The sequence below is a fragment of the Astatotilapia calliptera genome, chromosome 23 (assembly GCF_964374335.1).
Source record: "Astatotilapia calliptera chromosome 23, fAstCal68.1, whole genome shotgun sequence".
In the NCBI taxonomy this organism is placed as follows: Eukaryota; Metazoa; Chordata; class Actinopteri; order Cichliformes; family Cichlidae; genus Astatotilapia; species Astatotilapia calliptera.
Window position 1 is genome coordinate 40,405,580 of NC_137443.1, and position 125,844 is coordinate 40,531,423.

The window sequence follows — 125,844 nt, forward strand, 5'->3', positions numbered from 1 at the left end:
ACAGGCTTATGTCATACAAATGCGTTACCGTCAAAACTCCAGGGCATTAAAAACAAAACAAAACAAACCCCCCCCTCCTGAAAAACTACCTACACCAGCTGTCAAGTATAGCAATAACATACTATAAACATATTCATCATATTGTTAATAAAAAAACAAAACAAAAACAAAATAAAATTAATGTTTACTCATTTCAAAAATGCACCCTGGAACATGTTTCCCACACCACAAAAGCTGGACTCCATTTGTTGTCTTATGTTGGATATGAATTGAAAGAGTTCAGGGAATTTTTGACCTACCCTCTACTTGATTTCCATGAGTCATGATAGCGAGGTCTGTTTGCACTAAGAGCTTCCAGTAAATCATCTCAGTCCCATTATTCTGCTGCACATCCTGAAACTGTCTCCTTGAAGTCAACATTTTGGGCTTCTTTAACTCACGAGAGCCTTTTAAAACCTCTGGAGTTCAGAGTGGTTCTGTGGACCGAGCCCACCATCGCTCGCCGCTTCTAAGAAGACCCTGAATGCTTCAATGGACCCTGGCAGACTGACCTACGCTCTGCACAGAGCACACCTTTATCAGCAGCATTTGTTCACTCATCTTCCTCATTTTTTGGGAGTTTTTTTTTGGGGGGGGAAACAAAAAGCAATAAACAAAAACCAAACAAACATCTGAGCAAGGCCAGGAGAAACTGCTGTGTAAAACTAGCTTGATATGTAAAAAATAACACTTTTCTAACCAGATTTCACAGGAATCCTCAATATTTTCAAGCAATCGTAACCAAAATACAGCCAGAAAGTAACTGACAACACGTAGCCTGCCCGGGAGCAATGCCGCAAAATGTAACAGTAACCAAGTAAAATTATTTTTGTTCATTTTTTTCTAATTTTATTTTGGGAGGGAGGGAGCATCCTAAGTGTTTGACTGTCAGTCACCAATGTTATTATTACTGAGGTAGAGATTTGTCCCGAACTGAGACAGATGTTTTCATAAGCTCCCCAGCCAGAGAGGTGCCAGGCCTCAGCTTCCATAGCCACCCACACACACACACACACACACACACACACACACACACCCCATTGGACAGACGGAGAAAAGGCTCGGCTGCAGTGCAGTTCCTCTGCCCGTCCTTATTTTCGGTCCCTGGGATCCTCTGTGAGCTGGCAGGCAGAGAAAACCATCTATGGTGACTGGGAATTAAACACTGGGACGCAACGCCTACACTACCAATTAGCTTATATTCACAATACTTTTAAGCTTGAGGGCGAGAGCTCAAAGTGGCACAAGTTGATATCCTATGACTTCTGTAAATTTAAAGAAAAACATTTTGTTTTTCCCTTTGTTACCTTTGCTACATTCGTTCGTCAAAACCTGCCATGTGACAAGTTGGGTGGCTCTTTGCCCTACGAGGGTCAGTTCAATTTTATTCACAGAAATATCTTATATCAAAAATTGCAATTATTGATTTTAGCCTGTAATGACACTATTAAAATACTGCAGTGTTATCTTTTTTTGTATAAATCTATAAATGTCATGTTTAAACTATAGTTTGACTTTAGTAAGTAGAGTTAAATTCTCTCTAACGACTTAGAGATGGTGAGAGTGTTAGAACATCTACCAGGTGATATGCTTTGACATGCTAATATAGAAGTGCTTTGACACTGAATGAAAACAATAACCTAATTTGTCCCTAAACTCCAGTCCTTATTTGGAAACCTGGGGTTAAACCCGGCCTCAACAGACAACTAAAAAGGATGGGCATCATCAATAAAACGAGTCAAACAAAAGCAGAAGGAAGAAACGTAAAAACAAGAAGAGGACAGAAGATCTTTTAACTGGAAACATAGAATCATACTAAAGCTTTGCATACAAAGTTTTCAAGCGAAAGAAGAAAAAAAAACAACAACAAAATCGCTCTATGGCCATGTTTACCCAAAAAAAAAAAAAAATAAAAAATTCCAACTGCTTCCATTTTTGGTTTTTACAGTTTCACTTCCCCCATTCGAGTAAGAGATGGAGATGATCTCTCCAACACGATAATTTGCTTGTTCAGAGTGGCGTGTATGCAGCTCCACATCAGGGAGAAATCCAAACTCAGATAAGGAAGTGGAGCAGGACTTTGGCAAAATTGGATAAGAAGATTTCTTGAGACAGCCTGGGTGTTGGGGGGGTGTTGAGGGAGACTCGATAGGCTTACGAGGACGGAAGCGTCAGTTGTCCATGAAGAAGAAGAAAAAAAAAAAAATCAAGCAGCCGTTAAGGAGAGCGGGGTAACCCTGAGGTGCTGTTCTCACATACACTCGAACTCGTCGATGCGCTGCTTCGTGTTGCCCTGTCGGATCTGCCGCAGAGTTTTGTATTTGTCTCGGCCTGCTTTCACGTTCTCGGCGTGCAGCACGTCGTTCTGGGTCTTCTTGGTGTCGTCTCTGGCTTCAGCCAACTCTGAACTCAATGTCTATGAGAAGAGAAGAGAGGATAACAGGTTGAGGAGGGCGAAAGAACAGGAGGAGAAGACGCGACCAAAAAAATAATAATTAAAGCCAAGAGGAGAGAAAACTGTCTGATGATCAGGGCGGCACAGACGTTGCAGACAAGACAAACGAAACAGGACGTGTGCGGAAGAGAAAACGGGATCACGCTCCATTTCAAAACTAAACATCTGATTGACGCAAAGCCACTTATCTTTAGCTTTTGGTTCTCTGTGTGCGATCTTTAGTCTTCACTGACAACTAAATCAAAAGTGTGTTTGTCTCTGCTGTATTGAAAACAACACACAAGCAGGGATCAGCAATGGTTGGACCAAAGTCTGTTCCTTCAGCAGTCGTCTTTGGAGGAAGCCGATACAAAGTGCAGGCCTGGGTGTGAGGTTCCTGCCTTTCTTTATGTAAAACTATTCTAACTCTTCTTGCATTAGCTTCAGTATTAGTCCTGGCCTATGCAGTAGCCAGGCTTCATAGCAGTCTTTGGAATTTACTTAACAATATAAAAACTATGATTAGGTTGGACATTATCCATCTGATTACTTCATTTCTAGAAAGTCTGTTTTAAAGCCAGGCTGCAGTATAAGCCAGCACATCTCCTGTGACAAGCAGGAGTTTAAAGAAGAACGGACACAGACGTATGCCTCATCTTACCCTTATCTGCCATTTCTTGGCCCGTGTTTCTTCTTTGCAACAAAACTGCTGTTATAAATAACAATGAGATGATATTATTTTTTGTTTGTGTATCGCAAACCTCCTTTGGTTACATGAAACTAAAGCTTATTTTGTATATATATAAGTTTGCTCTAAAATTAATCTGGCAATTTTTGGCTTTAGACTTCATTTCAGCGCAAGATGCACACCACAGTGGTGGAATTTCTTTATATAGGACTAGTTTTGATAAAGAGTAATATCAGGCTTCTTATGGAGGCTAAATCTGAACAACGGGTTGTCATTTTAACCCTGCCCTAAAGGTTTTCACTTCTTGCTCCTACCTGCAGCTGCTGCTTAACCCTCTCATTCTTCTGTGCTTCAGTGACGCGAGCCTCTTCGCTGCGGAGGTCAACATGACTGACGCCCTCATTGGAGAGCTCAGCGCTGGCCTCTGCGTGGTTCTCATCGTGTTCATCGTGCTCGTTCTCAGCATGACCGCCCGGAGGCGCTGGCACCACTGTCATGGCGGTCTTCAGCTCCTCCTTGGTTTTCTCCAGGTCCTGCTGGGCTGACAGAGCCTGCAGGTGGAGGCACGAGGAAGGAGAGATTAGGACAGACAGCTCACAGAGTCACGCTAGACAGGTGAGAGCAAAGGATGCCACACAAAACAGCTGTGGTTAAAGATCTAGGCCATCAGACCAAAAATAATCACAGTGGCATTAAGCCTAATCTGCAGCCATCATGAACTGACCCATCTATGCAAAACTGCACGATTATTTGTAAAAGAAACTCATTACAGGAAGGAGTTGGGGAAAGATTTAGATTTTTTAGATTAATTAAAAACACGCTTTTTAAAATATGTAAATATTAACAAATGTTTAGTGAAGCCAATCAAAATGTAGACACCATCTGATTATGAGTGATGTGGAAGACAAGCGATGGGTATGCTGTATGGATCCATGTAACACAGGATTCCCGATCACTCTAATCCTCCATCACAGTAGGTGTAGTAGTCCATACCATTTGATTTACAAATATTATGATGACAAATATTAAAAATTAACCAATTTAATTGTTTCAGTGTCCACTGCTGGACAAAATTCAGTCACATCATGCACAAGTTGGAAAGTTTTCCACATGTTTATCTCATCTGGTGCATGAAGTCATCAATGAAGTCTGCGTTACCTTGTGCTGCCACTCTGTGGCCTCATCCTCTTTCTTCCTCTTGGCGTCTTCTAGGAGAGAGATCTTTGCTGTGAATTCAGCCAGTTCAGAAGCCTGCAATGAAAGCAGTCCCTGCTGTTACTCATACAGAACAATCTATGGCTTCAAACAATCCGAAATAATCAGACAGACACCAGAGCCTTGTAAGTGCAGGAGCATAAAGCATATACACATATGACAGTCTGGCACTGCTCCCAGCATCAGTCAAACAACACACACCAGTTGCTCTTGAGTCTTCTGCTGGTCTGCAGCCTGTCTGGCCAGCTCCGCCTTGGCCTCCTCGGCTGCTTGCCTGTCTCGCTCCAGCCGCTCAGCCTCCTCCCTCGCTTTCTTTCTTTCTTGCTCGAGCTCCATGGCGCGGCGAGTCTGTTCCTCAAGCTCTGTGGAAGAGCAGACGCGAACGTGTCATAAATAAGCTCCGATTTATGTTGTAAACATTCAGAGTCCAACCTCAGAATGAACTCTGGTGATGGCAACTGAAGACTTTAATGTAAAACAGAAGCCGCAAGAGCGCAACTTATTGTGTTTTGAAAGTTTCCTCTTATTTCAACTATTGAAAAATGGGTTTCTAAATAAGTTTGTATTTTTAATTTGAAAGAAAAGAAAAATGAAAGCACAAAAGCTTTGCTCAATCTTTATATATTCTGGTCACACAAACATAATGAAATATGTAATTGGTCTTGATCTAAAGCCCTAGAGAGATTCTCCAGTTTGACATACAGGAGGGAAGGAGGAAGTAAGAGCTACAGTAAGAAAACTGATGAGAGAATGAAAAAGAAAAAGGGATACCTCTCTGAGCTTTCATCGTCTGCTCTTCAATCTGTTTCAGCCTCTCCATGAGCTCTTCTTTCTCACGCTCTATCCTTTCCTTCTCTTTCTCTGCATGCTCTCGCTTCTTCTTTTCATTCTCCAGCTGGGCCCTGAGAAGGTTGCAGATTACCTGTTTCAGATCACTTTGTGTGTATATTTTAACTATGAAACATCTATTTTAATACTGTATATATACATAGATGAAGTACTCTCACCATGATCTGAATAAAGTTAAATGAAGCTTCAGAATGAATACATGAACATGCCTCATTTTTGTGTAGCAGAGGAGACACTGCCCTCTAATGGAAATGCTCTGCTGTAGCAGTGACTCGTCATCAGTGTAAGCCTTGGTCTGATACAATTTTGTGCATTTGTTTTAATGGGAAAGTGATAATCAAATGTTATCAAGTCCTAGCACACTCCCCATGCATAGCTTTGCATAATGACATGGAACAAAAAAAAAAAAAATGTATGTGTATGTGGCCAAGTCATCCCTCTGCAGTACCTCTCCATCTGTTTGTGGTGCTTCTCCTCCCGGGCTTGAGCTTTCATCTGCTGCACCTCGATGGTGTCGGGCTTTCTTCTCCTCATGTACAACTCGTGGTTACCCATACACAATGCCAAAATGCGCTTGTTGATGCGCAGACGTGGGGCATAAAACACAAAGTCCTAAAGGCATGGATAAAAGAGAGCAAAACAGAAGCGTGTGAAGCATTTATATAAAGCTGAAGGATGAATATTTGTGGACTGAGTGCGACACTCACAGGTGCTTTCTTGTCGATGGGTTTGATGACAAACTTCTTGTCATTGAAAGAGATGTTTCGAATCTCACTCCAGGGGAATCCAATCTTTGGTGTCAATCTGGATGAAATAGCAAAAAACTGGTTAATTGTGCAGACTTTTAACAGCCTGTTAAAAGTAACCCAATACCACGTGGTATAAAATTCAGCCAGCAGATGGTGCCCAGTATAAACAGACCAGCTTACAGGAAATGATGACACTGAAGCGTCTTTCAGGTCTGTGTGAGAATAGCGGCAGTATCAGGTGTCACGCTCACTGGCTGACACTAATTCGAGTAGTAGTAGGTAGATGCTTTGTGAACAAGACGTAATAATAAAGAAAAAAGAAAACAAACAGAGAAAGTGAAGGACAGTGAGGAAGCTGCAGCCAACAGAGAGAAGAAAAAAAAAAAACTATGCTGTTATCTCGCAATCATTTTTTTTTTTTCCCCTTCACCCGTCACCTGGACGAGAGAAGGAGGAAGGCAGCTGTCCTCAGATAACATAAACAAAGGTGATGCAGAGAGTGAGAGGAAATGCTACAGGAGTAGTGATTAAATCTGTCCTTCACGAAGAGGGGAAATAAATCTGACCAGAAGGGAACAGGAAAGACTACTACAATGGAGACACAGAGACTTTCTCCACCTCTCACTTATCGAAAATATCTTTGCTTCCTCTAAGCTTTTTGGACATTGTGCATGTCCTATTACCATTTATGTCACACAGCTAGACACACTTGTGATGTATTTTCCCCCATAAAATACATCACAACTCTAACAACATCAGAGCTAAACAACCACTTGTTTAGAGGGGTCTGTCTGATTAAATCAAATTGATTTGAGTTTAACAGTATGTGCTCCGTGGGCCCATGAACCAAAATCCACTGGGTATATGAACCCTTTGTCAGCAAGTTTGGATCATTAAAGTTGTTGAAAATCTCTTAAATATATTAAATGCCACACTCAAGATTCAAACATTATAAATATTATAATAATAAATATAAATATTTTTATTTTTTTAAAAGCACCCCACTAAATGTTTCCAGAGTGGGCTGCACAGTTGTTCCTGTCAGCTAAGCTTCTAGAAAATCTGACGTTTTTTTTCCATTTCATATTTAATTCAATACGAGTTTTGATCTTGTGATGAGGCTGTGTAACACAGCAGGTATACCAGGCGCATTTACACACATCTATCAGTTGTTATGATTGTGACACACTGTGTAGTAACGCCTCCAACTGCTCACTATTCAAGGCTGTTGCTGTTTAGCAACCAACTGCAAACCGCAGCTCTGAGGCTCTTTGTCTGTGTGAGGAGATTCATGCAAAAACTTCCACTTGGTAACGTCAAAATGCTGGCCTCATACTGAGATTAAAAAAACCTATCAGCACTACAAGGCTAATAGCTGTAGAATTAGTCAGAAAATTAGTTTTTCCAAGGATTATGTATATTCCTTACTTGTCCTCGTGTTCGTAGATGTTGAGTCCAAGAGCATCCACGCCCAGCCATAGCTGTGTGCCCTTCTTGTTTTTAATCTCAAAGTAGTTGACTCCATACATCTCCAAGTCTTGGGCGATTTTAAGATACTCCATCATTGAGTCCTCTCTAGAGTAGAGAAAAAGAGGCATTATATTATATTATATTATATTATGTTTAGAAATTTAACACAATCACATGTTCAAAACAATAGCATTCAGTTAGCGTACATTTTCTTCTAGAAGAAGAAAAAAAAGCACACATTCGAATTTAAGTTAAGTGGGTTTAAATCTTTGGTACTTTATGGCAAATCCAAACATGTCTACAAGGGTTTCATCATGATAAAGGTCTGACACACACCTGAGCATTCCTCTGTGTTCTTCGTGCCAGGTCTGTATCCTGTCCTCCCATTGCTCCTTAGTCAGCTTGTGCTGCTCCAGGACTCTACACACACACACACCACACACACACAATGATGTTCATCTGAAGGAATGTCAAACAGCACAGAATTGCTTCCTCAAAGAGGAAATCATAAATACTCCAGCAGGCAAAGATATAGATTTTGAAAAATGAAAGTCAAAATCCAGTTACTCTGGCTGACACCAGAATCATATATATATATGTAAAAACTAGAGATGGCACGATACCACTTTTTTATGTCCGATACCGATATCATAAATTTGGATATCTGCCGATACCGATATGAATCCGATATAATGTTTTTTAATCAACAAAACTGTTTTTTAAAATATCTTGCTGCATTTTGTATAAGTTCATACTCAAGTTTAAAACAACAACTACACTAAAGCTATTCTGTTATACCTGTATGCAAAAAAAAAATATTTCATAGTTCAGCAATACTGATCAATCTAATAAACTTAAACCTACACCATCCTCCCTATTCTGGTATTTTAAAGAGTACTTAGCGTAAATATTAAGCAACCTAACTAATAGGGTTCCAACTCCCAGCAACAACAAAAATAAAAAAATTAAAAAATAGGGAACCACCCCTCACGCTCCACCTCATGATGCTTAATCGACGTAATCAACCTTAATTTGATGCAGTGTGAAAAAAAAAAAAATGCAGAAAAATCAATTATTTTTCAAGAAATATTAAATAGATTCAACATCTTTCTTCAACAGAATTGCAGACTGCACAGATGGTACCTTCCCAAAGGACAAAGTACTATAGCTTACTAGGGTATATATATATTAGACTTAATAGTCACTATATACAGTAATTGACTTCTATTCATTTTATATCAAATTAAAACTTTGGGTGTCAGATAATTATTTATTGAAAGCTAGACATTTTAAATGAGAATAAGAAAGAAAAGTATGTCTTTGTGCCCCCTTTTCCCTGTTAATGCCCTATCGGCCCCCCTGGCTAAACTTTGCTAGATCCGCCCCTGCACAGTTACCAGCGTCAGCTACGTAGAAAAAGATCCTGGTGTAGAAAGTAATATTAAATAAATTTTAACAACAGCTTATCAAGCTTAAACGTGCTGCTGTTGTTTATCCGCTGGTTTCCTCTTTCTGGTGCAAAGTGGGCCAAAAACAAACAAGAGAGACGGACTCGCGACAGAAAAGCCGATCAGCTGATCATTAAGCAGTTTCATGATTGAAGTAGCAGCAAGAAGAGGCAGTCGCTTGTTAAGCTTAACGCAGCCGTTCTATCACGTGATGCATACTGCTCCGATGTGCTAACGTTCTGAGGCGAGTTACGGCGTGTTGCAAGTTTTGTGAGGTGCTTTCGTGATATTTAATGGATCGGATTACATTTTTTATTTTTCTCCGATATCCGATCCAGTAATTTAGGTCAGTATCGGACCAATACGTAATATCGGATCGGTCCATCTCTAGTAAAAAATGCTAAACTTTATGTGAAATGCCTACCTCTGAGGGAGCAGTCTGTCATGAGTAAGGTACCCAGCCTTGTGCACCTCTTTGTTATAGTCTCCATACTTGGCCTGGACAGCGTATGAACCCAGCAACACAGCCGTTTCTGGGGGACAGTAGTTCTCATCATTCAGGATGGCCTCTTTCACCTGGCAGAAAAATGTGTGCGTGACTCTAAATGTACTCAAGACTGTAAGATTTAGTTAGCACTTATGCTGAGAACAGAGCAAGCTAGATAATAGTAACATAAAAATGTGATATTTTGAGGTTTTGAAAATAACTGAAAAACTAATTATTTGCTAAAAGTGTTGGTGTCCTGAGTGTGTGGAGTTACCTGCAAGAAGAAGAGTCTCTGGGTGATCTCCTGGATTAGTTCCTCTGAGACATCTTCAGGGAAGAACTTGGCTCTGAACTTAAACTGCAGAGGACTCTCTTTCTTTACATCTTGCTGGGTCACCTGGATTCAAAAAATAATAATAGCTCCATTATGTACTGGAATTTTTCAATACTATTTTTCTGTAGCCTCTGCCTTTTGTCTGTCTTGCTCACATGCTTGTTGAGCATGAGGATATTTTTTTTGTAATGCACACTTGGAAATGTAGAGACACACTGTAATAGCAGGGGTGCTAGGACTGGGGATTGTTTTGAGGTGAGTGAAAGAAGAAGCCTGTTGAAAGACCACATCTGAGGCTTCAGTACCACAGTACTGCTTCTAGGCAAATACCAGACAAACAATAGACACAGACACTGGAGGAAACATGAAAGTGAGAGCTAAAGAGAAAGACCCCGACAAACAATTTAAGAAAATCAGTTGAAGTCCACATGCTTAAATTAATAATAATATTAATAATGGAATTTTGTTTTTAAGCTTCTCCATCAATCCATCTTCTTCCCCTTATCTGGGGCCAGGTCCCGGGGGCAGCAGCCTAAGCAGAGAAGCCCAGACCCCCACCTCACGTCCACCTCCTCTAGCCATTCTGTGGGAACACCAAAGGGTTCCCAGGCCAGCTGAGAAATATAATCTCTCCATTGTGTTCTGGTTCTGCTGTGGGGTCTCCTCCCGGTGGGACATGCCCAGAACACCTCACCCAGGAGGCATTCTAGTCAGAAGCCCGAGCCACCTCAACTGGCTCCTTTCGATTAGGAGGAGCAGCAGCTCTACTCTGATCCCCTCGCAGATGGCCGAAATCCTCACCCTATCCCTAACGGAGAGGCCAGCCATTCTTCGGAGAAAGATCATTTCCGACACTTGTATCTGCGATCTTGTTCTTTCGGTCACTACCCAAAGCTCGTGATGATAGGTGAGGGTAGGGACATAGACCAAGCTTCTACTTTCCCACAAAACAAAGTGATATTTACCTTTTTATTGAGTTTCAGCCATGTGATGTAGCCTTTACTGTCCACATACTGTAGTCCAAAGAACCACACCTCTCGCAGGCCCACAGTCTTTACCACCTAAAAGCAAAAAAAAAGAAAAATGGATTTTCACAGTTTATTCTTCCTTTAGATAGCGTTTTTTCTTTGATGTCTGAGAAGTACAAATCTGTGATCTGTGGTAAGTGGCAGAGACATTTAAGAGAGAAGGGAGGCGACTGTTAGAACGTAAAGAAATCATATTTATCTTCTGCCTGTTTAACAAACTGTTATAGGGAGCGTTTTTGATTTCATTTCTTATTATTCTGGCACTGACTAAACTCTTTCTGAAGGCACCAAAAATTCCTGTGCTGGGAGGTGGGGACTGACAGCATAAGAATACAGGAAACAAAGTGTCAACTTCTCAAGCACCCACACTCCTACGTGCCAGGTTTCTGTCCTCACAATACTTTTTTTGCTCACCTGGTCAAACAGCTGTTTTCCTGTGGTATTTGGCTGGATTGCAAACTCCAACTCTGCATCCATGGTGGTCACACGGACATTGATCTAGGGGGGGGGAAAAAAAGAAAAAAAGGGGAGGAAGTTCACTTTGCTTGCAAATATTACACAAGTGAAGACATGAAAATAAGTTGCAATTATTCATGTGTGGGTGTTATTCCCTTTTTTCTGCTCCTGTTTTAGGCAGTTAAATACCACTTAAACCTATAAGTTTGGACAAATACTTTAACTGCAAGAACAGGTCAAGAATCCCTAAAGAACAATTTTTTTAAGCGTGTTACGGACAGATGAGAGTCAGAGGAACTCACGAAGCACTAGGGAGGTGGGAAAAAAAGCATATCTATCTATATTTATCCAATCAACCAGTCTTCTGAAAGACTGCTTCTTCAAACTGTTGTACAAAAAGTGTGCAACATTCAAAGAATTTATGCACTTTATGCGCACACTTCATCTCATGTGCCTGACTATGCCACTAGTCTAAACTAGTCAGCAAAACAATCGAATGATAACTTGATCCACTTGCGTTCATGATTTAAATCCTACTGAAAACTTGTGCTACCATCTTAAGTGAGAGATTCACACGAAGGGAAAACTGTACACTACTTTAAACAGATGGAAGTTGAATACTGGTTGTGATAAAGTGAGGTGGCTCACAAAACACTGAGGCAATACTGGCAAAAAGTATTTTTTTTATACAACCTTTACTTTTCACACAATAGTTATGGTTCTCTTAGAATACAGGATGTGGTGCACTGCATGTATGCACCAGTACTACTGACAACTCATGTCAAGTGCTGCTGTCCAACTTTTCCTCAGTTGAGCAAAAATATTCCAGGAAATTGCAGAATTTCTAAAGAGGACAATAGAAGAACATTTTCCCCCATATGTGGGCAATGTGTCAGATCCTTTCAATCCTACCCTCTCAGCACTCTGCCAGTGAGTGAAGCCACACTTTTTCAAGGCAAAGACCTCTGTTGGGGTGGAGCAGAGGATAAAACTCAGTCATTGGCTGTTCCTCTTTAAGCAGCACTGGCAGTAGGCCTAGAAGCAGCTGATGGCACAGAACAGAGCAGGGTTGACCTCCGTGGCATCTGACATCCTTCCTCCCACACCTACTCATACATTGAGCCGTGCATTGCCTCAGTGGTAGTTAACAGGACGAGAAGAGAGACGGAGGAAAACACAGAGTAAAGAGGAAGACGAGAAGCAAGCTGAGAGGCGGGGTGCAAAAAGCAAAGTTTAGCAAGAGCGTGAAGGGAGGAGAGAAAAGAAAAAAAAGAGCGTGGCTATGAAGCGCAACAGGAAGTTTGAGAGATGATCTGGGGTATACTCCTTTCGACATTAAATTACAGCGTTGTTGCTGTAGATGAGAAGAAGAAGAAGAAACTGAGGGAATGAACCATCCTTTTCCTCTCAGTACTTATATATAAAACCTCAGGAATGCTTACTTTGCATTCCTTTTTCTCCCCTCTTGTTTTTGACACACTCTCCTGCCTTCATCTTTTTCACTCAATATCCCTGCAATGAATAATCCATGAAACCAGCACATAACTGGACCCCCACATGGAACTCAGCCCATAATGTATCTTGCTGGATCACCACATTAATTACCCAATAAATACTGCAGGACATGCCCACAATATAGATATCTTGCATGATGTTTTGTTGCACTAAAACACAAATTTAGTCTGCTTTGCACTGAAATTTTACTTGGTTGTTGCTAAAGATGCATTCAAGGAGGATTTTGCATATGTATGCAGAATCCTCTGGCTTCTACTGCCACAATTAGGCGATAACGTATCTAAAAGCTGCTTGACAACCACAATTAAACAACAAAAACTAAAGGAGCATGTGCTACTGACTTCCAGGGGTCAGACCAGTAAAACATGCAAATCACAGTGAGATTGCTTATTGCTGTACAAACAGGTAAAATTTCAAACCCAGCCTTCAAAAATTATTGTGTGGAGTGAAAAGTCTTTATCACTACTATCCTAGACTACAGATGAAACATGAAGAGAAGCTCTGAATGGGACTTGACTATGTTTAGTGACTGAATTAAGATTATAAGTTCACAAATCACATCCATCCTTTTCTTCTTTTGTGGTTGCGGCTTGAAATTTATGGAACGTGAAATGTCTGTGCTGCAGTTCATTGAGTTTTCTATTGACACCGGGGGAAGTGTTTTCAGTCCAAAATACAAAATCCATCACGAGAGGGAAGAGAAAAAACAAAACAAACAAAAAACAAATAGACTCCAACAAGCTGAGAACACAGTTCAGTTCAATTTCATTTATATAGCACTAAATCACAACAACAGTCACCTCGACTTCCTTGAGGCGACTGTTGCCGAGCCTCTCAGCTGGCTTGGGAAGCTAGACTACACTGATGACCATTTACATATTATGGCACAGGAGGGTAACAATAAGACAAGGAAGGAAGACACCAGAAACACATGTTTACCAGAATAAAGCAAAAAAAATGACCCAAAACATGAATTAAGAGGGGGGATAACACAGGAAATACTGAAGGGATGAGCAGAATTCTAAAATTCCAATTAGTAGCTAGAACAAAACAACAACCAGGCAAAAATAAGAAACGTGAAATCTACACAGAGCACTTAAAAATAAGAATATCAAACTAAAAGATCAGTATTTTAATAGGAGAATATGGAGGGATTCAGGGATGCTTTATGAATGGGGTCACTATGGGAACTTGACACCAATGGCTGGGATCCAATAACATAAGCTACTTATGACACCACAACCCTGTCAACATTTCAATGTAGACACTAAGGATAATATTACATGAAACAGGGGCTACTGATATCCAGCTCTTTACCTTGCTTGGCTTTGCTTAAATGCAGATACTTCAAACAATAGTCGGTGTTGGGAAGGTTACTTTTAAAATGTATTCCACTACAGATTACATGCCGCAAAATGTATTTTGTAACGAGGAAAACACGAACACAGTGTACAGTCGAGTCTTAATAGCTTACTTACAACTGGGCTACACTGCCCGTGAGGCTACATTCTTTAAGGCTATGCCTGTAACACTTTGCCTATTGCATTCATATTAAATAATTTTTTGAACAATAATTCAGCAAAAACAAAAACCCAACTTCTTCACGTCATTATGTGGGCTGCAAGTAGAGGTGACATGGGCTGTGAGATCGAGACACAGGCATTAGAGCCTCTTAATGCGTGTTTTGTTTGGGTTGCCACTGGCGTGGAATTACCAAAACTAGAGGGGACAGCCTAACATATGAAACAGGAAAAGACCGCTGTGTAATCCATTTATTGAGTACCACATTTTTAAACTGTAACTGTAACGGAATAGTTACTCATATTTTGTATTTTAAATACGTAACGCCGGTACTTGTATTCCATTACTCCCCAACACTGACAATAGTAACAGACTGAAGATAACTCAATTTTAAAACAAACTAATGTGGACATACTGAGGTTAAGAGTTTTAAAAGATGAAAAAGAAACAAGAACACTCACTGATTTTTTTGATGTACTGTTTACTTCTGTGTGCCTGTCGATCTGATCTCCCTTATAAAATAACCTTTGTATAACAATAACCTCTTCCTGTTACTGAACATCAATTGCATTTGGATAACTGTAACTAACTAGTCAAGTAAGATTTGGATCTACTCTTGCAGGTGCACAGATCTAGCCACAAACAAGGTAACCACAGCAACATAATCTATTCATGGTTCACTGAATATAAACTTTGTGTTGATTTCACTGCCTTGGTGACTTTATAAGAAAAGTTATACAGAATGTAGTGCTAAGTTTGAGTTTCCAAAGGACTGGAATAGACTGCGAGTTGTCCTCTGTTTGTGTGGGGCCCGCCATCAGCCACGATAGAGCCAACCTTTGTGCTACGCGCGTGTGTGTGTGTGTGTGTGTGTGTGTGTGTGAGAAAACATAGCAAACCCACAGGGCGGAAAGAGGTGGAATCCTTTATGGACCAGACGGTTAGTTAATCCTGTCTCTCGTACAGAGTGGGGGGGAGGAGAAGAGGGACAGCAACATGCCAAAGCAATGACACAGCTAATCAGACACTGACAACTGACATGCCTTGAAGGAGTGACTTTTGCAAGCCTGTCCTTAAACAACACTATTTGGTGACACAAGATACGCTGACTGGGCAACCTGTCCTTAAAAGGACAGTGTTAGGCATTTGAGGAAAGACCTGGAATGGGAATAAATTCCAAAAAAAGGACATTCACAACAATCAACACAACAATCCAGGTACTCAATTCCATCACACTGCCATAAGAGGATGCCTTGCAAGCATGTGAACTGACAGGCCTTGAAAGTTCCTAAAAGCACAACATAAACACTAAAATTAGTATGACACTGGATATCCTCTTGATGAGTCAAGTTCCAGTTGGAGCCCGACATATCTCAGAAGCAGTTCCAACATCTAGCGGAAAGAGTTTAGAAGCTTCCAGTAAATGTTATACTGGAAGTACTAATACTCTCATCATTCCTTCTTTTCACTTCTCTTTCTTACTACTGACCTAAAAATATTAACTACTAATTTTACTTGTGTTAAGAGGAGCCAATAATGAAATAAATGATAAACTGGTACACTGACACTAGCTTTAACCTCAGTGCACAGCGTCCTTCTGCACAGATGGACAGAGAAAGATCTGCTTGAGGTTGGACAGCAAAATCTTGTGGAACAATGTTGGCTAAAGATTTTCTTATTCAGGAAGAAAGGGGGGGAAACAAAACAAAAGTGGCTTAAGTGGTCTAGAAAATTGAAAAATGTATATAATTAGAAGTAAAGTGTGGTGATCACTGTTGTGATTTCCCCATTAAAAAACCCCCCAAAAAGATCCAAAAATCAATCTATAATCCAATCATGAAAACTTTCCAGATATCAGAACAGGCAAATATACAAGTCAAGCAATCAGCTGGGAGTAACCAGCTGACCTAATCAGTTGTGTCAAAAAAGTCACAATGCTTATTGTCCACACTAAGACCAAGATTATTTGACAGAATAATTCAGCTTTTGGGAAAATTGTACAAATATTTAACTTGACTCATATTTATTGAAAGTTGCCTGAACATGACAACCTCACCACGTGGTGGGGAATCAATTTGGAAAGGTGTGCACTCAAATAGGGCTGGGCCATATTATACCGTTCACGGTAATATCGGTATAATGTTAGGCAACGATAGGAAAATGAAATATCGCGATAGAATATGAGTAAAACGCGCATGCGCAGTGCCTTTGTTTTCATACGCACATGGCCGATTGTTGAGTGAAACAGATGAACCAGAATTGGTTTGTAAAAATGGTTTAACTTCAGTGATGTGGAACTGGTTTGGTGTTTGTCCGTCAGATACATGACAAAGCACATTTTTTGCAGAACATGCAAGCGGCTGTCCTTATTGTCGTATTTGTCGGACTAAGATGCTCTTAAATCTGGGAGTAATCTGGGTCCTAAACCCCGTATTTCTCAGGTCAAACAACACTGCAGCATCACTGAGAGTTAAAAACTGTCTAAATTCTTTCATCTTTAATAAAACGATCAGCATTGCTGCTTTACCAGGTGTAACTATGAAGTTTAACTTCCAGGCATCCATGAAAACAAAATTTATTACATTTAACGGAGTTAGAAGTTAGCAGGAAGCTAGTGGAAGTTAGCACGCTAGTTTCGCTAGTTACCTAAGCATGATATTGCATGTTCTGACGGAGAGATTTCTGAAAAAAATCAAACGTACAGCTCTGCTATCACTTCCAACATAAATGAAGACAGGAAACTAAACAGCAGTGACGTTTGTAGGGTTACTGAAGTTGGGCTAGCTGGTATATAATGATGTGCTACGTGATCGCTAGCGACACAGCTATGTTAGCATAACATAAACAGTGAAGCTGGAGGACGAACACTAACACTTTTCCACTTGTAAAAGTTAACGTTAAGGTTCCTGATAGTTGGAGACAAATTCAGTCGCATGGCAGGATGCTGTAAACGGACCAAACTTCAGTCAGGAGAACAACTGAGATAATCAATCCACAATATGAGGTCAGTCATTAATATACTGCAACAACATGGGAATAGAGCAGCTGCCAGAGAATTCAACATTAATGAATCAATGGTACAGAAGTGGAGGAAGCAAGAAGAATGAGTTTAATAAAGTTTGATTTATCTGACTGCTTTGTTTCGCTTAATGTGCCTTATAATCCCGTGCACCTTATGGTCTGAAAAATATGTACTGCACACTGCAGTTTAATGTTGCAAAGCACCTCTTTTTAACTTCAGTGGATATTATACATAGTTATGCTCAGGATATGTCAGCCCATTTCTACTGGAAATGCCTTTTGGTTAAACTTTCAGCAAGGAATTTGCATTTGCACTGTTACATTTTTATAAAGCTTTAATGTACATAAAAACCAGCTTCTTATTTAAGTGAAAATAAATGGAAGGTTGTCTTTTTGCGCTAGTAATGTTGTGGAGTTGTATTTTGTCTCGCATCAATTATATCGTCAGTTATATCGTTATCGCAAATTTTCAAATATATATCGTGATAAATATTTTTGGCCATATCGCCCTGCTCTACACTCAAAGACAAGCAGGAGCATGATCTGTGAAACAGACCATATCACAATAATCATTTTACTTTGATTAATATGATTTAGTCATAACTGAAAGTGTAACAATTTTATCAATTGCACTGCGCTGCTTTTGCTCTCATCTATAAAAACTAATGAGCACACATGATCAGACTGGCTGCTCAATACAGAGCAGAGAGGGTCAAATTACAACACACATACAGAGAGTGTGATTTAACTAACTGCTGAGGACATGCTATTAATAAGCACACCTGAGTGCTGCTATAATATAATACAGACACCAATATTTACCACTGTATCTTGTTAAGTTTACAAGTTGTGAAGAATCCAAGAGCTCCATCATTAGTGTTTTGTTTAAAGGGAGATGCCATTTTGGGATGTTTCTAAATCCTCCTCTCAATTTCAATTGCAAAGACAAGTTCTCACTCAAATGGGCCCCTTGTTAAATGTGCAGCTGTTTAGTAACTGTAAGCTGTTTAGAAGAGCTTTGCTGAGAGGCCTTAAGACACACACATCAATCAGTAGAGCCGCTAATCTGGCCTGCTGGGCTCCGAGCAACTGTCTGTCCCTCTGATTAACCTCCCCTGCAGAGTAAGGCAGTTCTCAACGGAGGAGTGGAAGGAGGCGTGAGAGCAGATAAGGAATCAAAACTACCTGCAAACAACAACATTATTGCTTTGGGGGAAGAGAAGGTGAATGTTGTGTTGGAAGTATTGTTTATTTATTCGTTGTACGAAAGAGTGAGAAACTTGAGAAAATACAATAGAGGGAAAATAAAAGCTGGACCTTACCCTACTTATTATTGACCTAGCACAGTTTCAGAAATAACTGCCATCTGTGCCAAACGTGCCTGAAAACACATTAGTAAAAATGAAAGACTCCTTTGCTGGTTCTGCTCATCTTAATTTGATTGTAATACTGGGATTTCGAATTGAAATAGGGTCAGCATCAATTTCAAAAGTCTTAATTAAGCCAACCAATTAAAGTCCAAAAGTTTCAAAGTGCTGTTATCACAGTTTTTCCAGCACCAACTCCAGGGTTTACAATACTCCAGTGTATGTGACAGTATTACAAGCCTAGCTGCCAGTCAGGCATACACTAAGCCCTTGCGGGGCTGGTGTTAGTGTTATTGGTGTCTTCATGAAAAGTGGTTCAGTAGTTTGTGAAATACATTCCAGGCAATTTAACACAAGACTCTATTAGGACTGACTTGTTTTTTCCAGCTGGCCTCAAACTGGCTACACCATGAACTACAGCTTTTGGTACTTATATATATACATATATATCCTCTTGTCATAACCCCCCTTGCTTTCCAACCTCTTAAAATTCCTAAAGACTATCTCTTGAGGACCACAAATTCCTGCTTCCCACATTTACAAATTATTCCCCATCCTTCTGACTGCTTCCTCTCCTGACAGCCCCTTAGCAGTGTGATTATATTTTTCTCTTAAATCTCTGCTCCTCACTGTGACAGAGCCAGGATGTTGACGTAGACTGGGCCCCCCCAAAGTATATAGCAGGCCACCTCTTCAGCAAACAGGAAAACAGCTACAAGCTAGGAAACCAGTAAGGGCCCTCTTCCTTTCCCCTCATGACTACCCTGCCCCCAGAACAAAGAGTACACCAGGCAGAAAGAGTAGGATATAGGTGTCAGTGGAACTATGAGTGGGCGATATATATATATATATATATATATCGATATATACTCGATGTATCGCAAGTTTTTCCACATACGATGGTTAAAATGGCTTTATCGTAACCATTGAGTATAAATTGCCACCATAATATTCCCCAAACCGGAATATTATTTTTTTATCATCTTCTGGCATACAAGCATGCTTGTTTATATACTACCAGATAGGGAAAACAAAACAAAACATGATGACAGCGGGAGTTTCAGACAAACGACGGAATGAGACTCACTTTCGTTTGGATTTCACAAGGAGGATGTTGAACAAAATGCGGTAATATGCAAAACATGTTGTAAAACTACCATGAATTAGGGCTGTGCGATATGACCAAAATCTCATATCCCGATATAAGACATCTATCGCCCCGATAAAAAATTCTGTGAATCTCAGGCAGCTCGACTTGCGTGAAGTGTTTCCAGCTGGGGGTCGTGTACATGGAGTCGAATGTTTTAACCGATGCATGAAACTATACATTTTTAGACATAAGTTGTAACGCCCGCCGTTTTCTTTGTGAGTATTTATTACACGGCGTGCTGCGGGGAAAAGCCTGTTCTAACGTTTGAGTCTAAGGTTTATTTTTTAGCACCTGACGGCTCTTTTTGCTTCTCATCCGTAAATACTCTGCATACTCTTTCACGTGATTTAGTTTATTTTGAAAGGTCTCAACAGGATCTTGAGCTTTATTCTGAAAGGTTTATGTGGAAAATAAACAAGCGGACACGCGATGGTTTTATCGTCGTTGTTGCTAACGACAACGCATAAAAACAGGCTCTTGTCCGTCCATAGTGTGGTTATATTAAATATAAGAGAAAGAGAGAACTTTAAGAAATTAATATAGCCACTAAAACGGTGAAAAAAATATTGCCGTAAATTTTATTTTGCGACACCACGAAACGAAACGACAGACGTTTTCATATCGTCATCCAATATATATCGTTATATCGAACAGCCCTACCATGAATTTATTCCACCAGCTGAAAAGTCATCCACTGCAAAATTAAGACTGTTTTAAACTCGGCATGTCAACGTCCCCTCACACACCAAAGAAAACGTTAAATAAACCAGCTGTGATACCCGTGACTGTTCTTAGTCAGTCATTTTTTTAGTCACCGTCTAGACTTGTGTTTCTGTCATTTGAGTTTATTGCATTTTTTATTTTACAATTTTTATATGTTATGATATTTCGATTCATTCTAAATTTTTCTATTTAAAGTAGAAAAAAAGTTTAATGAATGATTTGAATACCAGTGCAATTTTGGGAACTATATAGTGAATAATAACATTTGTTTTTGGAGGTTATTTGAACATACCGTGATATATATCATGTATTGTGATATGACCAGAAAATATTGTGATATTAGATGTTCCTCATATCGCCCAATTAGAGCTGAGTATAAGGATACTTAACCCGATTCATGATCAGTTAATCACCATCTATTTAAAAATAGCTATATTAACTGATCAATGATTCTTCAATTACCATAAACCTCACTTGCAGCCTTGGTGCATTTTCTTAAAAACATTGTGTCAACTTTATCGCTAAAAGTAACTTAATGGGGCGTCCACATGGGTGACTGTAAAAGCCTTACTGTGAACAAAAACATTTGTTTCCGTTTTAAAATAAACTTTGAAAATCTGCAGAGTCCTGTGACTGAAAATGTACTCTCTTCCAAGTCAGCCAATGCTGTCACTGACCCCTGCAAATATTTTTAAGCTTGCGTATGAATACTGACATTCAGATTTAGGAGACTGTTCCAAAAGGTTTTTATGTCATACACTAGTCCCAGAGGAGGTCATGTCTGGTGGACCCTGCTTTTGTTTCCTCTGTTTATTATGTCAGCGCTTCCCTGCGACAAGCTGCACTTTCTCTGTCAGATATTGTCTTTGACACAAACGTCACTCTCAGCAAAGTTGGCATGCTGTCCCAGAAGCCGTTTTTGGGATTTTGCCCTGGTGACTCAGGGGACGAGAGGGTTAAGTGAAGGATGACATCAGTGCCTGGCTGTCCTTCTTTTGTATCTTCCTAACTCATCCAAGGACACACACAAACACCCACTGCCTAAAGAGGCAGACAAGAGATGTGTTTCACTTGTGGGGCGGCCTGGAACTCGTTGCCATTTCCTTGGAAAGTTTCTGATGCAATCTTCAGCAACTGGATTTTGATTTTTGTCCAAGCAAGACACAGAATGCAAATTTAGTCGAATTAGGCAACTAAAAATACAAATTACACAGTATACCTGCCATAAATCCCTTACTGTGCAGGGAAGACCACAGGGTTGGGCACTGATTGGATGCCAAAATGCTGGCTAAATAAATACACTGATAAAAATGATTAAAAACGCCACGGAAAGACAGAAGTGAAACTGAAAGTCAACTTTTCTCTGACAGTTACTACATGAATAGTTTGTCAACACTTAGAATAAGGGTGACGGCTGTCTCATGACTTTGTCCAGTGTTGAGTAAACCTGCATCATTGGTGGGTAGACTACCTAAAAGTGGCATAACTCGGCATCGTTTAATATCCCCAGACTACTTCCTGCTCTTGCCAAGTCTGTTCATGATGGAAAAGCAGCAACAGTGAGAAGCAGACAGCCATGAAGGGACTGCATCAAATTGGTTTTGTTTTGGCGTTGTTCACATCCTAGGAGTCTGGCATTCTCTCCACCCTTTAAGCAACAATGGCAGCAGTGTTGCAGTTGTGAGGCCTGTGGGCCAGGCAGTTCACTTCACATTCTGGCTGTTGTTTACTTGAAAGAGGCGTATGAGGAGTGGGAGCAGCCGTGGGGATGAAACTGCCACTTTCCAGATTGTTCAAAATGAGGATTTCGGTAGCAGAGCATGCCGACTGTTATGACAACTCACAAGCAGCTCTAAAGAGTCGGTTTACATGAGCAGAACTAGCAGGGAAGAAAAACAAGCCACTTTCACGTGGCTGATTCATATCATACTTCCTGAACCAGCCACATTATGTCCATCAAACAATCAGATTTAAGTGGCAAAAAAATAAGCAGATTTTCTGGCTTCTTCCCCTAACGCTGCATTACTGTAATAATCTGTAGACAAAAGCAGCTTGAAGTTTACTGTCAGTTCCTTACCGGCTTAGGCATCTTTGCTTCCTCTCCTCATTAAACTCAACAGCTGAGAGGAAAAACCCGTCACTGGACGGCAGAAAGACCTTTACCACAGGACCTGAAAAAAAAGGAAGAAAACATTTTGTAACATAAGTCCCCAGTGTTCATGGGTGAAACCAGAGACATTATTATAAAGAGCTATTGATTCCAGTCACAGAAGACCAAATCTAGAACAAGGAAGCATGTAGACCTATTTGCACTGACGCATGACGTTATCATCCCAGTCTAGCTGTAGGAATTTGCGCTTATTGATTTTTTCGATTAACCATATACATAAAGTAAAGTACGTAAGTAGCCTGGGTTTTGCCCAGTGATCTCACAGGATGAGCCAGAGACCTATGCAGCACTAGAGGGTTAAACAGGCCTTTGTGGGTGGTGGCCAGACTGTGTATAATGTCACATAAAGTCAACGCAAGCATCTTAAGCATTTTCCTTTTATTTTTTGGCCATTTGATAACAATGGCAACAATGGTTAAAAATATTTTCATCACATTCCTGGTGATTTCCCTTTGTTTAAAAAAGGCCCAAGTCTCTTTAAACGGCACCAAAATTATTATGGATGAAAAACCCTAAAATAAAAGTTATGGCCTTCTCACTATTCATTTATACAATAGTTTCAGCTTGATTGGAGGGGTTGCAAAAATGGCTTCAGTGTAACCAGGCTGATTTCTACAAAAAGTCAAAACTTCTAAGCAACTGCTGTCTGAGCACAGTATTTATTTTTATTGTTTTTGGTATTCTGTAACTCAACAGTCTGACAAGAAACACTACCATTTAATTTCAGCAAACATCTGTTACATTTAGCCAACAATATTTTCTAAATGTGACAAATTAATATAATGAGAACAAGATTATTCTGTCAAGCTCTAAATTTAGTCCTGTGGATGACAAAACTGTACATTAGAAAAAACAGAAATAACAACTAAAGGAAAGCACTGAAAAACACTGAAAGGAATAGTATTGCTAAATCTGTTAATGACAACAAGCCACAAAACCCCCAAAACAGCCATAGGCACAGTGATGCGGTTTCCATTCAATCACAACATGCAACACCACTTTTCTTAAGTGTACACATGTTAACTATTGCAGAAGTGCAGTGAGAACACTACTTTAAACAATTCTGGAGGAGAGAAGGCTGTAAGACAATCGAGACATTATGCTGCGACACATAAAATAAAAAAGTTTTACATGACAAAGACCATGCACTCTCATGTCAAAAGAACTGATAGGACAAAGAAATATGCCAATCAACAGTTTTCTTGCTGACATCCAATAGTGATCATTTTCAGATGGTGAACTACAGAGGACCCCATCCATTCATAACCAGATTGCTTTACTTTTTTCTACTACGGACTGCAGAAAACAAAGCAGGGGAGGCACAATGTGAAGCAATGTGTCACAGCACTAGGTATACTTTACTAGAAACACAAGTCTGAAATAGTATGGTAATGACCCATGATGAACTTAAATAGGATAGTGAAAACATCCAACTCAAGAGTTTCTCTGGTGTGAATCACACGTAGGAGTTTCAGTGTGGTTTAATGGTATGAAGCTAAACTTCGTGAAGTTTAATAATACACCCCAGCCTGACTGAATGGAGAACTGTGCATCACGACTGACATAAGCTTGCTAAACGCCATTTAATACAAACGGAGAGCAGCCAGGTGTCTGGCATGGGTTTAAAAATACTTTTAGCAGCCATTACATTTTAGTCTCAGCTATTTTGTAGTGCCAGTTCAGGATACAAATCGACTAGCACCACTACTCTTCTCAGTTTTGGAAATTAAAGAAATTATTAGGAACAATGATAGTTTCCATATACAACTGTAATCTGCTTTACAGAATGTGCAATGTAAAAATAAGAATTTGTAAAACCCACTGAACGTCGGAGCTGTAGCGTTTGTAGTCCTCATAAAGTGAAACCCACTTATAGCTTGTGAGCAATTAGCTTTACCCGCCGAGAGTTGTTGGCTTCCGTTACGTTGAACTATAACCAAAATTTAACGCCTAAAATATTGGCTACACAAGCGTTGCACAACGGAAAAAATAAGTCAGAGGCGTCAAATCCCTATTTTAAAAATTTATCTTAAATGAACACTAACGTTAGTCACTAGATCCCCCCCCAAAAAAATGGTCTTCATGAAGCCCAAAGTTTGCGCGTCGAAAGGCTGACATTATCAAGCTAGTGGGTGTAGTCCGTATAACGGGACGAGCCTAGCCGACGGTTGCCTCGCTCGCGCTCGTGAAGTTTTAACGCCTTAAAAAATGTTAGCCCTCATTTATTCGCCACACTTGCCACTAAAACGAATAAATATAAAAATAAATATCTTAACAAATTCCGACTTAAGACTACGTAAAGCAGAGTGGGGTGCGTTTACACACAGTTTAAGGGGCACAACTTGACAGAAGTCGGCCCTTCTGTGACACATGAATCGGTCGAACACGAGGAAATCCGCTGCATCAAAGTTGAAGAGAAGCTCCTCTCTTTTTGGGGAGAGGCAACTCACCGGGGGACGATGTCTGTCTTTAATTTGATAGAAGAGCCTCGTATCTTCAACTGTAGCAAAATATTCACGATGAAAAATGCCTTTTTACTCCGGGTGCTTGTCTCTCAGTGCGTCTGCCGTTATAAATTCCCGCAGACATGGAAAAACCCTTCAAGTCTAAACCATAAGGCGATTTGGGGGGGAGTCGCTGTAGAGCCAGCCAGAATAAAGTAACACAACTTCCGGTCTTAACTATAAAAATAAAACTACATAGTTAACTGGGCAATAAGGCGGTTTACATCTGTTTACAGTTCATGAACATACTCTTAGATTTGATATCTTCTGTACCTTTGCATATAAAACAGCCAACATTTTTCACATTGCAATGATCCTGAATATTTAATACTTGTTTTAAACTTAAGTTTGATTGTTTTCTTTATTATTTTTACTCTATTGTTCGATTAGGTTTTTTTTTTAAAGCATGAGTCTGTACATTTTTTTTCTAGACATAATGTTTCTTTTTTGTTTCTGTAGTTTCCTGTCATATAGCTAAAGTTAGCTGACAAAAACAAGGGGAAAACCACAACAAAATTAATGAGGAAAACATGACTAAACACAGAAGCAGTAATTAATAGTTAATAGCGGGACTAAATCAACCCCCCACAGTCATTTTCCCTAATGTATCCATACAAGTGTTTCCAGAAAATTTAAATATGTAAGAGAATTAGGTAGCCTGCGGACCGCTTTCAGCCCTTCAGCTCGAACTTTATTTTGAAGAAAAAACACAAATATCCGCCCATGTCTGCAGTTTTCCTCGCAAACCTGACACAGCTAACTGTAGAGATGTACAATATGGCTGTCAGTGGCCGAGGATCAGATGGAAGAAATGTATGGGGCATGCACCGTGCGATGAGATGCATTAGCGATGATTTATGCCAGTGTAAGCCTGCTCCTGTAGGTTGGTCCGATGGGAATCCAAATGGCACTTACACATAGGCTTTTGTCCTGTTTTATCTAAATGGCCTGCTCGTCTTCTGCAGTTTGAAACCTCCTAGATCAGTGGTAGAGCTCCCCACTCTGGAAGTATGCATCAGTACATTCGTTTCAAAGTTTTGTATGTACTGCAGAGATAGTCCCAAACACACCCAGTCTGCAGTCACTGTCTGAGCTGTTCGCAGAACTGACTCAAACATCAAGGACGTGTCCTTTTTATCTTGACTAAAACAGCTATGAACTGATTTTTAGTCCATACAAGTGGATATGGACGGATATCTAAGACTTCCAAACAATTGTGATGTCAAGCCCAGCTGATAACCTTTATCACTTAAAACTGTTTCCATCTATCTGTCCTGACACCTATCTTTGTAAAAAGATGACCAAAAAAGTATAAAATGCATCTTGATGATTAATTATCACTGAAAAGTTTGGGCTCCGAATTGTTCTTATGTTGCGTAGGAAAATGAAGTTTTTGATTTTAAACAATCACACATTGACGACAAATGCTGTAAGTCACAGCTAAACTGGGATCAATAACCAAATATAATTAATAATTTTTAATAGAATAGCTGCTAAGTAGCTACATAGTAGTGCTACTGCAAATTATGTTAACAATCTGATATCAAGTAAATAGAGGGCCAGTATTGCCGAAACCATTAGTTTTTAATTATAAAGACAGTTTTTATAGAGAGCAATGTGTCCAGGTTTATGAGATGAATCACCATCAATTTGCAAATTCTGAACACATTTTAATGACCACTAAATCATTGTGATTTTTACTTTCCACAATCCACCAACTTATTTCTAGTCTTCCACATCCTGATCAGTCCCAGTGGAAATCTAAACTTCAGCTCAGCCTTCCGTCTTTCTGTCAGTCTCACTGCTTCCAAACCACACAGCATACATCATAGCAGGTCTCACCATCTTCTAAAACCTTCCCTTTCACTCTTGCTGCTATCCTTCTGTCACAAATCAACCCTGACACTCATCTCCACCCATTGCTTCCACTCTCTTCTTTATCTCTCTTGTGCAGTGTCTGTTGCTTTGGACGATACAATATTCAATGTAGACATTATAATCTATGGAATGAACAGTATGTTAAAAATTGTGTATAATTATTTTGTATTTTTTGAGTAGTGAGAAGTTTTAGGCACATGTGTGTTTTAATTTTTATCCCGATCTTTCATATTTTCTCCACAGAACAGAAAAAATACAGTGTGTCAAAAATATACAACATTTGTAGTGTTCTTTGTATCTTTGTATATTCTGAACACTTATTTAAAATATAATTTTTTTTAATGTGACGTGGGTCTTCTGCACTGAATTATTCCGCCACTAGATGCCATTGTGTCCCTGTTGTTGGTGATATACGGGGTAGGACACTTGAGCAAATCCTGCAAAATCAGCTGGTAGAGTAAATGAATGGAAATATTTCATATGCATGTAGTCCCACACCAGGAGGTGCATCCTTCGAGGCCGACTCACAAAGACTAAAAAATAGACACATCTGCTAAAAGTGAGTAATACTTTGGACAACACAATAAAAATCTCAGTTCGCGCAGTCACCTTGGAATTTATTACTGGAATAATGTCAACAAACATAGTCCAGGGGACAGGGGTGTGTAGAGTTTAATCTGCTGCAAGATGAAGAAGGAAAAATGAGAGGAAGAGGAGGTAGCACTGAGACTTGGCTGGGTCCTGTTAATTGGCTTGGAGTGGGCGGAGCTGCTGGTTTGCAAACTTGCAGGTAGGACGTAACTTTCATCACAGGCATGGCCGATATCGTCAGCTTACAGCGTATTTTATTCTACAAGTGTCAGTATTGCTGTATATCGGCGAGTTTCCTTTCCGGACGCTCGGAGGCAGCTCATCTGTCGGTAGGACAAATTCAGTTATTCTGCGAAAGTTTGGCATCCCTTCTTCGAAAAAGTGCGCGGTCCTCAGATTTGATTCCTTGGATCCTCTTAGTCACCACCTTAGACTGACAATTCGGCTCACACTGAGTGACTCATTTATGCACTTGTGTGAGTAAAACATGAATAAAATGTAAGTAGGTAAAACGAAAAATATAAGTAATTGCAAAGTGCTGTGCAAAAGTCTTGAACCACTTCTCAATTGCTTCAGTTTTGTTTCCAATGAGCCAGAATTACTTTTTAAAAAGTGCTCTTGTTCAAGACTTTCTGATGGTCTTTCTAAGTTTTTCTTTGGACATTGGTTACTTTTTCACTCATTTTCAATCCAGTCCTTGTACCTGACCATTGTCAGAGGAATGTTTTTTTTTCTTGTAGTTTGTTTGTTAAGCCATGAATCATTCAAGCATAAAAAAACCCCACCTAACTTAAGGCGTGGACCAGTGTTTTGAGGAAACGGGAGAAGTGGAACACAAAAGAAGCAGAAAGGTATCTGAAAGTCATGTCCTTCAGGAATAGGAAGATATACAGCAAAGAACTGACACAGGACCTGACAGATGCATATGGTCCTTCAACACATCCATCTACTGTTCCCTGAAGCCAAATGTTGTCAGTGGAAGAATGGCTGTCAAAAAAAGGCTACGGTATGATAAATTACAAAAGAAGTGTCATGCATGCATGGGGGCCCAGCCCTGGAGCAGGGTGCCGCCGGTGCGTCGAGCCACCTGGGGGGCTCTTCAACTGGTGGGGGAGATTGTCACATCTTGCAGGAGCTTTCCTCTCCTCAGGAGCTCCCTCTGCAGGAGGGGGAGATACAGGAGAGGTGGAGGAAGATCTCAGCCTGGGTGTTTATTGTCTTATGTAGTCTGGAAGATGAGTGGATGGTGGGGTGGGTGCAGTTTTCTCTGTGGTGGGGTTGGGTGGACTGTCCCGGGCACTGTGGGGCCGGGCGGCGCTGCTGCACTGGGCCCGGTCTGGATGGGCCTGGGCCCCCTTTCCCTGGCGGGTCGCGGAGTATGGGGGTGCCTACTGGGGTCAGCGGGGGAGCTGGCCCCAGGGAGGGGTCACTTGCCCCTCCCTTCCTTCCCTCCCCATCTCCAGCTGCCTCCCTCTTCCCGCTCCACCACAACCACCCACACATGCAGGGCCTTGGAGTAGGGGTATGTCACCAGGGTGCAGAGGAGGCTACCCCCCCCTCTGTCCCCTTCTGGCTGCCTCTGCCTCAATTTTATCCCACAACTTAGACATTCACATTACTCACACTCTCATTACACATACATATAGGATCTTGGGGGTGGGCACGATACACGGAGTCCAAAGTACCATCAGGGTGTACACCCCACCCCTGGCATCGTTGCCCACCTCTCAATTTTAAATACACGTAGACATTGAGGGCTAGCAGGAGGGACCATGCGCTTACCTGCTGCTCTCTGGCAGGTAGCTCCAAGCCCTCCTGGGTTTTAAATGCACCTTAGAACACACATGCATCAACATTACAATGAGCGGGTGGAGGGAGGTTCGGAGTCTTCTCTCACCCCCGTTCTCTGCGACCTGCTGGAGCAGGGGGGCTAGGACTAGGAGGAGGAGTTGGCCGTCCGACTGCGGTATGGAGTGTGGAGCCTTCCTGCTGCTGCGGAGTCGGGGCGGTCTGCCTCCCCCCACCGCAGGGAAAAGGGAAACACCACCTGGGTCTGGGTGCAGTTCCCCCCTCCAGGGGCGGGGGCACCTAGACCCGGTTTGTAGAGTACGCTTGGGGAGTGTGATCGTGTGTACAACGTCTCTTTATGTCTGTCTCCACGTTGGTTGAGTGTGGAGTAAGTGCATATGAGAGCATGAGGGTGGGAATGGATGTTTGTATCTGTGTGTGCCTGTATGTCTGTGTCTATATGTCAGGTTGGGTGTCAGGCGCCACCTCTCTGGGGACATCTCAGGCCCTCCAAGGTTTGGAGGCCTATATCCCCCTACCACCACTTCCCCTGCCAGTGGCGGACCCCCTCAGACATCGGTGCGTTGGTGGTTCTTTGTGTCCGGGGATGGGCGTCCAGGTACACACCGGCTCACTCCTTGGCGGCCGCTTATCGGGGCCTGGAGCCTGGGGCTCGCTCGGGCCACTTCGGAGGTGGGGTGCCCCCGGCCTCTCGGCCTGGGGCTCGGTCACTCAGGCGCAGCTGGCTGCCGGCGGAGCTCACGGGCGCGTCACTGCAACTCCCCCTGGCTTCTGCTCCGCGGCTGCTGAGTGAGCCCTCATCTGGGACTCTCCTCAGCTCTTTCCGGGACAGTGGCGCAGCTGCCCCTCTGTTGGTCTTCCTTGGTCTCTTGTGTTCTGGGGGCCTCTGGATGTCTGGAGTTTTGATCTCCTCCACACCTGCTTCACGCCCTGGAGGACGGGGCTGTGGCCCCCCCACACCCTCTAGCAGATTATTACATGAAGGAACCTTTTAAAAAAACAAAAAACAAGCGCGTCCATGCTCACAGGTGTACACACGGGTGATCACACCCACAAACTACACCCTTTTTGGCTCCTACCTCAAAGCACACTGTGTTCTGTTGATCTTATGTGCTGCACAATAATGTTTAACATTTAGTATTTACTGTCATATTCCCATATATCATTGTGATGTTGTTTATTCTATTACTCTTGTTCTCTTCTGCTTGCTTTCTTTTTTCTTTCTCAGCAGGTGATCCAGGTGATCGATATATGCATTTTTTTTTCTCTGCCCGTTCTGTTGGTTTTTGTCTTTTGCCCTTCTCCCCCGTCCCTCTTCTCAGCTGTTTCTCTTTCCCTCTTTCTTTCTCCCCTTCTTTCCCCCAGTCAAGTCTGTCCCGTATTCAGTAAGTGAAAATAAAATAAACAATAAAAAAAAAAAAAAAAGTGTCATGAAAATCAGGGGCAACAGGTCATATGGAGTGTTGAATCCAAACGTGGTTCAAATCAGATTGTAGATTGCATCTACAGCCATCTGTAAAACACGGTGGAGGCTGTATCATGTCTGGGGTTTAGTTTCATCCAGTGATGTTGGGGACCTTGTCAAAACTGAGAGATCCTCAACATCACAAAACACAGAGAAGTACTACCAGTAAGTAATGTCAGATTTTGATCCACCATGCTATATCAGCTGTTGTCTGACTGACAACAGCTTCATTTTTCTGCATCGACTGCCAGTGCAGTAAAAGCATTTCTGGATAGAAAAACACAAAATGAACTCCCCATAGGCCGGACCTCATCATTATTGAAGCAGTGTGGGATAATCTTGACAGAGAACACAATAAAAGGCAGAAACATCCAAAGAAGAGCTTTGAATGTTCTCCAAGAAGCCTGGAGAACGATTCCTGAGTACTTAAAGAAATGATTAGAAAGCTTGCCTATTTTTCTTGAAAAATATTTGGAGAACCCTAAAAAGAATTAATTTTGGGACTCCATTCATGTGTGTTCTGATCTGATTTATTTCGCTATTATCTCCTACCTTTTTTTTCTTTGCATTCAGGTGTACAGTTTGTTAAACCCTGGCAAAGTCCAGTCTGCCTGGCTTCCCTCCTTTTGGTCTGAAGACCAATATTAACCATGGCGGGAAAGTGAAATTGAAAGTGTGTTTTCTTGGCAAAACACATGAGCTTAAAACTGCCGATGCCTTTATTTCCACAAGCTCTGGACATCCCCACCCCTCACACCCCACCCCAGGTCATGTCTGTGAACCTGGTTGTTAAAAGTGTCACATTGTATTGCATGTGGAACTCGCCTTGTCTTTATTTAGCTTGGCTTATTACCACGTCACAAGATCTCAGTCCATATGACTAAGAGCATGCTGTTCTATTGTCAAAGCAATGAAAGGAGCCTCTGTCAGGGGGGACTGGTAATTGGAGAGGGAATTGACCAAATTTGCTTTGATTGTTCTACTAGAAGTCATCAGAGCTGTGCGTGTGTGTGGTGAAGAGAGGAGTCTGTGTTGCTGTAATATAGATCTCACCTGCCAGAAAACAGCCTGAAATTCTGACATTGACACTGTTTGATCTCACTTGATATCATAACTGAAACTAACCACTTCAGCTGAAGCAATATTTGCTTATAAAGTGCTGACTTGTGCTTTTAACTTGAATCGGTCAGCAGATCCTGACATGGATCACTGGATGTGTTGGTTTAAGGAAGACAGTTGTTAGGCTGGGCTTCCCACACAATCATGTGATCAGTTTTAGACAATAACAACAGCATGCCGTGCCGAAAAGCCCCCGAAATCGAGTCTGTCATAAATAAACCGGGCGACCTAAGTTGAACACAAAATGCAAAAATAAACTGCTCACTGTACAGCACAGCTTAATGACTAGATAAAATTAGCAGTGGTAATGTCATTAACACCACTGAAGGCAGAAGTGTGTGTTTGCTACACAGAGGGATGGATGGTTTAAAATTGTGTTACGCAATTTCAAAACTGCCTTGTGGCCTGGGTGTCTCTTCCTTCCTCCCCCTCCCTCTCTGCTGACCAAATTAAATGGATAGTGCATCAGCCGGTTTCTGTTCTCACCATTTCTCCTTCGTTGTTTCACTTAAACTGCTGCCGAAGTATGCTCACGGTTTATTATTGTTGCTGTTTTCCTTTTTAAAAATAATTTTTATTCAAGCTGCAGATCTACTTGTTCTTTTCTTTTTGGTAACATTCAGCATCTGTGCCCTTTTTTAGGAGCAGTCACGTACATGTGAGGAGGACAGTCTGCTGAGGTTTGGGTGTCCAGGATAAGGATGGGGCAGGGGACGTCTGTTCCAGAAGACGTAGAGCAAGCCGTGGAGGTGCTGTCGACGATCAGCGGTAAGGAGAGCCTTGCGTTATTGGACGCTCCATCGCACCACATTACTGCTTATCACATCTCACGTCATCTCATCTGTGGTTCTGTTGAAAGCAAAACGTACATTAACACATCTTTATAGTCTTCTCCAGGTATCCAAGTTAGCTTTTTCAGTCCTTTACATATGATATTTTGTACAGAAGTCAATCTGTGCTTATTTATATTGTTCACAAATATGCACGTAGTGCTTGAAGCCAGTTGCTTGAGAGGTTAGTCGCAGCATTTATGAATTCTAAACAGCAGGTGTTGGAGTTAGTCAGCTGGGGCCAGTTTCACAAAAGCAATTTGCCAGCATCTGCAATTGATGCCAGTGTCCTGTCTCACAAATCATTGTCATTCGCAAATTACAGATACCGAGTTCACATGTTCACACAGTTGAGCATTTCACTGGAGCAGTCAAATTGCTAATTATTTATTAATACAAATCGCAGCTTATGTGTGAAGCAAATCTCGTGGTTTATTAAAAAAAAATGATTTATGAGCTTCTAGAAAAAGTAGGAGAACTGCAATTCTGCCCAGATATACTATATTTAATGAGTTTACACCCAATCACAGAGCAGACAGTTTGGCAGGATTTGCAGCAGATGAGCAGAAATACTAGAATCTATTGACATAATTTGCTCATATGATATTTTAAGACAAGATAACTGCGAAGAAGACTTTATTTAGTATGCCTAATGCAAGATTTTGTTTTGGTGAAAGGAGCTCTGTTTTTGAATACTTGTGCTCACGATTCACAGTGCAAAGTGATATTCATTTATCACGTACACTGGGTGTTGGTGCAGTGCCTCAGTTCATCTATAGACAAATGAGGTGTGAATGACAAAAACAAAGCAAAAAGAACAACAAAAAATACTATACTAGGAGACATCAGTTTCCGTGCCACCATAGTGTAGTTAATGGTCTCAGCATTGCTCCTCTTATAAAGATCGTCTAGCTTTGCTACTGGTTATTAACCCTGTAATGCCAGATGTATCATCTTTGATACATAGTTTGTTTAGACCTCTACATCAGCAGTGTGATGAGATTTATTCATCGCTTTTTTTAGTCCTAACTGACCTACATGTTTATGTTATGTTTTAATTTATTAAGATCAACTGTGAGAACAAATTGCACAGAAATGCTGGATGTAGCACAAATGATACAAATTCAAACTCATATATGCAGTTAGATTTTATTTGTGATCAGACTATTCAATAAACACTCTGGTTTCACAAGAAAAATAAATAAATCATATATTTTTGGCAAATATTTCACAGTTCAGGCTTTACAGGGTTACGTCCTCTGAGTTTACCCAGTTGGACTAAACTACCTGAGCTAGATACACCAATTTATTTTAGTTTACACAATTGTAATATGAGTTGAATAGGCAAATTTAAAATAATTACTTCACTAGCTTTTTAAATTTTATATTTATTTTAATTTCAATTTTTCTTTTACATTTATTTAAATAATTTTTTTCAATTTAAATTGTCATCTTCAAATGACTTCAGCTATCGACTTGGTAATGGTCTTTAATACAAGCCCTGTACCTCGTGCTGGACATAATGTTGTCTAATGTGTTGAGCCTGCAGCCTTTCTTTGCACATTTAACTCTGCTTTTGCTTTAGCTTAAATGGTGCGCTCCTCTTATTTGGAAACGTAACAGTTACACAATAAGGACATGAAAGATTGTAACATTGCTAAATATTACACCAAGTAATTGTCCCAAAGTTTCCAGGAGCACTTAAGTCGGACAATGGGCTTTACCAGGAATAAGGCGGGATAATTCAGTTTGTTGTCAGTGTGATTACGTCTGCAGACGGTTTCAGTTGGAGGGAATAGGTTTTTGATCTTTTGAATTGCTACTTGATTCATTAATAAATCTAATTGTGCAGAATGCCACATAATGAAAAGTGCATGACCACCTTTTGCTTGCGTGCTTTGTACTTTTTAAATTGGGAAATGCTTGTGCGATTGTGTGATGATGATTTAAGTGAAATAAAGGTAATGCGATACTCTAAAGGTGGTGGAGATCTTTGCAGATGGCACCAGTGTAATTTTAGTTTCCTTCCCTATCACCGGTACCACAGTGCCACAGTCAGAAGCTCCCATTGTCTGAGCTGCATGCTTATTAGAGCTTTTTGACTCCTCATGATCTATAAATGAATAATAACTTTTAAAAAAGCAGTTGAGGAATTTGGTTAAGAAAATGAAACTATGTGAGAGTTAAGTCCTTGTGTTGGATAGAAGTGGTGAAAAACACTGTGGTATGCTCATAAACCACGTGCTGCTACTTGCACGTAAATGTGCAGTAAATAAATAGTTTGAGTTTACTTTTATCTCCAAACGGCCAACCCAGAGTCAGTCTCAGCCTGTGATATATGACACCCGTGCACGTATTGCCGAGCCAGTTGCAATTAGCTGGAGAGGGATTTATGTCTTAGCTCACCCTCCACCCCTCTTTTCCTGCGATAAACGCAGCCCAGACATGGAGTGAGATAAATAATCACACACTCTGCAGTCTAATCGAGGAGAGGAAGAGGAAGGCAGCTTAAAAGACGCCTCACGAAAAAAAAGAAAAAGAAAGGAAGCTCACAGAGATGGTACGAACTGCTCTCTGAAGGAAAGATGTCTCTATTTGAGATGGTTCAGGAGAGCCAAGAGGTGTTCAATAAACTGCTCCACAGTCTGTCTGTATCCATCAGCGTGTTGACCCGACAAACACACCACAGTCTGAGCCATCAGCCGACCTGGAGGAGAGGTTAGTGTTAGAGTGTGTGTGCTGATTTAAAGTGTGTATTTGATTCTCCTTTTATTAATTGGAGTTTTCTCACTCTCACGCTAACTGGACGTGCTGTGTATGTATGATGTTCAGTGGTTCAGTCTCTGCTACTTAAATCAGTGCGACAGGATGATAGGACAGGATTTCCTACCGCTAACGGGGAGATTCCCTCTTCTGTTTTTCCCTCCTTATTCAAGCATAATAAAAGAACCTGCCTGTTTAGTTTCCTGCTGAGGTTACAGTAAGTCCACAGTTGTCTGAGGGACTCGAAATTTGACCAAATGAGCTACAAAGGGAAACAAACATGACACGCTTTACAAATGATGCATGGTGTAGCTCGGTCCATAACTTTTTCTGTGCTGTTTACAATAAGTCATGGTTATTGGGAACCTGGTTTAATTTAAATATCAATTTATCCCAGAAAAAAAAAAATTGGTTTTGCTGTAGTTAGAGGCTAAAAGTTAAATGACTTGACACCAGGTTTCTTCTTGTTAAAAGGGAGTTTTTCCTTTCTACTTGCTTACAAGGGATCGACTGATTGTTGGGGTTTCTTTCTATTTTTGTAGGGTCTTTATAGTCTAAAGCTTATTGAGGTAACTGTAGCTATGATTTGGTGCTGTTTAAGTAAAATGTAATCAATGCTACAGAAAATATATGAATATCTGACTGGAAAGTCCTCATTTAACATATGTAGTTGAAATTGTAAATTTGTTCTGCAGATATAATTCTTGATAAATTGCTAAAATCTCCTCTTTTTTTCTTGTGACCATGACACTGTGACTTTATCTCTGCTGGGTTTGCATTCAGCATTTGTTGTATATTTTCTCAATGCATTATACCAAAAAACTTTTCTTTTTTTAAAAAAAAAAACAACCCCATCACTATCTCAGTCAGATACACCCTCATCTGTCTGTCAGTAAAACAGTAAACCAAAGCGCTAGTCACTTAGTTTTCTTTTAACCCTGGCAGACCAGCTGCCACTTTAATGTGTGCTCTTGAACGCAACGCTCTTTGGTGTTTTGACCTTGGTAACTGATTAGCTGATAAGGCTGTGAGTCGCTAATCGACCTTAGGTCGTAACACACCGACGGTAGAAATGTGTGTAGTTTAAAAGGAGAAGCCAAAGTCAAGGGAACAGAGTAGAGCTGCTACATTCATCATGGCTACTAGTCTTTGCTGTGGCCGCCAAACAGTGGAAAGAAAAAGGAATCATAAGTCCACACAGACAGGTGAGTGCTGCCTGAGTGGGAAAAATTAGCTTCTTTAAAGTTTGGAACATTTTCTTGGGTCACAACTTGGTTAAGAGGTCATTTCAGGGTCACAGTTAAGGAAAAACCAGACTAGAAACAGTAATGTTTCTCAGAGAATTAGTTTTGTTGTCATGCAGATTAATTTAGAGGTTTATCTTTTAACCCCTTCACTCTTCATGTGTTATGAAGATGTGCGACTTGGAAATGCTGTGGATCCATTTCTGCTGTAGGGATACTGGGAGTTAGTCTCTGCCTCAGAGTTTATAGTGCAGGCCAAAGTAGCATATTCTTTGATAATAATCCATGTGGTAAAATCCAAGCTGAACAATGCTGACGACATGAAAATGAGTGTTTGTGAAGTTGTGATAATGCAGTTTTTAACACACATGATGCACTCGAGTGAATCAAGTCGCTTCTGTGCTGAAGGAACCAGGCTGACCAATCAAGCTCTGGCTGGACTGTGACGGTGACTTCTATTTAAATTTTGTTTAGCATTCATGAGGTTGTGTTTTTTCTCTTAGTTTTTAGTCTCAGTTTTATCCCAAAGAGTGTGAATCTGTAGATTTGTCATGTTGACTTTTTCTAACACTGAACGATGAGAGAAAATTGTCAGAATAGTTTTTTATTCTCTGTACTCAGATATTCAATCATGAATGTTTCAACCTTGATTCTTTTGTTTTTCAGCCGTCCTGTTGTAAATTTGTTCGGGATCACTGTCCTGTTGCATCATCCAGTTAGAGCCAAACTTTAGGTGTTGGATAGATGGCCCCTAAAATATTTTGGTATGTAGAGGAGTGCTTCTCGACTCAGTGACTGCAAAACAAGCCCATATCATAACCCACCACCGTGCTCGACAGCCGGTATGATGTCTTTGAGCTAAAATGTCATTTGGTTTTCACCAACATGACGCTGTGCATTACGGTGAAACATTTCTACTTTCATCTCATCAGTCCAAAGGACATTGTTCCAGAAATCTTGTGGTTTGTTCAGATGTAACTTTGCAAACCTAAAACGTGCTGCCACATTTTAGAAAGAAGAGATTTTCTCCTGGAAATTCTTCCAAACAAGCCATACTTCAGTCTTATATTTTGATTTTTACCGCCACGACCTTTAACATTTAAGATATTGACTGAGGCCTGTGAAGTCTGTAGCTCTTGGGTTTGTTTGTTTTTTTGCAGTTTTTCTGAGCATTGCACGGTCTGGCCTTTGGGGTGAATTTGCCAGGACATCCACTCCTGGGAAGACTCACCCACTTTTTTCCAATTGTGATTAATCTTTCTAACTGCAGACTTCACATTGTTTGGAAATGGCGTTTTAACTCTATCCAGACTGATGGGCAGCAACAGTTGCTTCTTTAAGATTATTGCTGATGTCTTTCCTCCTTAGTGTTGTGTTAACAAACACCTGAAAGCTTCAGACCAGCAGAAGTCCAAAGCTTGCTTTTAATCAGTGAATCAAGTGTATTTGTCTAGCAGCACTTGGCTAATACTTGCCCTCTATTCCTATGAAAGCAGTAAATGTGTATTTAAGTTTCACACAGTGAAATGGCCTGTATTTGCATTTCAACACAGTGCAATATGTCATGCTGTTTTTCATCTGAGGTTGTATTTACCTAATTTTAAGCCCTTTTATGGATCTGATTATATTCATTATTTCCACATAATTAAACCATAGAAATTAAAGAGGGTGCGCTTTCTTTTTACCACGACTGTTTGTACAGAGACTTTCTCAGTAGAAGGGAGGGGCGGAGGAAACAAGACCAGTGTAATCACTCAAGAAATGTTGACCGGTGTGCATATGAAAGAAATAGGGAGGGTCTAGAAATACAGCAGAGGATTAGGGAAGTGATATTCTGCTCTGTACCTGTGGAGATGAAGACGTTAAGCGAGGAAGAGGAGAATGGACAGAGAGTCAGGATGAAAGAATGCGCAGGCGAGAGGTTTGTTTGTATTTCGCTGGAGGAGATGGAGAGCTACTACAGATACAGCCGCTGCTGTCAACGGCTGCACAGTGAGTTTCGCAGAGGTGTTTCTGTAAGATTTAAGGTGTTCTGCTTCATGTCACTGAGCTCATCTAAGACAGGAACCTGGAGTTGTAATGTCACAGATGACAACTTTGAGCTACAGTTGGATTTTGAAGTCTATTTTGGACATCAGAAATTCACTTACTGCAGCACACAGGTATAGGCCATTGCTTTTGCAGTGCAGGTAAATTGCAAGAAATGTAAAATAAGAAGCAACAGAAATGTGCCCCCTTTTTTTTTTTGCAAATGATGCATTTTCTCTTAAATGCTAAATCGTCTCTTATGGAACAAGTTCCTGCCATTTTTAATGCCTTACGTTAGCATTAAATAGCCTAACCAGCCATCAGGGTTTAGAATGGCTTTTGTAAAGGTTTCAAGGATTTCTTAAAATATTCACAAGAGCACGATGTTTAGTTTCTGCAGTGCTCTCAGGCTGCTCTGGAGAAAATCGGAACACATGACAAAATGAGACTAACCTTGCGCTCACAAAGTTAGTGGGTTCATTATAGGTTGACTTGGCTAAATCTTGGCTTCCCCCTCTTCACAATTTATTTTATAATAATAATAATGATAGAAGATTTTCTCTGCAGTCTTGATGGTCAAGCTTATAATTCACCCATAGCTGACCAGTTCATCTTTAGTCATTCGTCATACTTATAATCTGAAGATTGTTTTTATGGAAACTGTGTGAAGAAGGGGAATGAAGATGCACAAGAAAACATGGCAACACTGTCAAATGGCTCTTGAGACTCCTTGTTAGAGGAAGTACATGTGGCAGAAAGCATTACGGTATCTGCTAGATCCTTATTTACACAAGGTGGTTCAGTAAGTTGGCATCAGTACTCGAAAGTCTACGAGGTTGACAGAGAAAGGAGAGGTGTGTCTGTGTGTGTGTCTCCATCCAGCATGTATGCATGTGGGAAGCGTGCAGCTTTTGATATTTTTTTGTGTGTGTCTGTGTGTGTTTTAGATCTTTGCCTTTCAGTGATATTTCAAGTCTATTTTGGGCCATTTTGATATGTATATTTTTAGTACAAGCTATTCTCGAAATACTTTATCACAAAGCTAGTGCTGTGTTTTGTTTTTTTCCTTCTTGATCCTGTTCTCCACCTTATTGTAGCTTTATCAAGTCATATTTCTATCCCCTGTCAAGATGGAGTCTTGTGGCCATTCGTCCAATGTCAGGATTGCTAAAGTTCTCTAAGATACAAAATCACAGCAGATATTCAAAGGTAGTAAGTGCTTGAAACGCATTTGCCACAATTGATAATCAGCTGTTTTCTTTATTACTTTATGTGGAAATTTCTTGAATCATTTCTTGTAATTTCTTGAATCCTCATGACAGAGATCAGTCTTCCCCTTAAGTACCAAGCCTTCCTCTTTCATGGGTAGTCTCATGATTGTGCAGCCCATTTCCCATTCCCCCCCCCCCAAATAACTGATAAACAACTGAGATCATCTGTCATCATCGGGTGCTGTTTTTGTTTCGATTCATACTCCTTCAAGTTCTCATTTGTAATAACATTTCTTACATTTTTCCTAAGTTTTTAAAGAGACTCCAGGTGGCATATTTCTGGACTACAAATAATCCAAACTTAAAAAAATTACAGTCTTTAAATATGATTGGCCAGAAGCTGATTTTGTAGTTTGAAAAACCACAAATAAAATCTCATTTAACCATTCAGTTCAGTTCAGTTTAATCCAGTTTAATTTATATAGTATTAAATCACAGCATTAGTCACTTCACTTTATATTGTAACATAAAGAACCCATAATAATAGAGACAGACCTCAACAATCAGACGACCTCTTATGAGCAAGCACTTGGCGACAGTGGGAAGGAAAAACTCCCTTTTAACAGGAAGAAACTTCCAGCAGAAGAGGGGAGGCCGTGTGCTGCGACCGGTTGGGGGCAAGGGGAGAGAGACAGGACAAAAGACACTGTAAAAGTGAGCCAGAGATTGATAATGAAAAGAAGTGAGTAAAGAAGAAACACTCTGTGCATCATGGGAATCCCCTAACAGCCGAGGCCTATTGCAGAGTAACTAAGGGAGGGTTCAGGTTCACCTGATCAGCCCTAACCATAAGCTTTGTCAAGTTTTAAGCCTAATCTTAAAAGTAGAGAGGGTGTCTGTCTCTTGAAAGTGGGAGCTGGTTCCACAGAAGAGGGGCCTGAAAGCTGAAGGCTTTGCCTCCCATTTTACTTTTAAATACTCTGGGAACAACAGGTAAACCAGCAGTGCGAGAGCGAAGAGCACTAATGGGGTGATGTGGTACTATGAGCTCTTCAAGATAAGATGGAGCCTGACAATTCAAGACCATGTATGTAAGGAGAAGGATTTTTAATTAGATTCTTCATTTAACAGGAAGCCATATGAAAATAATTTAATATGAGAGAAATGTAGCCCCTGTCAGTGCATTGAACCAAACAGTCCAGTTGGAAAAGGTAAAAACTTCCTGTTATGCGGCAATACTGAGGTATAATGGGAACGATGTGAGTCTTCAGTTATTGAAGTCTTCAAAGCAATAAAAGATAGCAGCAGTTTAAATGCGGTCTGTTTGATCAGCTGTAATGTTTTATTGATGTCTGAGTAAAATATTTTAAACTTGTTACGTAGAGAACGTAGTTGGCTTGCTTCACTCAATCACTGGTTGTAATGCTGATCTGCAGACATCTCAGAGATGATGATAAACAATGCATCTGGAGCTCTAAAACAGTGGGATGATACCATGTTTATGTCCTCTGTGATAGGCTGACTGATATATCAGTTGGATGCCATAAAATACAGTCATATGAACAGTTAATTGATTTAATGAACCTGGCAGCAATACGGCATAAACGATCTAATATATATAAACAGTGTAATGAGATAAGATGAGCCCCTCTTGATCGAAAGAGTGGAAATCCAGGTGTTGCAGTGACTGGCCCACGTAGGCGGTTATGCTACACTTAACGGAAAAAAGTAGCTTTAGCTTGCTGATGTTATTACTTTGTTCATAAACAAAAAAAAATGTTGTGATGACTTTTAGGGGAATTTTAAATCTGCGTAACGTTTTCTGTGGAGCTAGTTTCACATTGCTTTATCTAGAACTGCTCGAGTGATATTGAAATTTGCTTGAAAACGTGATGGTATGGCCTGCACTGCCATTGAAAGGCCTTAGAAAGAATAGCTTCAGAGATAGGGGCTGAACTGTAACACAGATTCCCAATTATGGGGTGTACTCAGGGCCAGGTAACTACATAAATTAGATGAATGGCTTTGAAAATATTAGAGCTTGAAAATGGAGGGAAAAGTGTATTTTCATTGTGATATTCAAAAAAATGGCATCCTCTAACAACTTTCAGTTTGACTTTTCTAGAAAGATTTAGTGTCTGATACAGCCTAAATGAAGCTGTAATGAATTAGTTTTGCCTTAAATATTTAGATCACGTCAGCCTTTATCAGTGATATGCGCAGCTGTTTTTAACAAAGTTCCTTAAATCTTTTGATTCTCGCTGATGAATACTGATCATCACAGAACTCACAGGTCAAACTAAGGGCTTGATATGCGTGCATTTGTTTCCTGTAGAGAAATGCACTCGTAGCATGGTGATAAATTTTGCTTTGTGCAGGGATAAGTGCGACATCTATCACCATCTACAGATAAAATTGATCCTTTTGGCCTTCAGCCTTTAACCGAGCCACACGGCCTGCTTTCTGTCAAGTTTCGGTTGATGTTGAGTAAATACTGTCCACCATATGGAGAAGAGGTGACAGAAAACAGCAATGTGGAAAGTGAAGGAAGGGAGAGGAGTCCAGTGGACATGTGAATGTCTTTGTTTTTCAAACTGAATTTGTTAGTTTTGTTTTCTGTGCTTTTACACTGCGGACGTTTATAATTCGGAGATCGCTTCTTAAATAAACAGCCCAGTATTTATCAAACTATAGAGATGTTCGCACCTTTTTATTTCCTTACTCTGCCTCCGCTGCTTTTTTGGGCCTATGAGTCATTTCACAATTGCCGTCTTCCTGTTTATGCTGTAGCCGGCCTATAGTGTTTGATCTCGAAGCGGAAGGATTCAATACTGTTCTCTTTGTAGGCACGGATGCTGGGGAGGAAAGTCTCAACAAAATAATCAAGCTGTAAGTTATTCTAGCTGTAGTCTGCACTGCTTCCCTAATGCACACACATACAGGTACAACTAGTCTTCCTCTGCAATGGTATGCACACACCGATGTCTGCTCTGCATCCCATGTGCACAGATGCACATTTCCACAATTCACATTCGACCCATTTTCTGCTTTATGGCCGCCATATTTTGCAGGCTGCTTTTCTTTCTAAGCCGTAATTTCAAAGAGGAAGTCCTGGAAATAACCTGATTTAAATTTGATTTGGCTGCTGCTTCTTTTTGATGATATGACATTTTCAAAAAGAGAAGCATGTGATGAAGTTCATCATGTGCTGATTTCAGAAGTTGGGAGTGTTTAGTCGATTGAGGTTATCAGCGGTTTTGGCAAGTTAATAAATTACATTACCAGGATCAAATACACAAAGACCAGCATTTTAAATAAAATGACCTGATTAGACGTCTAATATAATAATATTTTATTTATATCGATATTGATTAATAGATTGATAGAGCTGTGCATAGAAACACACCTTCTAGCACAGAACAGATGTGATACATATATGCAGTACTCACAGCTTTCCTGTAATTTCTTTAAGTAGTCTTAAGAAATAGTTCTGCAGGCTTCTTGAAGGACATTCAAAGCTCTTCTGTGGATGTTCCTGCCTTTTGTTCTGTTCTGTGTCAATATGATCTCACACGGCTTCAATAATGTTGAGGTCTGGACTCTGGGGAGGCCAATCCATGACTGATAGTGTTTCACTGTGTGTTTTTCTATCCAAGTTTGCTTTTACTGCATTGGCACTGAGTTTATGATCACTGTCGTGCTGGAAGATGTATTCCCACAGTAACAGCTGTTACAGGAGCCACCATTCACATATCAGTGAAAAAAACTGAAATGAAAAGTAATCAATATACATTTAGGAAATCTGAAGGCAGCTCACAATGATGGTGATAACTTTGCTGCGGACTTCGTGTAAATTGTAAATGTTAAGGGGTGGAGGTGTAAACTGATGACGAGTGGGTGAAACTGCATGCATGATAAAGTGGTAGAGACAGGAAGTGAGCTATTAAAAATCCTCTGCCTTTTCCTGTGCAACAGCCAACGTGCTCTATCTTCTAAATCTGACATGATGTAAATGTACACGTACGCCCACAGGGCTCCATCCTGACACAGCTTCCTTCATGTATGCCAGCTCTTGAAGGACCTTCGGCCATTATTACACGAACATGTTTTAAAAAAGGCTCCAGCCTTTCATTTATTGATAATCTCATCTCAGATGAGACTGAGATTCGTGTTTAATTTAATATTATTGTCAACCTTACAACAACCATCATTTATGTCTATTTTGTGGAACTTTCACCACTCTCTCTATGATTTCTACCTGCTAAAATATTTTAATATTCGGCCTAAAAAACTTGTATAATTATACGTCTGGCCTGGTGTAGTGGTTGCGTGCGCTAGGAAAGTGAACACATGGCGTCCCCATTCCATTCATATGACATTATGACACTTTTTATGTAACATGAAAATTTTTTACTGGTATAATCACCAACAATCAGATGTGGCACAGCCCTAGTGTGGACTTTAGCCTTTGTAACTTTGCCACCTTTTACATGCACAGAAGACTTTATAATAGTCTAAAGCAGGAATGTTGAACTCATTCAGAAGGTTAACTACATATTTAAAATACCTGACATACCCTAATGTGAGAAATATAATTACAGTTTCAGCAGAAGGTCTCAGTCTTTCTATGTGATGGCAACAGCATGAACACATAAGTTAGTAAAATGAAAGAAAACTTTCTCCTGTCATTAGAAAACAGTACTCTTAATTCACAAAAGTTGTCCTTCTGTATATTTTAATTTCAGGCCAATTACAAAAAGAACAACTTTTCTGCCATTTAATCTATTACTTAATTACTTTAGTGTGGTATGAACGACTATTGTGGAGGTCTTTACCAGTAGGAAAAGCTCTAAAAAATGCAAAATCTATGCCCTCCTTCACATTTTCCAAAGCTAACCAGGGTCAGACTGGAGTCTTTGTCGGGCCGATTTTGGACCTCGAGCCTTATGTTTGACAGCCTTGCTCTAAAGGAAATTAGATAAATGTACAGTCACTTTCTGGCAGAGCAGCACATATTTCACTTTGAAAGAAGATACTGTTTTAAGGCGACTTAGGAGCATGTGTGTGTTCAGTTAATGAGTGTTTTTATCACAAATTTGAATTGATTAAATTTTTTTCTCAGATTTTTTTGTATATAGAAATGAAGAGTAACGTAGCAGTAGTAGTAAAATAAAGCATGTTGAAACCCACTAAATCTGAGACTGTTCAGCGGCAGCAAGGCTGCCTTTACGTGAATTAAACTCCCCAGAGTCAAAATTTTCAGTTTGTGTGTGAGAGTGAAGCAGGGGGTCCCCCTGCTGACCCCAGTGGCATTATGTGTGTCTTTTGTGCCTGTACGATGGTGCGAGAGAAGCGGAAGAAAACGGAGGCTTCCATTTCAAAGCGTGTTTGTTTTATTTGCTTACATTTGTGTACATACTCTGCTCTTGTTTTAAAGGAACCGGGTGCCAAAATCTCAAATTACATTTAAGCTAATTTATGTCTGTTTGGTTACACGAAGAGGCTGAATCAGGAAGACAGACAGACTCCTAAAAGCTGATTAGCATTGGCCAAGAGATCCTTTTTTTACAGTGAATTTAGATCATATTACATACTGCCTGATATTCAAGACAAATATTACTGAAGCTAAATTGTACATTTAGTACAATTAAAAAGTTATAGTATAGTAATTTGATAATGATAATAATAATAATGATGATAATAATAATAATAATAATAATAATAATAATAATAATAGACTTCCATGTTCTCTTCCATGTTCTCAGCCAGGGGGCGGGCTGGATGCTCCAGAAGCTCCGCCTCCTGGCTGGCACAGACAGAGAGGGTGTGTGTGAGTGTGTGTGTGTGGGGGCTGTGCTGAGCAGTGACAGCTCAGTCAGCGGCTGGAGCAGAATGGACTCCCGTAACTTCCACCGAGATGTTCTCTGACAGAATATGCGGCCGTGCGTGAGCGTGTTTTAACTCTGTGTGTGTGTGTTAGAGGCGGGGAGGTGGACACACACACATGCACTCCCTAAACAAACAATGGCATTGAACAGAGTGTCTCAACTCTGCCACGAAATCACCAGGCTATGGCTGCAGCTGAAGATGATGACAGGTAGAGTGTGTGTGTATAAATGTGTGTGATTGTCTGGTTTTGGGCAAAGTTAAGATTGTGGGAATTCTGCAGGTGTGTTTCTCTTTGTATGCATTTAGTTCTTGCTCTGTTGACTCAGTGCAGTTGTTACCTGTGCACTCTGGTATCAGAGGTAAACCTGGTGAGAAAGGAGAGTCCACTGTCCACTTAAGATCTTAGACAACAAAAAACAGACTAATGAGGGGTAATAACTGACTGAGTTAGCCAATCAGACTTGATCATCATCTAGTGAAGACTGTAGCAGCACTGAAACTGAGCCAAAGCACGTGCAAGATTGCTGAAAATATGTCTAGAGTAACCTGGTGTAGACCTAAAGTGTAGTAGATCCTATCCTCTGCACACAGAGGATTTCAACATGGTGCTGCTATGGTAAATGGCAACACATTGTCTTAAAAAATGTTGCTGTTTTTCCTGAAAAGGTCATATTGATAAAACTAATGCAGAGATCAGCAGGGAAGTGAACTTTCAGAAAACAAAGAATATTGTACTAAAGGCTGTTGTTGTGGTAGAATAGAAACCTTTTTGACACATAAACCCATCAAAGTTAAGGCTGTGTGAGAGATCACTCATGTCATGAGGAGCTCGGCTGGTGAGGGTAACCCAATTTATGAATGAAGGAGATGAGTGAGCATGGTCTGACATTGATTTTTGTCTCACTGCACAAAGATGCTCTTCCTGCTAAAGGCACTATGGTCCATCAGACGGTTACATAATCAAATCTGAAGTGGACAGTGCATTTTGTCCCGAGGTCCTGTTTGTGCGTTGAAGTGAGGTGTGTGTGTGTTTATACAAGGTCTGTTTACCCACAGTTACAGTACTCAGTGGGGCACGCTGACAGCATGTTAATCACTTTCGTCCCATTAACTAACACAGTGCGTTTCCTCTTGTCAGTTGGAAGCAGCGTTGGGACAAAACGCTTTTGAGACTTTGAATGTCAACATCTCCTCCCCCTTATTTCCACCCTCTGTGCGTGTTTGCGCGCACGTCATTTGACTCCATCTCATCTATTTGGCCTTTTTTTTTGTTTGTTTGCTCTGTTGTGGAAAAATGGAAAACTAAAAAAAAGCCGCAGAGTCTATATGAATCCATAGAGATTTTTGGTCGAGCCTTTCATGGCCCCTCAGGTGTGTGTGCAAAGTAGTGTTTGTTTTGTGAGCCTGTTTCGTGTTGCTGTGCAGAGAGTGAGCGTGTTTGATCTGCTAGCAGATGGGCTGAAGTTATCTCACGAGCTTAGCCCGTTCATGCACGGGCAAACACACCACAGAGGTATCAACCTTTCCTTTCTTACTTTTGCCAAGTCGAGATTAGAAATCGGCAAGTCGTGACTGTGTCCCCGCAAGGCCACTGATATACGTGTGTATGTCAGTGCCTTATGATCTGAGAAACAGGAAGCATTAACATCGAGTTAAAATCCAGTGTTTGCGCTGCTTTTTTATAAAGTTGATTTGTTTGATCCTAGAGTGGCACACACACACGCACAGCTAAATTAATCTTTCATGATCTCAGTGAGCAGGAGTTTGGGTTAATAATAAAATGCAACATATTAAGTGTATTGAATACAAGTGTCACATTTGTCAGGCTAATACAGTTTCAGTCAGCCTTAGGGACCTCTTGCTGTTTAATATTGCTTAGAAGATGCACCCCGAAATCCCAAAAAGTGTGTGTGTGTGTGCGCGCGCGTGTGTGGTCTCATTTTAATGTGACTTTTTGGTGAATTGACAGGCTTCTGTGTGTCTTTGAATGCAACTTTCTATCTAAGCTTGCAAGCATTAGCTCATAACTTAGCACTCATTTCCATATCATTCAAATATGATCGCTTCTGACTCCAATAAAACGCCACGGTGACGGCCCGAATGCCAGACTTCAGCCTTCAACCGTAAAATAGAAGTCCATTAACAAACTGTTGATGTTCTTGTGGCTGTGACAATCTGTTTTATACAGTCTCTGACTTTTTGGTAAACATTTCCCAGTCATGTAAAAAAAAAACCTGCAACTTTGCATTTGTTATAGTTATGTTACAAGTGCTAGAAGGTACAGGTAGATAATGCATTTTAATGCGATAACAAACAAAAAAAACTGACACAAAGGCTCAGTCTGGATCCTGGACTTCCCGTGCTGTTTTAGTAGAGCCATTACTGCCTGGCAAATGGCCATCTCTTTTACATACTACACTGCAGAGCTTGTAGCCTCTTCTGACACTGCTGAAAAATACATTCTGTCATACATGTAGTGCAAACTCAAACTGTCCTGGGTCAGGAAGAAGCAGAACTAAATTTCTGCCTCTTCAGCAGGCTCTACTAAGCTTTAAAAAGCATTCTAACTTCCTCTGAAGTATCGCTGACCTTTTAATCGTGACCCACTCGGCTTCAGATCAGATTTCTTTGCTAGCCAATATCACGGCACTGGATTACTCTTCAAAGTTGACTTTCCTCTGCGAATATCAGAGTTGAAGGGCTTTCGTCAAAAGTGGAGCATTAGACACCTATAATCACATGTAAATTATACTAAAGCATTCTGCAGAGTCATACAACCTTGACTACATGGAGAAACTACACCAGAGAGGGAAAAATATCTGGAATCTGTGATGACTTAATGATGCTAAATCCATCTTGAAGTGAATCTGGCCCAGTGTTAGTGACTTTTAAGACTATTCTAAGAAATAAGGCTTACTTCCAGGGCATGATGTCAATATATTAAAAAAAAAAAGTGGTGGTGTTAGCTTTTCTCTGCAACTGGAGGGTCCTTTTCAGGCAAGTAAAAACACAGGGCTATTGGATTCCTTCCTTACTGGCTGCCTCCTTCTTTTTCTCTCCTAGTATGTAATTTCCCCCCCTTTTTTTCTTCCTCCCCACTGTCTTTCACTTCTCATGTTCTTTGTTCTGTGTAGTGTAATGACTGGTAGCTATAGCCAGAGGCAACTAAAAAAGGGCTGCTGTTATATCTGCTGGTTTTGCACTCAGCTTGTGCTATTACTGTATGTTTTCTTTTTTCCTCTCTAGTGGTGGGGAGAGGGGGAGAGGAAGGGAGGAGGACCTGGATTTTAAACCCACAAAATTGCGAGTACATGCTTTGTAGTTTAGTGAGGTGCACCACAGATTTACCGACGGCTCCCAGCCCGTTTGGGAGTTTCTAGATTCTGAAATTCCCACGACGGAGCTCAAGTCTGTAGCCAAGATCAGGTAATGTTTGTCACCTGGTGGGGTTCAGGAGGGTCACATCAATTACTGAGCCACCTAGATGGCTCAATTATTCACAAATTACCTTATGGAATGGCGGGTCTGGTTCATGCTGACGCACTCAGACATTCGAGTCATTTCACACTGTTGCACTTGCTGCAAAAACAAAGGAAAGACATGGTCTGGTTGTTTTAACAGCGTGTGAGCGTAAATAGACTAAAATTACCTTTAACTAATAGGTGAATTCCTTTTCTTGTACTTGAAGGTGGTGCATGAACCCATTTGAAGCCTCAGCATTTTTTTATTTTGTATTTTTTGGAGCCAGACGTGACCATATGTGGATGAGAAGGTGGTGTGCTAATGTTAGCAGCTGGAACTAGAATACTTCCATGCTTGATTGGAAAGGAGCATCAGTGGGCCACATGGGTGCAGTTCAGTCACACACATGCTAATTAGTGCTAAGTTAACAGACTGATAAAAATAAGTTTCACTTGTCAAAGCTGATGTACATGTCCTTGATGCACCGTGCAAAAGTTGACGCTTTGCACGGTGCTTGGAGCTTCCTATTTTGGGCGCTTGCACTGAACAGCAGAAGCACATTTGCTGAATAAAGAACGATTCTGCACAAACTTGTCTTGACGTCAGCAGGCAATAAAGGGCTGCATTCACTTGTGTAACACAAATCAATATTATTATTGTTTCATTAAAACGCTTAATGCTGCCTGAAAGGGTACGTGTGTGTGTTCATTTGCAGATTTTTGCGCACTTTGCTTCCGCGCAGAGTGGGAACCATGCCTGAGAGGGATTGTGTGTCCGTGTGTGTGTTGTGATGGCAGCGCAGACTGTAGACAGAGGGACAGTAGTGTGTTGTTTTGCTGAGATGATGATGCCACCATCTATTCAGTAGATTGGGGCTCGCTGCCAGTGACCGAGTAAAGCCTAAAGCTATTGTTCTGGATTTCTAACGCAGTGGACTGGACTCAGAGGACATCGCTTTCGTCTTCTTGGCCTTTTTAAGTTGAAGACTTAATCTTAATCTTTCGCCAAGAAAAAGCTTGTAAAATGTACATTTGGTGATTTAAGGTGGTTTCAAGCGATTGGTTTGGAGAGTAGGTAAAAAATAAATCCAGAAATTGATATATTATGTTTTCACCACCAGTGAAACTATTTTTTCTTTACACTTCTAAATATAAATAACTTGTACACAAATCCAGTCGTAATAACCTTTTACAGCCAAATGAAACAGTTGCAAACCTGAAACATGATATATCGGACCACCTGTGTCTGTAGGGTCTCCTTGGCAGGGCGTGGAGGTCCTGGAAAACACACTTGGATAGGCATGTTGTTCAGCATTGGCAAATGTAAATAATAAGTAATAATTCACCTGGACTCTATTCAGTGAAACCTAGGTACTCCAGCTGACTGAACACTTACAGCTGTAGCTTCAGACATCAAATAAGAACATGTTTTTTGACCTGCTAATCTTTCTTGAGCCCCTGTAGTTGAAGCTGTGGGTGTGGGGATGGGCACCAAATTCACATGCATTCCAGATCACTGTTGGCCCTGTGACCCAGTTGTTTGGCACGGTGTGTGCATGCCAGCCCTTATCGTGTGTGTGTGTGTGTGTGTGTGTGTGTGTGTGTGTGTGTGTGTGTGGTAGAAGCACCACAGCAGTGACAGATGGGGCGTTGGTAAACCCGGACTATAATGCCAGATAATAAAGCTTGGATTCCCTCACATGCACACACACACATACACAGCTGCAGAATGGTTGTGTTGCTTCTCAGCATGTAACTCACACAAATGTGCACACAACTGGCCATCTCTCTGAGCTGGTATTTAACACCAATGCAACAACTTTTAGCCCTGCATGCCACGCCCTCACCGGATTCCCCTACCTAGTGCCTTCGAGTCTACATTCCAAGTCGGTCCTTTTCCATTTGGTGCATACCATAGCAGCAGATGCAGAGCTTAAGGTCTCAGTGACGCGCCTGAGTGCTGGTGGACATGTGTCTCAGTGAAATTCATCCTGTCTGCTTCAGGTTTTCCATCAGTTTGATCCTTTTACAATCTAAATGATTAATTTTGTGTTAAGAATCTAAATCAAGTATCACTGGTCCATGGTTGAGTTCTTTCTCTTGTTGCGACCATAAACACGTAATCTAAAATGTACTAAAAGTTATAAACTGCATACTAGAAGAAGGTTAAAATGGGGTTAACAACATCTATAGATTGCAGCATCAACAACCAATCATTTACCAGTTTATCTGTAATGATGAGGGCAGCACAGAATTGGCGCAGGCTGAGATTTGTGCCCTAACAAAACACAGGCACAACATTAGGGGGAACAAAAGGTTTAAATGTTGCATTTTAAGCGGGACTTATAGCCATCAGTGGACCGTAATAATACTTCTCCATTTGCTTATGTCTTGTTGTGTCTATCTAAGGTTCTCTCTGTGTGTTGTGCACCTCTGTGTCCAACCACATCCTGGCTGTTTTTGTTTGCACGGTCCTCAGCGAGGGTCATGTCTATGCACTTGTGTGTATTGTCACGTGTGTTTGACTGCACTCCAGTCAGCTATCTGGCTTCCTGCGGCTTTGAGCTTTGACCAGCCATCGATGCTGGCAGCCGTCAACAAGCAGAGAACAGCTGGCTGCCGTCTTTGAACCGACAATGTGTGTTTAGTGATGAAAACCTGTAGGAGCATGACTGCAGAACAAAGGAACAGGATGTGTGTGTCCATCTGGGTGATGGTAATACAATGTATTGGCGACAACAGTCTGGCTTTTATAGGACTTAATTGGGCTGCTGCCTTTCATTCTCCTCAGAGTTGGGGTGACATGTTAATCCTGAGAATCATTTCTCATATGACAGACAAATAAACGTTTATCTTAATATGACATTGCGAACTTCCCCACACAGTAAATACAGTAAGCATAAAAGGAAGCTAAAGTTCAAACTCATGTGACAGTCTTCTTACTCGCATGTACTCTCTTCCTTTTTTAAAATATACTCCAATATATTTAGACTTTGCTGCCAACTGTGTCTGCTTTTTTTGCTTTTGATTTGCACATCTGCAATAACCGCAATAACTCTGTAGCAACAGCAACATTAATTCTTATAACAACAACAGTTTTACGGTTTTCATTGTGAGGTAAATGCTCTACAATAATACAGAGAACTCCAACAATCATCACCTACGGGCATGCATGTAGTGACTGGGCGAAGAAACCAAAACCCCTTTTGGTTGGGGCTCAATAACCTCAGTTTTATCTGAATTTAGGAGCAGGAGTTCAGGGGTCATGTAGGTCTTTGCCTTTAAGGCAGTCCTGCAGTTTAATTAATCGTTGCGTGTCATCTGGCTTCGTTGAAAGATAAAATTGGGTGTCATCTGCATAGCACTGAAAATGCATGATGCCTTGTAATAATATTGCCTAAGCGAAGCATGTATAATGCAGATAGAACTGGTCCCAGGACAGAAACCTGTGGAACTGACAGAGCTGCCATCAAGGAGAACAAAACTATATGAACAAATGTAAAAGAAAGTTAATAGCTGTGATTTGAAAACATAAGCTGCGGCATGTGCAGCAGGTCAGTGCTGAAGCCGCAACTTTGCAGAATGTTTGACGTTTGAATAATATTCACGTCAGTGTTCTCCTCCCAACACTGGGCTGTTTACAACCTTTCAGATCACGAGACTCCACATCATCTGTAGTGTGATGGTGATGAGAACATGCTCAACATCGCATAATGTTGGATGCTGTGTGTTTTATGGTTTTAAACTGTGGCGCTCCTCCTGACCCTCTGCCACAGAGAGATCACATCCACGGTATCGGCTAGCACCAGGCCAACACATTAAATATGTAGGCATGTGTAAAGAAACCCTGTCCTCCATATCATCTTATTGAGACGAGAGCACCTCTACAGTTTTTGTTTTTTCCCCCAACTGCTTCCTTTTCCCTCTTTTCACCCCTTTAAATCCAGGTCTTTTCCTCCCTCATATATACAACCAAGAATACAGCTGGAGACATTTAGGAGTGTGAAATGATCCGATTTAGTAGACCGCAGCTGCAGCTGCATATTAATCCTGAAATGATGCGTTCATGCAGCACATATGTCTTCATCCGAGTTGTACTTAACATTAACTTAAAAGTTATTTTAACTGCTGAATAGAGCCCTTTAGAAATACAATACACTTGATAAAAGTTAATAATGGTGTAATATTTTCCTAATGCATAAGATTGCTGGGATACATATTATTTGTCCTTCAGATAAGCCCCTGAGAAAAGGATGAATGAATTTGGGAAGGGGTGTCAGAGGCCTGGGGGGAAGGGTATAAGGAGGGGGTGGGGCATTCTTTCGAGGCCCCCCATAATCACTATTTGTGTTTGGCTGCCTTGTCCCACTTCCAGTGTGTGTGTGTTGTTTGGTGGGTAAAAGGGTTTCGCTCGCAGCCTCGCCACTATAGTTTGATTTCATTCATTCCACTGAGGACAAAGCGAGCCGTTTGAGAGTTTCAGCAGCAGTGAAAAGCTGCCCGACGCCTGAATGTCTGATATATCTGCACCATTCACCCATATAGTTCACAAACCATGAGCACTGTGCAGGTTATTTCAGCTAAATGAAATTGTTCTCTACAAATGTTCTTACATTTTCATAAAAATATGATGTTCAATTGGGGGAGGAAAGAAATGTCTTACAAAGTAGATTTTTGCATGCAGCAGGAAACTATTTCAAGCATTTAAAAATGCATCTTCTTAGTTGGACGATCACTTACTGATGCTTTCACAGCTACTTTACTGACTTGTATTTAACACTAACAGCTGCAAGTACTCATCCTAAGGCATGGCTAATGTAGGAAATGACCGACTAAAGGAGCTTTAACTCCATCTGGTTGAAATGGCAAATCCATCCATGAACTGGACACACTGTGACATGAAGTATTGCAAATCGCATGATCGCATCGCTTGAGATTTAGTCTGAGAGTTGGTTTTATTTTGAAATAAAACCAACTCTCTTGCTGTAGGGTCAAAGATGCGGACACTTGCACGCTTAAAGTATATTCAGAGTCAGAGAGCGCTGCACATGTCTTGCTGTTAGTCAGAGCTTGGGCCTTAGCCAGAGCTTACTGCCTGACACATTGAACTGACAGCTGGCCCAGTGATCCCACAACACTCAAACACACACTCTGACATATGACAACACACTTGCTCACACACAGTCTGCCTCCTATACTGTATATCATATACAAATAAAACATTTCCTTTTGGATCCCCACCTCATTATCTCCTTTGTCCTTCCAGAAAACAAATTGTTCTTCATTCAGCACTCATTGCTTTGCTCAAAGGCACCATGAACTCAGATTTTAAAGCACGCCCCCTTCCTCTTTGTCTCTGCTGTAGTAGAAGCTAATTACATACAGTTTCTGGGGTTTTTTTGTGTTAAATTACAGAGTGGTTGATTTTTGCTGGAAGCTCTGTGGTCGGTTTGAGTCTAATAAGTGGACCTGGATTAGTGCCAAGTCAACCATCTCTCTTTTTCCACTCTTAGACCGTTTACTTTTATCTTCCTCTGTCCTTTTTTTAAGCCATTTCTTCTTCTGTCTTGACCCAGTCACTGCTCCGATTCTCCTCTTGTTTGGTTGTTTTTTCTGCAATAATCACTGCTTTTTTTTTTTTTGGATAATCTCCTAAAATCTGTAAAGCTTTACCTCTGACTTTACCAAAGTGTGAGTGAGTTATTGCTGTACACCCCCAGGACACCATGTTCCTTCCTGACCAGAGCTACTTACAGTATACTTTGTTTTACTTCTTTAATAATTTTTAAAGCAAGTTCCAAGAGCATCTCAAACATCCTGTGAACAGCTGCTCATACTGTAACATATGTTGACTTCACAAAAAACATGAGACGTACAATCTGTAGTATGAGTCACTGTCTAGCCAATCGTACGCTGACACAATGTATGTAGCATTACTGAAGCTTTAAGCTCTTAATCCCAGGGGGTTGCTGCATCATATGGAGCTGCTGCATAGACCGACGGTGCCACAGATTAAAGAAGGAAATGACCAACAAACATCAGCATGCGCACAGTTTTTACAGGTAGTCTGAGGATATTTGTGACGAAGAATGCCAATTATGTGATCACCTGCAGTGCTTTAGTCTGGTATGAGTGGATTGCTTTGTTCTCCAGTGTGGTCATTCTGTCTTATTTTCCCACAGACTAAAGGTTTCATGCTGTTACAGACTGTTTTTAGTTGTTTGGCTCAAGTGACTCACAAGTCCTGGTTTATGACCGCCTGATAACATCGCTGATGGCCTCAGCTGCACTTTGTGTTTACCGTAAAATGACGCATTCACACTTTGGTAATTAACAATAGACTCGCTGAACATATCGTTGTGCGTTAACATCTTTAATAACTACAGGATTAGATTTAGAGATTTAAAGAGGGAGCAAGTAAGGCACATCTCAGAGAAATAAAGTCTAAGAAGAGAGAGTGTTAGTTTGTATAACTCTGCGTCCAGTTCACATGGCTGACACATGTCTGATTGGCTGACAGTGTTACAGTTAGATTAGCTAGCCCTTAATAGCTTTTTGGACTGTCTATTGACAGTTCTAATGTGATACCATCAGGGAGGGCAGCTTTTACCATCAGGGAGGGCAGCAGGCCAGTGTTTGTAGACAAGTCTGTCACTTCCATTTACACTATGACCACAGCAGAAAATAAAAAGAGAGTGTGTTGTTGTCTATGGTTAGCTTGTGATTGTGAATTGGAGACATCCACACTGTTAACCTCACGGTGGCCTATTTCCATCTTTTATATGCAGTTTGTTATCAGAGAGAAAAGTGGAGCTTTTAAACCTCATCCATCAGGACACTTTCACCACAAAGCTTATCCTAGATGAGATTAAAACAGTGACTCTTCTAAAGATCCTATAATCAGTCTGGTGTTGCAATTTTTGGGTCGATGGTCCCTTTATAAAAATGTGAACAGTTTGTTTGGGTGGCACTTGGATGGTAATTAATGCATCTCACTGCCAGTCCACACCATACTGCTAGTAAACCTTGCCACACTTTGCTCACACCAGCCGCGGTGCCAGCATTTGTCTGCACACACTCAGAGACACACACACGTAGCGATGCTCCATCATACACACTTAGATGACATTATAAATTCTCAGTTTTCATTCACAGATGCACACATGATCGGACACAGTTAACAATCCAATCCCTGTTTTTGGCATACATGGCTCACACATGGCAGCCAAATCAGAGGGGGGAGAGTGCTTTTTCTCTATCTCTCTGTCTCTACATGTCTCAAAGGGCTAAATGAGATTACTGTAATCCAGCCTGACCACAGGACAGAGGAAATCCAAATGGTGTTTACTTCATCTCCAGTCTACATTACTTTTACCCTTTTTTACTCTTTCTCCTTTTTGGATTTTCTCATTTTACTCCCTCCTTTTTTCATGTGCCCTGCCCTCTTTATTTCGCCCTACTTCCCATGCTCCTCCCCTTTTACACCTTCCACATATTTATATATAAACACACTTTAAAAAAAAAAAAAGTTCAGCTGTTGGTTATATTGGCAAAAGAGTTGACAGTGGATTTTGGTTTGGAGACTTTGTTTTCTAACATACTGTTTTCTGTTTCTTTGTTTAGATGACATCGTGCAAAAGGATGATACTCCTATGTATGCAGCACAAATCGGCTCTGAACTCCAGAAACAGTTTGCCATCCTGCCAGGTTGGTTTGATATTATACACATGCACAAAGTGGCAGTTAATTATTTCAAGACATGCATAACTTTCTCCTCCTTTTGATATGTAAAGAACATGCGAGTAAACCCGGCTCTTTGAATCAGCTTATCCATGTCAGTGACTTAGTGGTGAAACTCATGATGAACGAGTGACCCCAGAGAGATCTCGGTGTCTTTCCAAATGTGCAGCATGGATTAGATTAAACTGGACAATTGAGTTGCTAACAAACACATTCATGTGTGTGAACAGGGGAATTTATGTTGGGGCAGAGCTAATGGGGGTTATAAACATAGCGCAATTGGCCTAACTCTTTAGAATCTAATTATATCTTTGTGTCTGTGTAGCTCAGTGAAACGCAGTCCTCTCTCTACTTGCGCTCTTCTATGTAACAAAACTGTTGGTGCAATTAAAAAAATATATAAATGTCTCTGGCAGCAAAAACACTTCCAGGACGTGAAGGCGGATATGTCCAGCAGAGTCCAAAAATAGTTCCGCTCATACTTACATGACAGCCAAAGCGACACTTTGTGAAAGGCTTTTAACCTTTTGATAATTTATTTGCTTCTGTTTGTGTAGTTACCAATATTTTAACTCATAAAATAAAAAAATAAAAGTTTAAATAATTTTGATTTCATTGAAGCGTAATACCTTAAGGGTTTTGCTTTGCGCTGCAGATATATTTGGACCTTTCTGTGTCTGCAAAGCTATAAACTATATGTGGGACCAATTTACTATCCTTCACACTCTGGGAAAATGTTGATGCAGCACTAACAAAATTATTGTGACCGTGTGCAATGAACTATATTATTGTCTTTGAAATTGGGACAACAATTGGGCTTCGAAGATGGGAACAAGGTCTGTGTCTACTTGCAGTCAGTTTCCATGTTGAAAGGAACTTTGTTCCATCAAGACGATGCTATCTGATGGAGTCAGGTAGAATGGGGTCTGTGGCAATATGGCATTAACTATGATTGATTTGCAGAAATTGCAAGTCTGTGGCTACAGAAATTCGGAAATTCTTCCACAAATAGTGACATAGTTCCTGCAAAATAGTTGTTTAACTATAAAATGACTCAGGCGCTCTGCAACCTTGCTCTTATACCAGAATACAACCAGCTGAGTTGAGTCCTCTGTTGCAAAGACACGTGACACTAGCAGTATGTTGACTTTTTTTTGTTTATAAATTAGATGACAGTTATGTGCAAACCTTGATCTGTCTGTCTGAGAGTGATTGCAGTGTTTCTAAATCAGACTGCAATTGCTTGGCGACAAGTTGCCTTGTGTAATCAAGCTCAACTTTGTAAACAGTTGTGTGCAACTCAAAGTAAAGAAATTCAATGCAATTTTGTCTTGTTATTTTTTTTCCCTGATTGCAAAAAGGTTGTCGTCATATTTTTACTCTAGTATGGAGGTGGTTTTCAGGTGTTTACTTAAAACAAAAACAAAAACAAACAAAGCAGGCATGGCAGGAAAGAACTGCTAAGAGAAGGAAAAAAAAAGGAGAGAGAGAGAGAGAGAGAGAGAGAGAGAGAGAGAGAGAGAGAGAGAGAGAGAGAGAGAGAGAGAGAGAGAGAGAGAGAGAGAGAGAGAGAGAGAGAGAGAGAGAGAGAGAGAGAGAGAGAGAGAGAGAGAGAGAGAGAGAGAGAGAGAGAGAGAGAGAGAGAGAGAGAGAGAGAGAGAGAGAAAAAAAAATCCCAACATGACCAAAAAAACTCATTTGAGACAACATGATGGAGTAGTGTACAAATCCACATGAAAATGCAGTGAAACTCTAGGGGCAGATTCAACCAGAATAAAGAAAAAGAGTTCTGATCCCAGCTGGTCCTGGACCCCTCTGTGGGACCCCAATGTGGGAAAAACTTGTCAGTTACTGATGATAGGTTGGCCCAGATAGAAGCCATGCAGGCAATCATAACCAACCACTCACACAAAATGCACACAAAGCAACATGAAACAAACATGTCAGCACAGAAACCTACTCTTAGAGCTCTGTATTGGGTTACCATGACGATACTGCCTGACCAGTGACGGCATGTGAATAATTCATCGCCCCAATGTTCTGCTTTGAAACTTGACCTGCCAACCAAAGAGAAGTGTGTGTGTGTGTGTGTGTGTGTGTGTGTGTGTGTGTGTGTGTGTGTGTGTGTGTGTGTGTGTGTGTGTGTGTGTGTGTGTGTGTGTGGTCCTGCTTATTTTTATAAATGTGATTTTTGCTCCGTCTCTCCTCAGCCAGAGGCGTGGTAAACAATCACATTAAGGCTCCTCTTAATGCCTTTCTTTCATTCTGAATTAGATCCAAAATGAATTTGCATGACTTTCCAATTATGGAAACAGGACTGTATGTAATTTATGATTTTTACCCTGCTGCACTTTATCAAGCAAGAAGTGGGTTTATTTGTGTCTGAGTGTATTTATATAAAGGAGGAAAAGTAGGGCACAAATGAACCATTACAACATAACTTTCAAGTTTTCAATCCAGCTGTCATCAAATCAATTAAAAGCATTGACAACACCAGGTGGACACCGTGCCTGACATTTCTGTGATTCCTGTCTGTCTCCAGGGGGGCGAGGGATGAATGGAAGCCCCGTCATCGTCTTCCCAGAATTCCCAACTTTCAGCGAGCTAGAAGAGGAGGAGCTCCAAAATGTCCTCAGCTACCTCACGAGTGTCCCCAGGTGAGTGTCTCTCACCCCTCCTCTCACACATGTGCTGTGCTAACAGAGCTTGAGGTGTAATACCAGGCGGAGCCAACAGATGCCAGCACAACACCAAAGGCCTGACTCGAGGAGAAGTGACACAAAAGACACAAAGGTTTAGAGAAGAATGGAAGACTAAAGAATAAGTCACTGATAACTGGCAAATCAAAAATTGAAACTGTACTCTTTGATGTGGATATACGAACAGAATTTTTGTTACAATGTTAAAACATTGCTCATATGAACTCATATAGTAGAACTTAGGCCTGATGAAAGGTTTTGTATTTATAGTTTTTGTATATTTCTGCAGTGGAGGTTTGTTTTCCTAACTAGAATATTTTTTTTATTTATCTGTTCTCATTACTCCTCTGTCCTCCTTCTTTATGCTCCCTCTGCCCCTCCATCCTCTCACCTCCCCTCCCTTCCTTTCACCTTTCCTTTAGTGCTGAGCGCAGCACTCTCATCAAGCACAGACATGCTCTCACACACATAATTAAAGGAGAAAGGAAGATGCAGCTGTATATCTATCTGTGTGTGTGTGTGTGTGCGCGCATATGTTTGTGTGTGTGTCATGGCGGCCATTCAGTGGATCATCACCTTTCATATAACAGACACACACTCATACCCCTCCCTCTCTGCCCACCAGCTATTTTGCACCCTGCTGCCAATCGGCTGAGCTCCCGGGTATCTGATTGGCTCTGAGCGGCAGAGCTCGGCTTTAATTGGCTGAGGGTGGGACGCGGGTGGTGGAGGAGCAGAGAGAGAGGCAAAAGGAGGAGGGAGATGCTCTGTGAGGATGTGAACGGTCACCTCGCTCCATCCGCGAGCTGCAAGAAGATGATTGTGGATGCACCGACTGGACATTGACATCAGCCGAATAGGAGAGAACTGAGGAAGACTGGACTATATTTGGATGATGACATTGGATTATTGAGGATTTTTGTTAGATTTCTTTTTCTTTGGGCTCTGGAATATCAAAGATTTTCTTCGCCCGGCTTTTTCATTTATGTGGATTGAATCTATTTAGCAGTAGCGATGGACTGAGGATTTGCCGCTTGCGGCGTTCACCGGGTAGTGTAACGCATTGCTTTTCTTAACATCTCTGTGTGTGATAATGAAAATTGGCTAATAATGACATCCAGATGGACCGACTCAGCAGTATTTGTATGGTTGGCCTCACAGTCGGGGTGTGTGTGTGTGTGTATGTGTGTGTGTGTGTGTATGTGTGTGTCAGGCTTAAATATTCATCCTTCCTGCTTGTGTGTTTAGGTGTCAGGATACACGTCAGCTTATCCAGCGGGGGACCTTTGCAGGAAAAAGCCATGTACACACACAAACTAGCTTAATGAGGCTGCTACATATGGCACTGCCTGTGGAATGAATGGCAAGATTTTTCACATGCACACATGCTAATGCAGAGCCAAGGTTGCCATGGTAATCACAAGGGTCGCTCTCTAATCGCCACTGAAGGCAAATGATGAAGAGGCAGTAGGTAGCAAGGTTTGAACAAGGGATACTTGACTTCCTTTGACCAGGGGCCACTTGTGGAAAATGACCTGAGGCTAGTGGGGAGTAAAAATAAAAATTTATACCCTTTTTTTTTCCAACTAAGTGAAGGACTGACAAAAGGCCCATTCAGCAGCTGCAACTGCATCTTAACTGTAAATTTGACATTTTAAAAAGGTTATATAGCACTAAACAAAGAAACTGCAACCTCTTCAGTTTTTTTTCCTTAGGATAATACAAAAGCTTTGATTAGCTATGTCTACAGTGACCTACAGTGGGCCTGATTTGTCTGCAAGTTTCCTAAACCTCCTAGATAATAGACATAACCTATGCCATAATCTGTCAGCCAACAGTGAAACTGCCTAACGTATTCTTAATGCAAGCTGATTTGGAATTATTTTTTATAAAATAACTCAATTATTGCTTTAGCTGGAGCTCAAGGGCCCTCTCAATAATGTACAAGCCACCGCTGTGGAGGGCAAATTCTAGTTAAGGCCCCTTTTTGGGGATATTCTGGTACCAAATTCAGTAGTTTGCCTTGTTATCGAGGCCTTGACTTAAACATACACACCCTCTTTTTCTTTCCTGCACACACAGGAAAAGCAAAGGTGTTTTTCTGTGGGGATTAACAGTGTGTGTATGTGTGTGTTTCTCTCCTGTAGTGTGGAAGCATCAGGAGTGGGTTTCATCCTGGTCATCGACAGACGGCTGGACCGATGGGCTGCTGTCAGGGCCACCCTGCTCCGCATCGCAGTAAGAACCTACTTGTTTGGTTATTTATTTCATTTTTGTGTGTGTGTTTCTCTGTGTGTGCGTGTCGGAGGAAGATGGGAGAAACTGTCCTAGGACTTTACCGAACCAATTTGTCTGCGTGCATCATTTGCTGACAAAATCCCTCTGATGACTCCAAATAGCTGTTTTGGAGTGTGTGCATTACTCTGCATGTGCTAATGCTTGTTTTAGTCCAGATCTGTGGGTGTAGTTGCTGGTGTCAGCTGTCCGTGTGTATAATTTTCAGCTTAGCAGCATTTAGAATAATAGATGTTTTGGAGTTTTTAGTATTTGTGAAATTGCGCATGCAGTAAGTGGTTGTTTTACCTCATTAACTTCATATGCACTGGGAGCTTGGACATTTTCCTTTTTCTGCATGTTGAAATGTGGCAGGATGAGGTTAAAAATAGCTTATTATGTTAGAGTGGGTGGTGGAATCTCTGAAAGTGCACTCATAGCCTTTGTGTACGCTGAGACTTACTCAAAAAGCAGAAATAGAAGGTCCACGCAGTGCTGGCCATGAGTCTCATTCTGTAATTGTTTTTTAACCATCAGTGTATGCTCCATTAGCCTACTAGCCTACTTACTTCTTGGTAACTTTCACAACTCTATAAGATGATAAACTGAAGAGAGAGTGTGACATTAAAGAGGAAGGCAAGAGAGGGGGGACTAGTAGTATAAGAGAGGGGTTGTATATCTTATTATTATAATAATACTTAATATGCATGTAAATTAGGCAGACTTGGTAATAATAATCAATAGTCATGAAACTGAAGTGTCCATACTTATTGTCATTTCTGACAATTAAAATTAAATGCCATTTATACCATTATATTATAAACTATTTGTATTAAATTCAAATGAAACTCAATTCAATTTTATTTTTTCAGCATCAAATTATAACAAGTCACCTCAAGGCGCTTTAAATAGTAAGGAAAAGGCCCTACAATAATACAGAGAAAAGCCCAACAATCAGAGGATCCACTTTGAGCAAGCGAGTGGCGACAGTGGGAAGGAAAAACTCCCTTTTAACGGGAAGGAATCTCCAGCAGAGCCAGGGAGCAGGGAGGGAGGCCGGCCAAAATAAGTAAATAAATCGCTCCTCGGTAAAATCTAGCATGTTGTGCCTGATTTTATCCTCCCATCTTTTTGTCCTATCTACTGAGCTGAGGTCTGTGAGGTGACACGCCACAGCACTAAAAATCTTAGATTTTAAGACATTTGAAGATGCCAAGGTGGGAATTTAAGTATGTGTCTTTTTGCAGATCGACTGGTAGCAGTCAGCAAGATGTTGGCCAATAGCGGTGTTCTCTATTTGGCTTTTCTTTGAGAGAGAGCTATTGCTTGGGCACTGACTTTAATTTTTCGTACTATACCGTGTTTCACTTTGGTTTTCCCTTACTTAAATTTTTTTGTAAGCTGTCATCTGTAATCAGTACTCTATCTGTGAATCGTAATAACGTCGGCCAAAACAAGGATAAAGCTTCGCCAACCCCTTCACATCTGTTGTCAGGATGCTCTTCCTGTATTGTACCTTTTACCATGTCCAATGTATGCAAATTTATGCTAATGTATGCTAATTGGGCACTGGTTATCATTAACGGTTTTTCCATGGTATCTCTTGAAAACTATCCCCACTGTGGAAATAAGTCATTATGAGGCTGCTGGCTTTGGTAACTGAACGCAAAGTCAAGTTAACCTACACACAGAAAATATCCAGTGCTAATAATGGTAATAATGAACCATTATTCCAGTCCATTGGCTCGTTCAGTGTCCTGAAACAGGATGTTGATGAGCTGTAGAATTCCATGAACCAACAATCAATCTGCTTTATCAGGTGTAAAGCTACTTCAAGGTGCAAGCAAAACCACAGAGATGTTTTTTGAAGGAAAAGTGTGAATGTAATCATTGAGTATGGACTAAGCGCTGAAATCATATTATCTAAAAATAATAGTTTAATGTTTTTATCAGTAACGTCTTACTGGCAAGATATTAACATTTTAAAAATATCCAGAAGACTGGCACCTGCTCTAGGAGAGCTGGGCAGAGCCGTTGAAGGCCTTAACCCATCAGCAGGACTGATATCTGCTCTTTTATGTGAGGAGGAACAGAATGAGCGCTGCCAGAGCTATAAAATTATCTCCAGCAGGACTCTGACCAAACAGTTAGAAACAGAATTCATGAGGGCGGCCTGAGGACCTGAGATCCTTTAGTGGGCCCTGTGCTCAGTGCCCAGCACCACATAGTGCCGTAGAATACCACAACTGACAGGTCCACACTGGCACCCTGTGCTTTTCATAGGTGAGAGCAGGTCCACCCTGTCCACTTGTGACAGACATGAAAGGGTCTGGAGAAGCCATGGAGAAAACCTGTAACATCGTTCATTATGTCTTTGAATTCAGCTCTTCTAACACATTAAACAGTCCATGCGGGTGTAGATATTCAGCATGTGTTTTTTCCCATTGAGATCTGATGTATTTTCAAACTGTTCCTTAAATTTTTTGTGCAGTGTGTAATTCTTTTGCCATTTTAGTCTTTATTTTAGGCCCATAAATAATTTTTGGCAAATGATACTCAGGTCTTAGTAAATTGTACATGTATCCTTTATGTATGCACATATAGGTATTCTGGAAGTGACAGTCATTTAACCTAACACCACCATCTGCTTAGCTTCACTTCATGTATGAGCTGCAAACAGTGGTTCAGTGTATCGTAAACTGTGAAGCCAAAACCACCTTACTGACTAAATAATGTTATAAAACCACTTCTAAATTACCTAATGCATGTATTTCTGTATAGTGTTCTATATTCAGTTTTCATATCAGACAACATATGTGCTCAGACTGATATATTTGTGGCCAACCTTTATCAGTTAATCATATCAGCTCAGTGAGACATAGCTTTATGTGTGCAGTCCTTCCTGGAGCCTTGAGATGACCTCCTGTAAAATTCCATTTTATTTATAACAAAACATTTTCAGTACCACCACCACACTTCCAAAGCTACACAGTGTATAATCTTTATATATTTCCATTTTGGGTCTTTTTGTTCCCAGTCTTCTCTGTCTTTAAATTAAACAAAAGATTAAAAAAAAAAGAAAAGAAGAGAAATCAAGCCAAGATGACAAAGTGGCCTCCTATAATTTAGAGTGGTGGTAGAGTTTATCAGCGTGGTAGCAGAAGCTTCTCTGCTGGATATCCCTTCCTTCCTTTACCTCTCCCTCTCATTACCCCGTCTCTCTCCCCTTTGAATCATCCATCACTCCATTCTTCTGTTTAGTTCTCACCCCCCTCGGAGTTGCCTTCCTCACTTTAAAAAGGATTTTTTTTAACTCAGAAAGCTGAAATGTGTATTTTTATTTTCAGTGCAGTGAAATGCTTTTTAAAAAAATATATATTCATGGCCTGCTCCCAAAAAGAATGATGTAATGGTTTGATGTAGTGGATATTTTGTGTGAATAAGATTCACAGTTTCAGCTGTTATGTGAATGCCTTTTCATGTTTCATGTAGGGAGGGAGGTAAAATATAAAAGGGTATGTCAAGTCCACACTGGAAACAGGCAGCATTATAACCTAACCTGAAGGCATGAAGGCCAGGTGGTGAGACAGACTGTCTGACATGATCTCCTCCTCACTCGCCTGTGGTTGGATGTCCTTGCTGGACACGCCTGTTTTGTCCACTAGCCAGTGGCAGTCGGCCTCATTGGAGAATGAAAGTTGTTCATCGTCCCGTGAGATGCTCTATTCGTGAAGGCTGCTCAAGGTCACGTGCTGCCATTTGCTGGTTTGCCAGGGGGAACGAGGGACGGAAAAAAATAAAGGAGTGGGCAAGTGTTAGTAGTATTACTGCAAAGCGAAGGCACAGATGCTCTCAGGCTGCTTTGTTGGTGCTTTCACCATCTAGACACAGTGCTGGGTTGTAAAATTAAGGTAGTGAGCTCATTGGATAGTTTGATTTTGATATTTATCAGTGCGGAAATAATTGGTTACTGTGAAGAGACACTCAGGTGTTGGGTTTAAAGATTTAAAGAAACACTCCACTGCCCTAGAGAGAATATTATTGCTCGTGTCTGAAGTGTTAGTTTCCTTTCCCCCCCACTTTGTGTAGTGAACATGGAGGACCATCTTACCATATATGCAAATGCCAGAATTTATCTAGTATTCTGGTTAAATTATGGGACACCTTCATGTCTGCTGCAGCTTGTCTTTGTGATTAGGGGTAATAAATACACAGGCATCCATGCATACGGAAACATTGCTGCAGGCGGAGGATGCAGATGGCTCAGTCAGCCGGTGCCAGTGAGAGGCTCGGGTTTGTTGCAACAGATCGTTTTTAACATCAGCTAAAAAGGCGTTCCACTAAATATTAGCACTCTCCCTGTCAAGATCTCAGCTGAGCGTCTTTGTCGCAACTGGGACATTGTTCACGTCTAAAAGTGAGAGCAGTAATGCAGGCGGAGGAGGGGGGGTTTGAGCACGTGGTGGATGGAGGTGGTTTAATATGGTGGCGGGCCAACTCCTGGGAGAGCAGTGTGGATGTGATTAGAGGACATGACTGAAGTGGTTTTTCCCGTTCCACCCATCCTTCTTCCCTTCCATCATCCCGCTCAAAAGAAAATTATATTCTAATTCTTATCATTTATTAATGCGCGCGGAAAATGTCTGTGCGTGCGCGTGCATGCATCGCTTTAATGTTTATGCGGGGTATCAGTGTTCATCTGTCACGGGGAGTGCACCGAGCAGCACATGTATTGTCATGTTAATGCAGAGCTACAAATTAAAACAGGACCTCTCAGGGTTTATTGAATTTAATGACCTCCAATTACACATGCGCTGCTCACTGATGTCTGGATGGTGTGTTATTGATGAGGGAAAAAAAGGAAAAACTAAAAAAAATACACAATGCATCATTTTTTTCTGTAGTTAACATGCACTGTCATCTGTCATTAATCCCAATAGGAAGCACTGTATGTAAAAGATATGGAGGCAGTATGGGTGGAAAGATGTTGTGTAGAGTGAGTGAATTTTCCAACCTGGCTGTCTTTCATCAACATCACAGCAAGCTCTGTCTTTGTGTGTGTGTGTGTGTGTGTGTGTGTGTGTGTGTAAAAGCCAAAAATAAATGACGGGACGAGTAGAATGAGGCTGCGGCACAGGGAACACTCTTAGACGACTCCTCGTCTACTCTCTCTTTCCCGCTAAGGCTCTCCACGCGTTTCCATGACAACCCAATGCAGGCATTTCATGACAATGATGTATGCACGCTGGATGTGTGTGAGCGCCTCTGTACCAGTGCAGTCCTTTTCCTTGTAGACTAAATTGAAGCCATGCTTTACGGATGACTTATTTATCGTAGGGCTCGTACTCTTTGCTGCGTGTTACCAGTGATTCCAATGAATAAGGCAGCCGTGGCGCTATTTTGTACAGACTGTCGTCACACACTCACTTTTGTCAGTGAATAAATCAACTAAAAATATTCCCAAATAACACAGGGCGCTGTATTTAGATATTATATGTGCATGGCTCAGTGGGTTAAACCTCAGCTGAAGTTTGATCAGCAGAAAAGACATGAATTTACCAAGAAAAGCAGTGTCAATTAAACCAGCTCTAAACCAAAAAACAACAGGAAAAAAGCTTTAATCTTTAAGCATCATCATCTTTCAGATTTTCTTTTGTCAGCAGACACAATTTATGGTTATGCTAAAAATGTCATGAGCTTGTCACAGAGCTCTAAGCTTGCCTCTGGTGCTGTGTGTGTGTGTGTGTGTGTGTGTGTGTGTGTGTGTGTGTGTGTGTGTGTGTGTGTGTGCACATGTCATCCTGCATTGATTTACGATGTCTAACAGGGCGGAGCAATTCACTCGGGGATTTACAGGAAGCCACAACCGATATAGCCTTTCAGCTGAGTGGCCTCCAGAGCTGCTGCCTGTCTGAAGGCAGTTCTGTGTTTTTAACTTGCTAGTGTGGAGGTGGACAGACCAAATGCTACAGCTACTCCCCAAAGTCACAGGACTAATAACATTACACTGCAATCACAGCTTTCTAGGTGAGAGCTGCTGCAGGGGAACTGCAGTGAAGAAACGCAGCAGATTTATTAGATGTTAAACGCTCTTAAATCTCTTTACTGCTGGTTTGGGATTGCAGCAGTGGGACAGTGGGCACAGATGTGAGGTTTGTTTAATGCCTCACTCAGGAGCTGCACCGTTAAACCAGGGCTCTGCCTTTATTACTGTCAGGATCGAGAGACTATACAGTTGGACTGGCACAACTGTGAACCTTATATCTCACAAATTTACAGTGTGTTAAAGTCAACTTTGCTTTAGGCTATGAGCACAGCATTGCTTCTGAGGTAGTTATATAGGGAGGGCTGTTACAGGGACTTCAGTTTAACCGAGAGCTTTTTTCTGTTCTGTTCGGTCAAAGCCTCTGTGCCAAAATGTGCAGCACTTCATCTAGCAGGCACTCATCAGATGCATTTTATCTTGTGCACCTTGCTCTTCTTCATGGCTTCATGTCACAGATTCGATTTTAACGCTGTTGACACCAGCTTGAACCGCTGATACAAAGCAGGATGGATCCATGCTTTCATGTCATTTATGCCAAATTCTGACCCTACAGCAGATATGGTCATCAGACCAGGCAACGTTTTTTCAGTCTTCTATTATAAAATTTTGTTAAGCTTGTGAATTGAAACCTCAATTTCAAGTTTTCATTGTGGTCTTCTGCTGTTGTAGCCCATATCTTTCAAGCTTTGGCATTCACAGATGCTCTTCTGCACACCTCAGTTATTGAAATTTCTTGGGATAATTTGTGGGTGGAAGTAAGCGTAAGGTATTGATCACTGTCTAATCCGACTCCCTGTCCTCCTTTCTCTGTAAGGGTTCATTTCCCGGGAACTTACACTTGGTTCTGGTGTTGCGTCCCACTACTTTGTTCCAGCGGACTCTGTCGGACTTCCTGTTCAAGTTCAACAGGGATGAGTTCAAAATGAAGGTATGACTAATACACCGCAGCACTTTGTCTTTACGTAATGGCTCCCTTGTGAGTCACTGAGAGCACAATTATTATTTTAGCTAGTGTAGAGCTGTTGTCACTGTTGTAACTTATGTTTATGTTTGTATTCATCTCAAAATAAATGTGTGATAGTATTTCATTTAATCAGTTTGGGTGTATGTGTGTGTCAGGTGGTGATGCTGAGTTCTGTGACTGAGCTCCATGCGTATATCGATCCAGGACAACTAACCAAAGAGTTGGGAGGCACACAGGAATACCACCATGACAGCTGGATCTCACACCGCACTGTATGTACACACACATGACTATTTTGTCCCCGATTTCTTTAAATATATATATATTTATGTATGTTCTGACTTATTTTTTCTCTGCCACATACATATGCATACGTGTATGCCCTCCACAGGCCATTGAGGCCTTCGCCCTCATGGTGAAGACCACGGCTCAGACCTTGCAAGCGTTTGGCACTGAGCTTGCAGAGACCGAGTTACCCAACGATGCTGAGGCCACCACCATCCTGCTGCAGACGCACACACTGAAAAAGGATACGATGAAGGTTGGAGATGCTTTTCTGTTTTTGTGGCAAACTTCTTTTTCTCTTTTTGTTGCTTTTAGAAAGTTTTTAAAATGGTTCGAATTTCCAGGAGGACCTGAGGGTGGCGCAGTCACAAGGAGGACGGCTGCTGGATTGCATCAACGAGCCTCTCAAGGCAGACCCCGAATACAACATGACGCATGATGAACAGGAAAACTTGGCCACTGTGCAGAGGTGGATGACTAAACTGACGGATGCATAAATAAAAAATGAAGTTGCCCCTGCATGCATGAATAAATGTCTTCTTTTGTCTCCCATCGCTTCTCATTTGCCTCCTTTCCCCTTTCAGACTCCTAGGTCAGCTGGATGAGACGGAGATGGCATTTGACGACTTCTGGGAGCGCCACCGTACCAAGCTGGAGCAGTGTTTGCACCTCCGCCATTTTGAGCAGCACTTCCGTGAAGTGAGTCAAGAGTCATCCTCTCATTTCCAATCCAAATCTCGGAAAATGACGTGCTTATCAATCCCTGTGCTCCTCAGGTGCGCGCCCAACTCGATGTGACGTCCGAGCGATTGTCGGGCTTCTCCGAGGTCAGCGTAAGCCCCGCCCATGCAGAGCACGTCCTCAGAGAGCTCAGCGGCCACGAGGATAAAGCCCGAGTAAGTACACACAATTGCACACGCAGTCTTGCTCATGTGGTTCAAAAAGACATGCTCAGCATTTTCTGTCCTCTGTTCGTGCAGAATTTCTATAGATCTTCAAAATGCTGAATACCAGTATATACTATTGTGTCCCGCTCTGCTGCTGAGGCAGAATTCTGTATATTCTGACTTATAATAAAGATATATTCCAATAATTGCAATTGTTTTGGTGTGTTTTGAAAGGACATCTTAGACCTCGCCTTGTCCTTGGTCAGCGAAGGTGACAGGCTGATAGAAAACTCCCACTACGCCGAGGACTCCATCAGGCCAAAGTGCACCGAACTGAGAGGAGTGTGTGAGGAGATCAGCTCCACTCTGAGGAGCAAAAAGAGCCTCCTGCTAAGAGCCATGGAGCTCCACCACGCTCTGGAGGAGGTAAGAGTGTGAGGAAGGCTTCATTAATCGTCCACAACAAATGCGCTGTATCCTTAGAAGCACTCATTGGTATTTCCCCCCCCTCAAAGGCGTCGCACTGGTGTGAGGAAGGCATCTTCCTGTTGGCTAACCAGCCAGTGGACCGCTGTCAGTCTCAGGACGGGGCAGAAGCAGCTCTACAAGAACTGGAGCGATACTTGGATACAGCATCCCTGCACACCCTCACTGACCACAGCGCCATCTGCTGCCAGTACGAGGCGGTGCTCAACTCTCAGCTCAGGGTCCGTGAGAAGATTTTCAGTTTAAATTTTTAATGTGTGATACCTTTATCATATTTCACATTGAGCTGCAATATTTTCCATCCTCCTTTAGGACCAGATAGAGAGAGTTTTTCAGAAGCAAAGCTCCGTCCAGGAGATGTTCGAGAAGAGACGCGTCAGCCTGAAGAAACTCGCCGCTAAACAGACGAGACCAGTCCAGCCAGTAGCTCCAAGGCCTGAAGTCAAGTCACCGCATTCTTCTCCCCGTAAGTAGCCATCTGTAATTGGTTTAAAGAAGAACAAGTGCCAGGAACTGATGTCAAACGAGGTATCTTTTACTCGTTTAGTGGTGGTTTGATTAGGATGAGAAGGACGAATCTAAACTTGGATGAAAAAAAACATAATGATGTTTTTTTCTAATCAGATCTAGAGAGAAAAGACAGGAGATACTCTGCTGATAATGCCCTCTCCAAAAAGGTAAATTCTTATCATTTCTACGAATGTTGTGTGATACAATAAAGGTTTTAAGTGGGTGATAAATACTAAACATGCATGACTGTGTGTGATTTATTTATTTTTTAAGGTGGAGTCTCCTGTACACAACGGTGGCACAAGACATGCTTCTCTTTCAGAAGAAGAAGAAAACTTGGCAGTGCTTCGCCGGTAAGGGGTCAAAGTTCTTTCCCCAGAGCCCTAGATAGGAAAGCAATTATTTGGCAATCATGCTGCTTGTTCTTTGTAGTCCGCATTGTATTTTGTGTTGTGTGTGTGTGTACATTTCAGTCACGTGATGAACGAGCTGCTGGAGACGGAGAGAGCTTATGTCGAGGAGCTGCTGTGTGTGCTGGAGGTGAGCGGTGTCGGTAATGATACCGTGACCTGACATTAATTGGTGAAAAGGCTGAAGCTCTTACTAAATGTGTGATGTTAAAATTCAGGGCTATGCGGCAGAGATGGACAACCCTGCCATGGCTCACCTCATCCCCAGCAACCTGCACAGCAAGAAGGACATCCTGTTTGGGAACATGCCAGAAATCTACCAGTTTCACAAGAGGTACGCTTTTAAGCTAATTGATTATATATGTGGGTGCTTTACAAATGTTGTTCATAGTTTGAGTATTTATACCTCTCTTTCCTGTCTCAAGGACATTCCTGAAGGAACTGGAAGCATACACTGACTGCCCAGAGCTGGTGGGCCGCTGCTTTTTAGAACGGGTGAGCACTTTTTTTCTTATACATCGTCGTTTTGACAGGAATCCCATCAACAGCAATGTTTCCGTCAACAGCGGTTGAGCTCGTACTGACTTGCTAATGATTGTTTTCGCTGCAGATGAAGGACCTGCAGATCTACGAGGCTTACTGCCAAAATAAACCTCGCTCCGAGAGCTTGTGGAGACAGTGCTCCGACTGTGCCTTCTTCCAGGTCAGCCCTCACAGCTGTAGCACCGCCTTCCTTTTCACTTTTAAGCAATATAAAACTTAAATCTTAACCGGCTCATGTTTTATACACCAGGAGTGCCAGAGGAAGCTGGAACATAAACTTGGATTGGACTCCTACCTCCTTAAACCCGTCCAGAGAATCACCAAGTACCAGCTACTGCTTAAGGTCAGCTCTGTTCATGTATTATGTACACCTGTTATGTAAGAGGGGGAATGACTCACTGTTTTGTTTTTTCAATGTTTGCAGGAGATGTTGAAGTACAGCAAGGGCTGTGATGGTTGTGACGACCTACAGGAAGCACTGTCCTCCATTCTTGGGATTCTCAAAGCCGTTAATGACTCCATGCATCTCATTGCCATCACAGGATATGAGGTTAGAAGAAGTACACTGCGTTTGCAAACTTTGCTGGAGGTGGTCAAATCATTTCAAACTGCCTTGAATGGGATATCTAGCGTGCGTTCTTTTAAAATACAGAGCAGGTTAATTATTCTTTAACAAGAGCTGCTGGAGTTTACAGGGCCTGGGCATGAGTACACCCCAGACTCTCCCCTAAGTGCTCTCTGCCAACTCTCTTCCCACTTTTCTTATCTGCTTTTTCCATTTTCCCCTCCAGGCTAAAACCTTTCTTTGTTTTTTAAGTACATATAATCAAATATCTAAAAACATTAAAGGCTACAGAGCTGAAACACAGCTACCTGTGCAAAGGTGCAAAGCCAGAGTCAAAAACAGTTGCAATAGCTCCATCATGTGGCCAGTTTCAAAACTGCAATGCTGCAAAACTTTAACCAGGGGTGTGAAACATAAGGTCCAGGAGCCAGAATTTGCCCAATAAAGGTTTTAGAAAATGTGAAGGAAGGTGTAAATGTTTTAATTGATTTAACTGTATGTATACTGTACTTGTCCCACTGACGAGTAATAGGTATTAAATGACAAAAAAGTAAATGAACAAAAATGTTCTGCTTTATAATTACAGGACAGTTTTGGCAATAAGCTACCAGAATTTATTATTTATCGGCTTTCAGAGAGGTCGTGCAATGCAAAAACACGCATCTGTCTTTTCACCCTGTTAGGGTAACCTGTCAGAGCTGGGTCGTCTGCTGATGCAGGGCTCCTTCAGCGTGTGGACCGAGCATAAGAAAGGTCATGCCAAAGTGAAGGACCTGGCCAGGTTTAAGCCCATGCAGAGGCACCTGTTCCTGCACCAGAAGGCTCTGCTCTTCTGCAAGAGGAGAGAGGAGAACGGGGAGGGCTACGAGAAAGCTCCGTCTTACAGCTTCAAACACTCCCTCAGTGTGAGCCTGCTTGCTCCATTTTTAAAAGGAAGGTCGATGCCGTGCCGTAGCAGTAAAGATTTAGTGTTTAAGTTTTCTATATTCTTTCAGATGAGTGCGGTGGGCATCACAGAGAATGCCAAGGGAGACAACAAGAAGTTTGAGATCTGGTGCAACTCGAGAGAAGAAGTTTTTATAGTGCAGGTAAGGGCGTTCGACCTGATTGCTTTTATTAATCATACCTTTAGAGATGAGGAATGATTGTCCACGCTTGTTCTAATCTAGGCCCCGACGCCAGAGATTAAAACGGCATGGGTGAACGAGATCCGCAAAGTTTTGACTCAGCAGCTCAAAGCCTGCAGAGGTATTGTGAAAACTTCTTTCTTAACTTTTCCAGAAGTTCTTATTTTTTAAACCTATTTTATTCCTTTTTAATACTTTTTGTTGTTGTTGTTGTTGTTGTTGTATGTTTTAGATGCCAGCCAGCAGAAGAGCTCAGACTCTATGTCCCCAAGTCCCACCAGCAACAACTCTACTTCCATCTCTCTCAGGTTGGTGGCTTATATGTAACGTAAGGACTCATTAGACAGATTAGAGATAATAAGGAAAAAAATCAAACATACGTCTATTTTTCAAACTTTTTTCTTTTTGCAGCCCTTTCCGTAGCAGCGGTCAGAAGAACCAGAAGAAGCAAGAGGAGAAGAAGACTGAGCCAGCCCCGACCTCTGACAGCAACTCGTCATCCTCGCCGAAACACAAAGGTAGATGTTTGAGTTAAACAGCATCTTCGAAGACAATAACACTTTTATCTAAGTCTCTACTCTAAGCTGTGCTCTAAACTCCCACTAAACCAGGTTCTTTTTGTCTTCATCTATCATCTTTCTCTCTCCTCTCCACTCCCCTGTTTGGGGCTTCTTCTCTCTTTTCATGGCTTCCCTTGTCCTGCACTCATTTCAAATCATTGCTTCCAGAAGAGCCGGTGACCAGTCCGACCACTGACAGGTCCTCAGTGGCCAAAAAGCGTTTTACTTTGCAGGGCTTCAGCAATCTCAAGAGTCCCAAAGGTAACATTAGCGAATGCAAACATTTTTTTAAAGGAAGGATAATGCTAAGAACAGCTCAGCGTGGCCCGTCACAGTATGTCGTTTGTCAGTGATGAAAAGTTCAATTGATTATCAGCAAGAAACACCCTTCGCTATATAAACTAAGAATACTAATATCCAGAATCCAGTTCTGAATGTGAGCCTCTGTCTGAGCTTTTACCCGGTGCCCAATAATTAATTGGCCTCCTCCAGTCTAACCTGCTTCACGGCCTAATGGAGCACACATGATCCCAGATGGTTATGTTGGAGACAGTCTGCCTCCTGGTGGTGAAAGTTTAACACTGCCATTGTGGCTGAATCAAAATGAATATTAAGGTTTTTAAATTATATTGGAAAAAATACAACTAGTCACTGGAGTAGAGATGAAAGTGAAGTTAGAAGCTCCTCTTCGTGAAAGCAGTATTAGTCAAAACTTTAAAGGTGACTTGTAAAGGTGACATCTTCATTTTTTTTTTTTTTTTAATTCTTGGGCTCTCAGTTCAGTTATTTAGCCTATAGCGGGCCTTTTTGCACATGCTCACTTTGGCCTATCTGCTACAAGACTTTTTGTTTTTTTTGTTTTTTTTAAATAGCTCTACTGATTTTAAGACGACCTCCTTCTGATTGGCTGCTCTTCTAAAGCAGGAGTTTGGACAGCAGCTGAGTTGTGCTTGTGTGCTCACAGGGTTTAGCTTCATGCTTATCTTTACCTTTGACCAAATTTGAGTATCCACCACTGTAATGGTGTGTGTGTGTGTTTGGCTATTGATTAGCTAAGACTGTTCACATCATGTACAAACTTCTAACGTTAGTGTTAATTTCTTGCTTCCTTTTCGCTTCTGTCCTCCCTCACTTTTCTTCTCTTCTTCCTCCTTCACATCTTTCCTTCCTGTGTGGCCAGGCTCGACTCTGAGCCCTGAGCACAGCTCCAAACGCCACCTGGTAAAGAGCGATCCCACACCGTTTGGGTTCAAAGGTATATTTCCGCCCCATTATGAGGGAGCATTTCATTTTTAGAGGCCATCTCACTTGACCACGATGTACTCCTGCTTCGATTGTCTCCATAATGTAGATTTGACACGTTTCGTTACAAACGGGGTGTAACGTTGTAGCAACCCATCGGTCCATCAATATAGAGGCTGTTCTTCATCCTCTTGCTGATCATAGCGACTATCTGCGTGTCTTCAAATGAGTAATAGAAGCAGCTAAAATGGCAGTAATATATTTGTATTGTGTTGCTTTGTTCGCTAAAACTGCCCAATTGGAATCTGGTGCATTTACGATTTAGACCAATGAAATGTTTCCAAAGGCTGGTTTGAGTTTCACCCATGCAGATAGTCGCACAGCATAGACCAACTTTGTAACCTTCATCCACAGGTCATCATCATCATCATCATCATCACTGTTACATGTCTGGTATCTTGTGCATTTCAGTGATGCTTGATCAGCTGAGCCGTTGTCACTGATTTTTTTTTTTTTTAAATCATTTTGCTGGCCGTTTCTTCCCCTTCAGAGCCGGCTCCCCACGTCACTCTGAGCAGAGTCAGATGGATGAGCACCTCTAGTCTGTTACAGAGCAAGCGGCGAGGTACAGAGCTGCTCTGAGCATCAGCAGCCACAGTGGGGTGTTTGCTGTTGTTTGTGGGTGCTCGTGATTGATTTGAACTGAGGTAAAGTGTCGCAGCGTGTATCTGCCGTGGGAGTCCTTTAGCCTTTTACCGAGTCTTACTGTCTTTTTGCACATTGGAGCGAGATCTAAAGATTCAACCTGACTAAATCTGAAGTCTCAGTTCTAGGCTAAATCTTTTTGCACGGTGCCTACTCGTCCTCAAATCAATCATTGCCTCTTCTTCTACTGTCGGGTGTTTTTTGCTTGTTTGGGGTTGTTGTGGTGCTGTACACAGTACGCCGCTTCAGCAACTATTTTTTGGCACTGGGAGTCAGAGCAGCCTTGTAACAAATGCAGGTGACTGAAATCTGTTTTCTGATCACAGGTCCTCCTTTTCTTTCTGTCTGATGATCTTCTCTGTGACTTTTGGAGGAGTGTGTGTGGTTTTTGTATCTAAACAGATAAATTTTTCATAATCTGATCGATCACATTTTTTGGGGGGGAGGGGGTTACCCTCCACACAGGAGATTTGTGTGGCTTTCGCAAATATTTGATCCATTCATGTCATTTTTCTGTACTTCACTATTGAGCTCAAACATCTAATCTCACTTGATTTAACATGGAGCTTTGTGATAAAGATCGACCTCACTTCTCTCCTTTTGTCCCTTTTTTTGTCTGTGTGTTGAACTTTTCTCTCTCTGATTTTCCCATCATCCAACCTACAGGCTGGAACAAGGCGTCTCTCTCAGCGGACGCCTCAGAAGAGAACGATGGGTACTCCAGCGGCGAGGACCCCATGAACTCTGACCCCGAGGACGAAGTAGGAAAGAAGCTGGTGAGCCTGAGAATGAAGAATTATTATAGATCTGTATTTTTATTTCTTTTTTAGCTTAAAATGTTAAAGTGTGGTTCTAAAAGTTGGTAAAGTTGTTAACATTTGATCCTTTTAGGCTCCAGGAAAGTATACTGTGGTAGCAGACTGCGAGAAAGCAGGACCTCAGGAGCTGTCTGTTAAGAGTGGAGACATGGTCCAGCTGATCAGAGAAGGAGAGGAGGGACAGTGGTAAAAAAAAACAAAAGCAAACAACACTTAATTTAAATGGATTTTAATAGGACCCAGATGCATTTGAGCTGATAGGGAGGAAAGAGTAACTCAAATAACCACTTGTTACCAGCAAGGTGTGCAGAAGAGCATCTCTGAATGCACATGTCACACCTTGAAGCAGAGGTCCACAGTGGGTGTCTTCTGGAGCAAATGTGTGACACTATAGACCCAAGATTGAGGAATGTTTCCAGGACTGTGTCGAATCTGTGCCACAAAGAAAGGGTAAAAGTTGGTCATTTGTGACTGCACACACTTCTCAGTATAGCCGCCAAATTTAAGGGCTCCAAATGCGAACACTGCTTTTAAGCAGACTACAAATGGACTAGCACAGCGGTCTCCAACCTTTTTTGCGCCACGGACCGGTTTATGCCCGACAATATTTTCACGGACCGGCCTTTAAGGTGTCGCGGATAAATACAACAAAATAAAACTAGTACCAGTACCGAAAAAAAGAAGATTTATTCATAACACACGTGAAAAGACCCAGGAAAACAGAGTAAACGATAAAAACGATAACAAAATAACACTGAAAACCGATAAAAACCCTGAAAACTATACATTTCATACCTGAGCCTCAATTCTCGCGGCCCGGTACCAAACGACTCACGGACCGGTACCGGTCCGAAGCCCGGGGGTTGGGGACCGCTGGACTAGAATAAAGAAAAGCTGACGGTATACACATCTAATTCTGCGAGGGAATATAATCTGAACTTTCATTCTTAAAGGAACAAGTTCACTCTGCTTTCATGATGTGACACATAACATAAATATGACAGTGAGTGGTACTTTAATCAGGCTTTTCTTCTGTGACTGAGCACTCAAAATGCTTTTTACTGCAAACCTCGTTCTCCCAGTCTCTCTCTCACGCACACACACACACACACACACACACACACACTAAGCACGTTGTGTAACATTCACACAAACACTCGCACTCGGGAGAATTTAGTGCTCATACATGTAAATGGAGAGTAACTGTCATAGGTCTTCTATTTCGACCTTTGTTTATTAGCCGCAATGTTAAAACTTCTCACCAAAACTAGCTGTAAGCAATCAGGATACTGGGTCAAATTGTGGAAATGTCCTGTGCTGTATGGTACCAGGATCCTTTGGGTCCTGTTCAGGGTGAGGTGCAGTCAGTGCATTCCAGAATTGCTCCCCCTGGGTGTGGGGATTGGAAGGGTTTGGTTGGTCGGTAGCAATGCTTACATATATGTGTCATCAGCAACCATATAAATACCAGGATCCAAGATTTTCTAACTAACCATTGCTTTATAACAAGATCATCAGTGCTGTATATTACACTTATAGTGGTTTTAATGTTGTGGCTTATTAATGTAAAATGTCCTGTAATTTTATCTCAAAATATATATATTTATTTAACTCCTTCACAGGTTTGTAAAGAACCTTCGCACCAGTAAGGAGGGCTGGGTGGCAGCAGCAAACCTCCTCAGCCTCATCTCAGAGTCCAAGTCATCTCAATCACTCAGCAGCTCAGGTCGGTTACAACGAACAGGAAGTACACACATTCATATCTTTCCCTTAACGCTGCAGTATGGGTACCTGTTGCCTAGCAATGCGGCACAATGACGCTATTACTCTCCCCTACAATGTCTGGCTCTAACAGAGCATTGCTGTTTGTGTGTTTGTCCTGCAGATGGCAGCGTCTCTGGGAACCTCAGCACTTCTTCCAGCTGTAGTGAGACCTACACCAGCTTCTCCGACATCAAACCCTGACCTGAGTCAGGTCTTCCCAGCTTTTTTTTTTTTTGTTAAATCACTGCACCTAAAATCATTTTGTACAGGTGGAAAATGCTTAAAAAACAAAGAAGAAAAAAAGCTGGAGTTTGGTCTGACAGGAGGACAGTCACCCACGTCACAGTTTCTAAATCCATCTGAAAACCAAAACTTTCTCTGCAGATCAGCCAGCGCTGGCTAAGTGCTAACTGCCCCCCTTTTTCCAGAGTATTTAGAAAAACTGCACTGTCATTTAAAATTGTTTTTATATTCAAAGGTGTCAGCATGTTGGTAGAATTTAAGTATAGATTTTTTTTTTTTGCCGTTCCTTCGAGCGAGAGGGAAATATCAGGGATATCTGTCATTCCTCGGCACACAAGTCATGTGATGTATCACCTCCTGCGAGGCCTTCTTTAAAGCTAAATGTCCGCAGTCTAATAACTGACTGAACAGGCAGTCCAGGCCTAGTGATTATGTAGCATTAATGTGGAGAGGTTAGAAAGGACATCTGCACTAAACACGCGCCGTCTGCAGAGGGGACAGAACTGCTGGTTAGTCGAACCCCTTCAAGTCGATGACGACATCGCAGCACGGCGACAGATTCTTGTGCAGGAGGATGTTATGTAGACAAACACCATCAGACCCCCGATAACGCTGGCTTTGGTATCAGTCGCTGATCGCACACTGTGAAAAGTAGCAGGCGGCCGCAAGAGGAAAAATGCTTTCAGTACATCTGGGAGGAAAAGTGAGCAGGTTGATTGCGTGCAGGCGTTTTGTGTTGTTGAAGCTACTAAAGAACGTTGTATTCCTCACACATGGATAATGAGCTTCCCTTAAAAGCTGTTTTTATGATATTAAGAACCGCACGCAGTCACTAGGTGAATGTCAACAACAGTACAACCTGGTGGTCAGGTGTCTTGCACTTCATTCTAAATGAATCTTTTTCCTCCTATGAGGGATTGAGCAACCCGCCAGTGCACTGCTCTGGATTTTTACCTCTCAGGAAGACGTTTCTGTAGGCAGACAGGTGTGACTGCATACCTGTGTTTGTGTCCATGTGGGTGCGCGCGCACACTCACCTGATTGTTTGTGTTGACAACAGACAGCAGTTCGATCAGAGTTTTTCAGACACATGTGCAGCCTCTGCTCAAACAGCTGTCGCGGCCCAAATCTCAGTGTTCTGAATGTGTGTCTGTTTTTTGTGTCACCGTGCTCACCTATCTTTGGTCTGCACCGCAGCAACAAAAGCAGGCTTTGTCCCCCTCCTCCTCCCCCCCTCCTCTCTGTGCAACCAGCCCCATTCAAGCATGTGACAGTAGCTGCTTCTCCGCAAGCTGGGTTAATAATACCACGGCCCGGACCTGCTCGACATGTTTGCACCTCCGGCCTGAGAGCAATACTTTGTGTACTTGACACCAAAATGTAGCTGAGTAAACGTCACAGTTAAGTAACTAGTTTAGAAAATGTGATACGTCCACTGTTCTGATGTAGATTGATGCCAACCGCCTTTGACGACCAGCTGTTCTGCACGCAACTTCTGAAACCTGTGCTATTCTGAACACTGAATGACACCTTGCTTTTTAAATGTTTTTTAAATATATATCCCAGGATTTTTACTGTATCCACGAGGTACACTGTAAAACAATCGCTCCTTTTTCCACCTGCGTTGTTGAATGTGTGACACTGTTTCAAACAGGAAACCAGCTTGTCCACCTGCTCGACAAAGCCATGATTAACAGTTTTTTTTTCTTAGATTTTTTTTCTTAATTGGACTAAAATCAGTGCTTGTGATTGGCTTCTCAAGAACTTGCTGAGAAGCACTTTTTTTCTTTTAAGATCCTCCCACTGAACGTAAAGGAAGAGGAAACAAACCAGTTTACAGGCCTTTCGATGTCAAACTGTGAGCTAAACTGTGGCTTGCATAGCTGTGCGTCCACGTGCTGAGAAATAAATGTTACACTTGTACAGATGTGTCCTCTTATACCTCACACTGTTTCCCCTAAAGAGCATGTATATTGTTAAGAGGAGTCTCTCTATCTCTCTGTATATCATCACTCTGTGTGGCATGTACTTCATAAGCCCCATGCTGTAAACCTCCTGGAGAACTATTTTTTACCTGTTGTACATTGTGAGAGTTTATATTCTGCCCTCTTGAGAAAGCTGACATGGGCACTAAAGTCGTCAGTTTTTTGGTTTTTTTGGTCACCCAAATAAAATCTTACCGTGTAATTTGTACTTTTTCGACTCAGAGGCTGGAGACATGAGAAAGGATTCTATTTTTTAAGTTTGTTTTTATGCAGCACATTGCAGCACCCACTGTCTTTATTTTCCTATTGCACATCTACTGAATATGCTGTTGATATAAGAGCATATTACGATTTAAAACTTGTTACAAGACATATCCATGTACATTTGTAAATATGTAATTCTGACTTGTATGTAAATTGAAAAGCAGCTTTAATAAAGTCTGAAATGGTTTCCTCTATTGAATTTAGCCTTTTTCTCTATTATTATGAATTTTAAAAATATCTTTAATGGTTAGCTGTTTATTTTTGAAGTCAGCTAAAAACAAAAAAAGGAAGAGAGAGAATTTGACAGTGGAATTAATTATTAATTGTGATCCGGAAGTGTAATTTCAACCACATGGTTCCTTTCCTCCAATGGGCTTTTATTCCAGTTTAGACTATCATGATTCAGTCTAGGGTTCGTTCCAATAAGTACTGCTGCCGACCTTGAGGTCTATTTTCCGCTTAATTTCCGTCTTGCACGTAAACCCTACGTCACCAAAGTAGTTTTCAGATGTATTTCCTGGTAACTGTATTAAATATGTGCTTTTGTGAATATACACGATGCAGTAATACTTCAGTCAAGGCCGTAAGTAGCGCTTGAAGTCGGAGGATGTGAACGAGAATCAGCCGCGGCTGGAAAGATACAGATTTGTCAAGCTAGCAAGCGTGAGGCACACAGGAAGTGACGCGAGTTGCACTACAAATTACAAGTTTTTATGAAGCCCCGATGCAATAGAGGACTTCTTGGTTGAATTCATAAATACAGCCTTATTTAAATTACTCCATCGATGGCGTCCACTTTACTTTACAGCACAATCGTGCTTCTCCTCCACCCTCCAAAGAAACAAGGGGCCGCCGATTATTTTACTATGACAGCGCAATCGGGAAGTCCTTAATCTCTCCGTTCTTGCTAACTTGGCAGCACACTGGAACGCGACCAGATGGAATTCAGCACTGCCTTCTTAACAGATTCCACACATTTTAAATTGTTTCGTACACATTTTTAGCCGACTTTTGTGTCGACAAACAGCCCTGGCGTGAGCACAGGCGTCTATCTGGGAGCTTCGGCTGCGCTGTGAACCGGGACAGAAGCGGTCAAGACATTTACAGATCCCCCCACCAAACATCTTCCCACTGTAAGTATTATTTCTAGGCTCTACTGTCGAAGAGCAATAGCTTTCAGATAACCTAATATGACTGCCCTTTGTAACTTAAGTCGGTGTTGAAACGTCGGTTATGTTGATGCATGAGAGAGCCCCAACGTCCTTTTCTGCAGTTGTTCATGAGATGATGCAGACAACTGTGGGTAGCTTTGGAAATCTGTCAAACAAAAAAGAGGGGAGTTTGGCCGGAGGCGAGAGGGGTGTAGCCTTGTTAAATCACATTGTCTGGGACTGTTAATGCGGCCTTATGTGCTGTTTACTGCTGTCAGCGTTATAAGCTCTTATTCCTCTAAAGAGGGTAATTAGCGAGGTCTTTAATTCCTCGGGAGTTCATTTACAGTGTGTGTATTTTGTTTTTATTCCCCCCCCCCCCCTCCCTCCTTTATTACTTTAAACGACTAGGACCAGGTCAACCCGAATGATCACAATCCAACTTCCGGGTTTGGATTTCAAAGTAAAATGCTAGTCATAAAGTCTCCATTGAGTCACTGCTTTATGCAGCTATAAACCTTATCAAGATCACAGTTTTGGCAAATTTTATTTTATTTTTTTCATTTTATCATATGGCTTTTAAACAAAGACACTTAAATAGTGCCAATAGTTCCAATTCACAACAACAACAACAACCATAAGGTGCTTTATATTCTAGGGAAAAGATCCTACAAATGGGAAAGATCAGACAACCCCTTGATGGACAAACACTTGGTGACAGTGGGAAGAAAAAACTCCTGTTTAACAGGACGAAACCTTTGGCAGAACCCGGGTCAGGGAGGGGGCTGTGATCAGCTGGGAGTGATAGGAAAGAGAAGAGAGCAGGACAAAAGGCTAACTATAGGGAAAGAGAGCCTGAATTTCATAATTATTCATGTTTAAAAGGTAGTTATTTTGCAAAGTGAATAAATGATTGACAAGTTAAATGTCTGCTGAAATAATAGTTGCACTGATACTATCGCATGGACATTAGTAACCTACGAGCAATTAAATGACGTTCCCCAGTGGCATTGGCCAATGTTTATGTGCTGTATCAGATCAGGTCTGTGCCAGATAAATGTTCAAAGACGGTGTGATAAGGAGCTCAGAAACTTTAAATCTAGTAAGATAATCTGGAACAGAGATTATTTTGTTTTCCTGACACTGAATGAAGAATAAATAACAACAAAAAATGAAACAAAACAATATTAGCGAAATTTATACATTATTTTTAAAATATTGCATTCTCCTAATAATTTGGTTCATCCTTAATTGCTAGTTCCAGCCCTACATTTATCTTTGATGCTATACAACACTTTTTGACGTAGATTCTTTCACAAAGGTGTCTGTCTTCCATACAGTCTCGTTTCATGACTCACTCTTGTGCTTTTAATTTGAAAGCGGACTACAATATATGCTTTACATTATGAGTAAATCCACTGGCCTTGATATCTCAAGGTAAAAGCTTCTCATATAAGCTATTTCACACTTGATTGCAGTATTAACCTGTAATGACTCTGCATTTAAGTACAGCAATCTTCATATTGTCCTGAATAAAAAACTTGCACATTATAGTTGTGATTTCTCAGACTGTTACCTTTGACTACCAGCAGTCCATGTGAGTCATAAAGACTCCATCTAGCCTGGCTGTCATGTCCTCTGTGTCTTGCTTCTCAGTAGATCCACCAATCAAATGCTCAGGCTTGTTTTTAGGTTAGTGTCTGCCACCCGTAAGGAAGTAAATGTGATTGAAAAGGAAAGTTTGCCTTGCTGACAAAAAAGTCCCCACTTTAAGTATTGCAGTAGCTTTTCACAGCCATTCTTGATAACGCCGGCTTCCTCCAGCTGGACATGCAGAAAGTGCTAACCACTGAGAGCACAAAGACCTAAGTCAGTCTTAAATATTACAGATGTGCCCTGTATGCTTCACTGAAGTGCATCAAGTGCAGTTGGGGATCAGAGTTTAAACTAATATCAGGTTGGTCCTACCTAACAATCTCTTTGTAAGTGAGATTTTGCTTGATGATGTCTGGTCTTTCATGTCGCCTTTCCTTGTGAATATAATTGAAGCAAACAACTCTTTGTAGTCGGAGGTGGGCATAGATTAGATCGTGGCTCAAACAGTTGGCAGTTCGTCTTGTAACCGGAAGGTTGCCGGTTCGAGCCCTGGCTTGGACAGTCTCGGTCAGGATGCTGACTGAGAAATTTGACCATCTTTGTCAAATTAACTTAAAAAGGCCTGAAACTGTGCTGCTATAAACTACAACCTGTGTGTCTTCACTCTGATCTTACGACTGATAGACGTGTTCCAGCTTCGTCAGACGTGAACCTTCCAGTCAATGCTTTGTCAGATTTATTGCAGTTGATGTTAATCACTTAGCTAATGCCAGCAGCAATAATTCATGCTGAACGAGCGGGTTATTGTCCTTGCTGCTCCTCCTTCAGCGTTTGCATTCCTGTTGCATGTGTTAGTAGTACACCATGAATGACTCACATTCCAGGCAAAAATAATAGGATGTCACCTTTCTCCTTCATTGAAAGGCTGTGGTAGATTCTTCGCATTGTTAGAAAACTTCTAGGCTTAATTAAATGAATTTGCCAAGAATTCCTGAGCACAAAGTTAATTTATTTGAACAAATTATCAAGTGTGCGACGAGCTGCCCCACTGCTTCCCCCTGGTCTTACCACAAGCCACGAAATGTCCAGCTTGTATTCCCTCTTCTGCCGCCTGAGTGGCCTGTAGGTGTGACAGATCGCTACGTCACCGTCTCTCCAGCTCCTGTCGTGGATCACTATCTTGCTGCGCTGGAATGTCACCGATTAGTCATCAGAGCCGCCCACTGCCATGCAGTTTGTTACAGTGAATGTTACTATAATCCAGCGCTGCAAAAGGCAGCTGTTTGATGAGGGCAGTGCCAAGAGAGTTATGACTAATATGACTGTTAGTCTTTTTTTTTTATGTATTGCTATATGACACAAATTATTTAAAAGTGATTACTAATAGTTTCTCTGTTCGGTCTTGTTTAGTGTTTAAAAGAGAGCAAGTTCCTGCCTGGGGATCTGCCTGAAGCACTGATTCGTAAGTGGGCAGCAGTTCTGATATATTTTCTGGGGTTAGCCCATTAAAGGCTTGACAATTAAGAGTAACTCTACTAATTAATTTGAAACAAATCAGCTAGAGTCATTAAAAATCTGATCAATATTTTTGCTTTTCTGTCTTTTGCTGTTTTATGTAAACTAGAGTTTATTATTTATTTCTGATATATACCTTATTAAAGGACCTTTGCAGTACTCTAACCGAGAGGAAATAACAGCGTTAATGGTAGTTTGTGTATCAGTGATATTAACAATTCACAACAACAGTTGCCTCATAGTGTTTAAAATTTCAAGGTAAAGGTCTAACAATTAAAGGATGTGGTTAAAACGCCAAAATGACCAAATAATGATATCTGTAGTGGTCTTAAAGATCCAATATCAGTCAGGCTCTACTTTTATATCAGTTAGACAATTTGTAAGTGGTAGCATTATAGTGAAAATACAGTTCACCCTAGTATTGAACCTTGAGGGAATCCATACTTTGATAGTGAGGAGAGACATTTTTCATAAGAGCTGCAGTTCAATGATCAAACATTCAGTGGTCTACAAACGGATTGCATAGTTCAGGAAAACTGCAACTACACAACAAATAAATCTTTGATCAGTCAGATATGCATGTAGTGCATTAAGAAGCGAGTTGAATCAAATGTACTGAGTGACTCCTCAGCACAGCGGTGTTAGGATGACAGTAAAGGCCCATATGTCTGCAGCAGAGGTCATCCTTTCAGATAACCCAAGACAAATCTGCTTATGGCGAGAATGTGCCGTCGCTCGGTGCTGTGTCTACACTCGGCTGAATATCGTGTCAGTGAGGCAGCACGAGAAGGCAATCGGCCTGTTTCTGTCAGGTCCTAACATAATTAGATTATCAGTATGACAATCTTTATTGTATTATACCATACTATACCGATTTGATTTGGTTTGTACCTTAGGAACATAACGCAGGGATCTGATAAGTTTTAGAGCATGTGATATAAGTTTGGACTGAAGCTGAACAAATAGTTTTCATGTAGCAAACGGACAGGCAAATATATCAAAGACTACAGACTGAACTCTAAAGATTATGTTTTTCTTAAAGTGAACTGACTATTCAGCCAAAGAATCTACACAATGAACAGCCAATTGGATTTGTATTTTTCATTCATTGGTTTACTAAAATAAGAGCCTTCCAGTAAATTATAGATTTAATATAAAATGTATATAATATAAAAAAATAACTGTTTAGTTAAGCGATTTATCCTTGCAGTTACAAGACTATATAAAAGAATTGCTAAAGAGAAATTAAAGGATACATTGTTTTCACGGAGTAGCAGTAGAAACATTAAAATATCGCCTTATTTACTTCCTAAAATATTGATGATTCTGATGCTGTTTTATGCAGGATTTATGGTCCTCCGTTGGTGTCCTAATGCGATGAAGAGAGATGAATTGTGGGAGTCTGTGCAAATTATTTACATTTATATAAAACCTCTAATACTTTTAAAGGAATTCACTCGCTGTTTGAACCACACTGCTTACATAGGCAAGTTTAAATGGGGGTGCCAGTCCTTTAGAACAAGAATGCAAGCATGTCTGTGTAGGTTCTCAGCCAATCAGGTCGTGGCACTCTTAAGCGCTACTAATGAAGGCAGCTGAATGTCTTTTTGGTTTATGGAGACGTTTGACCTCTCATCCAAGAAGCTTCTTCAGCTCTAAAACCGATGGGGAGTCCCAGATGTTTAATACCTAGTGGCATTGGGGAGGTGGTCCTCAGAGTCATTGACCCATCCTGTAAAGTTATTAAGAGTCACATGAGACAAGATGTGAGTCAAGGCATGGCTCATTTACCATCAGATCAAAAAGAAGTCCAGTTTCCTTAACTCCTTAAGACTGTTTTAAGGGGACATACTGCTGTGCTGCAACGACAGATGCAAGCATTATTAACCCTGTTGCACATGTTTGTACCTGACTGTTGAAATAATGCCTCATAATCTTTTTGAAATTATACTCCCTGTTCTGGGTAACCTTTACTTATATTCTGTACATCTGTATTTGGATTAAAGCTCATTTAGATTGCTTGCGATTAGTTGAAAAATTCATATTTGGGGCAACAAGGAACATCTCAGGTAAGCTTATACCTAAGCTGAGCAGCTCGCAGTGTGCGCTCGAGCCCAGCAGGCACAAGATTAATTCCATTACATAACATTTAGTCAGTCTTAAGAAGGGTGCAAGTGAAAATGAAGACTTCAGAGTAATCAGCTGCTTAAGCTTTCCAGGACTCAAAAGACATGTTATTAAATGATTAAAAGGGGCCCTTTAAGTATTCTTTAATAATCAGAAACACTTAGTTAGAGCTGCAGGAACAAGGCCGGACTGGGAGCACTGCTCGACTGGTTATTACCTGACGCACTCGCCTACAGTGTGATTAGATTAGAAAAGCAGGAAGGCGTTGTTTGCAAGCATGGCTCCCCTCTTTTCATGAGCAATTCCTCATTGCCAGTTTATCCTTCGACAAATATTGACCTGACTAAAGTTTTGCCGTCATGATGTCATCGAAAGATAAAGCGAAACTCAAGTAGCCTTGTTATGTTTGTCACCTGTTCCTGGATGGACTTTAAAACAGCTCCCTTTTCACCCACTGCACACCTTGGTATTCAAATGACATAAGCTAGCAGAAGAACATTTTTCACGGAGGGGTTGGTATTATTTTCCATGTCACTGCGGTGTCCCCTCTCTGTGATTCAACTGCTTCCGAATAAAGAATCAAAATCAGTCACACAGAACATTTTGAAGAACTGATTATGAAGAACACAAACATAGCTGAGCGGGGCTGTGTCAGCTGAGATTTCCTTTTGTAAGGTGAAAACCTTGTGATTCCAATCCAGGCTGTTTTCTTGTTTTGTTTTTTGTTTGTTTGTTTGTTTGTTTGTTTTTGCAGGCGTCCAATCCCCCGTGCAATTTCCCCTTTCCTGAATAATGTGAAAGATGACATTTTACCTTCAATGTTTCTTTCAACTCCTACCTTTTATCAGTCTGAGGAAAGCACTCACTGTTCTGCTCAAATACCTCTGGAATGCATCAGCTTACTTTTCTTATTGCGACAACGCACCAGGATCTGCAGCAGCTGTAAACAGTCGGCACCTTTTATGACAACTCTGTGAAATGTAAGTTGGCCGTAAGTGGCCAGCATGGTGGATGCATTGTCATGTAATTAGACGTGTTTTTATAGGGGAAGGATTGAAGTAATAACTCTGTCAGCACACCTACACGGATTTGTTTTACGATCATCAGGGGAAATCAGCCTTTACTGTCACAGCTCTTTATTCTCCTGGTCTTGTGATTTGAAGTGGCCCACACATCTGCCAGGCTAAGTGGCGTTTGAAGAAACTGATACTGTGTGTGTGTGTGTGTGTGTGTGTGTGTGTGTGTGTGTGTGTGTGTGTGTGTGTGTGTGTGTGTGTGTGTGTGTGTGTGTGTGTGTGTGTGTGTGTGTGTGTGTGTGTGTGTGTGTGTGTGTGTGTGTGTGTGTGTGTGTGTGTGTGAACTTGGTTAAGGGAACTTCCTGTTGTATTTGATAATGAACAAGTCAAAGAGGTTTTTGTAGCTCTGTGGAGAGGTTTGTTTTTTCCCTTGGAGGGTAGAAAACAGATGACCTAAGTCAGAAACTTTTTTTAATAAACAGTCTCAACAAGTCAAATAAATATCCATAGCTGTATGTCTCACATAAGGCTCTTTCATATCAGGCATCAATGCTTTAAAGTTTTAGGCTCCTTTAAGCTTCCAGTATGTGACACTCGGCAGTCTCCAGAGATGAGTTACTGTTCTAATGTGCTTTAGACGGGCTCATTTGAACTTATACTCATCTCAAGCTTCATACTTTTATTCCAACTTATTATAAAGGAGTATATTCACTTACACTCAGTTCTAAATAAGCTTTATTTTGCATTGTCGAAGCCTTGATGTAGCCTCTCAGTTCATTCCAAAAGATGTTGTCTGCCTTTAAGACAACTTTCTTCTGATTGGTTATCCCTATCAAACAGGAGGTTTGATGAATAGGTAGGCGTGGCTTCTGTGCTCACAGAAGCATCATATGGATTTATGAAAACGGCCTTGAATGCAGTGCTCAGAGCTGTCTGAAACCTGAGCTTTTGGCTCAGGGGGATTACTTGTGCACAGACTGACCTCATTATTTTAAACTTTGTTCATGTTTAAAAAAGACATTCATCATTATAACTGTAGAGATACAAGATAGGATAAAAAAGGACAAATTAAAATAAAAGCTCAGTAGGTCCAGCTGAAGCAATATTCTCCTCCAGAAAACACTGCAGGTGTTTTTCCAAGGACTTCCATGGACACGGTCACTTTACCTGTTCACTGTGAATGCTTTACAATGTATAGTGTAGAAGGAGGCTTTAACATTCAGACAATTTGGCTGCTAGCATCAGTTCTAGATGAATGTCTTGTGAGCCAGTGGCCGAGGAGACGGGGAAGGGAGGAGCAGAAGTGTTTTGTGAAGAGGAGAAGAAAGAGAGGATGAAATGAGTGAAGGATGGAGCAGATGGAGGGAGGAATGACGGTGGGAGTTAGGGTTAATGCCCTTTTACATTCCCAGATGAGGATTAGCAGTCACAAGTTCTGTGGCTGTTCCTGACCTGGCCTGGATTTTGAAGGCCACTGCTGCCTCCTGGATCCCTTAATATGCTCACAGAGCATTGTGGACAACCTCTCTAACTTACCCGATATACTCAGCAACAAGTATATTTATGTGTTGTTTTCCTGGTATTTTAGCTTAAAAACCATCAGTTGACAGCTATATTTGTAAACCTGTGACTGAAGGAGCAAATGCTGAAAGTCCTTTTAAGGTGCTTGGCATTATGTACAATGTCAGCTTAGTGCGCAGTGTGGCTGCAACAGATTGCTAGTAGCATTGTTGGTAGCATGATTGACATTCTGGCAGTAATAGGGCAAAACACAGCTTGCTACTTTGATGCACATAAACTAGAATTGTTGGTTTCATACAGGCTTGAGCTGTCAAGATGAGAGTAACTAATGTAACTCAAGGGACTTGAACGAACTACTATGCTCCATACCAGCTCCATACTGTATTTTGTTGGTGTTTACTAGGGAAGCCTCGCATGATTCACCTTGTCCTGCATCATAGCTCATCCTCTGACCAAAAGGAGCAGATTTAGCTCCCTTCCGCCTTCATTTGAATCAACTTTTTCCTCTTCCTCATAGACTGAATGTTTGAACAGCAGGTTGCTCACATTGCCCTGTTTTTAGTGGTTAAAAAACATAAAAGGTTTGATTCTAAAGCTTAATCCTGAATGCTCAGGTATTTATTTGATTTATTTTCTTTCAAGACAGGATAGCAGTTCATGTCAACAAATAGCTGATCCGAGGCACGTTGTATTTTTAGCTAAAGACACTATAATATAAGAATGAGGACCGCAACAATCAGAAGATCTGAGTGAGAAGCACTAGGTGATGGTGGGGAGGACGAGACCTCTGGCAGAAGCAAGCTGAGGGAGGGGCTGGTATCTGCCACAGTCAGTTGATTGGACAAAACAGTGCAACAGTAGCATGTAAATGCAACAGCAGTGAAAAGTTTTGAATGGGGAACGACTGCAGCAGCACGAGTAAGGAATGGGTTGAGTTCATGTGGTCCAGCTCCAACTATAAGATCAGTCAAAAAGGAACTGGCTGTGTCATAATATGACGGAGATGTTATGTTACGGTGCAGTTTGGACTCCCCTACTTTTGAATCTTAAGATTATTTAAACTGTTATTAAATTACAGAAACTACTGACTTGACTATATATACCTACCTCGATAGTTTTTGCAACTGCACTTTGGGACACATTCAAAGTTTTAGCAGTTTTCCGGATTTACTGATCAAGTATTGATGGACTCTTGTTTCTCTTTATTCAGCTGATTGGTTCTTGCCATAATATGATTTCTAACAGGCTGTCAGATGTGTAGCAACCTGACTTCTAGACATGTATATGGTGTTGGAATGTTTTTCAACGGTAGAAGAAGACTACTCAGATTGTTACTTCCCTATCAGCAGCATTTTTGTTATCTTTTCATATCAAACAGATGGAGCAAGAACAATGTTACACCGTGAGTCAACACAGTGTCATCAGCCCATCTAAAGATCTGTATGCGACTTGTAGGTGCAGTACAGGGTGATGACGGTTTCCACAGACACACGGCTGCAGTTCGCAGGAATACATTTATTCGTGACGTTTCAGTGCCCTTCATGTGGCAAATTATTTGCGTTGTACCTCTCCTACGCACCTGCCTTGAAAAATGTTTTTGCTTGTTTGGGATGCACAACTTGGAGCTGGAATCACAATCGGTGCAGCTTCTGAATGCTTCTTGGAATATTTATATTGGAAAAATGATTGAAAATAGTGGTTTATTCATATTTAATCAAATAGAAATATTTAATAAAAGTGAGCACAGTATATTGTTTGCCCACAAGAGGGCACTTACAACTTTATAGTCATCTCTGTAATGCACTACATTAAAAGTGGCATTTTTGTCAGTAAGCAGCACTGTAAACTGACGTTTGTGGGAAGCACTGAAACGTTGGCAGTTTTACAAGTCTGGTAAAAATAGATAGTAGCTTTTATAATTACAGGCTATTCTATTGTAGCTTGAATTGATTCATCAGTCAATAAACAATACATTTAACACTGATTGCTGTGTTTCACAGGTCCCAAAGGCGTGTGCACACGTGTCCATCATGCCGCTGTTTGGTAAATCACACAAGAGTCCCGCCGACATTGTCAAGACGTTGAAGGAAAACCTGGCCATCCTGGTCAAACAGGACAAGAAGACAGACAAGGTAGAGGAATCTATTTGATTGTGTCTGTGTGCGTCTGTGTGTGTGTGTGTGTGTGTGTGTGAATGGGTGTCAAGAGGCCCCAAGGGTGGGAGCGCGAAACAGCCTGCGCCTGTCATCTTCTGACGCTTCACTGTCAAGACTCTCTCACACATGCACACAGGGGATCAAAGAATCAGAGTTACAAGCCAAATTCAAGCTCACGCTCTCTTTTACTAATGATAGTTTCTACATGTTATTCCTCTAAATGATGCCTTCTTTGCCTCCATCCTTCCTCACCTGTAGTTTTCTGTTCTACAGGCCTCTGAGGAGGTGTCTAAGTGTTTGGTGTCCATGAAAGAGATCCTGTATGGAAGCAATGACAAGGAGCCCCACACCGAGACTGTGGCCCAGTTGGCCCAGGAGCTGTACAACAGCGGCCTGCTGATCGCGCTGGTAGAAAACCTGCAGGTCATAGACTTTGAGGTAAGCAGAAGAAAGTATCACAGATGTGCTGCAGAAGCACACTTGTGATAAAGCTGACACAGAAACGTGATAGAAAATAAACATCCATGAGCAGAGGAAACTTAACAGCTCTTCTAGACTTTTTAAGAAATGCTGCATATTGTTGCTGTAGTTTTGCAAGATGTAGTGAAAATAATGAAATTTGATGGTGTATTTAAAAACCTTGTACAGTTTTCTTACCATTACAGGCCTCCTCTGACTCCAACTCATAAATTTAAGTTACTTTAGGTTGTAGCACTGCTTTTAAAACAACTTTTTTTCCTACTGTACACAATTAATTAATTTTTAACATGCTAAATGTTACAGATGCTGTTATGTGGTTAGTTCAGTTTTACGTGTGTTTCCAGGGGAAGAAGGACGTGTGTCAGATCTTCAACAACATCCTCAGGAGGCAGATTGGGACGAGGAGCCCCACTGTTGAATATTTCTGCTCCCACCAGGAGGTCCTCTTCATACTGCTGAAAGGGTGAGATAAACACACAGTGCACGTGCTGTCCTCAACCTAATGGCGTCTTAACACAATAAATATGGCTTCTATGACGAGGAGGGGGTGATGCGTTACTCTCTCTCTCTTGCTGTGTTTGAAGATACGAGATGCCCCAGGTGGCGCTAAATTGTGGGATCATGCTGAGGGAGTGCATCCGCCACGAGCCGCTCGCCAAGATAGTTCTCCATTCGGAGCATTTCCACAATTTTTTCAACTACGTGGAGATGTCCACCTTCGACATTGCTTCTGACGCATTCGCCACCTTTAAGGTAACTCTCTTTCTTCTTCTTTTGGCTGTCAGGTCAGGTGCTAGACTAGAGCCAGACTGGACTTTGACAACAGTGTTTGGATTTGGATTTAGTAAACCAACATCCCACACAAGTGTCATTTGAATTTGATATTTTTGTTCCCCACATAGGCCTAGAAAAGGCAAATTTGTTTTCATGTTTTGTTGAGGAAAAGTCTTAACTTATGCTGATTTTTGCAGACATGTGACCGTTGACCATGTGACGCTAACTTGTCAGCTATTTTGAAGTGTGATGATTGTAATTAAAACTGGAAAGTAAACACCTCCAGGAACCTCTGGCAACATTTGGAGAATACATTTTTTTTTTCCGAGCAACTGATGGTTGTATTGGATCCAATACGGGAGACAAATTTTGGGCAGCGTGCGATTGTACAGTGTATACATACATGTGTGTATGTAAAAAGTGTTCGGTAACATTTGAATCCGTCAGCTAAGATGCATTTTTCTGTCTTTGTCCACAGGACCTCTTGACGAGACACAAAGTGCTTGTGGCCGAATTCCTCGAGCAGAACTACGAAGCTGTGAGTGCTTCGACTTACAAACACATTTGCACATCTGCAGCTCCCGAGAAGAGATTAGTCTGGGATGGTTGTTAGCCACCACACATATTAATGCACATTAGCCTTGCTATTTTGAATTTTAGCAATCGTTAACCTAAACCACACACGGAGGTCAGTCACTGAGCTCTGTTTGCAAACACTGTCCACTGCTCTGAATGACTCTGCATGAGGAAACCTTGCACGGATGCACAGCGAGATCAGGTATCAGTCACCGCAGTGCTCACTGGCCCAGTCACACACAGGCATTCACGAAGCCTTGTGATAGAGTATTGAATGAGCTGGCAGTGAAGGCAGATTAAAAAACAAAAAACGTAAATTTATAGGAAAACTGCACAGCCTCTCTAAATGTCATAACGTCTTTCGATACAAAGCTCTGCTCTGTGTCCTCAACATTTCTAGGCAGAGGAGCCCCTCTCACGAGCAGGATCCCCCCAGGGCTCTCAGCCTGTAGAAACCCACACAAAACCACCTTTTCACCCAGCATGTGTGCCGACGGCCTGTCAGGAGATGTCACTGCCGGCTCAGTAGAGTCAGTGATCAGGCTAAGCCACAAAAAACCCAGAATTTGTCATACTCATTAGATTTTAGGGCGACCATAGCTCAGGGGGTTGGTAAGCGCATCTGTAACCGGAAGGTCGCCGGTTCGATCCTCGGGCTCTCTGTCCTGATCGTTGTGTCCTTGGGCACCGCCTACTGGTTTTGGCCAGAGGGGCCGATGGCGCGATATGGCAGCCTCGCTTCTGTCAGTCTGCCCCAGGGCAACTGTGGCTACAACTGTAGTTTGCCTCCACCAGTGTATGAATGCGAGAGTGAATGAATAGTGGCATTGTAAAGTTCTTTGGGTGCCTTGAAAAGCGCTATATAAATCCAATCTGTTGTTGTTATTATTATTTTAGTGGTAAACCTATGACTGCACAAATAACACACTGTAATAACAATGTGTTGATCTACTCAAGTCAAGTGTCTAGGGTTTGGGGTTTCTTCTAATTCATCCACTTCCTCTTAGTTACATATGTTACATTTTTGCAGGTCCAGGCAGTTCTTGTCCTTTTGGATGCAGTGCAGTATTTTCATTTGCTTTAATCGATCTCATTAGATGCCTTCTGGGCTAAAAGAAAATATACTAACAAGCCAAATTACCCATGTGCAAACACAGAGTTAAACAACTTCTCCATCATATATGCATTTGTCTCAACCTAAAACACACAGGCAGATATTTCTGTCTTTAAAATAACTACATTCAGATAAGCGTTGATACTTGTCTCCAAGTTTTCCCAAGCTACAGAGTGTGCATAAACATATTCATCTAAACTACACAAGTCCTTTTCCTGTTGGAACTCTTACTTAAATATTCTGTAACTTATACAGACGCTATTGTTACATTTCAGATTTCCTTTTTTCCTACCTCACGATATCAGATATGTCCCCATAAATGATAAAGTCCTGTATAATCTAATATTTGATTCAAAAGCACCTTCATCATATTGATTGCTGATTACTTAAACATCACCCGGACAGTACGTGTTTGACCCTATGCAGCCATACATTCAAAAGCCAAGCGATAGCACTGTCTTCATCTAGGTTCAGATGTTTTAACAGCCATCTGGTGCTAATTTATGCAAACAACCAGGTTTCTTTTTAAATTTTAGAGGTCAAACAACCATACAGACAGCAGGAAGGAAAGAGCAATTGTAAGTCTAGAATATTTATTGAGACTAGTTGTGCCATGCTCCCAGAATACATTCGGAACATTGTGTGCAAAAGATAACTCGTCCATCAACTTGTGGTATATCGGAAAGATTACGCATAGGAAGAGAATGTGGAGCTTTTCATTTAGTAAGGTCAGCTTGACACAGAAGTAGCAGAATGTAAAAAATCAAAAATCCAACATCTATTGATATTATTATTATTATTATTATTATTAAGTCCACAAAGAGCACAACAACCATTTTCCATCACACCAGCAGCTCCTTTAGGATCTCCAGCTAACCCAACAAGTGTGTCTTTGGACAGGTTCAGACCTACAACCTTCTTGATTCACTGTGCTGCCAAACTGTTTTGGCAATTTTGAATAATTGTTGCAACAAAATAATTGCACTGCGTGGCTTTTCAGGTTGGTAAGCACTCTCTCTAGTTTATCGCCTAAGCACTTTGCAACTTTTAAAACTAGAAGCTGCATCCACAGACACTTTTTCATTAATGGTCACACACACAGGCAATCCTACATGGATATCAGGGTTCACTTGGGTTCAGTGTCTCGCTAAAGGAAACTTAGAAGTGGAAGAGCTGGGGATCAACGAACGGCCTTTGGAAGAGTAGCCACTATAAACAAGGTCAGATTTGAACCCAGGTCTTTGCATTAGCCTTATGACATATGGGTTGCCTGCTAAACCCAGTTAGCTAAACCAGCACTCTGCACTAATGTTTTCAAAGGAAATGAGCCAGGTTAAACTTAGGAAGCAAATGGAAAGGTGTCCTAAACACAGGAGAGTGGGCATGTTAAACCAGTGATCATCCCCAGCCGGTCATGGCAGATGGCCGCCCCTCCCCGAGCCTGGTTCTGTTGGAGGTTTCTTCCTGTTTAAATGATTTTTTTTTTCTTCCCACTGTTGCCAAGTGCTTGCTCATGTGTAGTCTCTCTCGATTATTGTAGCGTCTTTACCTTACATTATAAAGTGCCTTGAGGCGACTGCTGTTGTAATTTGGCGCTGTATAAACTTTGCGTTCATATTTCCATTTGGTGGAAAAGCCCTCTATTTACAACATTTATCAGATATTGTTTGGAAAAAGTATTGTCCATATAGATATTTCCCAAAAGCTTAAAATTTGATCTCAGATTGTTGCTGCGTTTTGTTTTTTCACTGTAGGTGTTTGCAGACTATGAGAAGCTGCTGCACTCTGAGAACTACGTCACCAAGCGACAGTCTCTAAAGGTTTGTCTCCGACCTGTATTGATTTAAATTCCTACTTAGACTTCATGGGATTTTTGGGGTTTTTTTGGGGGGCGGGGTCTGCACAGCTGGCCTCTCTAATAATAATTTGTCACTTTGATCCCCCCTCCAGCTTCTGGGAGAGCTGTTATTGGACAGACATAACTTCACGGTCATGACGCGGTACATCAGCAGGACAGAGAACCTGAAGCTGATGATGAATCTGCTCCGAGACAAGAGTGCCAACATCCAGTTTGAGGCCTTCCACGTCTTCAAGGTAAACAAACAAACAAACAAACAAAAAAACCAGCAGATGCATTTAATGAGAAATTTGGAAAGAGAGAAGATATTTCTCCCATATTGGCTCCTCTTCGCTGGCTTCCTGTTAAATTCAGAATTGGATTTAAAATCTTTCTCACATAAAATCTTGAATAATAGGGCTCATATTATCTTAAAGACCTCATAGTACCATATTAGCCTAATGGAAAACTTTGCTTTCATGTCGATGTTTTACTTGTGATTGCTACGATGTTTAAAAGCAGAGCCTTCAGCTTTTAGGGTCCTTTTCTGTAGAGCTAGCTCCCAGTTTGTTTTCGGGAGACCTCCCTCTACTTTTTAGATTAGGCTTAAAACTTTCTTTTTTGACAAATCTTGTTAGAGCTGGATCAGTTGACCCTGAATCCTCCCTTTGCTATGCTACAATAGGCCTAGACTGCTGGGAGCTTCCCATGATCCACTGAGCATTTCTTATTCACTCACCTTGTTTTACTTTCTTTATACACCACTAATATATTTAGTCTTTAGTAATTAAACTCTCTGTTCTCACCGGACATGGCAGATGACCACGCCTCCCTGAGCCTGGTTCTGCTGAAGGTTTCTTCCTTTTAGAAAGGAGTTCTTCCTTCCCACTGTCGCCAAGTGCTTGCTCATAGGGGGTCGTCGGATTGTTGGAGTTTCTTTCTAATATTGTAGGGTATTTACCTTACAATAAAAAGCACATTGAGGTGACTGGTGTTGTCAATCTGCGCTGTATAAATAAAACAAAACTGAATTGAATTTTCCTCCCGTTTTGTCCTTTTTTTGTTTCCCCAAGGTGTTTGTAGCAAACCCCAACAAGACTCAGCCCATCATCGACATCCTGCTCAAGAACCAGACCAAACTCATCGACTTCTTGAGCAACTTCCAGAAGGACCGCACGGACGACGAGCAGTTCAACGACGAGAAGACCTACCTAATCAAACAGATCAGGGATCTGAAGAAACCGGCTTCCTAGAGAAGCATTGCTGCCTGCCCTCTACTTCAACTTTTTATTAATAGGAAGACATAGAAAAAAAACACATTAACAATAATGGTTACTCTATTTGAAGAAAAAAAAAATCTTTGAGACGTCATTTGTTTTTGTTTTTTCCCTCTTTGTCAGTTCATTAAAAACTTGTGCAAGAGTAGTTCTTAATCACTGATCTTTTTTTGTATTTTTTTTTTTATCTCATCTGTAGCATGTAGTGCCACAACTCATGGTGTTGGAGGCAGCTGATTTGCCTTGTTGGGGGAGAACCAGGGGTTTAAAAAAAAGCTTCAGCCAAAATCCTCCGGGTGGATGAGCATTTTCTTTAATCTTATTAGTCTCTGCTTGCAAATGAATTTTGTAAATTTTTAAAAGCAGTGGCTGCAAACCAGAAAAATGAACAACTTTTTGTTTTCTTGGTTGATGTGTGGTGAGGATGTTGGTGTGTCTGGTTAGGACCAGGTGAAGTATATTTACAGCGTGAATATCTTAATCAATGCATTCTTGGTCATCGGTAAAAGCAATTTTTTTTAGCCAAATGACAATGGTAAAGCTCAGTAGGCCACAACAGTGTATTGGGGTATTCTAGCTTAAAAAATTATAGATAATAGTTAAGGGAGGAGGCGGTAAGAGCGAAAAAAAACAACAACTTTGTATTTCAAAAATTATAGTAGCAGACTGGGTAGGAAAAACTCATGAAGTTACTAATTTACAAGTAATTCTGAAATTTAAGGGGAAAAACTAAAGTAATCTGATATAATTAAGAACATTAAACGTGATTTTATTGAGACGTGAATTTACGAGGAAAAATGTGTCATATTAGGTCACATTTGAGATTAGTGGATTCTAAATTTCTATGATCTTTATTTTTCTCCCCTATGTTTACATCTATTATGGCCCTGATCAGATTTTCATTTGTGCGAGCTAAAAGTCACTGATTGTTTCTTCACTTTAAAGCTGAGGGGATTGGATTGCATACAGTCCAAAAGGCCAACGTCGCTTCAGTGTGTCACACCAACATGGAACAAGTCTCGTTGCCGGTCTAAAGGCCGAGCCCATCCGTGCTGTTCTAAATTACTCGCAGGTCTCGAAAACAAACTGATTTCAGTCACTGTTGACTAAAAACAAAAATCTTAAAAACAAGAAAAAAGAAAATGACAATTTTGATCACTGGTTCTCTTTGCTGGTGGCTAATAGCACTTTGTATGATTTTAAATAATAATAATGGTGATTCAATTTGTTTGAAGCTGATCGCTGTTTTCACACTGCTTGATGTTGTTTTTTTAATATATAGTGTCATTTCTCATGTACAGTTTCTGGTTTGAGTGCCATTGTGAGGGAGAACATGAGGAGGAGGAGGCACTTTGCTGTGTGGATGCTGTAGAGCTGTAAAGATAGCTGTTTTTTTGGTTTCACTCCCTTTTCTGTCTGTACTGTAACGGATGTTTGACTCTGGTTTGGATCTGACGTTGTTATCAGAGGACGAGAAGATTCAGAGGTGCCTTTTTTTTGTTTGTTTTGGTGTGTTTTCCTTTCTCTGTACTCGTTTTCTTTCCTGTATTTGCAGTATCTTTTTAGGGTGAGCTTAATTATTATGTTGATGAAAATATGCTCTGATAGAACATATTTGTTGTGATTAAGCAGTGAACCTCTTAACTCACTATATCAGAGTTCCTTTTGCCGTTTGACACCTTTTAAACTTTTTTTTTTTTTTTGCTCATCACTTGCCATTGCCATAGTAAACTCGCCGGCAAACAGAACGAGGCCAAAGCCGACCAACGGCAGGATTCAGCGGTGAAACATAACTGTGAAATCAAATAAATGAATAAAAATCCACTTTTAGTTTAAAGCAGCTTCGATTTCTTTCTGTAACTTTAAATCAACTATGAACTTGGAAAAAAAAAAATGCAGAGACTAAACTTGAGAACAATGTGATTTTATTTCCCAGTAGATATCTGACAAGCATTCACAGAAATTTTAAAAACAAAGTGAAATGGAGTCATGATAAGTCTCCAAATTTAGAGCCCAGACTTTCCTTAAACGAAGAAGTAAACACGTTAAAAGCTGTTTTGCTTTTTTTTTTTCCTTAAAGAAAAAGGAAAACAGTTTGTTTTTTTGGGATGACAAAAACCAATACCAGCTATGTTCACATGCCATAGGTTGTGATGGTATATTGCAATATCACACGAGATGCAAATGTAAGCCAACCAGCTTAACATCAGACTTGAACCAGTTGTTTTACAACTATGAGCAGATTTAACCATTCTTCACGATGTCCTCTAAAAGCAGCCACCTTGTTTTTTTCTCCACTTTGATGCTGTTGTACAACATTCACAACAAATTAAAACAAAAAAAAAAGAATAGATGAGAATGCATGCTTTGCGTGTGTGTGTTTAAGAAAGTGTGTGTTATTTTCCAGGTATTTTTCAGATTATGCAGTAATCACAGTTACTGCCTTTTCTGTGATTCGGACTCAAGTTACAAAAACACTTAAACCTGTGTTTACTATACCTGAACGAAAAAAAAAGAAGAAGAAAAGAATACAAACAAGTGTGTTCATGTAGAAAATTAAAGTTGGTAAAGTCGAGTAAATTCCTTCACGCTCCAAAACCAAACCTTTGACCGTCCTCTCTGCTCTGCAGGAACACTTTTTAAACTTTCATTCAAGCATTATCCATATCCTCAACACGCTTCACTTCAGTGCATTTGGCTTGCGTTTAAAAACAATAACATCCTTACAGTGTGAAACACATCTTTCAAACACTCTCACAGCAGCTGCCTTCAAAATAAAAGCAGTAATTTATTTCAAACCGTTCTGTACCGCGAGGACAATCCTGGACAACCAGGAGCTGCATGTGTTGTTAATCTCACACTTTTTCATTATTTAGATTTTTATAATTAGCTTTCCCCCCTCCATTTGTTTCAAAAACAAACAGATCTGCATATCACAGTTTAAATAACTATTTTAAATAAATTATTTCTTTGTGGTATCTTATAAACGCTTAAAAAAAAAAAAAAATTGTCCATAGTTTCTGTACCTATTTTTTTAATCTTCGATGGATCTATTAATCTGCTTTTAGTGGTGTCCCTTTGAGGTCATTGCATTGCATTGATTTCAGTTTGTTTCCAACTCTCCACTCATGTAATGACCGGACTTGGAAAAGATACACATGTGTAAAATCATATGTGCCACAGATTTGATGCTCATGAAGGAAACAACATTTAGCTCTATTTATTACAGCTGTGAACGATCAAATCTGTGGCACGCAAGTTTAAAACCTGCCTCTGTGGGGGGTGTTTTTTAGGTACGTGGATTTATCGACGGCTCACAGCAGGTGATTCGCAGGACATGCTGGTGCACAGCTTCTTGTTGCTGGGGCTCTCACTCTCAGTCTGTCTGCTGTGCTTTCCGACACAACCGTCTGCAATAAATGGCACTGTGGTTAAAACTCGAATCAGCAAAGGAAAATTGGCTGATTCATAACTCCTTTCTGTAATGTATCTGTGAAGATGGTTAAAATAAAAAAAGGCATAGGGTGCCACTTACTGGCAAGATGAAAAGCTGGCGCTGAGGACACTGAAGGGCTTCTTTGCCACTGTGAGGACAGATAAATGTCAGATTCTTTAAGGACATGTTAGCCTTATCTTCAAAAAGCAAGACATCCAGAAGCTGCTGAATCAGAGATCCCCTTATGCACCAGAATAAATTAACATACATCTCCCTTTTCAACATATTTTCCGAGTCTACGTTTGCTATGTTTGCTGAAGTAATGACCCGTTTCTGCACCCTGGACTTTACTGTAGCTGCAGAAATGTCTACATTGATGGAGGTTTGATATACTCCAAACATCAAACATAAACAGTATGAAATAAAAGGGAACAAAAACAAAACAAGAAAAACATTGTGGACTCACTATGAACTTGCTGATGTTCTTTAGGGTGCCAAATCGCAGGTAGGAAATATCTCCCTTATCTTTGTCCCGGTCCTGGTCAGAGGTGTATATGTGTGTGATACCGGCTCCTCTGATCAGAGGGACACACTCATCACATGGACACTTGGTTACAAAAAGCATGGTTGGCTCATCCGGTTTGATGTCTCGTGTCCTGAAAGGAGGAGGAACACCTATCAAGCGATGATGAACACTGATTTTCTGCATCCATGTTTCCCCTCCCGCCATTTCTGACAAGTTCTGACCTGAAGGTGAGGGCGTTCTGCTCTGCGTGGATAATGTATCTGTATTTACGTCTCTGGCGATCCTCCTGTTTGGCGTCCATCTGAGGGTACTCGGCGTACTGCGAACCTGCGGGGTAAGCGTTGTACCCACAGCCCACCAGGTAGAGACACCCTGTTCCGTTACAGCCAGCCTGAGATGAGGGGACAGATCAAAATACTACATTAACAACATCAGTGTGGGTGTTAAATCTATCGGTAGCTCTGCTTTAAATGATGAAATAAAATGTTCTTAATTCCATCTGCATTATACCACGGGCTGAAAAGCAGCCCCAAATCACAACACGGCCTCGACTGTGTTTTACAGATGAGTGTGGACACTCACTGTTGTACCCGTCTCCTGACCTCTTCCACACTGAGCTCTCTCTCTCTTTGTCAAAAAACACTCACCATCTCAAACTGTCCAGAGAGAGCAGCCGCTACTGAGGAACGCGTTAGGATTTATTTGAACATTTTGGGCTCATCATCATGACATTTGTCACAACTGCATCCACCCACACTGAAAACCTCAATGCATTAATACAATCATCCATAAATGGATTTATATAATCCAATTTTGTGCAGACAAAAAAAAAGAAAAAAAAACTCCTTCTGTACGAGCCTGATGTTATTAGGTTTTGTCAGTTTGTCACCTTGTAATCTGGTGTCAAATCCTACCCGAACTGGCACACAGAATTGCCAACAGTCTACTCTTGTGATGAATTAACGAGTTAAATCAAATCAAAAGGAGAATAGTTGAGCTCACCGACTGTCCTTTGGCCCAGATCACAGTGCCCACACCCACTTTAGGATCCTCTGAAATGACAGTTATGCATGTATAAGAAGCTGGAAACAAATAGCAAACTATTGACAGGGTCATTGTTAGAAATGATCATAACCTTTACGACATCACTCAGGAAAAAGTCCTGCAGCCAAACAGCAGTTGTTATGATGCTTGTCAGGCAATATGCAATAGAATGTAGAAGAATGTAGTGTGTGTTATGAATAACCAAACACACCTGTCCTGTAGGCCAGTAGCCTGGCCTGGATCATGCAGTGACGAGCCACTTCTTGGGGCACATCTTCATGACAAGGGGGCAGTGGCACTGACGACTCTTCCCTGGTTCACAGAAGGGACACGATCAAATGAGCGTCAAGTACAAGCGCGTGGCGATGTCTGTGCTGACAAACAGATAAATTTGAGAGTTTCTAACCTGTAGAAGCCGTAGTGTTGCTGTGGCACCCCGGCAGCCACTGCAGCTAAAACTTCCACAAGCTCCCTCATGTTGTTTCTCAGGCTGGAGAAGTAAGGCTCCATGCAAAAATTCTCCAGGCCCATGTGCTTCAAAATCTCCTGATGCAGCTGGGACTTACGAACCAGGAACTGTCTGGAGAAATCCTTCAGGCATCTCATTCGTTCTCTGGAACGACACAGAATATTTCTTATAAACGGGCTGAAAATCCAGCTGTGGTCATCCAGCAGTTTCGCGACTTGAGTTTGATTCACTCAATAAATATTTCTCCTTCTCATTCTGGTTAACTTAAAGATGAAAGACGTTCTCTAATTATTTCTGCAGAATAATCTTTGCTTTGTGCCTCATCTACAGGTTTTCTTGCCCTTTGATGGCTGAAGTCTGACCAGAGGTTAAACTAGGATGCAACGGAGTTCCAGCACCTTTAAATATTAAGTAAAAAATAAAAATATATAGTGGGCGGTTTTATACATAATAACATCAAGCGAGTTTATTCTTAATATCTACCTGCCAAACCCCACACTTTAATTCTGACCAAACCTACGTCAGGAATTTAAGTGTTAGGAAAGCAATAACCGTCCTACGACTGTTCATAACCACACAGCTGAAATAATTTGGTTCTATACATTTACTCTGCTCTCATGAATCAGATACAGATTTCAGGTTTCTCTCTGCCACGTCATTCTCATATTTAAGTTAATTCTGCAGTCACTACAGTTACAAAGCAAACAATTATTTTGACTTCATTTGTTTTGATGCACTTTAGCACACTACACTGTAATATAAATAATGATGTGCACATTTATTTTATATTGTTTGACACTGATTTATGAAAACTGGACTTTTTTTCCCCTCCGTTTTCTTGAGTTAACCATCTGGTGTTCTCATCAGCTGAGATTTCTGCTTCAGGTTCAGTTTGTTTGGGGTTTTTTTGGTGCGTGTCGAGAACCTCCTTGGGTTTCCCTCTAAAATATACCAGGCAACTGAGTATAACTTATTAGAAAGAGAATTCAGCACATAGCTCAAAAGTGCTGCTGTGCAGAAGCAGATACAGTAAGTATAGTAAGGTACCTGTTGAAAAGCTCCTCTGTGTTCTGCTTTGGGTCGTCATCAGTGATCCTCTCTGTGAAGTCACAATTTCTGGACGTCTCGGTGACAAACTGTGCTAGGCCGGGTGCCAGCGGCTGCAGCAGCATGCAGATGTGAGGACGGCTGTTGGACTTGAGCTTCTCTACTGCTACAGCGTCTAGTAAAGCTTCCTCTGAGATGAAGTGAGCTGGACCGCAGTAGCTGGGATTGTTCATAGAGGTGGACTTCAGAATGCTGATCTCAGGGTCCCCGGGCCAGAAAGAGATCTGATTGACTCCAGCTGGAGGAGGAGAGCAAACAGCATTTATCCATCTTAGTTAACTTTGCCCGGGAATGAGAGAACAGAGCTCCAAAGTTCAGCAAACTGCTGATGTAGTTTAATGCCGATAATGCAGTTTACAACAGTACGGCAACACCTGTGGGACATATTCAGTCATACGCTCACAGTAAATAAATATATCATTATGGTGTCAAAGTCTGTCCTGAGTTTCTAAGTGTGTTCACTTCTCAATGTGTCATTCCTCCAATCTGATCATAAAGAGGCTGCTCGCCAAGTCTTATAAAACAGGTCCACTTCAAAGTAAATGAAAGTAAATGAAAGGAGGTGCAGTACCAGAAAGGCTGCAGTTATTCTGACTACAGTTAGGGTGGTGCCTCAAAGTGACAGCAATGTGGTGGACTCCAAAACACACAGAGGCTGGAATGTGTAAGGGTGAGACAACAGAAGGGCAGGTACTTTGGTTCATGCAATCACAATCAGTCATAATCAGTGGGGCGTACATGTCACATTGCATTTTTGATGAATTTGTGTCATAACTATGTTTATAAAGCAGGCCATTGGTCCAAGATATGTAGTTCTGCCTGATCAAGAACATCTCGTTATTTGAGAGTGTGACACAGAAACACATTCACGCTGCGTGTTGTTTTTAGGCTCCCTTAATGCCGTCTACTCATTCCTGCATCATGCCTCCTTCTCCACTCACCGTTAATGATCATCTTCAGGCAAGTAGCGCAGGGTCTCCTCGAGAAGTACAGTTGACAGTCAGCCAGGCGAGCACCATGTTGGATGATGGCTGCCTGTCCAGCGTGGAGCTCAGCTCCTGAACAATGAAGTCCCACCACTTTGCTTTCCCGCACCACCACCAGACCCATCCCATGGAGCTGAAGCACAGTACAGCTACAGTTATTAATTTTACACACAAGTGCTAGTAAAGATGAATCGCTCCACAGAACTTGATGATTTTTTCCCTAGATTGCATACATCACTGTGTTTTTTATATTCAAACTAACCTGATTACCACCATCCTCCTCTGTTTGCTCCTGAGGGAATAACTCCATCCATAAACTCAGCAAGGTGAAGAGGTTTACCTTTGACAACCTGGGGCCATGACCTGAAGCAGAGACAAAGCTGAATTAAGCCATCTTGTGCACAATGCTTTCCTGAAAAGCTGCAGTAACACATGCTTGGATGAGAATATATACCATGAAGATTACTAATGTTTGCATGGTTTAAAGGCCCCACCGAAGCTAACTTGGCCTGTTGACTGAGACTTAGAAAAATATAACATTTATTTCAGATACACGCAGGTGAAGACCTATGTGTATTGATCTGAGGATGGGGATTTTGCCATATAATGTTAATAGGATAAGATGATCGGCCAAGTCTAAGATAAATATATGCAGCATTGTGTAATGTGTAAATAAAGGCTGTCAGCCGTGGCCATTTAAAGTGCCTCTCTGGTAAACTGTATCTCATGAAGCTGCGGTTTTGTGGCATGACAGAAGGGAAAAATATGAAGCTAAACTACTGGAAGAACTCTTCCTCCAGTTGGCTCACCTTGTATTTTGCTGTCAGTCTGGGTGCTGCTGTCTCTTGTTTCTCGACACGGTGTGGACCGGCCCGGATCGGCTCGGTTCCATATTTGGCTTTCTTCCATTCAATCAATCTGTCAGCTACAGAAAACGATATAATACGTCGACCCGACGTTCAGCAAGAGAAGAGCCGGATGAAGCTTTCTTTTGGTATCCTTTTTACTGTTAAGTTGGATAGTCACATGAATACTATTTTCAACCGACGCTTTCAAAATAAAAGCATAAAAAGACACCGATTTGGTAAATAAAGTTGCACCAATAAAGAAATTCACGTACAAATATGAACTTACACTTCAGAATATTTTTTTTTTATAACGACTAGTTAAAGTCACGTTGAAATCCGATGAGTAACGGTAACTCTCAGCAACCGGTGACTTTTTAAGTTACAGTGTTACAGTGCTAACATTACTAGCACTAACTCGCGTATTACGGTACAATGATTCTTAATAAAACACTGTACAGCCGATAAATACTTGGACGAACGTAACTTCATGTCTTTCTACCGCAAGCAGAAACTGCCTCCCTCTTATTTAAAGGGGAAGGAGCCGTTCTTCTGTGACTTCGCTAGTGGACGGTATCTTAACAGTTCCGGATTTCTTCCGGAAATATTTTCTGACGCTGTCACATGGGCGGGGCCAATTGGTTGGCTGTCAGCACGCAACAAAGTACTAATCATTTCAACTGCTAAACATAAGCAGTTAAGCCCATACACTTTTCCGAGCCCATACACTCACGTGCAAGCACGTTGCTCTCATTCTCCACAGAGAGCAGTGGCGCATACCTGTGACATCACTAACCCTTACCTTACGTTGTCTTAAAGACACACCACACAATTGTGACTGTTACAAAGCGTTTTTGAACTAAAAATCAAGAATGTGGGATACTGTTTGTCATTTTATTGATAAATACATTTCATTTTTATACATTTTATTAATGAAAAATCTACTAAAATTTCACCAAAATGTACCACTTTTTATAAAAAATTTCCTTAAGTGATATATTCTTTTTAAAATCTCACATTCCCATCTATAATTTTGATTTATAGATGTTATATCATTCTATTTGCATGTATATTTTTCACGTTATCATTTTGCCATAAAACATATGCAAACAATTAATTGTTTGCATCAAAGAGCCAATAAAGAGCTAGACAATAAAAAAAAAATACAAAAATATACAAGAACAAAAATTGTTATGACAAGTGAACAAATCAGATTTAAGAAATATTTATTTCATCACAGAAATATAATCCCCATAGCTAAATTAAAAAAGTAAAATAATACAGTATGTCTCAAGTATGTAACAGCAACAGAATAATAATGCATACCCCAAACACTGCAATGCTGTAAGCTGAATATAAGCATGGACCTAATGGTTTTATAAACTTCTCCTAAACGATGAAAGTATAACAAAGAGAGAGAGAGAGTGTGTGTGTGTGTGTGTGTGTGAGTGAGAGAGAGAGTGAATACAATATGCAAATCAGTTTTACTCTTCCAGTTTAAATTACTTCATAAAAAAAAAAAGAAGGAACAGCTCATAAAAAACAAAACAAGCAGAAACTGTAAACCTAGACCTCATTTCCCGAAAACAATGATTTCCACAGAAGCTCTCAAAGCATCCTAAATTACTTTCCAGCCTGAACTGAAGCTGTGCTTAATAATAAATAGCAGTTCTGCTTTAGTTGGAGCGAACAGAAACTCCTCCTCAAGCATCTGAGTACATCAAGAAATAGAAACCTATCAAGGAAATAGAAACTGATCTCACATTGGCTTTACTGGGAGACGGCATGGTTGACATGTTGTCCTAAAGGCTAGGACGCACAGGGAGTTTTTGGTCATCAGACGACAAAGTGAAAGAATGAAAAAAAGTGCTTCAAAGCATTCCTCTTTCTTTAATATGCAATGTATCCTGTAGCTTTGTTTAGTGCAATTTCTGCTCCATATATAGAAAAACCTACAGAAACTAAGATGAATTCCTCTTAAGTACTTTTGTAGATTTATTTTTAATTTGCCCGAACACAGAAACCAACCTGTAATGATGAAAATGCTAATAATGCGGAAACCTGAGCAAGTTTCCACAGTACAACATGCCTTAGATACAACACATTTTACTTGCAATGGAAGAAAAAAAGGAGCTAATGTCGTAATTTTACCAAAGACGGTTATTTTTCTTAACTGAAAAGCGCAACTTTCTCAGTCTATATAGTCCATAGATTTTTGAATAAGCTTAAAAAATCAACCTCTTAGTATTACGGAATATAAAGAGATGACTGTAGTGCTGCAGAGGAAATGTGAGGCAGAATGAACACACCTAGTAAAACAGGTTTTAACTTCCCAAAATGTACAAAGGACATTTACCAAGCAAGCAACTCATAACAAACCACAGAAGGCTCTGCATCAGCTGTGTATGTCATGTATATGTATGAGTTTGTCTTTATCAATCAGTTGCTTTGAGTTAAATACAAAGAGCTGCTGAATACCAAATTAGAGCCTGACTTATATAAGATATCTAAGGCCGATACAGATATTTGGTGATTCAAAAATCTTACAGTCTGATATATTGGTCAATATTTTTTTTTTCATTTCAGAGAAACTCAACAAATCAATTTCCCTAAATTGCTACGTTATTTACTCTGCTCAGATCAGCTATAGGTGCTCCAACAGGTAATGCCAAACTTACCCTGTGTCAGCTGGTGGACAAACTATGCAATGTCAGCAATCATAACATGGTAGAAGGGTCTTTCTCCCATCTCCTCGTTACTTTCTTAAGTTTTCCTGTATGAACGCAAACACTAACAGACTGGCAATTAACCAATGCAATCAATTCACCAATAAATTGGGCTCTACTGCTAAGTGTGTGAAACATGTTTACATTACAGTGTTCATCTCTTTAGATTAGGTCAGTAGTTTATTCCTTCCAGATCTTTGGTCCCTCACATGAACTTTTCCAGAAAGTAAATGAACAAAGCAAACGCTGCTGAGAAAAAATAAAAAAAATTCAAGTATACGTAACATATGTAAAGAACTTCCACAGAAAAGGCGCCATGGGTTTGGCCAAAGTGCTCATTTTAGATCCACAGATAACGCAGCTTAAAATCCAGTTTAAGCATCTTATGAATAATGTTGTTTAAGTGCTTCTTTAAAGTATATATAAATAAGTATTTCAAGAAAGGGCCTCCTCTTTTGTCGTGGATGGGATCAACAGGAATGTGAAAACTGTGGTGTTGCATTCTGCTGCTGCACACGCAGCGTGACCAAATCCACTCGGTCATTAGTTGGTTTTTTTCTTTCTTTTTTAGGTCGCAGGAGCCTAAAAGCACCACTCAGTTCTTGAAGGCTCCACAGCGGCTCGCTTTGCTGATAAACTCCTTCAGCATTGCTCCGTCTACCTGCCAGAAGGCTTCGGTCTGAGTTACCCGAGTCAGGTGGTTTATGCAAAACCTGAAACAAAACTCTTCCAGGTCCTGGAAAATCAAACAATAGAAAAATAATAAGGAGATTAGATTGCAAAAGAAAGAACAAACATTCCGATGCTTATTTTACAGGGTGTTAAACCTTGTAATCCCTGACAGTTTTCCTTTGCTGCTATACCATAGTGCAGACTCGGGCAGACTGCCATCACTCTCAGACAGACTGGTGAAGGTTTGCAAATAACAGCTGTCTAATATTTAAACACAGACTGATTGTCAACATGTTGCAATCACCGTGTGAGTGCGCTGATCAGTATAATAGAGGACCCGACTCGACTGCTTGCATTCTTCTACACAGCAAGGTTGCTGAGCGGCTGCTGTGAAATTGCTGCCCTGCAGCAACAACGTCACGAATTCTGGAGGAATTTCTGTTCCAGTGTCTGAGGTTCTGACTCTGAATGTGTGCAGTTAATATAAATTTCTGTTTATATATGTGTGTACGTCCTTCATTTTGGCCAGTTTATTACAGTTAATCACTACATTATCACAAACAGATTGCATGTAATTGCAGCCTTGACCCAAGCTCAAACCGATAGCAGACTAACTGTCGTATTGCAGTTTTATTGCACCCAAGTCATTTTTGAAGATTGACACTGACTGTGAGTCGTCGCAGACCTGATCCACGTCTTTAAAGCAATTATTTTAAAGGCAACAAGATCACAAGCTCATGGCACACAAACATTTTGGTCGTCTGGTCCAAAATGTGAATTTATCTACCACCTCAGCTTATCCACCTGACAAACCTGTTTATAACTGTACCTCTGCGTCGTATCGTATGGCAGCAGACAGCAGGGTGAAGGCGTTTTCCACAGTGATTCCTCTCTTGATGATCTGCTGACACAGGCGTTTCAGGCGGTTTTCACAATAAGAGGTGGCCAGGTCCAACAGGCCTGCAGCACAACACACAAACACACACAGTGTCAAAAAAAAAAAAACATCCTTCTACACACTCTAAGAACATATTTAACAGTTGCATTCATACTAACCAATGGCATCCTCAGGCGAAAGGTCAACAGTGTCTGTGTAAAGAAACTGCAGGAAGGACCTGTAGACGGGATACGAGAACTGGCCAATCTCTATCACTTCCTGCTGATCCTCCGTCCACTGGGAGCGAAACATTGAACGGAAATGCTCGCACCTAGCCGCGATAAAAATACTTTATTTACAATGTATACAAATGGTCAAATAGTCAAAACCTGACATGTTAAGGGCTGCCAACAAAAATCACAGGCTGCCTTAACTGCCCTGAAACAAAGCACAGCTACCAAATGCATCAAGGCTATCTTTCACTTATAGCTATGTGGATAATAAACACACCTGATCTTCAGCACAGCTTTGTGAACGTGGATGTATTTGCCATCAACACTGAACTTGAGGTCAGCCGTTTCTGGACTGTCGAACTCTTTCCTCAGAGCCTCTGCAACCGTCAGGAAGTCATCTTGCTCTAGAAGAAAACCCCCCCGCAGTAGAAACAGTTCTAGTACTTAGACAGCTTTCATTTTTGTTTGTTTTTTACACAAATAATCCACAATTTGTTGTCTCTTCTCTCACCCATAGACATGAGGCGCCACATAACGGATGGCGTAGCGAAGCAGGCAAAGACGTCGTCTGTGTTGGTGAGGTGCGTGAGGTGTGGCAGGACAATGGATTGGCCCCGGCACTGACCCCACATAAAAACCTGGAGGAGGAGTGAAATGATAATGCTCCTGGATTTTTTTGGTCTTTTTTTTAGAATAAAGAATTCCAGAAACCAAAGAAATACAAGACTGTGCATCACTTTGAAAGATGAATGCTATACCTGCCCACTTTGGTTCTTGGCTGCCGACGTGTGTGTCGAATGGCATGCTGCCACCTCGACGACCCTGCCAAATTAGAGACACAGGGAAGCTTTTCCTTCTTAATTATTGTACTGAAACATGTCAAAAGTCTGAAAGCTGTTTTGCTGTGGCATGATTTGCCCCACAATATCTACAATTAGGGAAAGAGCATTGTTTTGTTTACTGCAGACGACCACTTAAGACCAGGAGCGGAGGCAGAGGTACAGAGGGAGGAAATGAGGACAGGAAACTAAATATTAACAGGAAACGTCCGACACCCTTCCCTCTCCTTCCTACCTCTCTTTGTCAGCCATGATGTGCACAGGGCTGAGGTGGTTGCTCTTGGTGCCAGTTCCCAGTTGACCATAGGTATTTGCTCCCCAGGCATATAGCAGCCCTTTATCGGTTAGGGCCAGGCAGTGTCCATAGCCCGATACAATCTGGAAGGTAGGGATGGATTTAAATGCGGCTGATAAAAAAAAATTACCCAATCAGATGTCAGCACAAATCATGAGTCATCCTCAAGGCAATTATTGATATTAAAAACTCATTCATGTGGTTGTTGGATGTCTCACCTGTTGAATGCACATCCCTTGGAGTGCAGCGACACGGCAAGGTGTCAGCTGATTTCCATTGTTGCCAATTCCCAACTGCCCATTTCCATTGTAGCCCCAGCCGTAAACCTAAAGAGAAATAAAAGCCACCCTGTTTACCACATCAAGTTCAGATTTCTCAATGAGATCACTAAGAATTTATTTAACATCACCTCTCCATTGTCGACAAGAGCCATAGAGGAGGTTTGCCCACACGTGATGCCCGATGCATTCTTGCCCTGCAGGCATCCGGTGACCTTCCTGGGGTAGGGTTGGTTGGCTGTGGAGCCTGAACCAATCTGGCCACAGTTATTATATCCCCATGCAAAGACCTAGAGAGGATTGACAATGTTGTAGTGTGAGAAAAAACACCTTTCTCAGAATGATGTTATTGATGCTGTACTCTGAGTTGTTCTGTTTGAGTAACATCTCAAACAGAAAAACTTGAATGTACATGAACAAACTGGGAAAAGGATGCAATACTTAACGTACACTTAGTAATATTTTAAATGGCAACAGCCTTTCCAGCTTACCACACAAACAACCCCATTAGCTTTAATGCCGCTGGGTTAAAGACAGGCTTCTTAGTGTGACACCTAAAGGCCTCAAGGTGGCAGGTCAAGGTATATAAGGGTGACCCCCTTAGGGCTAAACTTTTTATTTAGAGTGGTACATAAAAATAAGAATATTCTAATTTCAGTCATATTTGATGATATTTTATTAATTAAATTAAATTATGTGTGCCACATATTTCTTTTCATTACCTACTATTGCCATCCCTGCTCTTTTCTTTTGTTGTTTAAGAGTGAATGGAAACTGTTTACCATCCAGCACCATAGCACCAAATCCCAACAGCAGTCACCTCAATATGCTTTATATTGTAAGGTTACGACTGTACAATAATAGAGAGAAAACCTAATCACTCAGCTGATCCCCACTAGTAAGCACTTGGTGACAGTGGGAAGGAAAAACTTCCTTTTAACAGGAAGAAACCTCCAGAAGAACCAGGTTCAGGGAGAAGCATCTGCCAGGACCAGCTGGGGGTGAGGGGAAAAGAAGAGAACAGAGCGAGACAGGAAAAGACACGCTAAACACATTTAACGGTAATTTAAAAAATATATATAAAAAAGGACTTGCCTCTCCATCCAGAGTGAGAGCCATAGAGTGATGTGAGCCACACGACACCTCTTTCACTTTTTTGTTCTGCAGGTTAGCGGTGATCAACACGGGGGAGAGTCCCGGGTTGGTCGACCCATTCCCCAGCTGACTGTAACCATTGTGACCCCATGCAAACAGATGTCCATCTGCAACACATAAAAACAAATTTAAGCTGTCAATGTTATACAGGTTTTGGTTATACAGTGTCTGAGTTTCTATTTATGTTATTAGCACATTTTTTAGTTCAGGTAAACCCTTTCATGCATGAATTATGACAACCTGAATCAGGATTTTTATTCATCTTTAGGTATGAAAAAAAGATTTTTGAACTTATTTTTTTTAAACATTTACTTATTTATTTATTTACATGTACAGGACCTGGAAAAACTAGTCCATTCATCATTCAGCATTCATCTTTAGTAGGCTTGATTACCGTAACAGCATCTTTACAGGTCTACCTAAAAAATCAGTCAGACAACTACAGCTCATTCAGAACTCTGCTGCTCGAGTCCTCACTAAGACCAAAAAAGTGGACCACATCAGTCCAGCTCTGAGGTCTTTACACTGGCTGCCTGTCCGTCAGAGGATAGATGCTGGTCTATAAAGCTCTGAATGGTTTAGGACCAAAATACATCAGTGACCTGCTGACCCAGTATGAACCTTCCAGATCCCTCAGGTCATCTGGATCCGGTCTTTTATCAGTTCCTAGAGTCAGAACCAGACACGGAGAAGCTGCATTCAGCTTATATGCTCCATATATCTGGAACAAACTCCCAGAAAGCCTCAGATCAGCTGAAACACTCAGTTTATTTAAATCCAGGTTGAAGACTCACCTGTTCTCAGCTGCATTTGAATAAAGCACCAAATCCACACTTTTAAGCTTAAATTTCAAAACTTACATTTTAACTACCGGTACTGATTTTATCTACTGTTCCTTTTTTCCCCATTGTAAATCATGCTTTTTATTTGTTTTTGTTTTTTAATGTCTCTGTTAAGCACTTTGAATCAACTTGCCGTTGAATTGTGCTGTATAAATAAACTTGCTTTGCCTTTTCAAAGGGTTGATGTGTATACATTGTATGTCCATCAGTTGATGTGCATACAACTGATGTGTATGGACTGACACATCAGTGTCCAATGTAGTGGTTTATGTGCAAGTACACCATCAACACTGACACAAATACAAGAAAACAGCCTTTGAATAGCTGTCCACTGTAGTGACCACTATGCATGAAAGGGTTAAGCTCATATTAGTGACATTTCCACTGTTCAATAGAAAAAAGTCAACCTCTCTGTAGAAATTGACCAATATTGAGCACATGACTATACAGTGAAATGCTTATGCAGCAGGATGAAAACATTGTATAAATATAAAAAAAACAGCCTACCGTCAGTAGCCAATAGGACATGAGGTCCGCTGCCATAGCTCACACTGGCTACCTTCTTCCCTCGTAGGAAGTCCAGTTTCTTCGGCATAACAGTGCTCAGACTGTCTCCTGTACCAAGGCAGCTACTGCAGTTTAACCCCAACACAAACACCTGGAAACAGTAACACACGTTTCAAAATACAGAGACACAGTGCAGATACACATTTAAAGTGCTGTGTTGTAGGTTATCAACAAACACAAAGCAAATAGATGCTCATTGTGTGACTTATGCGTTTTGATTGAGATCAGCTGTGCTCTGGTATGGTGGCATTCAAACAGGAAAGTGAAAACAATGCAGGATCTCCTGCGGCATATTTTTTCTTTCCCCACAAAACACACGCTTATGAAATAAACCTTCACATAAAAAGCGCACTGGAGGCATTTCACACAGCAAACCCCATCGGCTTCATACGTTTTCCTGTTGTTTAAACTGTCACGTAACTACAGAGCAAACGACACACTTCATGTAAAGTCAGAATTAGATTCAGGCACAAATATAAGGAAGACAAAACAAGTACAATCATTCGAGTGCTATTTAAAGAGCTCATATCATAAACAGAAACTATCAAATGTGCACTCCTCACCTCATTTCCATGGGTGATATAGATTGCTTCATTGGCAGTGGTGCCAAAGACACAGGCCTGTCGCACTGTAGCTAGTTCCTGAGCACTCAGCAGGTAGAACAGGGGCCATTTACTGACATCCATCACCGCTCCTGCAAAATTCAGTCTTCCTAGCTGGGAAGTAGGAGGAGTCAGGGATGATCGGGGAGAGGAGGAGGGCACAGGAGGGGGATGACGAGGGGAAGGGAGGACCCGAGGAGGAGGCGATGGTGGTGGTGGCGTGGAGCCAGAAGAACCATCCCTGCTGTCGCTTTAGACAAGACAAGAAATATATTAAAGATAAATAGACAAAGTTTGTTTTTTAAACAGTTACATTACTATAAAGAGGGGTAACATTTATTCTTCTTCTCTTGAAATGACAGGCAAGTATTTGGCAAGTTCAGAACTACATCAAATAATACCTGTATGTCTTGGGAAATGCATCTCAATCTCATGTAAATGAGGCATAGCATGAGGCCAAAGCAATAACACATAATGTTACTGTTAAGCTCTCAACTCCTGAGAAAAGCCAGCGAGCTGATATTGGATATAGCTGATAAGCAGGGACGTTTTAAATTGCTACATTTTTTTCCACCTTAGCCAGCATGATGATAACAATAATAATAATAATAATATTAGCAATAATCGTAATAATAACAATAATTTAAAAAAGAAACAAAACAAGCATACTCTAATTTACTGCTCCCCTTTTTTTCAACCCTACGTAGAAAAACTTTTAATTTCACCCCTTAAAGGCACCACAGCAGCAAAGCTAACTGCGATTAAAAGCTTGTGATGAACGGAGAAGCTAGTAGCTTAGTTAAGCGCTTTCTTGTGCTCTTCCTACCTAAAGCATCGCTCCATAACAACGAGTCGACTGAGAAAAGACAGACAGCGACAGCGTTACGGCAACAACTTTAAGAATAAAAACGACTACTTCTACAGCGTGTAAACTCGTGTTAATAAATACATTTACCTGAAAAAAAATCGCTCGTCCGGTGTTTACAGTAGCACAACCGCCGAGCCGCGTCGAGAGTGGTCAGTTGTTCTTCTTTGCGCATGATACGCGCGGTTGATTAAGCGGGCGCGTAGGAGCACCACTGCCCCATCCGGCCCTCAGTTAAATAACACCTAGATGTAGACGTGCACTTACCAGCCACAGATGGGGATAACGCTCACGGCCCGAACCAAAGCCGCAATTCTCCTGTAATAAAATCGATCTTCAACGAATTTATTTTTTTTCAGTGTTATTATATTTATCTACAAATACTTAAAGGTAGGTATACTGGAACAAGTCAAGTTTTTGCAGGTGACAAAGAAATAATTATAACTAAAGCAGTAATGTTAGGTCGTGTATGAGTAGTTTTAAGCATCACTCAACTTACAGGAAAGACGAAATAATTATATTCTAAGTATATTTAACTAGTGCCTAAATTCTGGGTATTTTGCAGGAAAGGAGACATAAATTATACTGTAAGTAATTTTAAGTATGGTGTAATTTGTGGGAAAACAAACAATATAAGTGCACTGGACTTCTTGGGGGCTGTATTATGGAGTGGCTTTACTTGGTCTAACTTCCAGGTACTTCCAACTTCTGTACCCTCCTTTAAAAGTTATGTTTGAGCTGTGATTGTGCAAGAAAAAAGTTAGACTAGGCTCCATCACTGTGAGGTCACATAGTCCTACACATTTTGATAGTACTTATTTTTTCTTGTTACTTGGCAAGGGAGAACTGTCCTTATCACATTTATATTGTTTAAAACAGGACAGTTGAATAAACAGCATTACTTAGCACTTAGTTCCTCCTACGCCGAGCGGCGCATCAGCATAACTCAAATTAAATAAAGTTTTCAAAAAAAATAATGCTGTGAAAAGGCAAGATTAATCCATTCCAAAATATGGCTCACACTCAAGTATTTTAAATTTTGTTTTTCTACAAAATTACTATGAAAAGTGGAACTACTTAAAATTATCTAACTACTTAAATATACTTACAATAGAATTATTTCTTTGCTTCCTGGGTCATGACACGTGACCCTTTTATTCTAGTATACTTACCATGAAGTCTTTGTCGACAAATATAATTACTTTGTAACTTCAAATAAAATAACTGAAATTCCTTTAAATTACTGAGGAATTATGCAATAGTTGTGGGCCGTATTATTACGTTACCCAGATGGGCAACAGCTCTCGTGGTTCTGTAATGGTCTGAGGTCCGAAACATACCTTTTACAGTCCACACTGTGTGATACTCCTGTCAGCTATTCACACAGGCTCACCAAAACTGGACAAGTGGAAAAATGTTGCCTCGTCTGATGAGTCTTGATCTCTTGACAATAAAGCTGACTTTGACTGATACTCACAAGTTAAAATTCCTTATTTAAATCCCCATATGTGGGGGAAAAAAGCTGCATATAAATAAAACATTATTATTAAATTTCTCTGACCCCCCCCCCAAAAAACAACCAGAAAATGTGTCCTGTCTCAACCACCTTGTAGTTCCTGTTTATGAACAGTAGGTGGAGTACTGGCACACACTGTAGCATTGGGCTCTTAAGGTTTAATGCGCTGCAACAAGCGGGGTGCTTTCCAAGTGAACAGCAGAACATCAAGGCTTTAATACGGGGTCAGTTCAGTCTGATTGAGTATAAAAACGCATTTGTGGTTTGAAAACAACAGACTAAACTAAAATAATATTCACTGAATGATTTTGAAATTTAGATTTTCAGTGCAATAATAATGCCTCCAGTGGACCACCAACAGGTAGTTGGCCAGAAGGAATATAATTTATTTTTCTTTTTTCAAATACTACACAAAAAAAAAGGGGGGGGGGGGGGAGTTTTATATCAAAGGGGAATGTGAAGCCTTACAGATGATATTGTCCAATTAGGGTTCCCCTTTTCATGCAGTTGTGGTCTATTCTGTTACTTAGTGGTTGGTTATATGATATTCCCTGGATGGATGCAGGCCATGTTGTGTTTTTCTCTCTGAGCTAACAGATCAATACATCAGCAGGCTCAATGCTAACCCAATTCTCAATAGCATGGTGCCCATGACACGCTCCAGGGGCAGTCTAAAAATCCACTATTCAAAGGAAGTGTCACTTTTTATACAGTAATAGGTCTTTGCTTTAGCCAACACATGATGTATTTCGCTACTTGTGTACTTCCGTCGCTCTTATCTGCCACCTACAGCTGTAGAAAGCTTCTTTCATAAATATACCCAAACATTGTCTGTGTTGATTGTCAGACATCCAGGTCATGGAAAGTCCATTTGGGCTTTCATCAAATAGGCAAAGATACACAATAAAGAAGGGAGAAACAGAAGGACAAGTGGAACAACATTGTTATCCCAGCAGGTTTATCATAGAAAGTCAGGTGAATCTTCTCCAAGCATGACTTCCCAGTGCACTTCAGACCCAGCCAGCCACTTAGACAAAAACTGGTTCATCCCAAAGACAAAGCAAACAATGTTGTGTACCTTTACAGTGCAGCAACGACTGCTCAGAACTCTGCACTGGAAAAACCAAACAGCCATACATATGCTCGACCTCATAAACACATGGCACAACATAGAACAGCCACTTCGACAGGACGAGCTGTACGTCTGCATCTGAAGGCCAAAGGCCACTCTTTCGAGGATGCCAGAGGAGTTGAAGTAGCCACGTATGTCCACTGTGAACAACCATTTTTGAACAGAGGGGGTGGATTACAACACCAACTGTCTGCCACCTACAATTTAGTTTTGAGATCCCTTCACAGGTGCCTTAACGCCCACTCATATCTTGCGTCAGGTGATCTCATCAGGTCACATGATAGGTTGAGGCAAGGTCTCACATGGTTTCATCCAAACCCACACCCTTTTTCACACCTTGGTTCATGTAATGAGGCACATGATCAATAGTGGGTCAACGACCCTCTTAAAATACAGCTCCCACTAGGGCCTAAATACCTGGGACTCTCCACCATTAGGTCTTAGAACTGAAGAAGCTTCTCAGATGAGAGGTTGAAATGTCTTCAAGAAACTTAAAGTCCAGTCGCTTAGAATACCCCAACATTATTAATGTTTCCCCAATTAAGCATAGTGATATATCTGATACATACAGCATAAAAAACCTATACATTTCAATCAAATATAAAAGGAAAAAAGTCTTTTCAGAGGCATTACTGCAGTGTCATTGCTGTCAGATTCAAGTGAGTAAAGATCTACAGCAAAGGCGGAATCTTAAGTGTCAGCTTTTTTCTGATTTAAACGATCTCTTTCACTGTTGTAATTAAGTCACCTGTCTCCTGGTTCCTTTTCTTATTGTGAATCCTCACCGGCTGTGCGCGTGCCACTCTCTACATGTCTGTCTTTTGCTTTCATGCTTCCTCTTTTTGTCCCTTTACTCCTCCTAACTCTACTCTCTTTCTCTTCTTCCTTCCCCACTCCTTTTACTTTCCCTTCTCCATTGTTCTTGGTGTTCTGCATTCATTGCATCCTGTGCACAGATTTCTTAAATCCAAACACACACACACACACACACACACACACACACACACACACGCACACACACACACACACACACACACACACACACACACACACACACACACACACACACACACACACACACACACGCATGCTCTGTAGCTGTTGTCACTTTCAGCTGAAGCAGCTCTCTGTGCACAGGGATGATATTTTGCCCTTTGATGACAGCAATCCCATGCTACAGCACTGAAGCCTTCAAAATAAAACATAGTGGGAACAGAGAGTGAAAATAACATTTGCCAGACCTCACCCATGCTTCAGTAATAAGTATGTATGTGTATCTTAAATAGGTGCAGCCATATAGCTACAAGTCTAGGGACAAACAAGCAGGAGACAGGGCTGTTTGTGGGGACCATTATACTGGACTCATTTGCCAATACTGCATTGCAGCAGAGAATGAGATTTGTTCCAGAAACTTCAGTGTTTGGGTGTAATTGCTTATCTGTGCCAGCACAGAATTTCTCTCTTCTCAGCATGTGCCTGACAATTAAAATAAAAATGCAGATGTCTTCTTGCTCAAATGTACACCAAGCTGCTTGACTGTTATAGTGCAGTGAAACTCCCATGTGTAGTGTTACGTAAAGCAGTTTCACCCCGGTTCTATTTTATTCCTCGGGCATCCAGAGACGGCACCGGACTCAGTAGTCATTTCACAAAACCTTTCTTTATCTTCAGTTACGCATGCACCTTCTAGAAGGGGAGATGTGCAAGGCCGGTGTCCCTCTGCAGATCTTCACTTCTTTGTTTGTTACAACCAGTTTTATAGAAGCGACCCCATCGTAAAACCCACATGGTGTGTTGTAAACCCTGTGTTTGTGTATGTATGTGCGAGCACATGAGTACCTGTGTGTGCGCGTACCTGTGTGTATGTGTGTGCACGTGAGTGAGTGTGTGTCTCTGTATATGTGACTTCCTGCCGGTCATAAAAGTCCATCTCCCCTCACCCAAGCTACACCAAATTCCTCTACAAAACATACAAAACATATTACAAGCACTGAGACCCCCACTCTGCATCCACTGGGCCATTGACCTCTTGTTGTCTTACTTTTACAGCTAAGCATGTGGAGAGTCTCCTGCAAACCTACTTCTAAGTTATGACAAGTTCAGGCCTATAGCTAAACCAAACTAAAACACACAGACATTCACCAATCTACAGCTGGACCCCCTCATCTAAGCAAATTTAAGCGCACTATATTCTAATTATGTTTTCTTTTACTCACAGTAGTAATAGCTTAAATCCAGCATAGCATTAATTCAAGCAAGGACCAAAGTCAAGCCTGGGCAGCCCCGACAGATCGGGTGATCTCAGTGCCAGCCAACATCAGTTGATGGTGCAACTGCACAATGTCGCGGTCCTGGATTTTTCTGAGTATTGTTTGGGATTCTTATTTCATATTTTCTCTTTTGTTTTCGATTGGTTCCTTGGTTCTTGTATTTTTATTTTTAGTTCTGGTTAGTTCCCTTATTGGTTCCCTTTACCTTCCTCCCACTGTCTCATGCATCTGTTAGTATGGAGTCTTGTCTCCGTCATGTTTCTTGTTTTACTTTGAGAGTTGTTCTAGTTTTGCTTCCCCCCTTCCTTTGTAACTGTAATTGCCCCCCATTCTGTCTCCACCAGTGATTGTTTTTATCTGTGCTCCACTCCCAGTTGTTTCTTGTTGCCTTCATTTTCTCGACTTGTCCATTGTTGCTGCCCTGATCTAGTTAACTTTTTCACAGTGAGTGCAATATTCTGCCTCCAGTCTCCAATCATGACACACATTCAGTGTGAAAATCTCATACAGGGCATGGTGTTCAAACTGTTTTATACTACCCAGAGTTCTTGGGCATCTGCAAGCTGCTTTGCAACCCACCTTCCATCAACCAAGCTTCTCCTGTTCTGCTTGGGGAACTGTGTGAAGAAAGAAGAGGAGGAGAAGTGGCTGGAGTTTGGAGGCACTGAGTTGAAGCCAGGCAGGAGGAGCAGATTGATTCATGAATGTAGTGAAGGAGGACATGCAGAGGACTGGTGGGACAGAGGAAAATGGGGTTAAGGCGGTTAGGTGGAGGAAGATGATCCATTGTGGTGACTCCAGTGAGCCTTCTTCTGGTAAAATATCTAAAAACAACAACCAGGATTTTTTTGGGCTCCACAGAAAACTACCAAAATGCTGAAACCCAGGACTGAACCAGCGACCTTCAGATCTTCAGTCAGACGCGCTCCCAGCTGAGTTATTTCAGTGTGTTTAGCACCAATATGTCAAATAGCCAAACTGCAAAATATAAATGACTGCAGATGGCATTCTTCTTTTCACGCTAAATATTAAATTATTTATATTTGATACACTCATTGTGGGAAAATGACCGGTAGTATTTTTCTGATGATATGTAGATGTGAAAGGTAGATAATGATCATGTGCAGCTGGGGCAACATGTCCCACTGCAGTATACTTTCAATGAAGTCTACATTTGCAAACTTTCAATATAAAATAGAAAGAGCAAACGTATAGTTATTATATTCTTTTGATTATATGTTATGATGAAGCAGGTTCTTGTTAACAACAGTTGTAAAACAATTCACAGAAAAATGAGAAAAATCCAAAATCAGAACACAAAATACTTATTCTTATAATACATAATGTGTTTTTTTATTAATAATGGGCATTTTAATGTATATTAAGTTGGAGAAAATTGTCATTCATCCAACCTTTGATCAAGTATAAACACCTCTGTAAGATCTGTAACTGAGAAACATCTTGGGGCTTAAAAAACATAACCAATAATAAATATCCTTAAAAGTGCTTAAAATTCAAAATGCGCTGGAGAAAGAGTAAAAGCCCAAAAACAGAACCTTGCAGAGCACCCATACTCAGAAGCAGCCACAGAAAACAATGGAGAAATATTTATTCTCAATTTGCTGAGGATTTTTGCTTTGTTTTTGTTTTTTTTCTACAAAGAAAGCAAAAAAAGTTTTCAGTCATTTGAAAAAAAAAAGCTGGGACAGTAGCTGGAGCAGGAGTAGTATTGATGAATAGTGTTAGATAATACTTGTATGCTGTAATAATAATACTGTAATAACCAATCTGGACAGCTTAATGGTGTAGGATTAAAAAGTCAGTGAACTCCTTTAAGAACAAGCTATTGGTCCAAATGGACGATATCTATTATTAATAGAAACAGCCCAAGTTGAGTTGGGGATGTAAAAAAATCAGGGTTTGACCCATGAGGCTCACAGATTCAACTCATTGAGGGGAAAGAAGGTAAAACAAGCAGAGAGTCTGGATGAACTTTCTTGGGGTAGCATAGCCTCGTAAATCCAAGCTCTGCGTGTCCAGGCAGGGATATTGAAGAAAAAAATCCATTCCAGGGAAATCAACTGAGCATTGCTAATCATAAACACGCTTCCATGCTTCCAGAACAGTCTGAGCTTCATCTGGATGTCCGCTCTCTTTTCCCTCACCTCCTGTGCAGTCTGTCTGAAGCCAGGTGGGGTCAGCTGAGGCCACCACCCGGCAGCAGAAAATGTGAACGACTGACCTATGGGGATAGGGTATCTCCATTCATCATACAGAATCCAATAGATAAAACCTTTCCAATGAGAATGTTTTAAAGAGATTTAAAGGACACTGATGTGGACTGATCTCAGACTATCTCCAGTGATCAATTGTGGATGTCCCAAAACAAATCTGGATAGTATCGGTTACCAAAACAACAGACCACAATCTATAGTAAGGTTTTAAAGGGCAAAGACTGCAATATTTGAGAACTTTAGACTGTTCAGTACGTTTGAAGCAGTGGTGCAGACGGGTCAGCAATGGAGGATTTATTTTACTCATGACTTCATACATATGCTAGACTTCATATCTTCACCTACAATGCTTCTATTTCTTTTCTAAAGTATGACTTCTTCTTAAGTTACCAATCTAACACCTTCTTTCCTGTCAGCTCCAAAAGGCGGATTTAATTGCATTGCAAACATCAAAAGCATTGCATAAAAGTCCCCCACCCCTCAGTAAAAGTGCTGTTTAAGGCTTTTAAATTGACCCATTCGAAGGCAAATGAGCCACAAAGCTATCCAGAGAATGGATAGTGTGTTTTAAAAGCCTCCCAAGAAAACTCTAAACACTAATGTGTGCACTGACTCTTATAGTTTTTTTTTTCATTTTAAATGATTTCTCTCAGCAAAATGTAGACATAGTCAGTGTTTTATGAACTACATGGACATTTTAGTCACTGACACAGCAGGATAACAAAGAGTTATAACGATCAGTTTCCCTGGCCTGTGTGAGTTTGACAGGCGAATGCGGATTCAGCACTCTGGACAGCGCCAGCTCTCTCTGAATACAAAATCACTGCACCATTTTTAGCCGGTATTCTACAGGTCCACATATCTGGAGGTTCTGGAGAACTGAACGAGCGAACCACACAAGAGCAATCGTAGTCTACCTTTCCTATAGACAGCAGGTTATATATGAGCTAAACGCCGGCCCACTGGTTTTAAACGACTCAATCAACAGGTGTGTGCATCTGGCAGCAGTGAAGCCGAAATTAAACAGTCGGATATGTGAGTTTAGAGCAGCCATTACTGGGTACAAATAAACAGCAGACAGACAAAGGCAGGCGGTGGTTTCCACCAATCAGTGACCTCGTGTCACCCCTGCCTCCAAAATGTTGCTGATTGCGGTTCTGTGTTTGAGGCAATCGGAGACTGACGGTGTGGAAACCACGTGTCTACACTTACTGGATGCTGCGTCTGCCAGTACGCCCGCATCAAACTGCACGAGGAAACCGGAGGTGACTTTTCCCTTCAGAAGAAAAGTCGAAGGAAAAAAACCAAAATATTTGAATTATAAAGAGGATTGATTTGTTATTTCTTCGTTATTTTATTTGTGTTTTCTGGTAATTGTGCTATAGCTTATACTACGTTGTTTAAGGTAAATTTTACTAAAACAACTTTTTTAAAAAAACTTTATAAACGGAATAGGCTTATTTAAAAATCTTTAAACAAATTCCCTGTTTTATTTATTTCTTGTTTTCTGATAGTATTCATTTCTATGAAGGAGTATTGATGCGACATTAAGAAAAAAATATTACAGTTGTTGTTTCAAGACAAACTGTTGCTGTAGCCTATTGAAATCCTAATT

General features: G+C 41.0%; 5 protein-coding genes across 10 annotated transcripts; 2 read left to right on the forward strand and 3 right to left on the reverse strand.

Moving 5' to 3' along the window:
- Positions 1-1,813: 1,813 nt before the first annotated feature.
- On the reverse strand, positions 1,814-25,317 carry LOC113016035 (radixin-like). 2 transcript variants are annotated; one of them, XM_026158494.2, is made up of 15 exons: positions 25,115-25,317; positions 22,572-22,665; positions 11,156-11,239; positions 10,679-10,774; positions 9,654-9,776; positions 9,317-9,468; positions 7,781-7,864; positions 7,403-7,549; positions 5,933-6,029; positions 5,674-5,837; positions 5,148-5,278; positions 4,578-4,738; positions 4,320-4,412; positions 3,476-3,712; positions 1,814-2,455 (listed from the first exon to the last, which is right to left on the reverse strand). In XM_026158494.2, the coding sequence occupies exons 2-15, from the start codon at positions 22,581-22,583 to the stop codon at positions 2,291-2,293; spliced, it is 1,746 nt and encodes a 581-aa protein (XP_026014279.1). In that variant the 5' UTR covers positions 22,584-22,665; positions 25,115-25,317; the 3' UTR covers positions 1,814-2,290. The 2 variants fall into 2 exon arrangements, with proteins under 2 accessions (XP_026014279.1, XP_026014280.1); XM_026158495.2 differs by lacking the exon at positions 25,115-25,317 and adding an exon at positions 24,487-24,549.
- Positions 25,318-35,009: 9,692 nt separating this feature from the next.
- mcf2la (mcf.2 cell line derived transforming sequence-like a) lies at positions 35,010-81,772 on the forward strand. Of its 2 annotated transcripts, none has more exons than XM_026157927.2 (32): positions 35,010-35,578; positions 57,080-57,163; positions 59,739-59,853; positions 62,043-62,133; positions 69,030-69,143; positions 69,335-69,451; positions 69,571-69,720; positions 69,809-69,933; positions 70,049-70,163; positions 70,241-70,360; positions 70,586-70,777; positions 70,867-71,058; positions 71,150-71,303; positions 71,462-71,514; positions 71,621-71,700; positions 71,821-71,887; positions 71,976-72,091; positions 72,183-72,252; positions 72,368-72,460; positions 72,551-72,643; positions 72,725-72,850; positions 73,549-73,770; positions 73,861-73,953; positions 74,035-74,113; positions 74,225-74,300; positions 74,404-74,510; positions 74,721-74,813; positions 75,733-75,807; positions 77,166-77,275; positions 77,391-77,503; positions 78,940-79,043; positions 79,203-81,772. In XM_026157927.2, the coding sequence occupies exons 1-32, from the start codon at positions 35,446-35,448 to the stop codon at positions 79,280-79,282; spliced, it is 3,552 nt and encodes a 1,183-aa protein (XP_026013712.2). In that variant the 5' UTR covers positions 35,010-35,445; the 3' UTR covers positions 79,283-81,772. The 2 variants fall into 2 exon arrangements, with proteins under 2 accessions (XP_026013712.2, XP_026013714.2); XM_026157929.2 differs by lacking the exon at positions 35,010-35,578 and adding an exon at positions 45,972-46,203.
- Positions 81,773-81,873: 101 nt separating this feature from the next.
- On the forward strand, positions 81,874-100,550 carry cab39l (calcium binding protein 39-like). 2 transcript variants are annotated; one of them, XM_026158786.2, is made up of 10 exons: positions 81,874-82,706; positions 85,731-85,782; positions 92,500-92,631; positions 92,929-93,093; positions 93,480-93,598; positions 93,720-93,888; positions 94,388-94,447; positions 97,354-97,419; positions 97,550-97,693; positions 98,510-100,550. In XM_026158786.2, exons 3-10 carry the CDS (start codon positions 92,530-92,532, stop codon positions 98,687-98,689), a joined length of 1,005 nt encoding a protein of 334 aa, XP_026014571.1. In that variant the 5' UTR covers positions 81,874-82,706; positions 85,731-85,782; positions 92,500-92,529; the 3' UTR covers positions 98,690-100,550. The 2 variants fall into 2 exon arrangements, with proteins under 2 accessions (XP_026014571.1, XP_026014570.1); XM_026158785.2 differs by lacking the exon at positions 85,731-85,782.
- Positions 100,551-100,621: 71 nt separating this feature from the next.
- On the reverse strand, positions 100,622-107,882 carry cdadc1 (cytidine and dCMP deaminase domain containing 1). 2 transcript variants are annotated; one of them, XM_026158784.2, is made up of 12 exons: positions 107,416-107,882; positions 107,091-107,206; positions 106,544-106,644; positions 106,237-106,414; positions 105,236-105,533; positions 104,126-104,332; positions 103,931-104,031; positions 103,678-103,727; positions 102,897-103,066; positions 102,616-102,805; positions 102,249-102,297; positions 100,622-102,123 (listed from the first exon to the last, which is right to left on the reverse strand). In XM_026158784.2, exons 2-12 carry the CDS (start codon positions 107,188-107,190, stop codon positions 102,017-102,019), a joined length of 1,551 nt encoding a protein of 516 aa, XP_026014569.2. In that variant the 5' UTR covers positions 107,191-107,206; positions 107,416-107,882; the 3' UTR covers positions 100,622-102,016. The 2 variants fall into 2 exon arrangements, with proteins under 2 accessions (XP_026014569.2, XP_026014567.2); XM_026158782.2 differs by having other exon boundaries at positions 107,091-107,287.
- Positions 107,883-108,335: 453 nt separating this feature from the next.
- On the reverse strand, positions 108,336-117,306 carry rcbtb1 (regulator of chromosome condensation (RCC1) and BTB (POZ) domain containing protein 1). Of its 2 annotated transcripts, XM_080297409.1 has the most exons (14): positions 117,168-117,182; positions 117,039-117,068; positions 116,174-116,462; positions 115,551-115,701; positions 114,142-114,308; positions 113,178-113,336; positions 112,987-113,094; positions 112,709-112,851; positions 112,393-112,456; positions 112,146-112,272; positions 111,912-112,038; positions 111,581-111,732; positions 111,354-111,484; positions 108,336-110,588 (listed from the first exon to the last, which is right to left on the reverse strand). In XM_080297409.1, the coding sequence occupies exons 2-14, from the start codon at positions 117,053-117,055 to the stop codon at positions 110,448-110,450; spliced, it is 1,776 nt and encodes a 591-aa protein (XP_080153535.1). In that variant the 5' UTR covers positions 117,056-117,068; positions 117,168-117,182; the 3' UTR covers positions 108,336-110,447. The 2 variants fall into 2 exon arrangements, with proteins under 2 accessions (XP_080153535.1, XP_080153536.1); XM_080297410.1 differs by lacking the exon at positions 117,039-117,068 and having other exon boundaries at positions 117,168-117,306.
- Between the last annotated feature and the right edge of the window lie 8,538 nt (positions 117,307-125,844).

What these genes read in the sequence shown, in the direction of transcription:
- cdadc1 (XM_026158784.2), bottom strand. Translation starts at nt 107,190, where the DNA reads ATGGAAGAAAGCCAAATATGGAACCGAGCCGATCCGGGCCGGTCCACA. An exon ending in GACTGACAGCAAAATACAAG is followed by an intron (nt 106,645 to 107,090) that starts GTGAGCCAACTG and finishes TCTCTGCTTCAG; the next exon opens with GTCATGGCCCCAGGTTGTCA. An exon ending in CAACACTACGGCTTCTACAG is followed by an intron (nt 104,032 to 104,125) that starts GTTAGAAACTCT and finishes TCTGTGAACCAG; the next exon opens with GGAAGAGTCGTCAGTGCCAC.
- LOC113016035 (XM_026158494.2), bottom strand. An exon ending in GAACACAGAGGAATGCTCAG is followed by an intron (nt 7,550 to 7,780) that starts GTGTGTGTCAGA and finishes TCTCTACTCTAG; the next exon opens with AGAGGACTCAATGATGGAGT. An exon ending in CACCACAAACAGATGGAGAG is followed by an intron (nt 5,279 to 5,673) that starts GTACTGCAGAGG and finishes CAACCTTCTCAG; the next exon opens with GGCCCAGCTGGAGAATGAAA.
- mcf2la (XM_026157927.2), top strand. Translation starts at nt 35,446, where the DNA reads ATGTCTCTATTTGAGATGGTTCAGGAGAGCCAAGAGGTGTTCAATAAA. An exon ending in GCCACGAGGATAAAGCCCGA is followed by an intron (nt 70,361 to 70,585) that starts GTAAGTACACAC and finishes GTGTTTTGAAAG; the next exon opens with GACATCTTAGACCTCGCCTT. An exon ending in CAATCTCAAGAGTCCCAAAG is followed by an intron (nt 74,814 to 75,732) that starts GTAACATTAGCG and finishes CTGTGTGGCCAG; the next exon opens with GCTCGACTCTGAGCCCTGAG.
- rcbtb1 (XM_080297409.1), bottom strand. An exon ending in AAGGGATGTGCATTCAACAG is followed by an intron (nt 112,852 to 112,986) that starts GTGAGACATCCA and finishes CCTACCTTCCAG; the next exon opens with ATTGTATCGGGCTATGGACA. An exon ending in TTCGCCTGAGGATGCCATTG is followed by an intron (nt 111,485 to 111,580) that starts GTTAGTATGAAT and finishes GTTGTGCTGCAG; the next exon opens with GCCTGTTGGACCTGGCCACC.
- cab39l (XM_026158786.2), top strand. Translation starts at nt 92,530, where the DNA reads ATGCCGCTGTTTGGTAAATCACACAAGAGTCCCGCCGACATTGTCAAG. An exon ending in AGGACAAGAAGACAGACAAG is followed by an intron (nt 92,632 to 92,928) that starts GTAGAGGAATCT and finishes TCTGTTCTACAG; the next exon opens with GCCTCTGAGGAGGTGTCTAA. An exon ending in CCAAGCGACAGTCTCTAAAG is followed by an intron (nt 97,420 to 97,549) that starts GTTTGTCTCCGA and finishes TCCCCCCTCCAG; the next exon opens with CTTCTGGGAGAGCTGTTATT.